The sequence below is a fragment of the Scleropages formosus genome, chromosome 10 (genome assembly GCF_900964775.1).
Source record: "Scleropages formosus chromosome 10, fSclFor1.1, whole genome shotgun sequence".
NCBI classification, from domain to species: domain Eukaryota; kingdom Metazoa; phylum Chordata; class Actinopteri; order Osteoglossiformes; family Osteoglossidae; genus Scleropages; species Scleropages formosus.
This window is the reverse complement of record NC_041815.1, coordinates 20,101,622-20,243,763: the sequence shown is the minus strand read 5'-3', so window position 1 is coordinate 20,243,763 and position 142,142 is coordinate 20,101,622. Positions and strand designations below refer to the sequence as shown.

General features: G+C 43.5%; 9 protein-coding genes across 19 annotated transcripts in view; 5 read left to right on the top strand and 4 right to left on the bottom strand.

Annotated features, from left to right (window-relative positions):
• LOC108927233 (myotonin-protein kinase-like) overlaps positions 1-2,398 on the bottom strand; it is a 14,936-nt gene extending 12,538 nt beyond the window's left edge. For 2 of the 3 annotated variants that reach the window (XM_018740390.2, XM_018740392.2), the window contains exon 1: positions 1,875-2,398. In XM_018740390.2, coding sequence (XP_018595906.1) covers positions 1,875-2,040 — 166 coding nt within the window. In that variant the 5' untranslated portion in view covers positions 2,041-2,398. The remainder of the gene's footprint in view (positions 1-1,874) is intronic. The other variant, XM_018740391.2, reaches the window with a different exon arrangement.
• A 23,014-nt stretch (positions 2,399-25,412) lies between these two features.
• On the top strand, positions 25,413-27,728 carry c5ar1 (complement C5a receptor 1). Its single transcript, XM_029255720.1, has 2 exons — positions 25,413-25,496; positions 26,457-27,728. The coding sequence occupies exon 2, from the start codon at positions 26,480-26,482 to the stop codon at positions 27,557-27,559; it is 1,080 nt and encodes a 359-aa protein (XP_029111553.1). The 5' UTR covers positions 25,413-25,496; positions 26,457-26,479; the 3' UTR covers positions 27,560-27,728.
• An 8,832-nt stretch (positions 27,729-36,560) lies between these two features.
• On the bottom strand, positions 36,561-55,114 carry LOC108927250 (centrosomal protein of 164 kDa-like). 4 transcript variants are annotated; one of them, XM_018740422.2, is made up of 29 exons: positions 54,936-55,114; positions 54,566-54,652; positions 53,139-53,250; positions 52,696-52,912; positions 52,090-52,233; positions 51,818-51,928; positions 51,553-51,630; positions 51,215-51,316; positions 48,389-48,445; positions 46,686-46,763; positions 45,961-46,040; positions 44,942-45,301; positions 44,597-44,728; positions 44,256-44,451; positions 43,842-43,916; positions 43,589-43,711; positions 42,712-42,855; positions 42,460-42,543; positions 42,257-42,325; positions 41,960-42,156; positions 40,649-40,849; positions 40,323-40,500; positions 39,994-40,101; positions 39,660-39,759; positions 39,048-39,326; positions 38,883-38,900; positions 38,586-38,667; positions 38,284-38,406; positions 36,561-37,556 (listed from the first exon to the last, which is right to left on the bottom strand). In XM_018740422.2, the coding sequence occupies exons 2-29, from the start codon at positions 54,645-54,647 to the stop codon at positions 37,460-37,462; spliced, it is 3,627 nt and encodes a 1,208-aa protein (XP_018595938.2). In that variant the 5' UTR covers positions 54,648-54,652; positions 54,936-55,114; the 3' UTR covers positions 36,561-37,459. The 4 variants fall into 4 exon arrangements, with proteins under 4 accessions (XP_018595938.2, XP_018595940.2, XP_018595941.2 ...); XM_018740424.2 differs by having other exon boundaries at positions 54,940-55,114; XM_018740425.2 differs by lacking the exon at positions 38,883-38,900.
• Positions 55,115-64,454: 9,340 nt separating this feature from the next.
• On the top strand, positions 64,455-67,412 carry LOC108927234 (apolipoprotein A-I-1). Its single transcript, XM_018740393.1, has 4 exons — positions 64,455-64,499; positions 65,811-65,862; positions 66,152-66,296; positions 66,555-67,412. Exons 2-4 carry the CDS (start codon positions 65,820-65,822, stop codon positions 67,129-67,131), a joined length of 765 nt encoding a protein of 254 aa, XP_018595909.1. The 5' UTR covers positions 64,455-64,499; positions 65,811-65,819; the 3' UTR covers positions 67,132-67,412.
• A 3,739-nt stretch (positions 67,413-71,151) lies between these two features.
• Positions 71,152-73,981, top strand: LOC108927237 (T-box transcription factor TBX1-like). The gene is made up of 6 exons (XM_018740397.1): positions 71,152-71,191; positions 71,816-71,945; positions 72,339-72,440; positions 73,026-73,197; positions 73,363-73,518; positions 73,910-73,981. Exons 1-6 carry the CDS (start codon positions 71,152-71,154, stop codon positions 73,979-73,981), a joined length of 672 nt encoding a protein of 223 aa, XP_018595913.1.
• Positions 73,982-76,515: 2,534 nt separating this feature from the next.
• bace1 (beta-secretase 1) lies at positions 76,516-96,576 on the top strand. Its single transcript, XM_018740398.2, has 10 exons — positions 76,516-76,726; positions 76,909-77,623; positions 85,033-85,121; positions 85,268-85,484; positions 86,010-86,147; positions 86,457-86,591; positions 93,873-93,974; positions 94,369-94,518; positions 94,890-95,061; positions 95,427-96,576. Exons 2-10 carry the CDS (start codon positions 77,321-77,323, stop codon positions 95,657-95,659), a joined length of 1,539 nt encoding a protein of 512 aa, XP_018595914.2. The 5' UTR covers positions 76,516-76,726; positions 76,909-77,320; the 3' UTR covers positions 95,660-96,576.
• A 3,105-nt stretch (positions 96,577-99,681) lies between these two features.
• On the top strand, positions 99,682-121,503 carry pcsk7 (proprotein convertase subtilisin/kexin type 7). Of its 3 annotated transcripts, none has more exons than XM_018740412.2 (17): positions 99,682-99,830; positions 100,665-100,748; positions 102,624-103,081; positions 103,602-103,736; positions 104,025-104,190; positions 105,910-106,000; positions 107,320-107,374; positions 110,341-110,479; positions 110,900-111,000; positions 113,358-113,525; positions 114,096-114,203; positions 114,826-114,928; positions 118,042-118,198; positions 118,521-118,615; positions 118,895-118,988; positions 119,221-119,338; positions 119,833-121,503. In XM_018740412.2, the coding sequence occupies exons 3-17, from the start codon at positions 102,674-102,676 to the stop codon at positions 120,037-120,039; spliced, it is 2,145 nt and encodes a 714-aa protein (XP_018595928.1). In that variant the 5' UTR covers positions 99,682-99,830; positions 100,665-100,748; positions 102,624-102,673; the 3' UTR covers positions 120,040-121,503. The 3 variants fall into 3 exon arrangements, with proteins under 3 accessions (XP_018595928.1, XP_018595927.1, XP_018595930.1); XM_018740411.2 differs by having other exon boundaries at positions 100,649-100,748; XM_018740414.2 differs by lacking the exon at positions 100,665-100,748.
• Positions 121,504-121,805: 302 nt separating this feature from the next.
• On the bottom strand, positions 121,806-128,534 carry tagln (transgelin). 4 transcript variants are annotated; one of them, XM_018740416.2, is made up of 6 exons: positions 128,377-128,534; positions 124,472-124,514; positions 123,204-123,395; positions 122,779-122,950; positions 122,543-122,645; positions 121,806-122,364 (listed from the first exon to the last, which is right to left on the bottom strand). In XM_018740416.2, the coding sequence occupies exons 2-6, from the start codon at positions 124,481-124,483 to the stop codon at positions 122,220-122,222; spliced, it is 624 nt and encodes a 207-aa protein (XP_018595932.1). In that variant the 5' UTR covers positions 124,484-124,514; positions 128,377-128,534; the 3' UTR covers positions 121,806-122,219. The 4 variants fall into 4 exon arrangements, with proteins under 4 accessions (XP_018595932.1, XP_018595931.1, XP_018595934.1 ...); XM_018740415.2 differs by lacking the exon at positions 128,377-128,534 and adding an exon at positions 128,232-128,329; XM_018740418.2 differs by lacking the exon at positions 124,472-124,514.
• A 6,986-nt stretch (positions 128,535-135,520) lies between these two features.
• cbln18 (cerebellin 18) lies at positions 135,521-137,096 on the bottom strand. Its single transcript, XM_029255882.1, has 4 exons — positions 137,090-137,096; positions 136,769-136,948; positions 136,532-136,663; positions 135,521-135,813 (listed from the first exon to the last, which is right to left on the bottom strand). The coding sequence occupies exons 1-4, from the start codon at positions 137,094-137,096 to the stop codon at positions 135,521-135,523; spliced, it is 612 nt and encodes a 203-aa protein (XP_029111715.1).
• Between the last annotated feature and the right edge of the window lie 5,046 nt (positions 137,097-142,142).

Genomic DNA, 142,142 nt, shown 5'->3' with positions numbered 1-142,142 from the left:
ACTACATAGAGTTCATTGGAAGTCGCTTCGGAGAAAAGCGTCTGCTAAATAAATAAACGTAAATGTAAATGTAATTTAAAGTGTGTCTGGTTTCCTGAACTGGAGGAGGACTGTCCCACTGATGCACTCGAACACACACACACCTTCTTGTTTGCCTATCATTTTGGGGAACTTTACCGTGAAATCAGTTTTTTGCTTAATAAAAGATTGATACCAACATGCCCAACAAAATTCAAACATGAAAAATAATCATAAACTCACATACAAGCACTTACGGATACGTATGAATACAAATCGACACACCGTACCTCCACATGCAGGATAATACAATTATACTTCTTATACGCCTCAGTTACATCTCGTTATTTGTACAAAGAAGGTATGAGAACTCTTTAAATCTCAGTGATTGGCAGGATGAGCGCTAGATGATCCGAACTGTTCTGGTTTCAAATTCTGACATAGCTTTCTCACGTGTGAGGACAGGGGTTCCACAGCAATGCACCTCAGACCACGGTTTGTCCAACAGCTGCGTGGTGCCCTTCTGCATCTCCCAGAGTGAGTCACAGCAGAATTGACACCGACAGAAATACCCAGGATGTCTGTGGTGTTTGCTTTCATGACCTTGTCTCCGCTCATGGTGCTGGTCCCTGTTCCCCCCGTCACCGCTTGCGTCTATTAACAGGTTAAAGGTTAAGTGGATGAAGATGATGCAGATGTTGTGTCTATAAGATCACTAGACTGTATCACTACATTTAAAGGTTTACAGACATGTGACAGGAACAGTAAGGAGGTTGTACTAGTTTTACACTAGTAATAGAACAAGGGTGGAAGAGATGGGAAAGGAAAAAGAGTAGGGAAATGCCGTCATGAGAGCCCGCAGCTGATGTGTACAGGCGGAGTCTAGCAGGAGGTTAGGGTTAGAAGAAAAACAGGTTTAGCCAGCTGCAGCAAATCACAAAGATATTGTCAGGAAACTCTTCTCTTGCGCACTCAAAACTGGGAAATTTTCAAATCGTCCTCATGAGCAGCAGAAGGCGTCTCCCTCGTGACCATAAACACAGCAGTGAACCGTGTCTGACATTCTCCACAAAGAAATGTAAGAGCAGATGTACGCAGCACGTGGAGGCCTTTGCGCGATGTGAAATCGCCCCTCCACACATCGCTCCGTCATTAAAGGAAGCCGCGTGGGGATGTAAATCGGTGTTAGACCAAAGACCAAAGCTGGGACTACCTCCCTCAGAGTTTTTCTCCACTCAATGTCTTGTTTGCTGCTTTAAAGAACTAATAGAGACCTTCCATGTCCTCACTATTATTTTACTCACTATGATCTTTCCTCAAAATGCAAACAGAAAATGAATATTTTTTTTCCAGATTATCCTTTGTTTAGCGATTTAGTAGTTTAGATAATGCCTCGATGGATTTTCCTTTTTAATTGTTTTTAGTACATGCACATATTCTGATGAAGAGGTTATGTTGCAAGCACGAAGACTATCGGCACTGTAAGATAATTTTTTAAAAATGTTTTCTGCCGTTCTCTTACTAGAAGTTTAAATCCAATGTAAAAGGTACCAAATAAGACTTCTGTAGAGATATGAAAACATTTCACAGCAGGTAATGCCCTTGGCATAAAGCAGGTGTTGCTCCTGTGAAAACTATACGGAGCAGTGCAGACGCAGGTGATATTCTACCAAACAAAAATCATCAGTGACCATTAACCAACCCCTCGGCTTCCTTCCTCGCTATCATCCACAAACACGGTGCATGCTGAATATTCCATGCTTGTCCACGAGAAGACACGCACCTTTTCATAAGCAACACGGTGACAAACAGTGCTAGAGTGACAAGGACATCATACAGCAGAGGGAGGCACTGACCCCACTGGAGAAAGCCGGAGACATACTTCTCCCTGGAGAAGGGTGAGGACTGGAACTCCTCGTACACGCCCACCAGCAGATCCAGCAAGGTCTGTAGACCCACCGGCCCTGAGGTTTGCGGTCCACCCGGCATGGCCGTCTCTCCAGGCCTGGAGTCTGCAGACATGACTCCACCTTTTGCTCCCGATGGTGCTCAGCAGCCCCTCGGACCCATAGGACCCCCTGAGCAAAACCCAGGGACCCCTTTCAGCTTTCTTTTCGCTTCCAGCTTCTCCGTCTCACTGGTGTCGTTCTCTGCGGTGTCTCCCTGTTGCCTGTCTTCTTCAGGACTGTCCTGTCCCACCCTCCTCCCTGAAACTGTTTGGCTGTTGTTCGACTCTGGTTTTTACCTGCGCCGTCCCCTGCTCTATCTCAGTCTCGTTCTCTCGGTCTGTCTCCACCGTTGTCTGGCCTCTGTGCACAGCTCTCTTTCTTTATACAGTATCTGTGAAGGCTACTGTGATTCCAGATCTGACTTCAGTCCTTTTTTGGTCTCTCTCTCTCTCTCTCTCTCTCTCTCTCTCTCTCTCTCGCTCTCTCCCTCTAGCTCTCTCACATGCTCTTTGCTTCAGACAGTGAGCAGGCAGTGTGTACGGGCAGCATGGCCAACTGCTGTCTTCTGTCTCTGTCATCTCCCTTTCCCCTTCCTGCCATGCCCTTCTCTCTTCCTCTCGCCCCTTGTGTTCCTACCAACATTTTCGCCATCCAACACCCCTCCTGCTTCCTAGTTGGATTGTGCCGAGGTCTTCCACCCAGTCCGACCCTCACTTTGATGACGTGCTTCTCCCTATGTCCCTCCCTTGTTCATGCTTACCTTTCACACTTAGTTTCTGGTTCGTCGTCCTTCCCGTGTTTATTTATGATCTCATATGACTTCTTAACCGGTCCACTCAACTGTGGCTCTTTACCACCCTTATACTGTCCCTAGTCTGCACTCATTCGCTGCTGCTGTTCGTTGGCTCTCCTCCCCAGCCCAGAGCCCATGGGCAATAGCTCATTGTTTATCTCCAGCCTGCTCCCTGTCCTCCTTTTCTTCCCCTCCCATCTAGTCTCTTCCCTGTTTTCCCCCCTTTCCACCTTCTGTTTATAAATACACTGCAGTTTGAGATAAACTCCTTTCTCTTTTGTTCAATCACTTTTTTATTACTCCTCTTTATAAGCAAAGACAAGCGGAAGTGGAGTATTTCAGTTTTATAGTGTTTAAATCCACCTCTGAGAGCCTGTTCTTTGACCACCTATGTAGTGGCTCTTTTCAGTGAGTATAGCAGTATGTGCGAGTGTGAGTGTTAAAAAAACAGCAATGTCAGAACTCTGCAAAGAGAATGGAACAGCAGTCATATTTCCATACAGCATTCCTACAAGATGGGTCCGCTTGCATCCCATCCTCCCGGCAGGGTTCGAAGAGGAGGCGTATTATCCTCTCCATGGAACCACCCAAGTGGCAGGATCCCAGAAGACATTGATGTCAGAATCAGCTGCTTGCCACCCCACCCTCCCTCCACACCCACACCATCCCCCTCTGTAGGTTGGGAACAATGCAGCACAGTGTTGGCAAACACCGCCCTGGGCACCATGACCCACCACTGGGCACCATTGTTGGGATCCAGAGAGCACGCTGTGGTCAAGGCTCCGCTTGACTGTGCACCGCTTACCGCTACAGATCCTCCATGTTTCTACGAAGCAGCACAAGCTGCTCCATAAGGCTGCTCACAGTCAATCTCAACTGCTGTGCTAATCCGTGTGTGAGTGCAGTTATACACACAGCTCCACTGTGTCCAAAGTAAGTTGCAACTCAGCTGCAGATGATGTCAGGGAATAAAAATGAAAGTCTTCAAGTAGCTTGCTTTTTTAACAGAGGTGCCCCTTGGAGTCATGAGAGCCTCATTTAAGGTAATCTCTAGCATATAGAATATATTGGAAAACTGTGTTCCCTCACATAACAGTGTTAATTTGTTCCATAATATCGCTACATAAGGTGAATTCCCATATTGAGAGGACTGAATTACCTTTATATATTATGGAAACAAATTTGTTTCTGAATGAAAAATATGGCACCTAAACTTCTTTAACATACAAAATAAAAGGTATTTATGTATGACAAAGATAATACCTATATATGTTTTAATATTTCCTACCAAAATTATTACTCCTTGTGCAAATAGACATTATATTGTTAGATTCACTGTGTAGCATTACTAATCAATGTTTGACATTAGATGAGCATGAAATTAAGGTTCTGTTTATGCTCATGTAAGACTATTCATGTTATTAAAGCTGTATATATGACTTAAATAACTGAGTTAACAGTTCTGTCCCCCTGCACTCAGTTCAATTCCTGGTCCCAGTGTACAGCCCTCGATCAAGACCCTTACATTCCCCAAAGCAACTTACAAAGGAACAGATCATTTTTACTGCAGCAATTCGGGGTAAGAGGGTACTACAATAGGAAGTGGGTTTCAAATCTATTCAAACCTGGGTAATCTGAGTAGCTGTCACGCCCCCGGGAACGAGCAAAGCGGAGACACCTGCGCCCACTCAAGAAGACCAGGGATAAAAGAGGCTCCACGTCCACACCTGGGCGTGGATTCTTGCAATTGTGCTGTGCCTTTGCGGTTTCAGCATCTTTCCTCAGCATTTGTACCTAGCCTGTCCTCGTGTCTTGACGCTTGCCTGTTCTTTGTTTGACCACCGAGTTTGGATTGCCCATATTGCAATGTTCGTCCCTGGATTGACCCACGCCTGTTCTAGACCCCGATCTTGCCTTGTTCCTTAAACCTGACCTACGAGATTAAAGTCCAACCCGCAACTGGGTCCACAAGCTTACCTGTGTCCAGCTCTCTTGTCTGACAGTAGCTGTAACCAGTTTGCTGTCTGCTCCAGCTCCCTGGATTGCTTTATTAAAAATTACTCAGCTATAATGAGTGGGTATAAAGGGATAAATCATTGTGAGTACCTTCAAGAGAAAAGCATCAGTAAAATAATAATAATAATAATAATAATATACTATTCCAGTAGGGACAGAATAGAATAGAATATACTACTCCAGTAGGGATATATAATGACCTTCACCTATGACTGACTGAGACTGTCAGTGTGACAGAAAGGAAGTAGATAGTACATCACTTGTGTTGTGGTGTTTTGTTATGGAAGCCATGTGACAATGTTAATAACTGTTCACAGGAATCTCTGTCCTCATCCAGCGCTATGTCGCAAGAGAGGAGTCCAGACTCTGCCATTTGAACCCTATTTGTTCACCAACAGTCACTGGTTCTAAGGTAACACAGGGGTTAAAACAGTACATTTAGCCAGGAAATAGCTTGACTGACACCACTAAAGGACTAAAATGTTTGGGTTTATTATTTTCATATATTTTCTTATGCCATTGTTGCAGTTTTTTGTTTCATGGTACTGTTATCTAAAGACTGAAGGTACATCTCACTTCTCTGTGTGATTTCTGCAGACAGAAAACAGCTGCCACCAGTATCAGAATTCTGAATCCTCCGCTAAGCCTTATTTCACACTTTGAGGTGCAACCCTGGTGCGAATGAACTGAGGTTCTGAAGAGCATAGGCCCCTTTTTCCTCCTGTACCTTTCTTAGAGCTTTTTCTTACCTTCATCCATTGCCTCGTGCCTTTTAAATAGTAACATGTAAATTGCTTTGAGTCTGTTTGTGATGTTGCTCTACTTTCAATTTTCTGGTTGCACTTTCATAGAAATGTGAAGAACTTGAGTGACTTTTGAAATAGAAAGTTAAATTTCATTTCAGTGGAAAATTAGTCCGGTTTCATTCATTACACTGTATGGCTCACACATCCATCACAGTTTGTTGTAAAAGGCAAAATCAAATTTAATTGTCAGGATTTAAATTAACTTTTTTTGGTCCCTTGAAGACAGACTTGGGCCCATCTAGTGCCACCTTCTGGCTACACTTGGAAGGACAAAGTTACAGGAATTATTATTATTATTTATGTATTCCTGTATTTATGTTTATAGGGGGGCGCGGTGGCGCAGTGGGTTGGACCACAGTCCTGCTCTCCAGTGGGTCTGGGGTTCGAGTCCCGCTTGGGGTGCCTTGCGGCGGACTGGCGTCCCGTCCTGGGTGTGTCCCCTCCCCCTCTGGCCTTACGCCCTGTGTTGCCGGGTAGGCTCCGGTTCCCCGTGACCCCGTAAGGGACAAGCGGTTCTGAAAATGTGTGTGTGTATTTATGTTTACATTTATAGCTATTCATTTAGCAGATGCTTTTATACAAAGCGACTTACAATCTTAAGCAACCTATAATGATTTACCCATGTATACAAATAATAATACAGAGTAATTCAGGGTAAGTACCTTACTCAAGGCTATTATGGCAGGAGGTTGAATTCAAACATTTAACCTCTGAGTTTAAAGGTGGTGGTTCTAACACCTCAGCTGCAAAATGATTAACAATGGGGGATGGTATACTTTTGTAAATTTATAAATGTGTTACTATAACTAAAATGTAGAACAGATAAATATTAATTAAAATGTATTGAATTAAAATGTTTTCAAATATTTACACCATAAGTAAAAATAATTTAATAAATTCTCAAAAGAATTTTTCCAGCACACAATGATTGCAGGTAATTTGCAAAATAATGTTTTTTTGGAACACAAGCAGAGACAGAAAACAAGCAGAATACCTGCACACTCCTGCCGAATATTTTAAATTTACACTTTCACCATATGTAAGTAAAGGATATTTAAAATGTGAGTCAGTGTTTGTGGACTGTTTCATGCAAGTCTAGTTTCAAATTCTATTAACCCCTTCATCTGCTCTTCAGATCAATCTCTGCATCATTCCATATACTGTAGCCAGCTATGCTGGAGAGGTAGCCACATGGGCAGGGCAGACTCTGGAGCCATAAAGTGTACAGTCAATAAAGGTAGAACAATTTGCATAAGTAATGTTTGGAATTCAGGAGAGGGTTAAGTACATATACAGCCGTGAAATGGGGAATTTATTTCGATATGCACTGATGTGCACATTGGGTGGTGGGGGTGGACGCTCAGTTCAGGCCCATAATCTGGCAGTGCAGCTGTATATGTGTTACAATCCATCATTGTTGGGATTACAACCTGCCTTGCTGCTGCACTGGTGTTGACATGCCTGCCCTTCTGCTGCTATGAATATCCCCTATGAGCCCTTGATCCCTGAGATAATTCCCAGAATTGCCCAAATCCACCGCAAGGACCGCAGCAGAGGTCAGGGGAAATGGGGGTGGTTCTGGAACAGGTTGCCTGGATGGCTGTTTTTTGGGGTAACCTCTCCTATGTGCCAGATGTGAGACCACTTCGTTTCTGCAGCCCCCCCCTGCTTGTGGCCACATGCCAGTGAAGATAAAGAGATGCAGCCTCTTGTTTGATAGGCTTACGTCACCCAAGGCCTTCCAGCGTAATTAAAAGCGACGCTAATCCCGTTGCCCTGCAAAGCTGGACTGTGGGCTCTCTATACCATGGGGCTGAGAGGGGGAGAGAGAGAGATAGAGGGAAAGGAGGAAGAGTGAAAAGGGGAGGCTGGGATACAGAGACAGAGACGTCGGTGGCTTGGAATTGTTTGGCCTGCGCCCCTCGCCCTAAAAGTGGAAGTTCAGAGCCGACACCAGGAAATCGCCCTCTTCTTCTACAGCTGTTAGACGCTTTGTTGCACATCCTCAGCCGCCACTTCCATCCAGTGCAGCCCTGGAAACAAGCTGTCCCCCAGCGGGGGTGGGGGTAGGAGAGTGCTGTGCCCACAGCGCTCCACCGCCTGCACCACCCCTGCCCCCAACCATAGGGCCAACGGTGACAAACTACTCCTGCCTGGAATGTGATGGGTAAGAGTGCTGATTTTCTGTGCCACACAGCCGCACATGTGGAATTGCACAAAGGCTGCTGTCCTGCCAAGGCAGTGGCGACGACTCTATGCTGTACTTGAGAAAATTTGACTCTGCCTGTCCCGATATGGGTTTAGTCTCTATTCAGCAGTTCTTAGCATAGTTGCGTGCATATTAGTGCAAGCTGTGTATCATACTAGTGTCCAGGAAATGTAACCGATGGGCTGAAGGCAGATGCAGAATAATATGGGCATTGCTATCTTTAAAGTAATATCTAGCATTAAACTCAAATTTGTATTCATCTTAAGATGAGACTAGTTTGGGTTGCAAAGTTTCAGATTCACGTTGATAATGTAACTGTTACGGTAATGCCCTTTTACAGCGGCGCGGTGGCACAGCAAGTTGCGCTGCTGTTTCGCAGTGCGTGGGTGGTGCGAGAGGATGTAGGTTTGACCCCTGCTCAGCCTGTGTGAGTTGCCTCTCATAGCCCAGAGACATGCGGTTCAGCTTCACCCATAGTGTGTGAGTGACAGAGAGAGTGTGTTCCACTGATGTATGGATGAGTGACCCATTGTAAGTAGTTTATCTAGCAGTGTAAGTCACCTTGGTAAATAAGGTGTGTGAGGTAGTAACACCACATAGTGTCCATTGTAAGTCAGTTTGGAGAAAAGCATCTGCTAAGCGAATAAATGTATATCTCGGAATAGGTAGCACGATACTGAGACAAATTGATGATGCTGAAGGGGTGAATCTGTCCCCCTTTAAAAACATACATGAAAGGTAGATCAGCATGTCTCATTTTTTGAATATATGTATCTACCGTGGGACTCAGATATCTAACCCGTCTTTCTTCTGTTCAATGAGCTGCTTGGTTTCTGAGTGACTGACCTTGTTAGCTCTTTAAGGACTTAGTGAGGAAAGGAAGAGGAGGAGATTATTGGGTGGCCTGGCCTCCCTTGCTCACATGTGTCATGTAGTGCATGATTTTTTGTTGTAGCAGTGGCACTCTCCTCATATGACAGCTTTAACTGTAAATTTGCATGCACTTGTCGCATGGTAAGCCATGTCACAGAAACACATCAGATGAACAAAGAATAGTATGCTTTTTTATTAGGTTAATTTATAAGTAACTAAATGAAAATTAAGTGAATAGGTAGTAGAGATGTCAAGTGTGAGCACACTGATTAATGAAGATAAACACTAAGCTGTGCTACTTTCAAGTATAACTGAAGCCTTGATAAACTGATTTAAAGTTTTTTTTTGCATCACCCTTATGACTTTTCACAAACTGAGAAAATGGTATAACCTGGTATAATCTTGTGTTTATAAGAAACTTAAAACAGGCCATTACAGGACAGATCTCAGGTCAAAATAATCCCTGACTTCTGGGCAGTACAGATAGACAGCGGGAAAAGAGATACAGAAAAAGTTGGCATTTAAACTTAATTTCTTTCCCTAATCCCAGGAATGAGCATCACAAAAATTTTCCAGTTCTTCAGTCCAAGAAGATAGTGTGTATGTGGGGGCGGGGGTGGGGGCTCTGGACTCTCCAGTGTGAGTGAGTCTGAAAACAGGGGTAAAGTGACTGTTTAACATGTGTGTACCTGAAGGACTGAACAGGGATTTGAAACGCAGCCCTCCTTTGTGTTGGGATTAACCATGCTTAGTTCACACGTGCTTAGCGCCACGCTAGCTCACATGACCACAGCACACGTAACCTAAAAAAACTGTCTCAAAAACAACTGTAACAGTAATCCGTTTTGATACCACTCTTATGCACCCTTCCAAAGAAGCGTTCTTTTCCAGGCCGACACATCAGCATCACATGAGTGTGACATTCTGGATCTGATGGCGCAAACAGCCATGCTGAGTGCCACAACCCCACCCACCTGGGGACCCTCTTCGCCCTCCTTCCCCCGTCTGCCACTATACATTCAGTTCAAGGGGAAAACTGTGGAATGGCACAACCCAGAAACCATGAGCAGTGTACCATGTTTTATACATGTTAACTTGGTAAAAAAGTTGTGGGTGACCATTGTCTGCGTGGTGCTGTTTGGGGCTGTTGCTCAGAAGGGTGTGTCACTCATTTCTCTTAAAGGCCAGCTTGCAAAGTAGGGGAAATTGATTTTTGTGTATTTGCAGAATGCTGAGCAGAGAACATAAAGAAGAGTCAGTGGATATATAACACATTTCGAATACTACGCAGACCACTATTTGCTGAGCTACACACACTAACAGCTAAAAGCACTTTCAGATTTATTCATTTAGCTGACATTTTTCTCCAAGGTAACTTACAATGCTACTCCATGTACAGCTTGCCCTTTTACACAGCTGAGTAACAGAACTGGAACAATTTCAGTGTAAGTACCTTGTTTAAGGATACAAAACTCAGAGGTGGGATTTGACCCTGTAAACTTTGGGTCCAAAAGCAGCAGCTTTAACCACTAGATTATCAGATACGCCTTTTCCACTTCTGCTTCTACCTCTGCCTGTACTTGAAGGTTTTTCCATTTCAGATGTATATCTTCAGAACATGACCTCTTGAGGGCAACATGGCTCTTGAGGGGAAGAGGATTTTTAAAATGATATTGTGAAACTGTTTGACCTGGGAGCTTATAGCATTGGTTTATCTTATCAGTATGTTCTTCCTGTGTATCAGCTATGTTTTTCTGAGCAGAAATATCTGACACTAAGGGAGATACGGTGAATTTCTGTAGTGGAAGAGGTTAGAAAGTAAGTAGCTGGCTTGGTATTATGTGGAATTATGGCTATGCTAGAAGATGCTGTGAAAATAATGTGTCTGAGAAGCAAACATGTTGCAATACTGCTTGACAAGTAAATATTAAGGAGAGATGTTAAAAGTTCTAGTTTCACTCTTGCTGTTCTTTCAAATATGTACATTTGCAGTAGTGCAAAAGTTTCATCTTGAATATTTTTTTTTTAAATTAAATTTTGGAGATAAGAGTGTCTCACTTAACGCCCATGGTATCGTTTCCTGTGATATGTTTGTGCATGCTTATTCTGCAGATTTGGTACATGCACTCTGTGAGTGCCATTTTATGTTATGTCCGTGTTAACATTATATGTTCATTACGTGTATCTGCACTCACACTGCTGGTGTGTGTATCTGTGTGTCCATATGTATTCTAATAATCCATCCATCCATCCATCCATCCATTTTCTTGCCCGCTTGTCCTACAAGGGTCGCGGTGGCAATAGGGAGAGCAGAGATGCCCAGACGTCACTGTCCCTCGCAACTTCCTCCAGCTCAGCCCGGGGGATCCCCAGCCTCTCCCAGGCCAACCGGGAGATATAATCTCTCCAGCAGATCCCGGGCCGACCTCAGGTTTTGTCCCAGTTGGCCGTGCCTGGTATACCTCCAAAGAGAGGCGACCAGTGGTATCCTTACCAGATGCCCGAACCACCTCAACTGGCTCCTCTCAATGTGGAGGAGTAGTGGCTCTACTCTGAGTTCCTCCCAGATGGCTAAACTCCTCACCCTGTCATGAAGAGTGAGTCCCACCACCCTGCGAAGAAAACTCATTTCAGCCGCTTGTATCCATGATCTTATTCTTTCGGTCATTACCCAGAGTTCATGACCATAGGTGAGGTTAGGGATGTAGACAGACCAGTAAATAGAGAGCTTTGACTTATGGCTCAACTCCCTCTTCACCACTACAGTCTGGTACAGTGACCGCATTACTGCTGCCGCTGCTCCCAGCCTGCAGCCAATCTCACGTTCCCTTCTTCCCTCAATCGTGAATAAGACCCCAAGATACTTAAACTTCTCGACCTGGGGCAAATTTTCTCCCCTTACCTGGAGGGGGCATGCCATCCTTTTCCATGAGGGAACCATGGACTCAGACTTGGAGGTGCTGATCCTCATACCAACCGTTTTACGCTTGAGTGCAAACCATTCCAGTAGTGGAGGCATCCATATGATGGTGCCAAAAGGACAACATCATCCGCGAAAAGCAGAGACATCACCTTCTGGCCCCCACATAGAATGCTCTCCTGACCTTGGCTGTGCCTTGAAATCCTGTCCATAAAAACCACAAACAGGAATGGAGACAACGGGCTTAACTTAATGTTGAGTATGTGGACACAGCTCTAGCTCCACATGTACAGAGACCGAATGGCCAGCAGTAGCGGCCCCGGCACCCCATACTACTGAAGCACCTCCCTCAGAATTTCTCAGGGAGCACAATCATTGGCCTTCTCCAAGTCCACAAAACACATGTAGACTGGATTAGTGAACTCCCTATTATCTGTGAGAGGGTGAAAAGCTGGTCCACTGTTCCATGGCCAGAACGGAATCCACATTGTTCCACTTTAGTCTGAGATTCAACTATCTGCTGGAGCCTCCTTTCCAGCACCCTGGCATAGACTTTCCCAGGGAGGCTGAGAAGTCTGATACCCTAATAGCTGGCACATACTCTCTGATTCCCTTTCTTAAAGATAGGGACCACCACCCCAGTTTTCCAATCCAAAGGCACTGTCCCCGAAGTCCATGCAATATTGCAGAGGCGTGTCAGCCATGACAATCCTACAACATCCAGGGTTTTAAGCAGTTCTGGATGAATCTCATCCACCCCCGGTGCTTTGCCACTGTGGCACTTTCCAACTACCTCAGTGACTTCCACCAGGGAGATGGACTCTGATACCCCAGAAGCCTCTGGCCCTGACTCCTGTAAGGGAGGCATATCGCTTGGGTTTAGGAATTCCTCAAAGTGCTCCTTCCACCTCCCGACAATGTCCTCATTTGAGGTCAGAATTTCTCTACCTTTGCTGCCGGATGGTTCTCCAGAACCTCTTTGAGGCCAACTGAAAGTCATTATCCATAGCCTCTCCAAACTCTTCCCATGCTCTGGATTTTGCTTCTGTAACCAAGACGCTTTTTTTTTGCTTGCCACTACCTATTTGCTGAGTCCTCAGAGGCAGCCAGGCCCTAAAGGCCTCCTTCTTCAACTTGATGGCTTCCCTCACCACCGGTGTCCACCAGCGGGTTCTTGGGTTGCTGCCGTGACTGGCACCAGTAAGCTTTTAGCCATAGGTGCGACCAGCTGTTTCCACAATGGAGGTTTTGAACAGGGTCCTTTCAGACTCCATGTCCCCATGGGAGAAGTTCTCAGAGAGGTGGGAGTTAAAATCATTCCGGAAAGGGTCCCCCAACAGTCGTTCCCAGCACACCATCATTGTACGCTTGGGTCTACTGGGTCTGTCCGTCAGTTTTCCCCACCATCTGATCCGATGGTGATCATCAGCTGGCAGCTCAGCCCCTCTCTTCACCCAAGTGTCCAAAACATGTGGCTTCAAGTTAGATGAAATGACTACAAAGTCAATTATTGACCTTTGGCCCAAGGAGCTCTGGTACCAAGTACACTTATGAGCATCCTTCTGTTCGAACATGATGTTTGTTATGGACAAACCATGACTAGCACAGAAGTCCAATAACATTTCACCATTCGGGTTTAGATCAGGCAAGCCATTCTTCCCAATCACCCCACTCCAGATTTCCCAGTCATTGCCAACGTGAGCGTTGAAGTCCCACAGCAGGATTATGGAGTCTGTAGGTGAGGCCCTGTCCAGAACCCCACCCACTCTCTCCCAAGCACACACAAGTCAAATTTTTCTTCTCTGCGACCTTAAGTCACGTTGAGGCAACCCTCTCATCCACCGGGACAAACTCCAACTGCATGGCAGCCAGCCGGGGGCTTGTGAGTATCCCCACACCCGCCCAGTGCCTCTCACCCTGTGCAACTCCTGAGTAGGAGAGAGACCACCCTCTATCGAGGAGTTATATTGCAGAGCCAACACTGTGAGCCAGTTCTGGCTCCTTCCCCCCAGTGAGGTTACATTCAATGTGTCAAGAGCCAGTTTCTGCCGCGAGGAGCTGCAACACCACGCACCACCTTGCCCCCTCATGCTGCCTGAAAGGCATTGTACCCAACCCCTATGTTGGACCTTGCAGGTGGTGGGCCCATATAGCCCTCCCACGTTGCCTTTTTGGGCTGAGCCCGGCGGGGTTACGTGGGTTGCCCAGCCACCAGGCACTCACCTAGGAACACTACCCCCAGGCCTGGCTCCAGGGGTAGGTTCTGGTGAGCCTATTCCAGGCAGGGTAAACGTTCTCTTGTTCCCATTTGCCATAGGGATTTTTGGACTGTGTTAGTCTGGGTCTTCACTCCATACCTATTTGCCTTGGGAGACCCTACCAGGAGCATACTGCTTCAGATGATATAGCTCTGGAGATCCCTAGATCATGCAAGCCCTTCTGCCACGACAAGGCCCCGATCCAGGAAGGGTGTTCTAATAATGCCATGGTTTTACTCTACCTCTGTCCTTATTTTGTTGTGTTAGTGTCTCTGACTGACCTTTGTCTTTACAGGGTGGCAGAATCACAGGGCTCCCAAGATTCTGAGATGGAGGAGTCTCCATCACGGAGGAAAGGGGACAGGATGCCATTTCAGGTACTCTTGTCAAAATCCACTGGCTTGACCTGCAGCCTAAGGTGGCAATTTCATCCTAATAATGTTCACTGCATACCAGTAAGAAAAAAAATGACTGCACTCCAGTAAAAACCAGCTCCTGAGGGCCATGATTTGGTAGAAAAGTTCTGCAAAACTGTTACAACAGAATGTAAACTTCATGCATGGCTCACCACATGAAAAAATGAGGACCTTAGCTTTATTCCTGAATTCAAGAGTCATCTGCACGTCATTGATTGCCTCACTGAAAATTTCACCACTTCCTCCAGCTACTCTTCTCTGCATTCCTTCTTCTCATTATCCCACCTTCTTGCTTTACGCTGGGTCCTGCAATATATGTATCCTCTGCTCTCTTTCCTGCTCCCACCTGCTTCCTGGGGCTCAGATCTTCCCTGACCCTGTTGATCAAGAGACAGATGAGGAGGGTTCCCTCCGCTGGCCGCCTGAGAGAGAGAGGCTGCCCTCTATAGTCGTGGAACCCACGGATGTGAGTGAGGTGGAGAGCGGTGAGCTCCGCTGGCCACCAGAGGATGTGGACCAGGAAGATGATGAGGACCTTTTTTTGGAGCAATGCATCCCTCCTGCCAACATTGCAGACTGGGTCAAAGATGATGAGGAGGAAGAAGATGAGGACACAGAGGCTGAGGAGGTCTCCATAATCATCAATGACCAGGGCCACGTCTGTTTTACTGGTGGGCAGGCTGAGCACACATCTGGACTGCACTAAGAGCCCCCATTTTCATCCAGTCAATTCCCAATTCATAGCTACACCTTTCCCTAAAAAACTCAAGTGTCTGTGCAAAATGGCTTCAGATTTTCTTTACAATTAAATATTAACTCACACAAAGGGGTTCATTGAAAAGCTGCCACTGTGAAATCCATGGATCTTGTCCATTGTATGAATTTGTCCATAGATGTAGAAGAGCAGTCCACAACGTGTTGTCTCTGTACATGCATCAGCCTTCCTGTGTACTTGTTGCTCATTGTTGACTTCTAGAGGAGGAGGCTGACAAACACCACTTTCAGTTGAATGAAATAAGTGAAAGTAACTGAAGGACAGAAATGGATATAGGTACAATAGAGGGGTGTGAGTTTGGATTTATATTTTTTATGTACTGACACTGAGAATCGTGCTGGGTCCTAATGTCTTTCTCTCTCCTGTAGACCAGAAAGAAGAGGAATTCCGAGATGATGCCCCAACTGTACTGTCTGACAGTCCACCTGCTCTCAACTGACATCCGCCACTTTCCCATGACATGACAGCTGCCACGATCAGCCTACCACTATCTTACGTTTTGGTGAAAGACACCAAGGCCATGAGGACAGAGCACTAAAATATCTAAGGCAATAAAGACATTATGAGTGGTAGTCCAAGATTAAGAGCATGTATTGCTTGTACCATAAATCTCATGCAAAATATGAATTTGTGTGAAAAAAACATCTGACAAGACTGGACAAGCCACCTGCAAAAAATCTATATATTTTTCAAGCATTATTATGTCTTATCCATGTATACATCTCCCCGTCCCCTTGTTTGGTATTCTCTTAAAAAATAAATCATAATGCAGGAAAATGCAGGCACCACATGGCATTTCTTTGTAGCCACCTGCATATTGACGGAGATGCATTAAAGCTTCTGCCTTCACTGACTGAATTTTGGGTGGAATAATCACTTTGGAGGTGACATCCTTGGTGAAAAACAGGAAATGTTTTTATAAAACAGTGAGACAGTTTTATCACACATCATGAAAAAATGCTTTTTTGGTGACATTTCTGTCTCCTTCTGCTTCTGTCATCCAGTACACTTAAATCCAAAGTATACTGAGCCATTGTAATTTGCACTAAATTAATCAGGTGTTAGTGATTGTTTCTGCAAATCTGAACTTGTAATACCTCTTTAAAAGTCATTGGTCTGTAAAAATAAAAACATTTACACTTTGAAAAATTGTCCAAAGCAATGTTGTCATACACATTCTTCAGAATAACATGAGATGGAAAAAAATCACTATACATGAAAAACTATAACATATTTGAGTACCACTTACAAAACAGCTTTGAAATACACTTTAACTTTTCGCTAGGAGATTATACAGCTAATAAAGGAAAGGCACTCGCAATAGTGTTTTTATGTTCTGATACCAATAAGATCACACCAGATAATGCACCACCAATTGAGTTACCCAGTTACAAATTGTGCCTAAAAATGTCACTTGAATACTCTGCTTTGGACAAAAGTACCTGCTAAGTAACTATGCAAACAAAACTAATAATAGTTCAGATGAGTAAGAATCAACTGAAGGAAGGATTTCAAGAAATGATGAAACGCCAAACTCCGTGTGAGAAAAGGAAAGCTGCAATGTGCTAAACTGGTATATTGAATATTATACTGAATCTTCCACATCTGAATTGACATTCTGTATGTAGATTCATAATATTATAAGATTATTTATATATTTTTTAAGTAGATGTAAGCAGGGATTAGGCAGTATGTAACATGTTATTCTTCTGTTCTCTGAAACTTTAATCACAGTTTTTCCATCAATTCTAACTAAACATATTCTTCCAAGTGCTGTGCATTAAAAACAGTGTTTCACTAATGTGTCTAAGATGAGACAATATTAAAGTCAGCTTGTCAGACATTTCAAATAAATATGCATTTTTGGAGGCAAGGTAGGAGGGTCATTGACAAATAGGTCACAGAAATTTCCTCTTCATCTGCTGGAAACATATGCCCACATGCACAAAGACGCACGTACACGTAGTGCTTACAGCTGCCACAGATGGTCTGCACATTGAGTGTTCATTCATTCCTTCTGCGAAGGTATGTAAAATTTCTTTACATCATTATAAGCAATAATTTAAACTTTGCTGTGAATTTCTCTGTACACCTCCTTGGTAGAGAAACTTTAAATGTTTCTCAATAGAAAATAAATAGTTTGGAAATTAAAAATTATTTGTGAAAATAATTTGAAATCTTTTTCCATCAAGCACATGTATCGTGTTTGTTCATTCAGTTTCTATTTTTTGTCCAATATTTAACAAGATTATTATCTACAGTCATGAGAAGAATATTTACTGAACTATAGATATAGCAGAATATTTTTTGCATATCAAAGTACAGTTTCCCTGCAGTCACAGAAGCCAACAGCAGAATACATTTACAAAAATTACAGACAGCCTCTTCAGGTTTTTATTACAGTGTAATGCTGAAATAAATTCAGCTCCTGTAATTGCTTGGAATAGTCATAATTCAAGCCTGTGTTCAAACACGATAAAAGCTGAATAATACTTAAGTCCCTCAACTAATCAACAGGTTACATTCTGTTTAAACTCCAGATAAGCTATAATGAGAAAAAAATAAAACTTTAACACTTCTATCCATCCATCCATTATCAATAATGCCTGGTCGCATGCAGAATTGTGGTGTCCAGAGCCAGTCCTGTAAGCACTGGGCCAAAGTCAGGGTTGAGCCTAGAATTGATAGCAAAATCGCAATGTAACACTTCTTTAAAAAAATTACTAACTTCATAGTACATGAAAACTCATTTCAAGGAATCACTCACATAAGTTAACCACTTATCCAGGTAAAGGCTACAGTGATCGGGAGGCTACCCCACAAGCACAGAGCGCAAAAATAGTGAACTTACACCTTGGACAGGGTGCCACACCGTCACAAGGTAGCCACACACACACTGTGAGTGCCACGCAGTCACAAATGAACCCAAAACCTGTGGTATCTATAGAATCGGTGTGTTAATCTGTATATATATATATATATATATATATATATATATGTATAACAGAAATGATCAGCAAGAAGTCAAAAAAGACAAGGTAGTTATATCACATTCACCTGAAATTTTAATATCAGAACAGTTAAGTATAGCTAGTTTTCTAAAGCTTTGAAAAAATAAACTTATAATTCAAATATTAATGCTTCTTTCCTCTACATCTGACAGTTGAATTTTTCTGCTCCACACTGATAATGGACAGCCCAGGGATTTCATTCCCAACCGAAGAGCCATGGAATGACTCTTATTATGACCCACTGAACGACACCGAAATCATTGTGGATGTTCCATCTCCACTGGGACCAAATCAGCAGGCCGCCTTGGCATGTTACAGTCTCATCCTCCTGCTCGGCGTCCCCGGAAACGCCATAGTGCTCTGGGTGACCGGGTTCCGCATGCCGCCCACCGTCAACACGCAATGGTTCCTGCAACTGGCGCTGGCCGACCTGCTGTGCTGCCTGTCGCTGCCCCTGCTGATGGTGCCCCTGGCCCAAGACCAGCACTGGCCCTTCGGCCCACTGGCCTGCAAGCTGCTGCTGAGCTCCCTCTACGTCACCATGTACTGCAGCGTGCTGCTGCTGGTGCTCATCAGCCTGGACCGCTGGCTGCTGGTCAGTCGGCCCGTGTGGTGCCAGAACTGGCGGCGGCCGCGATCGGTGCGGGTCCTGTGTATTGGGGTGTGGCTCCTAGCGCTGCTCTGCAGCACACCCCACTTTGTATACATAAAAGAGCACAAGTACGGTGAGGATAAGGCTGTCTGCAGGGCGTTCTACACAGCGCAGGCGGCCCAGATCGTCACGGTGCTGCGCTTCCTACTGAGCTTCCTGCTGCCGTTCTTTGTCATCGTGTTGTGCCACTGGGTGGTGTACAGAAGGGCAACGCGAGGGCTGAGCACGGGGCAAAATCAATCCAGGGGACTTTCCACCCGGTCGAACCGCACACGGAGGGTCATCATCGCCGTAGTGCTCGGCTTCGCCTTGTGCTGGCTGCCCTTCCACTTGGTGGACCTCCTGATGCTGGGGGTGGAACAACACTCTCCTGAGATGCCCCACTGGCAGCTTGCAGGGGTTCTGACCCACTGCCTCGCTTACTTCAACAGCTGCCTGAACCCACTGTTGTACGTCTGCTTGGGCCGTGGCTTCAAGGACAGCGTGAGGCGCTCCTTGCGCGGTGTCCTCAGCTTCCTGTCCGAGGAACCCAGCCGCCAGCAGACCCAGAGAAAATCCCTCAGCTACACCAAGAGCACCTCTGACAATACTTGCGAGAGAAGTTTCGGAGCAGGTAGCACGGGGAATTTATAAAATTTTGAAAAAAATAATATGAAACACAACACCAGTTTGTCTTCATGAAAGTTAAATCAATAGGAATACACACCCCACAAATGTCTACATTCCCTAAACAGCATTAAAATAGCCTAAATGAAACCTTTACTCATTTCAGTTTACTACTAGAAGAGTGTCGCAAATGTCCCGTGGCCCCTGTCGCCGAGCCATTTATTCAGAGCCGTGCCAGCGTTGTTCCGTTTAGAGCACTGCAGCTGTATGTCTCACTACATGTGTGACGTCTCCCCAAGAGGGTTCCAGCAACAATTCCTGCTACTGCAGTCAGTGTTTCTCCGCAGGCTTTTCAGGTTTAGGTTTAGCTGACAGTTATAAAAATTAAGTAATAGTACAAGTTGTGTCACTGCTGCCTGGACCTTCGGTTTTCTCAATAAAAGAAAGTTTTAAAAAATGAACCTAGCTTTGAAACTCAAATTGGTGTTTGCACCCACAGACTTGAAGATATTCAGAGGCAAAAAAGTCACTTGCACACTTCACACGTCCCGTCACTTAGATGATTCGTGAAATGTCACTGTTTATTAACAAGATGCAAGCATGATTTTCACTAACTGAAATGGCAGCAAAAGGGTCGTTAAATGATTGACCGGACATTAAAGGATTAACATCTATTTTTGTTAACTGCATTCTTGAGTCTCAGTGAATATCAATGCAACTTTACTTCAGAAACATGGTCAGCCCAGCACTGGAGCATTACGAAACTTCCTCATTTGCGTGCTGCTTAGACACTGAAACTATTCGACAAATATTTCCCAACAATGTGACACGAGAGTCCAATATAAAGGAATGAAAAAATCTTGAAAACACCACTTGATAAGGATTTCAAACTATAGCAGTTACAGAGATAAATCCTGCTAGGCTGAATATCGGTTACTGCCGTGTCATTTCCAAACAATCACAGCACAGCTAACTAAATCTGAGGGAAATAATAAAAGGAATTTGAACTGAGACAATTTGAGGTCACATAAACTGTCAGTATTTAATGTGGCAAACACATCAAATAATGAAAAAAACTGCACTGAAAACTGATTGCAGGTGACAGCTCAAAGACAAGAGTAGAACATTTAACATGGGAGCTACTTAAAAACTCAAAGCAGTGAAAATCGCTAGCAGATATACCTTCCCGCTCTGCCACCTAGACAAGAAAAACTGCTCTTTTGAACCGTAGGTCACGTGTAATTTCAGGTTGGTATCCATTGCTTATGTTACGGCTTTGGTCCAAAGGCCCAGTAATATCGCTCTTGTTCTCATCCACATGTGCACTGGAATTGTGATGGCTTTGTAAATAGTGTGTAAAAAACCTCAGCCGTGTATTTCGTGTAAAATATATGTAAATAGTTCATTGTAAATGAGTATAAAGAAGCAAATGCCAGAAAGAAGTGAGCGCCGTTTTCTTTTGTACCATTTCCTCCTATTTGTCTTTAGTTAGGAGTCAGGTTAGGTTGGTGTAACTTTGTTTTATTTGATAGGGTAGATAATGTCACTAAGGGTAGGGTTCACTTTTGTTTGTTGTGTTGGTCTGTCTCAACCCTGGAGAGATGGCTTGTGGGTTGCAAAGGGTCAATAAAGCAGAGCCTTTTGCGGTTCGAAAGAATCGGTGCGCTTCCTGGTGGTAGTCAGTCTCAATAACCATGGCTGCAACAACTTACAATTACTTTATAAAGCTGGGTAATTTGTTCAGGGTAAATAACTTGATGAAGGATACTACAACAGGAGCAGGAACTCAGAGTTATGTCCTTTGATTGCGAAGCAGTAACTCCAACTACTGTCATCTGGTGTCCAAAGCAGGTATAACATTTATTTGCCATTTAGCTGCCAGAAAATAAACATACATTCTCTCAACAAACCCCTATTCAACGATGATTGTTGACTGATTTATCCCGTAAACACTGGAAATCAGGAGTTTTTCAGGGAGCTGAAAATACATTAAAAATTGGAGAAGCACATGAAATAAAGGCAGCCCTGTTTTTATTATATCTATTATTTTCCTATGCCTTTTCAGTGTGTTTTGCCTCCTACTAATGGCAGCAAGAGGAAACACAGGTCATGCAAACTCCCCAAATAACAGACATTCCAGAAAATGGAATGGCAAAGGAAAACATTAAAAATATATATATATATACCCGATGGGGGGTGCGGTGGTGCAGCGGGCTTAGCCCAGGCCTGCTCTCCAGTGGGTCTGGGGTTCAAGTCCTGCTTGGGGTGCCTTGCGATGGACTGGCATCCCATCCAGGGTGTGTCCCCTCCTCCTCCAGCCTTGCACCCTGTGTTGCCGGATTAGGGTTAGGCTCCGGTTCACCGCGACCCTGCTCGGGACAAGCAGTTTCAGACAATGTCTGTGTTTTTGAAAATTTGTAACTTGAATGTTGATAACACAAGGTGTACAAATAATGACATAAATATAACTTGTTACTAGCCAATCATAATGTAGAGAATGCAGGAATAGAATCTATGCCTGTATAGATGGTGACACTGTGTTTCAAGGGTTCCAGTTGGGTACCACTGTCTTCTAATGTCCTCTAATCGCTGGTCTTAGTAAAGGAAAATGACTATTAGGTGCAGCAAGTTTTAGTAGTTAAGAGACAACTTGGTAGTAGGTTTCAGATTTAGAAACAAAGTTGTTGGAGAGGAATTGATAGTGTTTGCAATGTGTAATTTCAGTCTGATAGGTGCTGGATATCGTGCTTCAGTTTCTGGCACTTGTGTTTGTTTTGTGGGTAAATTCTAAAAAGCCCTGTCTAGTTTTGTTATTTTGACTTATTTTGATTTGCAAGAGCTGCACTGTGACCATTTCAGGACCACACTGGGGAATCAAATCAATTGTTTCCAGGCCACGTAACTGCAGTATGTCACTGATTGCATCTCCCTGCCTTAAGTCCAGTTCAGTTCCCTCAAATTTTCTTGTGCAAAGAAATTTCTTGCAAAAGGGATCTCATGCTCAAATGTTTACCATTAACTATGAGCTGTGTTCAGATGGTGGAGTTAATAGAACAGTGATTGCTTGATTGAACGACTGATTAAGTTATTGACACCTACGTAGTGTGAAAGAGAGGGGGTGCGGTGGCGCAGTGGGTTTGACCGGGTCCTGCTCTCCGCTGGGTCTGGGGTTCAAGTCCCGCTTGGGGTGCCTTGCAATGGACTGGTGTCCCGTCCTGGGTGTTTCCCCTCCCCCTCCAGCCTTGTGCCCTGTGTTGCCAGGTTAGGCTCCGGCTCCCCGCAACCCCGCATGGGACAAGTAGTTTCAGATGATGTGAGTTGTGAAAGAAATTTTTCCTCTTTCCCATTCAGCCGTAGGAGACACTGAAAAAAATACACTCAGACACACAGACTTTTCGCGACAACATCAGCCGATGGGAGAGCTCCAGAAATCAGGTGTCTCCTCAATCAGTCCTGCCTGCCTGCTTTTATCTTCCAAGCTCATACATAATTCATATCAGGGCGTAAAAACAGGCGTCTTAGTAAATTTCCACTTCTTGGTTCTCTTAACTTTCTTCTTTATCAGTTTCTGCTCTTTCTGTGGAAGCAGAAGCAGCTAACACCCCACCTCTTGCTGACTTTATTTCATATCATATCTGACACATACGGGCACCAACTCGGCCCGAAGGTGTTTGGTCACTTCTGGGTGTCACAACAAGCTTGCTTGTTAGTACTTGTCCTACTAAGTTATTGCAACGCATTCTAAGTGTACGTTTTAATTTTTAAACGTATAATAAAAACATACATTTAGGTGATGTTTAGATCAAATTTAACACCACAGTGTATATCACACACACACACATTGTCTGAAACCGCTGGTCCCCGGCGGGGTCGCGGCGAACCGCAGCCTAACTAGGCAACACAGGGCATAAGGCTGAAGGGGGAGGGGACACACCCAGGACGGGACGCCAGTCCGTCACAAGGCGCCCCAAGTGGGACTTGAACCCCAGACCCACCGGAGACTAGGACCCGGTCAAATCCGCTGCACCCCCGCGCCCCCACCACAGTGTATATGACTTTCACTAGGTGGGGTGAATATACTTTTGCCAAGTTGCTGCACTATGGTATGACAACTGCTTACGCTGTGCATGTGTTTGTGCTCGCCTGGACATTGCTTCCACTTTTACCATCACTGGATGAGAAGGCAAGCAGTAAATGATACTGGTTGTCTGGCAATAATAAATGACACTTGAGCAGAAAGGGACCTGAAACACCCTACAGTTGAAGAGTGTTGCCCTGTTTCGATTTTTTTTCCTACATAGTGTGAGAAGGAATTGTCAAGAAAAAGCTAATGATTACGATGCTCCACGGTGTATATTTACATATATTCACATACCGCAGAGATTGCCAAAGCCTTTTTCTCCTGTGGATCATCCTGGACCGGAGCTGATGTCCCAGCTTTACCGCATATCCTGCTCTCAAGTGACCCTCACCTCTTCCCTGGGACATCACAGCCACCATGAGCAGCCCCCTCTGTCATAAATGACTGGAGAAAGACATAAAGGTTATGACGATGGAACACTAAAATGTCTAATATAAGAGTCTTCTGAGTGTTAGGCTTCAGCCAAAGACATTTAATGATTGTCGCACAAATTTTTACACAGACTTGTGTGTTTGCCTGTAACTGTCAACAAGCCATTCACAAAACACATAAAAATTAATCTCCTGACAGGGTGTTTTTTTTCCCCAATACACTCCTGTGTCTCTACATTGTAAACATTTCCACAGCGTCTTGTTTGATCACTTTGAGTCCATTTCAGAGACCAGGAAAAGGCAAGAGTCATATATGAACCCTTTGTATCCAGCTACATGCTGACCAGTGCTCAATTCTAGGTTCTGCTTTTATTCTTGGCAGAATAATCGCTTTGGAAGTGAAATCACTGGGGAAAAAAAAAAAAGGAGGAAATGATTTTGTAAAACATTCTGACATTTCTGCCCTACATTTTGAAATGAAGTTTCTTGCAGAAATAGCAGGCGTTTTGTTTCTGCCAAACAATATTGTAATGACGCGCGTTACTGGGGAGCGTCATGTTTGAGTGGGAAGTGGGGTTTACTGTAAATAGTTGAGAACTGCGGGTCAAACGTGAATTAGCTGCTCAACTGCTGTTGGGACTCACAGGTCAGCATCCGTTGGCCAGTATGAAGAAAAGCCTGAGAGGCGCTAAGCAGACTGGCTTGACGTGCAGGTCCTTGAGGAGAGGAGGTCCTTGGACCGAGAGCATTATTTCCTTGAGTTCGCGCTGAAACCTCTTGCTGTGTGCCGGCGTTCCAACGAACGTTCGTAATGAACGCCGTCCGTGCGTCCTTCTTCACCCCATCCGAAGCCAGAGCGCAATACAATATTTTTAAGATTCAAACCATGAAGTTTTTTCACGGAGGTGTGTTGTCTTTCGGGGGGCACGGTGGCTCAGTGGGTTGGGCCGAGTCCTGCTCTCTGGTGGGTCTGGGGTTCAAGTCCCGCTTGGGGTGCCTTGCGATAGACTAGCATCCCGTCCGGGGCGTGTCACCTCCATCTCCAGCCTTACACCCTGTGTGGCTGGGTTAGGCTCCGGCTCCCCCGACCCCATATGGGACAAGCGATTCAGACGGTGTGTGTGTGTTGTCTTTCACATTCTGTTCTATGTCATTTCATCAAATTGGAATAAAGAGCAACATTCCCAAAACACAGCCAGCTGTCCTGTCATTCAAAAAGGCACATAAATCGTTTCTTTAAATATCCAGCTGCACAAACAGGTCAAGCCTAAAAAAGTCATCTGTAAACAATTCTGTGCACAAAAGCACATGCTAAAAAACTATAAGAATAAAAATAACACTTGAGCTGAGTGACAACCAACTGATGTAAGGGTTTCACAGTTCAGCAGGGTAATAAATCCTCGGTTATACGGCCAGTTATTAAACCCAGTGTTGACTTCCTAATGTATAAAAACAACGCATTTTCGTTCTCTGCCGCATCTGATGTCTGCAAGTCAGCATTTTAAAGTGATTACAAATATGCACGCGTGCAGAAGGGATGGGAGAGCCATGTATAAATAGAGGAAATTTCACTTCCTGTTAGAAAGAAAACTCAAAACACACTGAAACAGATTCACACGCATCAATTGCAAAAGGTAACAGATGGTCCACGTCTTCTGCTTTCAGCCAGCCCTTCACCAAAGGTATGTTTAAATTCACTTGCGTCACGATGGTCAACAATTTGACATTTGCTGGGAAGCACTGTAAGCACAGGCTTTTAAAAAAAACTGAGTTTTATAAAAATGAAAATTGATTCCTGAAAATTGGTAACATATGTTTTCTTTTTTCTGTTTTCAAGAGAATATTCTGAAAACATTCTGATTTCTTTTTTCTTTTTTACTTTTAAAGGGAATATTAACCAGATTCCTGGGTATGACATAAAGTGAATCATAGTGAATTTGATATTGTAATAAAATCATAATTTGAGAACAACTGAAGAACATCATCTCTCAGTTGCTCACTATCACTACTACCTATACAAAGGTTTTGAAGAGTTCTGACCAGATATAAATTTGCAATTATCAATGAGAAAAATACAGATTGGTAGAAATTCATTTGAATTACAGTAACATCTGAAAAACGGCAGCATGGTGGTGCCACAAGTAGCGCTGCCATCTCACAGCGCTTGAGAACTTGGGTTTGATTCTTGCTTGGTATGCGTGGCGTTTGCATGTTCTCCATCTGTCCGCATGTGTTTTCACTGGGTGCTCTGGTTTCCTCCCACAGTCCAAAGACATGCAGTTCAGCTGGACTGATGACACTAAATTGCCTTTAGTGTGAGATTCTGTGTGTGTATGTGTGGCTACCTTGCAGTAGACCGGTGCCTTATCCAGAATGCACCCCCCAGTGTTTCGCCCAATGCTTCTGGGATAGGCTCTATTCCACCATGACCCTGCTCAGGACAATGTGCTGATTGGTGACTCTAAATTATCCTTAGTGTGTGCTTTTGTGAATTACCTTGTGTAAATGGCCCAGGATATCTTTTTCCGAGTGCTGGTATTTCTAGGATAGGCTGAGCACCACTGCACTGGACAAGCAGTTATTAAAAATGAACTGATACATGGATGTCTGAATGCTCCTTTTCTTCTCTCTACATTTGACAGCTGAATTTTTCTGCTCCACATTGATGATGGACAGCACAAATATTACATTCCCAACCGAAGAGCCATGGAATGACTCTTATTATGACCCGCTGAATGACACCGAAATCATTGTGGATGTTCCATCTCCACTGGGACCAAATCAGCAGGCCACCTTGGCATGTTACAGTCTCATCCTCCTGCTCGGCGTCCCCGGAAACGCCATAGTGCTGTGGGTGACCGGGTTCCGCATGCCGCCCACCGTCAACACGCAATGGTTCCTGCAACTGGCGCTGGCCGACCTGCTGTGTTGCCTGTCGCTGCCCCTGCTGATGGTGCCCCTGGCCCAAGACCAGCACTGGCCCTTCGGCCCACTGGCCTGCAAGCTGCTGCTGAGCTCCCTCTACGTCACCATGTACTGCAGCGTGCTGCTGCTGGTGCTCATCAGCCTGGACCGCTGGCTGCTGGTCAGTCGGCCCGTGTGGTGCCAGAACTGGCGGCGGCCGCGATCGGTGCGGGTCCTGTGTATTGGGGTGTGGCTCCTAGCGCTGCTCTGCAGCACACCCCACTTTGTATACATAAAAGAGCACAAGTACGGTGAGGATAAGGCTGTCTGCAGCGCGTTCTACACAGCGCAGGCGGCCCGGATCGTCACGGTGCTGCGCTTCCTACTGAGTTTCCTGCTGCCGTTCTTTGTCATCGTGTTGTGCCACTGGGTGGTGTACAGAAGGGCGGCGCGGGGGCCGAACAAATCCAAAGGTAGTTCCGCCCGGTCGAACCGCACACGGAAGGTCATCATCGCTGTGGTGCTCGGCTTCGCCTTGTGCTGGCTGCCCTTCCACCTGGTGGACCTCCTGATGCTGGGGGTGGAACAACACTCTCCTGAGATGCCCCACTGGCAGCTCGCAGGGGTTCTGACCCACTGCCTCGCTTACTTCAACAGCTGCCTGAACCCACTGTTGTACGTCTGCTTGGGCCGTGGCTTCAAGGACAGCGTGAGGCGCTCCTTGCGCGGTGTCCTCAGCTTCCTGTCCGAGGAACCCAGCCGCCAGCAGACCCAGAGACAATCCCTCAGCTACATTCAGACCAAGAGCACCTCTGACAGTACTCAGGAGAAAGCCCTGTGAGTGGGAAGGTTGCAAGGGAGCAGGGCACAGCCTTCCACTGTATTACTTCAATAGCCTGGGCATAGCTGTTATACTAATTTAACAACTGTCTTTGTATTTAAAGTGTGTGTATTCTCTGCTTCTAAACAATGCTGACTAATTACAATTAAGAGTATTTTAAAAAATAACTGGAAAAATATGAAGCACAATACTGACTTGGGTTGGTTTTTTTTTTTTTTTTTTTGTCTGAAAAGTACTTTTTTAGCCTTATTTCCTGATGTGAATTTACAATAAAGTTGCAGATGAAAGTCACTGAATCTTGTTTCGTTTGCATTGCATTTTGTAGTCATATATGCGGTATGAAAGCTCGGAAGGCCTGTGGGAGTTTCTAGCTTGGGAACACGAGAGTTCCGACGATAATATTTGCAAACGAAGTGGTCTGCTAGCTACACGTGAAATTACCTCGAGAGTAACCCTGCAACCAGGTAATTGTGATTTGGAGAAGGGAGATGTGTACTTCAGAGATGTACCAACATAAAATGTCTAGATTTTCTTTTTCCTTTTTTTTTTTTTAAAAAAAACTTTGACAGGAAAGAGTGCTTTGTGCTGACGAGTGGCAAAAATCCATCCCCGTGATTGTGGTGTGCATTTTACCATAGTAAGACCATAGCAGGTGGATAGGTTACGAGACCTGAGTGATGGGGCCTCAGGACTGAGCTGTCAACCCCACTGAAGCATCTCTAGGATCCAGAAGTGGAATTCTAGAGATGGGATCGAAAGCCCAGTGAAAGGTTCCTGACACGTCCGTTTTTGTTGACCATTGCTGCAGCGATCCAGAACTTTCTCGTTTTTTCAGATGCTAGCAGAGTGGTCAGAACTGCTGCCTTTAGACCCAAAAGTTGCATGTTTGAATCCCACCTTAGGCTGTAGTACCCCTGAACAAGGTACTTACCCTAAAATTGCTCCAGTAAAATTACCCACCTGTATTAATGGGTAAATAAGTGTAGGTGGATTAACATTGAAAGCTGCTTGGAGTGAAGAAATGTAATCATTACTTTATATATAGAGAAATTGTGAAAATGTACCATTTTTCTCTATCTGGAAAAATATGGAATAATTAGTCTGAACAAATTAGAACAGGACTGAGCAGCTGCAACTTTTATTTTCACATCTGCAGAAAAATGGTGCATCAAAAGTTTGAAGTTTGAATCGCTGCCTTTAGTGTACATTTTTTTTAATTTGTATAGATTTCTTTACTGGCACCTGGTGGTGTCATGATGCTACAATATTTCACTTCTGTTTTGCTGCATAACAGTGGTGTGCCAGGACGGAGTGTCGTTTCATATTGTACTCATAATTTTCCAGAAAGACTGAGAGCACCAGCTTGTCTGCTCCTCCTCGCTTGATCTCACATTAGATTTTTACATTATAAGCAGTATTTAATTATTTTTCTATCTCTATCACTTTTCAAACATGTCTACAATGGGGTTGTAGAGGTTACCCAACTTCCTCATCTGGGCAGTGGCAGGATGTTGAGACAGGTTGCTGCTGGAATTAAGAAATCACGTAATTGCTTATGACTGGCTGATTTGAAGCTCTTCTGCACTGCATGACTGCACTCCTGTGTACAGAAGTAAATAAAAGCAACACTTCTGTTTCCACTGTTGTGAAAGGCTTAAAAAGTCAATGAAACAAGGAAATGCAGCGTGTAGGTGTATGTTAAACATCCTGCCTTCCCCCTCCCAAGCTGAGCCACTTGTGGCACAGTAGGTTTAAAATATAAACCGTTTCAAACGCAGGAGAAACTGAAGTTTGCCTCACCATACTGTCTTCCTTTTCCTCTGCTCAGACATCCAGGCTTTTTGTGGATTTTGTGCTTTAACTCTGAGTACAAAGACTTGGTCCTCTTTAAATTGCTGATTTGTGCTTTCCTGTAATTGTCCATCTACATTTATTTGTTCAGCTGACGCTTTTCTCCAAAGCCATTTGCAATGTTGAGCTACCAACAATTTTTTACTCATTTAATCAGCTGTGTAATTTTACTGCAGCTCATTAGAATAAGTACCTTGCTCAAGGGCACTACAGCTGCAGGTAAGATTCAAACCAGAAACTTTTCGATGCAAGGGTAGCAGCCTTACCCTCTATACTACCAGCTGCCCCATCAGAGAATGCGCTAGACCTTCATTATTGCTAAGTTTGCCTTCACGTCGACCCTCAGATACACACCTCACACACTAATCTGCTGGGGAGCAGTAAATGAGCTATTGATATGACAATGCACTGTGGGCAGCTTCACTGACTGGCATGTCTATTGCACACATTACTCACTCACACACACACACACACACACACACACACACGGAAACCGTTTGTCCCAAGTGGGGTCGCAGCGAACCGGAGGCTAACCCGGCAACACGGGGCGCAAGGCTGGAGGGGGAAGGGACACACCCAGGACGGGACGGCAGTCCGTCGCAAGGCACCCCAAGCAGGACTCGAACCCCAGACCCACCAGATAGCAGGCACAGGCTGAACCCGCTGCGCCACCACGCCCCCCATGCACACATTATTAAAGGAACAAATTGGCAGAAAACTCTTATTGGATGGAAAGCTAAAGCATTATTACTAATATACAGCACTGCTTATTTCTAAAAATCTGTCATTAAAATATTACAAAAAACATTACACAGACATCATTGTTCACAGTAAACCCCCTACAATCAGGAGATAATGGCACTTAATTGATGGATGCAGTATAATTACTGATATTCAAGGGGGGGGGGGGGGGGGGGTGTATTTTTCCATCACACCACTCTTGTTCTGGTTATCTGGTTGTATTTAACTGAATCAACACCACGTATCTACTTATAAATGAGGCGCTCTGTGTGCACGTGATCTCGGGACAGCGAGTGCTGCCAGGACCTATTCACCACACATGGCAATTGTGGCACAGCGAACTCCAGGATTTACTAGAACAAGCTTGGCTCCAGGGGCTGCCTAGCGCCTCCTCTAAATGCCAAGCCGGGGCACTCTGGGGAAGGGGGGGGCCCACGCATAGGAAAAGCTTTGGAGAAAGTACGAGGGAGAATGAGAAAGGAGATGTACAGGGTGCTCAGTGGGAGGAAGGAACCGGTGCACCTTTACATGGTTGTTCTCATCCAGGCAAAACAGTACCAGCCCACTCATGGATGCGGGGTTCTCCACCCATAAGAAAAAAAGGCCTGTACAAATAATGTACTAAATATGGCTAGAAAGTGGAGGAATAACATATCTTAATATTGCGATGTAAGAGTGCTGATAAGCATTGTTTTCCAGATCGACGACTCTTAGCCTGGGGATCCTATGGACTAAAAATTATACCTTGTGCTGGATTTATCTCCTTGGGATCGTGACCATAGGTGTGATAAGGGGAGGTGGGGGTGTCACAGGTTCAGGGATGTTGTTAGTGTAGGAGGCCTGGCCCCGCAACTCCGGCTCTTCCTTCCCTTCCAAGACATCCTGCTCGCTGGCCTTTCTTTCTTTGCTGGCTTTACGGTCCTGCACAGAAGTAAGAGATGGAGGTCTAACGTGCGCAATCATCTGCTTGTGTCTGAGGATTTGGCTGTGCCGCGTCTGTCGTGTCTTTCAATAAATGTAGCGCCATGTATTTCTGTGTTGCTCTCCTCTGTATCTTCTACTCTCACTACTGTCCGTGCAGATTTCGGCCGCTTCCTGACCCATCGCTCTTCTGCCTGAAGACTGAGGCAGATTTAAACCTATGCCACAACAGCCCAGGCACTGTCAGGTGTCATTGCTACCCACTGCACCATTGTGCTGGCAAAAAGATTTGTCTCAAGAAACCTACTGAACACTTTCCTGAGTAAAAGGACCCTACCTCTTCCCCAGAGAATTCATCCTCATCACCTTCCCAATCAGACGAGGAAGAAGGCACGTGCTCCTCGTGGCCAAGAACAAAGATGGAAACCTTGGGGGTTGCAACAAAGAAAGGAAGAGAGTGAAAGAATGACATGATTTTTTAAGACATCTTACTAAGGTTTTTTTTTTTTTTTTTAAAAAAAAAAAAGGGAAAATAAATGAAAAGGTATCCTGTTTTGATCATATAGCACACATTAATTTTACACCACATTAAATAATGATTCCGAATAATAAAAACACATTTTCAAATGGATCACTCACTTCCAGTGGCTTCATCGCATCCTCCATTGGTACCTTTGTCTGGTCTTTAAGACGGCAAAGGGACTTCAGATAGGGAATGGACCGCAGAGGAAGAAGGGGCTCCCGCACAGTCTGATGGGGCCCAAGTTCTGAGTTCGCATGCTGAGACAGAGACAGAAACGAATGAATTCTGTCCAATCCCAACTTCATCTCTACAATCATGCGTGTTGCTCTCTCCAAGTATTCAATGGAGGGACGAACCACAAGGCTCCCGCAGTGCAGAGTGCATGGAAATCGTATTGTACCAGTGGTATTATAAAGTCTGTATTTTACTGTCATTTATGGTGAAGTTAAAAGCTGCTGAAAGACAGGATCAAACAAAACTAACCAGAGTACGACTTCAGTCTCCATCCGAACAGAGAAGGAGAAAAGATGTGGATTTAAAGAGGTAAGGAGAGAGGCCTGGGTACCTGGGATGGGGGGTCTAGAATCTGCTTGGCTGACGGAGCCGAGCCCTGCAGCCCCAATTCCTTCTTCTTCTCCAGGGCATCTGCCTCGCTGGCCTCACTGATCTCACTTGCCTCACCATCCTACAAAGGAGTAAGACATGAGTGTTTCTTGAGAGCAGTCGTCTCCTTGTGTCTATGAACCTGGCTGTGCTGCATGTCAGCGGTGCCTTTTAATAACTGTAGCTCCATGTGTTTCTGCGTCGCTCTCCTCTGTATCATGATAGCTGGCAGCTGCACAGACTATTTCCTCACCAGCTACTCTTCTGCCACAACTGTATCTCTGCTGTGAGATGGGAATGTGAGTGCTCTGGTCATCATACTATGTGAAGGTGAAAAAAGTGCTTGGGTCACTGTGCTAAGATCAGGTTTTACCTTGCTCTGTAAACCTCCTGCCAGGGATTCCACATCCAGGTAAAGGTTTTTCCACAGCCTTGAAGTACGCCTTGGGTTCTACCGACAGAGATCACATAGTTTAACAGCCCCTTCACACATCAGCTCGCACATGAGTCTAGAGCTATGCTATGGATCGTGCTACAGTGTGAACACAAGAACATGAAAACTTAGTACCTTCCTGAGTGATGGGGCCCTACCTCTGCCTCTATGAATTCATCCTCATCTTCTTCCCAATCAGACGAGGAAGAAGGCACGTGCTCCTCCTGGCCAAGAACGAAGACGGAAACCTTGGAGGTTCCAATAAAGAAAGGAAGAGAGCGAAAGAATGAGATGATTTTTAGGACACCTTACTAAGGTAAAAAAAAAAGGATAAAGTGTACAGAAGTGAAAAAGTATCTTGTTTTGACCATATAGCACACATTAATTTTTACATAACATTAATTGATGATGCTGAATGAGAACACACATTTTTGAATGAATCACTCACTTTCAGTGGCTTCATTACATCCTCCAATGGTGCCTTTGTCTGGTTTCTGAGATGGCGAAGGGACTTCAGATAGGGAATGGACCGCAGGGGAGAAAGGGGCTGCAGTGGGGTCTGACGGGGCCCAAGGGCAGAGCTCACATCCTGATTTAGAGAAACAGAAGTAAGTGGTTCCTGGCTGATCCACATTCATCTCTATAAAGTGAACTAGGAGGATTTAAAAATATAACCTTGTACATGGCTAGTGGACTTAGCCTCAAACCTCTGTTGGGGGTGATAAAGTTCTGACAGAACTAACAAAAAGAGGTATTCTCACTTTAATATGGATATTCCTTTTATTCCTGTTTATGAATAACATGACATACTGGTTTCTAGATGTCTTTTAGGTCAACATATCGTAACTAAAAGTTTATGCTCTGAATGACAATTCCTTGCAGTTATCGCCTTGCATGACATTATTATTTAATCCGTGTTGTAAAGGGTTCAGGTGCCTTGCTGGCAATTTCCACTGCGTTCTAGACGTTTTCTCCTAAAACATAATTTTATTCAGAAATTCCACAAGATTTAGTCTTTACCACAAAATTTTGCTGTACAGAATAGCCTTCCAGCTTGGAGACATATCAGGAGATACCTGGAGATTTGAACCAGCCTATCAATATGGTCTCCTATTGCTCTTAACCCAAATATCCTCTCAATACTTAAGATGCACAGGACTACATGAAGAGTTGTGCTATCCTATATAGACATCCTTTTAAGTTGGAGATCAAATGGTGATAGGATTTGACCATCTCGGAAAACATTTTGTCCAATCTAAATCTAATTTGTAAGCATTTAAAAATGACACGGCAAAAGAAGAGAACAAACTACAATTAGAGATTCTTACACATTTGGCAATGACGTGTTTTATTACTACGGCCCACAGGTGAAGCTCACTGTAGTAGTTGATTCAAGTGTCTCCACAGTTGTACTGTATTCTGTTAATTCAATTAAAAAAAAAAAAAAAAAAAAAAAAAAAAAAAAAAAAAAAACAAGAGTCTCAGATGGAGCACCTGAACACTGAGCTCTAAAGCTGCAGCCCCTTTTATGACATGAGCTGTTCTTGTGGTTGAATTTAGAGTGGAGGAGGAAGCCTGCAGACCGGTCGACGGTTCATGTGGTCAAGACAAGAGGCTATACTGCTCAGGCTCCACATGGACCAAACTAGGGTTCACACAGGTGAGCGCTCACTTACTGCAGCGGCCCTCCTGGGCCCCGCATCCTTTTCTTCCTTCCTCTCCGTTCCCTTCCTTTTCTTTACGAGAAACTCTGTTGGGAAAACAGTTAAACACTGAGCAATTCTGGTCCCTATCCACCTGGTTATGCTTAATCTCTCAGTGCGCTGTCTCCAGTACAAAACTCCGCATTGACCGCAGCCGGACGCGAACGAAGCACAGCCAACACTGGACTCTGGCGACACCTAGCGGCGCGTCCTGCTCACTTACAGATTTTGTTTTTCCCCCACAAACTTTATTTAATAGCTATCAATAATACACACAACCAAAACAATACATTAAAATCCACAAACAAACCCAACACCATTTTCTTATAGTTGGTCAACAAAATTACTAAGCAACCATTACATAAAAATACATTGTCAAGACAAAGTCTTTCCCATAACAATGAAACAATCCCCCTTTCTGACTACGAAAAATATAACTGACCCCATGTCCTCCCCACACCAACATTCCCAAAAGTACTGTCCCCCGATTGATTCATTTACTTAGTCGACCCTTTCCGCCAGCGACTTAATTTTATTTACCCTTTTTTTTACACACAGAGGACGTGGGTAATTCTATTGGAGCAACTTGCCCAGTTGGCCCAAGCCAAGGGCAGAGCAGGTGGAGGTGGGATTCAAACCTGCAGCGGTTCGGTGCAAAGCAAAGGGCGGCGGCAGCAGCCCCATGGCATGTAGGACGCGGAACAACAGCGGTTATTAATTAACTAGTAGTGTATATACTAGATGACACGACTCGTATTAAAATCAACTTCCAGTGCTAGAACTCACCCATCTCTAGTTTCACCCGTGTATAGTCCAGGAAAGCAATGTACTGACACATACATTTGGACAATTTAGAGTTACCAGCGCAGCTAATGGGCTGTGTGGAGTGGGAGGAAACCGGAGCGTTCCGAGGAAACCCACGCGAAAACGATTTGAAGAAGATGCAAACTCCAAACGGACTGCGCTGACTGGGCTCGAACCCGCCCCCAATGGAGGCGCTTTGAAATGCCACAAACTGGTCCAAAGCTACACCCATCATTGTTCAGATCTCCAGTCCGCAGAGAGAGAGAGATTAATCTCACCTTTGCTGAGAAACTTTGGACTCTCCGAAAAAGACATTTTTGAGGGAGAAACTTGATGGTGTCTGTAAAACGGACAGGAATTCGCTCAAGGAAATATTTTTCCAAAAGGTTTACGTGGCTTTAGATGAAAGCGTCTACTGGCCGTAACGGGTAAATGAAAGCGGCGCATATGGCGCTTGTGACGTCATACTTACGTTTATTGGCAATTCACGGCCATTGTGACCTCACTGCAGTGAGATCATAATAGCAGACGTTGTCAGCTACTTGGAAGCACATTGCTGACATTCATAAAGATGTGACTTGTATGGATGGATCTCTTCCAACCCTTAAGCTCCTTGTACATCATACTCTGAATATACAAGTCACAATATATATTTATTAATTTGTGTGAGTGGCAGAAAGAGTGTGTTCCACTGATGTATATGGATGAGTGACCCAGTGTAAGTCACCTTGGTGAATGAGGTGTGTGGGCTGATAACACTACGTAGAGTTCATTGGAAGTCACTGGAGAAAAGCATCTACTAAATAATTACATGTAAGGAATTTAAAAAAATACCATGACACAGCAGAATGATCTGTAGACCAATAGGCACAAGTGCATCTTACACACTATGCGGAAAAGACTGAGTATAACTTACATAAAACACACCATTACTGTTCTTGCCAAGATCCCCAACCAGTAAGACTGTGAATGCATTTTGTTAGAAGGGCTGGTTAGGGAGCTTGCCATCAGTGGAAATTTTTGTACTTATTTTTTCCACTTTTTCAGCTCTATCCATAGAGTAGAGTGAGAGCTGTGGGGCTTTATTCAGATCAAAAAAATTCTCTCTCTCTGACTCTCTCACAGACACAGGTCGTTGCTTACAGTGAACCCGTGATGATGCCACATTACTCCTACCCAGACAGGGTTACTGTGATGCAGTTCGATTATACTCAGCTCATTGCTGCTTGACTGCCTCCATTAAAACCTGAGACAAACTTTACATCTTGTAATTTGTTGTTAGAGATGGTCAAATCTGTGGAATACAACTTACATACTGGCATGTATACAGCATGCATTATTTAAGGGACATACTGACAGAAAACAATGAAATCAAGGCATTTAATGAAAATACATCACTGTACATTTATTACAATCTGTCTTATAAAAATATTTCAACATTCCACAGTTATCTACATAAGACACATGGAAGTAAGACAGTACAGTGGTTTTAACATAAAAACCCTGATGTTGATAGCAAACATTGACAACTGGCTCATAGATAACTATTGACATTTTCCAATCCTGTCATACTTGTTTTCTTAAACTACTGGTACTGGAATTTCTAACATGAACAAAATGAAATGTTTAAAAGGTCTTTCTCTGAACACCTTATACATATTTTAACCAGACAGTCCTACACAAAATGACAAGATCCAATTCAAAGTGTGCGAATATAACAGAATGTAACCGCCGACGCAAGATTTTTCTAGGACTTGTAATAGACTACTGCTTCTTCTAATAGCGATGCAGATGAGTGGGTTAAATGGCACAGTGTAAAAATTGAACCAAGCAAAAAGCAGCCCAGCTGTATTTACAGGTCCCTGCATTGCCCTGAAGTTCTTTGTGGTGGAAAGGAACACAAACTGCACCTCAACTGAAACCCTTGGACTAGCAACCACAACTGGGGAGAACAAACGCACCAGTTGCTTTTCTAATGAATCCTCCAAGCTATTTAAATGGACTGTGGGAGATGCTTCAATGGACATGGTTAAACCATGCTGTGCTGAGTTTTATGTTGCAGCTGGAAGGATTTTTCATATTAACATCATGCCTATGCAACTGCTGATTTTTGGAATCATTTTGGAAAATGGAAAGTTATGCTGTTAATTAAGAACTCCACAAGTTCAGACTGCTGCCTCACACCTGGTCATACCTTGGACTGCACATGTGTTGAATGTCATACCATTTATTCACCTTCAATTCAGAAATAGTTAACACATTTGCAGGATGTGAAATTGTGCTGCTCTTGAGGTCACTGTTCTCTCTTCCCTCCATTAAAATTAGTAACGGTACACCTTTATCTGGTTGTTTTCATCAAGACTCAGCTGTACCAGCCCATTCATGGAGGCAGGTTTCTGTACACGGGTGAATACAGGCCTGATCAAAGGATCCGTTAAGGAAGAATGGGATATATAATGCAGAAATAAAGGTGAAGAAATATAAACACAATAAAACTTGTGCTAACGAGACAAACAATATTCTGACTTAGCAATACTGGGTCTATCAGATATATTCTAATATTCTAATAGAGCGTTCTATCCTGAAGGAAGACAGAGCGCATTCAGATTACAGAAAAAACAAATACAAAAAATGTGACTCACCCAACACATATGGAACAAATTTGTGAGATTTAAAAGAATACGTTTGTTAATAAATATGACATGTACTTTTAAGGAGAGAGTGATTTTTAAGCATTCATAATTGTTAAGTGATACATAACTCACAAATATATCAACCATAGCATCAATACATAAAACACTTTCCATATTCAGATATGATTTTAAATAAAGTGGAGAACTTTATGTGCACTATATGTTTTGTCATACGAATGACCTGAAAAATGTGCAAATTAAAGAAAGGAGAAGTTACGACTCAGAACTTATTTTATGCCACTTCCACCCCTGCTTCAGTGCACTACATTCCCAATTGTAGTGCTGTGCCCTTAGCGGTTTTGGGGAAAAAGTGTGTAATTGACCTGTACGCCAGATTGTCTTCTGGCCACATCCTGGAATTGCATGACACTATTATAGTGCAATGGTGTGGTCTTGCAATGGACGTGGTGAGGAACATAGGGCATTGGGTACTGCACCCTCACTAAGGATACACATTGGAGTCCTTCCTGCGGCTCTCCAGCCACCTCTTGTTGCCATCAATCAGTTCCTGGAGTCGCTGTCCATCCACCTCTGTTGAACCGGACACTGTGGACCGCAGGCGGCGGGCATACTCACTGGAAAACAGAGACCCACCAGAAAAGACAAACATGCACCACAATCAATGCACATAATTACTACCACTATAACTGTCAATAGCTCCTAAACTCAGCAGTCAACTTTTTCCCCACAGCATCACCATGTTTTCAGAAGAATGTTGAGCTGTGAGGTGGGTGGTGACAAATTTTGACATTACCTGGCTGGTGTGTACCCAGAGAATGCTGAATGCACTGCTGCGTGAGACCCTGAGAGAAGCAATGTTTTTTCTGCATTCCCAGCTGGCAAATGGAAAGCATATTCAGATTAGGTGGGACAGACATCTACTGGTCATGACTGTACCTGCACCAAGGAATGCAAAGGAGTACATCTCTACAAACTAGTTTCTTGAGCTGGCTTCAACCAGCAAGTTCTCTAGCACTTTATACCTTGTCACTGCTTCATCAGAACACATAAGACACTTTGATGAAGGTGCTATTCATTTGATTCCACTCACAAGCTTGTAGAGGCCCAGCTGTCCACAGGAGTCATTCAAACATACGAGGGAGCGACAACCGCAGCCATTTCACCCACCCAAGGGAACACAGGGCAATTTGTGAGGTCAGCTGAGAGTCTCCTCCCCACAAACAGCTAGTCTAGCATGGTGATTCTTGAGACGTACCAGGAAGGAGCTTGCTCCAGCGAGTGCCAAGCGTCTCCTCCAAACTTTGGGCAGGGGTACTATGGACAGGGGGGGCCCAGGCAGAGGAGAGGCCATGAGAGAAGGAATGGTGCAGAGGTGTGGGGATAGGATTGTAGGAAGCCTTAGCAAGGGGCAAGAGGGGAGCTTGTCTCTGAGCCAAGGAGTCCAGGGCCCCCAACACAGTATTGAGCTGGCCTGAGATCTGCTGCAGAGACTCAGCCAACTGCTGCACTTTGGCTGGGACTGAGGGTAGGGCACCTGGTTGGAGACAGGGAAGATACAGACAAAAAGAGGGACAAGGACATATAGACAGGAAAGAAGAGTATATATTTTAATTGTAAAATATTCATTATAGTCATATTCCCTAAAACTTTAACTCCCAGAAAAGGACTTCAGAAGGGTCTGACTTTTCAGCTCAACAAAACCTTTCAGCCCTTAAATTCACAATCCTGCATCAAAAAAAACCATACAGCTATGTCTGTACTGACCAGTTTCTTGAGCTGATTAATTGTCCTACCACACCCATGTCAAAACACCAGTGTTTTTGTGGGTCTTCATTTAAATGAAACTTATACCAGCTTAGTCTCTTACCTGTGCTGTCATGGGCCTCAGTGCTGCTCAAATCGGAGTCACTGACATCAAAGGTCACTTTTCTGTCTACTGCGGCTCTTTCCACATCGTCATCTGACAGCTGCAGACACACCATTACAGCATTAGTCCTCATGCAAGCTACACGTACTGTGACTAAGCATAGCTGGATTTCAGGCAGTAAATGTAGTACATTCTACAGTGTGCTGTAGCCCGGTGATGCCATGACAGTGAAGTGTGCAGTGAGCAGCGGGTGAGATGGGGGGGGGGGGGGTACTGTCTACAGTTAGTGGATTGTTGTGGAGTACAATGAAACAGAGGATGAGTGGGGGAAGACCTCCTCTGCCAGTGAACTCTCCAGCTGACTAAGTTTCTCCTCTTTCCGACGCAGAAGTGTCTGACCTCGCTGGACTGTGGCTCTCAGCTGCTCCAGGTGGCTGGCCTCCTGACAAAGGCACAATTAGGAGAAAGAAGCAGAGGAGGCAAAACACAAAGTAGAAAAAAAGCAGTGAGGATTAAAAGGCAGAATGTTTTCATTACACATGATGATTAAAATACAAAAAAAATAGGTACAAGTTTTAGACCACTCCACCAGCTAAGAACTGTTACATGTGATAATAAGTACAGTTTGACTAAAGAAGACAAATCAGACAATTTCCAGGTTACCTTCTGGAGATTTCTGAAGAGGTCCTGAGTAGTGGATGCCCTGGCAGGGTCTTGAACCCAGCTACTTCGGGCTGCCCGCAGCATTGCCTGTCTCTCACTCAGACTGCCATTTTGTTGTTCCAGGAAGCGTCTGGCTTTCTGTATGGACACTCCCTCTGCGGAGATGTATCGGCGTACACTAAGAAACATGGTGGGGTAAGGAAGATGGTGGAAAAACAAACAAATCAACAATTTTATGGGACTTCCTTCGCCAGTCATTAAGAACCCTAACTGGTTTTTAATTGTGGGAATATAGAGGAAGGTCACAGACAGACAGAGGTACATACTCGTCCATGCTGCTCTCACTGCCCTGGGATGGGGGAAGCGGGGAGGTAGAAGTTGGGTGCTCCAGGTCCTCCAGCTGCAAAGTTCTGTCCTTATCAGCAGGTGTCGCTTTCTCTGTGTTCTTCTCCTTTTCCTTCCCTCTCTTTTGGACTTGCTTCAACCTGGTACCAGCCTGCCTTGTGCTCTCACGCTGTTCCAAGTCGCTGCAATTACAGTTCACAATTAGGGAAAACTTCCCATTTTTATGCTGACTTCATTGAAAACAGCCACGAATCACTCATTATTATGGTTATGAAAAGTAACAAAGATTGTAAAATCTGGAAAAGGTTATTTTTTGTAATAAGCCCCAAAAAAAGAAATCTTTAAAGAAACAGATGACATATAAGCACAAGTCTGAAGCCCCACAGAAACGGCCAAAAACCCCTAATTCCACTTAGAGTTGTGCTCTCCTGTTATTTTAATACTATTTCCGGTAAAGTGAAACATTATCAGAATGTAACATACAATCAGTACAAATATTACGTACCTCTACAGCGATAGTTACAAACGTGAAAATAAATATGCATAACTTCAGTACCCAAGGTCATCCCATCCTATTGGACCAGTGTTCGGCAACATATTTAATGTGGTGAAAGTGTGGTGAGTTGGACATATGGATGAGGCCACAACATCAAATAAAAATGTTCGTTTTATACTGCTATGATGTATTCAACTGTGTAGAACTGTTCGCAACAAAGAGACAGTAAATTAAGAAAAAGCACTGCAAACATTTAACCAGCCTGCCATGAAAGCATGAAAGGTCATATGCACTCCCATATAATTCAACTGATCTATGGAACCCGGGCATTTCCACCTTATTTTAAGTCATGTGACATTTTCTTCAGCAGCTTTGACAAAGTTGTAATATACAGACATTATCCCATTCTAAACATAAACTTAGATATGGGGCTGAGAAGAAGACCAAGTTCAAAACTCATATTCTGTCAAATTTTGATCTCTTTTTCGAGTGGTAATGCGTTTTATACTTAATTAGGTGGAAAAACTGCTTGTTTGGTTAAAAATGATGGGTGTTTTTGTATTCATTTGAATGTTTAAAAAAATTAAGATCCCATTGTGTTAGTTAAAATGGAAACTGGATGCAACTAGACTGGATGCAAAGCTCAATGACAATATACTGTGCATGCAGAGCTTCACAAGAACTTGAACTTAATGTGAATGCAGTTTCAAAAACAAATCAAAGTGGTGATCATTGTACTGGACATTAGTAGACAGTCAGAGACCAACGCAGCCCAGTCTGCTGTACTATGTATTACCTGACTCTGCAGCTCAGTTGGTCACAGCGTTCCTGCAGAAGTTCCACTTTGCTCTCCAGTCGGAGTTTTTCCTCTCTCAGTCTCCTGCCCTCCTCCCTCGCTCGGTCCCTCTCTTCCCGAACTCTACCCACCTCCACCTGCAGACGATCCCTCTCTTCCCGAGCACCATCTCTCTCTTGCAGAAGGCAAGGCAAAATCTACACACACACACACACACACACACACACACACACACTTATGATAAAGATGATAGTGATGTATTGCAAGATATAGTGTAAAAATAGAACAGTATTTCACCTCCTTTTCTCTCAGCTTTTCTTTTTCTTCCTCTCCCAATTCCTGCTTTCTCTTTTTCAACTCTTTCACCTGTAGCAGAATCAGAGCTTTAATACTTTATCCACATATGAGAAAACACACATTCACACACTGCAGGAGACACCGGGAATCTACCTTGCAGTATCCCTCCTACCAAACTCGATACTTTTACCACGGTGTAGTACCTCAGCTTGCAGTACTGCAGTCTGGTCCTTCAGCTCTTTGATTCTAAGCTCGAGTAGCTGACCCTGCTCCTGCAGCTGAGCCTCCTGGTGGACAGAAAGGACAGGTCTTCAAGGTATCATAATATAAAACCAGAAATATTAAATAAGACCGTGTAATACATCTGTTAATCAAAGATCTGAACCTCTTGAATGAATGTGCATATGTCAGATGTGTGTTGTCCGAATGATATTATGACACTCTCCTCTCCTTACCTTGAGTGCCTGTTCCTGGCGGGTTTGCTGCAACTGAGAGTTGAGCTGCATGCGTAGATCTTCCAGTTGAGAGCTGTGGGAGGCCAGCAGCCGCCTCCTCTCCTCCTGCAGTACTGAGAGCAGCTGCTCTCTCTGTCGGCTCTCCTGGAGAACAGATGTCCATTGGTTATTGCCCTCATCCATCCACTCATTTCTAGTGAACACTGATATAATCAAGATTAGGATTATCTGAAGTCTACCCAAAAAAAGCAGATGAGGTATGTGACAGCATCACCAGCTGCCTGTTCCAACTAATCTAACTCAGCACCTCCCTTCACTTGAGTGTCCAGACCATATGACCTCATGATGGACAATACAGCTGGAAAGCCAATCACTGATCTTGAGATTAAGGTGCTCTGGTACCAAGTATATTTTCTTATGTTTTATCTTTGCATTTATTAATCAGTATCTAGGAACAGAAATCAGATAATATGGTACTTGGATTCATATCTACCAGGTCATTCCTCCAATCCCTGCTCCTCCAGGTATCAATGCTCACTTGAATTATGACACAAACACATGCATTCTCCAACTCTGTGCATTTACGAGTCAAAAAAATGATTCCAAAAGAGGCCTTGGAACTGTGGAAGTGAACTAGAGTCCTCTGAGACAACCCATAGAAGAACAGGGAACAAAACAAAAAACTCTGCACATATGGTCCACAAGGTCAGGCAATTGCTGCCCTGTCACTGTAGGATAGCGGTATTGCCACGTCTGCTGATGTGTCTTCAATACATACAGCATGTGTCCAACCCTGAACAGGGCTACACATACATCACTGAAATGTTCCGAACAGTGATTATGATCAGTGGTTTCAGTATTAACAGTACTCCCTCACCTCAACTAGGTGATTCTCCCTGATTGACTCCAGTTCACATTGGTGTTCCTCTCTCAGGAGCTCGAGCTTCCGACTGTGGTCTTTCTGCACCTCCTGCCTCATCTCTTGCAACACGTCACCCAGCTACCCAAGCACAGAGACACAGCAAGATGCCCTGAATAAGCAGCGAGAGGCATGCCCTGATAGAAAAAAAAAAAAAAAAAAAAAAAAAGGTCTCTTCTCCACAAAGGAAGAGTGCCACTGAAGTTCACACCTCCTTCTGGTAAGAGCTGAGGTACTGCACAGGACGAGGTGTCCTTAGATCCTCCTGGAGGTCACTGATCTTCTCCTGGACACACATAGAGAAAAGCAAATGAGTGATGGAGTTGTATAAATCAAAGCAGAAACACACACATTTTAATAAAAGAACTTGAATCAAGTTTTAACGGCCTGATTTTAATTCCTCCCAACTCCAATTACCATCCTTAACTCATTCACTCTGTGTCTATGCATGCATGCATAGACACAAACAGACAGAACAAATATCCTTCACATTCACATACACACAGGAAATCACTATACTTACAAAGTGTCAATCAACCTGTCTCCAGGGCAAATGTGACAATGAGTTAACCTGTAAAACCCTGAATAAAGACCAGGAGGAGTAATGTACATGATTTCCATTTACCTCTGATCTGAGAGCCTCAAGCTGCTGCTCTCTCTCCTTCTGCAGCCTGTGCCTTTCAGCCTCCAGCAGGTCCTTGTTCTCCTGCCTCAGGGACTCCAAGTCTGCCTTCCTCCTCCTATCCAGCTTCTCCTTTTCCACCATCATCTCTGCTTCAGCTGCTGTCCTTAACTGTTGCAGTTTGGACTCTATCTCCTCCCTTGAAAAAATGAACAGAGTCAGAGAGATAAATACACAACAAAAAAACACACAACAAATGTAAACAGATCCACAAAACTACAGTAGCTAATATATCTCCCAAAAGAAAGGGGAAATAATAATGTTACACAGAGATGATGTCTGACCTAAGTTTCTGCTGCTGGGTCTCCCCCTCTTGCAGCACAGATTCCCGTAATTCCTTCAGGCGGAGCTGTGACTCCTTCCTCAGCGTCGCTTCCTCTTGCATCTCCTCCTCCTGTAGATGCTGCTTCAGGATTCTGACACAAAGGGTCAACAGAAGAGCTCCAAGTCCTACCCTTGCTGTTCCTCCAATGAAAATAACAGCTCTACATGAATCTTTACACCATTGTATTCTATCCAGATGGGAACACAGATCATTTGTATTCTTGTTTTCCTTCATTCTAGGTCATTAAAGAAAGCCACACTTTCAAAGTTTTGGTGCATTCAGTATTTTGTATTTCTCTGCTTACCGAATTCTCTCCTCCTTTTCCTTTTGCAGCCTATGCTCCTCCTGCTCCTCCTGCTTTCTGATGTCCTTCCTCATGGACCGCAGTCTCTCCTGTAGCGCTCTCTCAAACTCTGCATTGGCTTCCCTCTCTTTCTCCTCCTCCAGCCGAAGTTGAAGTTCCTCTTTGTATCCTTGTACCTGCTGGTCCAGGACTTGCTCTGTGGAGTCAGCATGGGGGCTCCGCAGCAGTTTTCCCCGGCAGGATTCCAGCCTCTTCCCCAGGCTCATGCTACCCCCTTCTACCTCTGGCCTAGGTCCAGAACATGAAGTGTCCTGGCTCTCACCGCCCAGGCTCTTGTCTTGGACTGCCACCTGGAGAAAGCTGTCAATGTGCATGCAAAATCCCACAGTGATTGTTTTTCTGAAACAGTGAACACTTCTTTAGTACCGTTCCGTAGCTGTATATGAATTACATGCTCAGATGTTATCTGAAGCCAGTTCAAGAAAACAAGTGGAATAGAAATGGCACACGATGTATGGGATATATGCACTGACACATGCGTACATATTCAGTTACATCAAGGACAATTTAGAGGCATGAAGGAAGCCGAATACTAAAAAAGAACCCACGAAAACACAATGAAGATACACAGACACCCCACACAGAGCTGGTGCCAGATGAAAAACCCTTGAGCCAGCATGCAACCTAGCTATGTATAAGTAAGTATTATAACAGGTAGAAAGTGACTATTTTTATGGAAAAATCCAACAGAAAATTTCATTGTCACATGAATTACTCAGCAACACAACAATAAAATCAAGAGAGGAACAAATTATCTGCCACTACACCATTTCAGTTTTACAGTTAGCATTCTTTCTTGGTCTCATGTGAAGAGTTAATAAGATCACAGCCACCACACACACACACACACACACACACAAATACAGATATAAAATAGTGGTTAAGGAAAAAAGCCACAATTCCACCCTTGCCACTATCAAAACATTTCCTGACCCAGGGAGAGAAATGCTGAGACGCACCTGCCTGTTGCCTCTGCAGTTTTAGCTCTCTCTTCTATCTTTGCATTCACATTCCTGTTGTTCTCTGATTTGACAGAAACCTGGGGGGTGAGGGTGAAGTAAGTGTCAAGTGAAGCATTTCTACTTTATATACGTGCACAAGTTTTCTTACATTTGCCAATACAGAGGACTATTAAAAGATCCCTTTCAAATAAATTATCCACTTACAAATGAATAAAAGAATTGGATCACCGTGGAAAATGTAAAACAGTAATCTCTCAAAAAACCAAATACTTGCTCCTCAGGTTACAAATCCAGTTGGGACTGAAGTCTGTTAGTAAATTTGTCTGTTTATAAATCTAAAGTCTGTTTTACCACTAAATCACAGTTAATAAAAACGCAATAATAGAAATATCCCTCAATTTAATTTCAAGTTAGGTTCTGTAAAAGTCTTGGATGTAACAAATATATAACTTTGTATTAACACCTTCTAATGTTTTTACTAACTTGAAGCCATGTTAAAACTAAAAATAGAAAAATACTTTTTCTCCACAAGTTCTTATACAATGGCAATTGGGTGCAATGTTGGTGATCAATAACAAACAGATATAGACAACAAAAAAGCTATAATTGTTGGAAACTGGAAAATGAGTGCAATATCCAAAGTTCTTAACTTTCCAACACAAGGAGTCTGCGTACCCTTCACAATTGGTAAAAGCATTACTTCTGTCTGTCTGGGGGCTTACCAATGGTGGTGTAATTTCTGCAGGCGAAAGATCATCCAGATCCAGAATGTTCTCCAACAGCCCTGACCTGAATGCAACCTGACTCCAAATAAACAAGATTCTGTCAGTCCTGGTGCACCATGTTTACATTTACTGATCGATATACACTTGGACCTTGTGTTATGAACATCCAAGTTAGGAATTTTCAAAGAAGGGGAAAAAAAAAAAAAAAAAAATTTCCCAGTTTGTTTATTTTTCATTGCATTTTCTTCTCCATTCTAGCTTTTAAAATTTCTGTTGAGAAAAAAAATGGCAAAACTCAGAGGGGGAGGAGGAGAGGAAGGGGGAATGGATCTTATTCTAGATGAAATCCATCTGAAAGAGCAGCACATTTATGCATCATAACTATAGAGATAAATAGCAGTATAACTATATCCAAAACTTTTATGGAAAGTATTCAGTGAATAGAGATGTGTCTCTTATTACTGCACTTTTTCAACAGTAAACTAAAAGTGACCAGATACTGATAAACATGTTTATGGGCTGAATCAATTGCTTCCTTGTAGCCAGGATTAGTCCAATAGCCAGGATTTTAAGGTGAATCACTTTTTAAAAACTTCCTCCAACTTGCTGTACTATATCTCTCAATTTTTTTATTCTACTTTAGCATTTGAAGCACAGAAGTGACACCATGCTGTGTTGCACATGTAAAGCAGAACACAGCATACTGAATAGGATATTATGAATATTATGTATTCCTTTTCAGTCATTATAAAGCAGACAACTATAACTTTGCTTTGTGTCAATAAAAGATTAAATAAACTGGCATCCAGCTTGTGTTGTATCCTGTCTCTCACCAAATGTATCCAGGACAGAAAACAAAATGAATACTGTAAGTCTAACAGGATTTTTTCTTTTTTTTTTAATACTCATGATGTCTGTAACAGAACCTAAACTGAGGGATTTAGCCACATTATTACATTTTTAATTGACTGATGTAGTGGACAGACTTACAAACAATTTTGAGTTAAAAGACTTTTGGTCACAGTTGTGTTTGTAAGTTGAGGGACAAGTGTATAGAGTAGTACCATCACATACAACAACTGTCAATTTGCTTACACATGTTCTTGAACACAAATCAAGTGTTTCATTAATTTCTGTTGAATGTAGTTAACTAGGGGGGCGCGGTGGCGCAGTGGGTTGGACCGGGTCCTGCTCTCCGGTGGGTCTGGGGTTCGAGTCCCGCTTGGGGTGCCTTGCGACGGACTGGCGTCCCGTCCTGGGTGCGTCCCCTCCCCCTCCGGCCTTACGCCCTGTGTTACCGGGTAGGCTCCGGTTCCCTGCGACCCCGTATGGGACAAGCGGTTCTGAAAATGTGTATGTGTGTGTGTGTGTGTGTGTGTGTGTGTAGTTAACTGAAAAATACAAAGTTCCAATGTTATCTTTTAAATGTGGTCAACCGAACCTATTGATTTTGAAACCTATTGATTTTCATATTGAAAGCATTGAAATGCGGATCAGAGATGCGCACCTTAACATTTTTAAAATGGCAAAACTTTCCAGTAGAAATACATTCAAAATATACAAAAGATTTTTGTTCAGATGATTACCACTCTTACAAAATAGTCCCTGTGTAATTGAGTGGGCACAAAAGACAATAAAAACTTACAAATTTCTATAATGAATAAATAGCAGCAAGAAAGAAAGAAGTAGCAATACAACACCTTGAGGTTATCGAAAGATGCCAAAGCCACATCTATGTGTTCACTCGCCTCAGAGCCCTGCAACAGAAATCCAGAAAGTTAGAGAACACGAGGTACAGATACAGCCCATTTAATACTGCAGACACAGCAAGTAAAATCTAATATCCCACTCCTCTCACACACATACTGGAGAAAGGTCCGACAACAAATGCACATGCTTCCCCAATGATGCTACTCCCATCACACCACAGATGCCTGTGCTGGTGAGGACAATGGAGCAGCATGCAGTGACAGCAAACACTATGTAGAAAGCTGAACAATTTAAACCACTCCAAAGCATGCAGCACACAGCAATTCAGGAGGGGGCAAAGGGGTAGAAAGGGACAGGTAGCGGATGGATAACAGATGGATCAAGAGAAGGCTCGTGAAGTGGGATGGGTGCAGCATGTCCCAATCCAGTCCTTACGGGCTTCAGCATCAGCTGCTGTTTTAATGGCTGAAAGGAAGAACATGAAATGGTGATGGAGCCCAGCACCAACTGGAGCCAGCAGTGAAGTTTTTGGGGCCCCCAGGGAATGGATAGGTCTCCTCATTAAGTCTAGAAAAATAGGGTCGGGCAAAGACTATGTGTGCAGGAGGAGGAGGCAGGGTTGCACACAGGCCACATTGCCAGGCAAGAGACACCCTACCTCGGGAGAAGAGGGATCCTGTTCAGGAGCCTGTTGCTTCACTTCACGACCCTTCCTTTTCTGAAAACCGGCCTTTTCCTCCTTACTTGTCCCGTCCACCTCACTGACAGATTTTTCATGGCCCCCTTTCTTTTCCAGGCTCTGTGTTATCTCCTCCTCATTTTCCCCTGCTCTTCCTTCACCTCCAGTCTCCATGACCTTCTCACATTCATCATCTCTTTTCACGCACTGTTCTTCTGGTTCTCTACACTGCCTCCCTCCTTCCTCCTCACGGTGCATGTATTCATCTACCACTTCAGTCCCATTATGCTCTTCCACTGCCACACTGTCCTCTTCTTCACTTTGTATGCATCTTTCCAACACCTCACCCTCATCCTGTTTCTTCATTCCCTCCATTTTCTTAGTTTTTACAAATCTCTCAATTACTTCATCAGTATCCTCTCCTTCCTCCTCTTCACTCTGTATACATCTCTCCAACACCTCGCCCTCATCCTGTTCCTTCATTCCCTCTATTTCCTTAGTTTTTACAAATCTCTCAATTACTTCGTCATTATCCTCTCCTTCCTCCTCTTCACTCTGTATACATCTCTCCAACACCTCGCCCTCATCCTGTTCCTTCATTCCCTCTATTTCCTTAGTTTTTACAAATCTCTCAATTACTTCGTCATTATCCTCTCCTTCTTCCTCTTCACTCTGTATACATCTCTCCAACACCTCGCCCTCATCCTCATTCTGTTCCTTCATTCCCTCTATTTCCTTAGTTTTTACAAATCTCTCAATTACTTCGTCACTATCCTCTCCTTCCTCCTCTTCACTTTTTATACATTTCTCAACCACCTCTTCACTGTCTTCCTCATTTTCACTGTTCACACATCTCTCCACAACCTCATCACACTCCTCTCCATCATTTTCTCCAGCATCCTCAGTTTTCACACACTGCTCAAGCTGGCCTTCCTCCCGATTTCTCACTTCTTCACTCTTAACCCATCTTAACACGTCCTCATCTTCTTCCTTCCCATCTTCTCCCTGACTTGTTACACATCTCTCCACTACCTCATCACTCTCATCATTCTCACATTTCTCCATCACCTCCTTGCTCTCCTCTTCTGCCCCATTCTGCTCCTCTCTGTTTACACAAGCATCAGAATCCTCTTCAGCTTGTTGCTCTGACTTTATTCCTTCCTCATCTTCACTCTTTATACTCCTCTCCACCATTTCCATCCCCTCACTCTGTCCACACCCCTCCACCTCTTTGCTCTTCTCCTCTCTGTCCCCTCCACCAGCCACGTTCTTCTGTTGCTTATCCTCTGCCTCATCCTCTTCCTCCTCTTCCCACACCTCATCTCCCTCTCCTTCCCACTCCTCCTCCCCTTGTCTTGGGGATTGAGAATCAGGAGTAGGGGGGCAGGCGGCGGCACTGCTGCAGGCTCTGCTGCCGCCTGCTGGAGAGGAGTGGAGGTGGCGCCCACGTAGAGAGTCCTTTGGTAAAAGGGGTGGAGCCCCGAAAGAGACAGTGCGTGCAAAGACAAAACGCATACCCAAGGGGAGAGAAAAAGGAGGACAAGAGACTGACATGAGGACACAGGGTCAGTATTACATGCCAACCACTTACAGAATTCAAAAGGGAGAATGGCAAAAAAAGTCGCTTAGACAATAAAAATCAAAAGAGGAGGTGCAGATTTAAAAAAGTGTTTAAAGCCGAAAAGAAGAACAGAGGGGTGTAACAAGAGTGATTGAATCAAGGAACATAAAGAGTGAAATACACAAAACTCATATTGCAAAGCAGCAACAATGGCAGTATGATGACAAGAATACAAAAGGAAGAGGTGACAATCAGGACTGTAAGACAAGTTCCACCAACAAAACAATTTTACAACAGGGACAAGATTAAACAAAGACATCACCCAGACATTTGGTTACAGACTTGTAGAACTTAACATGCACATATGTATTTAGGCAATGGCGTCATACCAATGAGCTAAACATTTTAACCATGATGTGTATTAGTTACCCAGTGAATTAAAAACAGGGAAAAACAAAGTGATTAAAACTATCACAAACAGCATAACAGAACTAAACCGAACAGTGGAAAGCTAGAAACGGGGAGAAATGGACATAGAGCGGTACAGAGAGAGAGAATGAGCCCAAGTCCTTTTACCTGGGATGGTGGCTCAGGGCTGTGGTCTGCTGAGAGGGCGAGGCCCTGCAATTCTGGCTCTGTCTTCTCCTCCACGGCAGCCTCCACACTGGCTTCACTGTCCTGAAGTATCAGAGTGACCTACAAGGGTCTTGCGAATTTTCCAAGAGTTCTAGTCTGTGTATTTCTGGGTAATCCCCTCTTTATCGCACAGTTTGTGCAGCTGTCAGTCTCTTTTTAACCTTGTAACAATACTGCGTGTGGGGAAGACAAGTGTTCTGGTCACTACGCTGAGCCGGGGGGACAGTGGTGTCCTGATCACCATGGTGAGGTCAGGACGTGCATCGGGACAAACATACCTCATACTGCAAACCTCCACCCAGGGAGTCCAGGTCCAGGTGAAGGTTTTTCAGCAGCCTTGGGGTCCCTCTCAAGCTCTACCAATATAGGTCACACAGTTCAATAACAACCGTCACACATCAGCTCTTCTGTACACACAGCTCTACAGTACTGCTATTGACTGTGCTACAGTGGGAACACAAACATAGAAGAATTACTGTACTGAGCCTTGCAGTAACAATGTGTCACAGAAAACCTAAACATTTTCCAGTTAAAGCAGCCTACCTCTTCCTCAGAGAATTTATCCTCCTCAACTTCAAATTCAGGCAATGAAGGTGACACACTTTCCTCTTGTTTCTGGCCTTCTGGAGTGGAGCCCAAACCAGAGACTGGAACCTTAGGGATTAAAACAAAGAAAGGGAATGTTTCAGTACTTTTAAGCCTATTTAATCTTAGAACAGATGAAAGAAAGTGAAAAAATGTACTAGTACCAATAATGTACCAGCGGCCTCTTATTTTTATGCCACGTCATGAAAACTTCTTCTGGCTTCACTCACCCTCAGTGGCATTTTGAGAGGCTCCAGAGTCCCTGAGCCACTGAGAGAACCATGGAGAGAGGACATGGGTCCATCTGACAGGCCCCGCAAAGGGGCAAGGGTCCCCAGTGGGGCTTGAAGGGGTCCAAGTGTTGCGCTCACAGGCTGAAGACAAACACAAAATAGTTGACAATCCAGTGCTTCCACATGGCCAAATCCAGCTTCATCTGTCCATTTTAGCTCCTGACAAATCTCCTAGCTCTTCCACATCTTCACAGCCCCACTACACGCAGCGTGTCTTCAATAGACGTTATATCATGACAATACCTACTATAATTATATGGCAGTCCAGAATAATAGAATTACATTCCCTTTTTACAAAGATCCATATACTCAGAAGTGAATTATTAGAAGCCAATCGGGATGAATTGAGGGAACTTAAAAATATAACATTTCACATAACATGTGACTTGGGTAAAGGCTTATGTCAACTAAGAGTAAACACAGGCAGAGATTCAAATAGTGTACCTAAATACTGCACTCACTATAGTGAGTGGCTTCGACACATGCATTATAGATCTCCATTGTGACTGAGTCAAATGCACCATATTGACATATCACACTTACATCAGGGATCTTCATGGGCTCCTTGTCTTTTTTTTCTTTCTTCCCCTTCTTACTTTTCTTTTCTTTCTTCTCTTTCTTTTTTCCAGGGTTGCTATGGGATTTGGCCCGCTCCCGTTCCTGAACCACCAGTTGGCGGTAGTACTCTTCACAGGGGTGGTCCCAGGTAGACTGGCCTGTACAGAAGTTGAAGTAATATACATCCCCTGTCACATCCTGGCTGCAAAAAAAAAGAAGCAGAAGAGAGTCACTTCTGGAAACCAGAACCCAAAGGAGGGAAAAATGCAGTAAACATAAACATGCAACATGCAGAGCCCAATCTGTACAGCAGATGACTAAGCTTAACAGCAGCATTAAAAATCAAAATAAAAATAATACACATAAAAGCATGTCCAAAAACCCAGCACTGATCAACTGTGAAGGGGCAGTGGAGCAGGATTGCTCACCAGGGCTTCCACTCAGGAGGCAGCGGGGCCACAATGCCCTCCCGTGCTAGCCACAGGAGCTCTGGCTCCCGATCAGGATCAATGCCAATCTCCCGGGCATATTCTTGGATATCTGACAGAAAAAGAAAACACAGTAGAATACAGTTACAAATAATTTTGACGTGTGGGGTAATTGACAAAATGACACCTGAACCTCTTCCTTGCTACATCAAGAATGAAAAATTACTACCGGTGAGCTTCTTCATATCTGGCCAACAGACATGAATTAGACTCTAATACTTCATAGATATACATTCTTCCATTCATAAATTATCAGCAACTGCCAACTGCTTGTCTAATGCAGAGACTATTGCCTATCCCAAGATTATATAGTATGAGGCAGGGTACACTGTGGATGGTATGCCAACCATTAACAGGGCAATGTTACACACTCACTCACTAGCATGTACACACAGGACAGGCATGTATGTCTCATAGCCATTGGTGTTGGGTTCAGCATTCAAGTACTTCATCTGAAATTCTGCATTTGTCAATAATTCACTTCAAACTCATGTCTTTGGACTGTGGGAGGAAACCAGAGCAGCCTGACCAAACCCACGTGAACACAGGAGAACATGCAAACTCCACACAGGCCAAGCTGGAGTCAAACCAATACTCCATCAGACCAGAGGCTATGATGCAGAAGAGCTACCTGATGCACCGCTGTGCTGCCCAATAAACATTCTTCTTATTTTCAAAAAATTTCTCTCTATATTATTACATTAACAGCCAAATAATGTTTGAGTGATATCTTACAGATACTTTATTTTGTGCCACACTATATATTATTGATACACTTAGAGAAACACTTGTTTTCTCTTAAAATACTGTTACGATGGTTTAAAATTGTACAAATAAACAATTTATAGTTGTGTCCTTTTACAAGTGTGAAAGGGCACAGTTAAGATTTACATTTATTCACTTAGCTGATGCTCTTCTCCAAAGAGCATTAGTGTTAAGGTTACAATTATTCACCCATTCATACACTTGGGTAATTTTACTGGAGCAATTCAGGGGAAGTACCTTGCTCAAGAAGGATACTACAGTCAGATGTGAGAGTCGAACCTGCAACCTTTGGATCCAAAGACAGTAACTCCAACCACTAAGCTACCAGCTCCCCCATGTCTCTGACACAGTAGTGCTGGATTCATTTCATCAGTGTTGTAACAATTTGTCAGGTACTGAAGCAAAAAAAAAAAAAAAAAAAAAAAAAAAAAAAGTATATCAACAGACCTCAAAGGAAAGGCAAAAATCGAGGAGCCACGGCTTCCTTCGCTTCGGCTTGCTTCCATACCGGGGACACGCCTCCTCCCCCAGTGTTACACCCATTTATTCTACCCACATCAGTTTGTGTTTACATAAAACAAGACTTTTCACTGGTATAATACCCTGTTCGGAGGGAATGTAGGTCTCATCATATTCCTCTTCCAGGATGAGCTGGTCTCCAATCTGCAGAGCCGCAGAGTTCATCGCGTCTGCGAATGACATGATTCGGTTTGACACACACGATGATTTGAGGCACCACGGCACGTATACGAATTACCAACTACAAGTTACAAGTCACATCTCACTTGAATATCGTGCTGTTATACATATATGATGAGAGACTGAGGAGAACGAATCGACTCTGCAGTTCTTATTTGCAGGAGGAACCGTACGTACTTACTTAGTTTGTAGTACGGTCGTTCGTGTTTAAACTTGTTGTCTTGTGTGTATCAGCACTTCTCTTGTGTTGACAAAAACAAAAACTTTACTCACCTACCGGTGGACAACACTGTTCCTCTGCAATTGAGGTATGCTAAGATAATTAGTGATTCATCGTTCTTTTATCGTGTAATACGCCCACAGGCAGTTAGCTATGAACCGATGTCAACTACTACAGGGAGCTCGACAGCTGCATCCAGGGACGCTATGCACATACTTCCGGTGTTCACTTCCTTCGTAGCGACCATAAAATAAATCCCATTTCCTGCCATCTGATGCACAGAATGCAAAGACTGATCGGTTTCGTTGGCGGAACTGACGTATTGATAGTCGAATAAGGCTTATGGGAAATGTAGTACAATAGTCTACTGCCAAGCGAATTTCTTTAATACCGCTGCAAAACGAAATTAATCTTCCTTGAAAAGCTGTCTTTCTATGTAAAGAGCTATTTAGACTTTGTAAGATCTGTTATTCAAAGCCAGAATTAATTATGGTATTAAAACAGTTATTGCATCTAGCAAATAAGCAACAATTTGTGGCGAAATAAACCTTTTGAAGTACAAAAGGATCTCTAAAGAAAATTGTAAAGCAGTACTCTGGAAACGGACAGTTGTAACTTTTTACCTGAATGGTGTTTTAGTTAATGTGTTAATTTGTTCAGGGGTGCAGTGGGTTGGACTGGGTCCTGCTCTCTAGTGGGTCTGGGGTTCGAGTCCCACTTGGGGTGCCTTGCGATGGACTGGTGTCCCGTTCTGGGTGTGTCCCCTTCCCCCTTTGGCCTTACGCCCTGTGTTGCTGGGTAGGCTCCGCGACCCCGTATGGGACAAGCATTTTGGAAAGTGTGTGTGTTAATTTTTTTTAATCTGTTGTCATTTTGATTAATTTAACCACACCACTTTTAATAATGAAATAGTTATCTGGCTGCATGTTCTGAGAAATACAGCAGCTGAAAAATAAAAAACATATATACTCTTAATGAACTTGCTGCCTTTCTACCTGCAGTGAAAGGACTGGTGTTTTCCTCCAGTGTCTTCCACCAGAGGGTGACAAATTGTTTCTACAGGAAAGATCTCATACGCTTACTTTTTCCTCCAGCCGTATTCAGATTTGTAACAAGTCATACTCCTGGTTATATTTGGGCCCATTGCTCCAAGTGTAGATACGTTATGTCCAGAGAATCACAGATGGACTAAGGGACCGTCACCTCACACATAGTCCATTCAGCAGTCAGTCCATGAGCAGCAGAGCTACTTGTCCCTCTGTTTTGCTGTCGGTGGAGCTAAAAGGGAATGATCTTGCTAGCTGCATCAGTTCTTGTCACACTTATCCAAACATGTCACAACTCAGGTTCCCAGAGGTTAACGAAACCTCTCCGTTGTCGTCAGGTTCTGCTTTTCATTCTTCTCAGTATACCTAGGTTTGCCGCTGTCCACTGATATCATTGATGTCTCTCTGCTTGCACCATGAAATTTAGATTGTGTGAATGAAGACTTTCAGGAGCAGCAGTTAGAGTGTCCAACGACTCTGAATTGTAATGGGTTCAGGCCTTTGCTGTGGTGGTCTCGACCATAGTACTTAGCCCGAGTTGCTAAAATGTCCAGCCCAATGGATGTGTGAAATACCTTTGCACAAAAATATCAGTTGTTTTTTCCACATCAGTCTAAGCAAAAATAAATATGCTATTAATAGTCCTACCCCCTGCACAGATTTATGGCTCCATTTGCTTAGATTTCTTTTTACGTCAGTTTGCGGCACCACAGCAGGTAGTACTGGTGCCTTACGGCTCCTGGGCTGTGTATTCAGACATGGGTTTAAATCTGGCTCAGTGTGTGTGGAGTTTACATGTTCACCCCATGTTCATGTGGGTTTCTTCCAACAGTCCAAAGACCTGTTTTTTAGGTGAACCGATGTTTCCAGATTCCCCGTAGTGTGTGTTCATGTGAGTTTGTTACACTCCTGTGCTGTATAAAGTGTGTGAATATGTAGTGTAGCGTGTCTAGCATTATAAGTCAGTCGCCTCGGACAAAAAGTGTCAGATATATATCAGCAATCATTGTATGCCACTTTAGGCAAAAACAACTGCTAAATCAATAAATGTAAAAGTAATCCCAATTGTTGCAACAAAATAATTTTTTAAACATTTAAATATGGTTGGTATAAATCAATAATTTTTTATTGTCGCATCACCAAAAAGCACCTACTACGCAAACATATTAATGAGAAAATTATTTCCTAGGTGGACAGAATCAGTGTAATTTTTAGTTGTTTTGTTTAGATAAATGTAAAATGCAAATTATGGCATAACATTCGCATGCTGTCAAAACTCAGGTAGTATCAATCAGTATCAGCTGTAGGCCACGGGGCCACGGGGCATCATAGTGGCACAGTAGTTTAGAATGTGAAGACATCTGCTATTTAAAGTTGCAGCTGTTGTTCCCCAAAGAAAGGTAGTAATTCAATTTGCTCCAAAAACAGAAAAAGCTTTAGACAAACAGTGGCTAAGCAACAAAATTATGACAAAAACCATCCACACTAATAAAATCAATGACATGCAGCCCAGACAGTCATTATGGATGTATTTTATCTGAGGAACTCTGCAGCTTATGTTGTGTTGCTTATAGTTGTTATGGGCTGAAGCGTATCCAATTTTCCAGAGTCATATTAATGCAATTTTAATGGAAAAACAGATTGCATCCAGACATTTGAGGCGCAAAATGGGGGAGCAGTTCAAGGCTTTTGTTAGATGTTTACAGTTAGGAAACATCCTTTCATGGTACAAAGGTAGAAATTGTACCATTTTGCCTACCTGCTCACCCACTGCTCAAAACCCCCACCCCTCGGCACTAATACACTCACGCACATCAAAGCTGCAGTCTGCTTCCCCTGCGCTCATATTCTGCGGAGCCACTTTATCTGCATTTAAATGGTCCTCAGTTGCCTGTTAGCTCATTAGATGAACCTCACTAAGGTGCAACTACCTCTTCACAGCATGGACTTTCCTTCACTGACCACTTGCCGCAATTACCCACAGGTGGTCCACCATTGTATAAGCCCAGTGTGTCGAACTTTTGCTGTTTCAGAAACAGCCTTTCCATCTTCTCTTCCTCGGTTAATTGTGCTCTTTCGGAGAATTACCTTCTGCTACCTCGCTACCTGCTATCGCTCCTTGGCCTTTTGGCTAAGATCAAAGTGTAGCACCTTCTGCTACCTTCTCCCATCTTGCAGTCTACCGCTGCAGTCTCCAGAAAACTGGAAGTTATTTTGCGGGGGATGATTCCAGTGAACTCGTGTTTTTAGGGAGGGAGGTTTAATTTGTCACGGTGCCAAATGTGTTTCCTGGAACGACGCTGTGTGGTGTTTAACTATTGGCATGTAGAGGAAAGGACTTCGGGTTCAAAGACAGCGAGAATCGGATAGCCCATTGTCACAGAGAAGTTCTTGACCAAAACTGAAAAGTTAACAAAAACTAAAACAGTTCTCAAAACTTCAAGAAGTTAGGACTGTCGGTGTCATTATTTTTCTCAGGTTTCTGTACAAATGCCGGTGCTAACATTAAGAATCATATGATTTTTTTTTTTTTTTTTTGAAAAATTATCCGTGTTGCGTGCGGGGTGATTTAGATAAGTTGTGTGCTGCTGTCTGTTTGATTCCATACGTGTGGGTGTTTGTTTGTTCATGTTTGTCTCTTGTCTAATACCCTTATGAACTTGTGTAGGTGTTCATGACCAGCCAAATCAAATTATATTTCCTAATCCTTGGAACTCACTGATGGCCCTGACTAGATGTTATTATTTTCTTAGTGTGGCAAGTGTCTTTGTGCATGTACGTGTGCGCGCAAACACACACACACACACACACAAATATGTAATGTTTATTACACTGATTTATCAAAGTTTGGCTAAATATTCACTAAGATTAAAGAATATTCTAGATTACACATAGACTGTATATAATTATGCAAATTGTTAAGAATTCAGAGATGTGAAACTTTATAAACATATGTGAAGTTCCCCTTTCTTGTTCCTGGGTCTCTGTCTTTTGGTTGCTATCTTGACATTGCACAGAGCAAAGGTTAATGAAGTGCAGTGTATGAACGCGATGACTCAAATCAAACATATGGAGATGTGAATCACGAGACATTAAAGGATAATTAAGTGTGATTATATATTCTGACACCACCTGACAAATATTGCGAGATAATTTAATAATAATAATAGCTTTGTGCACCTACTCGTGCGCTGAACATCGGTGCATAAAGTGGAAAGAAACAACCTACTTAAGAATAACACATCTGCAACTATGTCTCTCTTTCTCCTAAGGTAATTTACAAATCATATTTTCTCTGAGATGTATGTCGCTTTTGGAGGAACGCGTCTGCTAAATAAATAAATGTAAACGTAAATGGAATGTAATTTTAATAAAGACGTGAAGTACATACAATTGTAGATCTATTTCAGTGTTTTACTTCTTTTCATCATATGGATTGCTTGTCTTAAATCCCTGTCTGTTGGAATTATGGACACCTGATTATGAAACTACCCAGTCAGTGTGCAGTGTGGAGTGATACTTTACCCACATCCAAAATTGCTCCTCTCTTTGCCAGAGGCTGAGCTGGTTTTCAAGTTCAGTTTGGCAGTTAAGCATTTTCCAGATGCAGTCTCAAGAATACATGCAAGTGTCAGATGTTCAGTATTCATAGTGCCTTTTCATTACATCACAACCACCCGCACATTTCATGAAACATCCCAGGATTTATATGATTAATAAATTTAGGAGAACACACGAATGCTTCATTAATCATCTCATTCAAATTCTGAATGCATATTACCCTCTATTCAACTCAATTTACATTCCACACTGAAACTGTCAAAGTTAATATAATAGTCCACCAATATTTAAAAGGTGTCTGCTGAAACACATTTATTTCTTATCTTTGCTGAGGACACCGTGCCACCTTTCCTCCTCCAGTCACGACTGTGAGATAATATTTCAGGTAAATGTGTTCAGAGAAAAGCAGATGAGTAAGAAACTTGCCTGACTATAAGAGCCAGAGTGGCAGGTCATCTTGGCTGCAGAGATCTTGTTCATCTAGCTTTTATATGGAGTACATAGTAGCAAGCTATCATTGTTGGAGAACAGTTCATAACGAAATAGCATGAGTTTGTATATCCCACACACAGTCTGAAACCACTTGTCCCAAGCAGGCTCGCAGGGAGGCAGAACCTAACCCAGCAACACAGTGTGTAAGGCTGGAAAGGGAGGGGACACACCCAGGACAGGATGCCTTCCATTGCAAGACACCCCAAACAGGACTCAAACCCCAGACCCACCAGAGAACAGGACTCAGCCAAACCTGCTGTGCCACTGCACATTTGTGCATCGAGACACACAAATTAGGTTCCTGCTTGAACTTTTTTTATGTTTGTATGTTTTGAAATCTGTTGTATTGGAAGTCATTTTATGTGACAAGAATCAAGCTGATTCAAAAATATTTCATGTTATTAAATATAGAATTTATTTGTAGGGTTATAGGGTTAAACCTACTGTTAATGCAGGGCATCTAGCTAGCTGGTTGTTGCTACAGTGAAATGTCTTTTGCCAACTAGAGACAAACTCATTGTAGTATACTACTAAATTATTAATTAAATTGGAACAAACTACAAAACACACTAAGGTTAAAAAAGCTTTAATCTCATGCCTTAATTTTTTTATATCAAATTTCTTTTTTTCAGATTTTTCATTTTTATTTGTTATTATTTTTAACAAGTGGTGGCGCAGTGGGTTGGACCAGATCCTGCTCTCCGGTGGATCTGGGGTTCGAGTCCCGCTTGGGGTGCCTTGCGATGGACTGGCGTCCCGTCCTGGGTGTGACCCCTCCCCCTCCGGCCTTACGCCCTGTGTTGCTGGGTAGGCTCCGGTTCCCCGCAACCCTGTATGGTACAAGCGGTTCAGAAATTATTTTTAACATTTAATTGCTGTGCAGTCATGCATTTTTATTGTTCTTCCCAGTATCTTGCTGACTCTTGTAACACAAATCAGCTGATAAAGAGTGTCAACTACACAAAGGCACACCGGTTGTGATAAAAAACAGCCAATTATAAACATATCAATAACAATAAGATATCTTAGCAGAGACCTACATTAGGTTCAGATGTGATGTATGATGGTGGAGGTGCAAAGGTCAGCTCTATATGTAAATTTCACCACTAAGTAACAGAAAATAGATGCACTGGGGATGTTACAGGGTGTACTTTAGGGTTAGGGTCCTTCAGCTGTCCTATTCTGCTACCCATGTGCCTAAGATTTGCAATTTATTTATTTTGCACTTTATATTACAATTTTCAGTTTTATGTAACTTTATCTCTGTATTAATTGAGATGTACCTCACTTTGGAGAAAAGCGTCTGCTAAATGAATAAATGTAAATGTAAAATGTAAATTAAAAAAGTTGTGCTCTTGCAATATTTATTACATATGTTATTTTAACATAAGCAAATTATTGCAATGTTAACATAACATTTTTCAGTTTTTTAATATCTGATCAATTTTTATATAACATGAGTTTTATCAGCAGCAAAAAACTGTTTTACAGCAGAATGTAAGTCCTTAGTTTCTTTTAGACCTTGACTTGTTCAGTTTAAGCATGCTGGGTGAAAACCTTGGCATATCCCCCATAAACCTTTGGTCCTTCATTCATGGGATTTCAAATAGTAAAACTCATTATCCAGCTTTTTGTGTCTCCTGCAGCTCCATTTAGCAACTGCATGTTGAAAAAGCACTGTCAACATAAAAAAGGAAGGATTTTTCAGAACCCATCAGAGGAGATATGGAGAGGAAGAAGAACAATTGCAGGAAAGAGAAACTGTGAGGAAACAGATTTTGAAAGAAATTAATCACATGGATTCACAGGAAGATCTTTTTAAAATGATATCCCAGAGTCTAGGCTAGAGTGCAGTACACCATTATTTTGTCATTTGAAAAATAGGAAGAAGTAGCTAATGAGCCCAGATTAATTATCCAAAAAGTAGCTCCCATTATTTTTAAAATTGCAAGTTATGGCAGAAGCATGAAGGAAGAACACAAACAATTCCACCTTGTCTCATACTAATGGTCCTTCTTCTTCTTCTTCTTATTATTATTATTATTATTATGCTGTTTAACTGGAGTTTTATTAAAAGTGACAATTAGCTATTATACCTTTAGTTTTTTTCTTTTTTACAACGGAGCACCTTTTCTCAAGAATCCAACAAAAGGGCCCCTTTTGGTACTTGAACTGGCAGCCTTCATGTTACACTATAGTGTCCTTAACCACTATTTTACTTTGTGCCAGAAATGTGCAGCTGTTATGGAAGGGCCATCTTTCTTAGCCGGAAAACTGACACAGCAATCTGTTGATGCTATCAGCAAGGCCGCTGTGCATTTGATGAAGAGACAATAGAAAAGAGGTAGGAGGAATAAAACTGTTTCCTTGACCACCTGAGCAAAAACCTTTACCAATCAATATTCCAATAAAATAATACTGATGCAATGCACAATTTTTGCTGTCTTTTTTTGCGCTGTTTAGAGTTTAGATAAAGCAGTATGTTCCATCGAATGGTCTGTCACATATGTTTTGGAGCCCATCTGATGTTTTTATTGAGTAAACACAAGTATTGAAAGGTTAGGGATTCCACTGTCCATATGGAGTGACACAAAGTAACTCAGATCAATCTGTAACTACCTTTCTCGGATGAACGAAGATCAACAATGACATTTCTAAAGGTACCCTTGCTGGATCAGGACAAACCTGAGGTTTATGACAATGAATTCCATTATTCCATTACTTGAAACATCAGGGAATTAATTGCATAAGAGAAAAGCTTCTGGAATTATACAAAGACAGCAGAAAATAAAGTCCAAAGGCAACAGCAAGTCAACAGTGCCCTTTGACCTGTTAGATTTTGGAACATGCCTAGAATGGCTGCCAGCCGTGATAGCAACATACTGTTCTGTCAGTGTTTCAACATTCCATGATTATCACAGAATGATCCATTGCTCTGTTGTGCTTTCTCACACAAGATCCTACTCAAGCAGTGCCTGTGATACCTCCCTTTCTGTTAATGGAAGCCAAATAAAGTCACCAAAATCTCCTTGTATTTCTGATTGTTGCACATATTTTTAATTATTTTTGTGCAATCTGACCCTGTTGATAGTTCTGCATGCTAAGTAGGGATAAATGGCCAGACGTACTGTCAATACAGGGCACAAAGTACAGAACTGCAGTTTTTAAAATGACATTCTTCTATGAAAATTCTTCTTCAGAATGTACGTGATCATTTGTTCAATTTATAAAGTTCATTTTTAATATTGGTAACTGAACATATCAGAATGGCACAGAGATACCTGAAGCGAAAAACATACATACAAAAACATCAAAGCTCAATACAAGATAAACAATAAAACTTCCACACCATTCTCTCGAGATGGGTGGGATGCATTCAGGTTCTTCTAGTCCAAAACCCTTCCCTTTGTCCCTTAACTTCCTCTGGGAGTGTTAAGCCTTTGTAGTATTCTTTTGTGTAATTCTTTCATGTCCCATTGTAATACTTCCAGTAGCTGTAGTGAGAATGACCACAGTTGTTTAACAACCCCTCCCCAAAACATTGTTCACTGTGTGATGAGCTGTTAAAGACATTCCAAAGATACTGAAAAAATTCAAAAGAATGTAAATTACCTGCGGGAAAGCGAGACAACTTGATACTAACATTTACATTTACATCCATTCATTTAGCAGACACTTTTCTCCAAAGCGACATACGTGTCATAAAAAATACAACGTGTGCATTATGTTAACAGAAAAAAACATAGTTGCAGACGTGTGATTCCTAAGTACGGTTAGTTTGCTTCTTTCCACTTTATGCACCGATGTTCATAGTTCAAGTAGCTGTATAAAACCTTACCAGAATATCAATGATTCCTAATCACCTTCCTAGTAGTTTTTTTTTTTTGGAGATAAATATAAACATTTAAACTACATTGCAGAAGTAGCTGTGTGAAGGATTCGTCCAGACATGATCTTGAAGTTAAAGTGCATACCTTACCTTATTTAGCTTGAGTTTATATTTAGTTTACATTTAAATATATCCTGCCAATTACCAAATCACAAAAAAAAAGATGCCTTTCTTAGCAGAAAATAAAGAGAGAAAAAAGTGAATGATCATTTGATAATCCTCTGTTGTTTAACAAGGGGTTTCTCTGAGTCAGCACTTATACTGAAAGTGGTTCAAATGGGTTAGATTTGTATGCTTTGTCATAAGGACCTACTAAAGACCACAACGGGTTTTTGTTGGAATCTGCTGTGGAATCAATGGTGCTTGCAGAGGTTTCACTGAATATAATTTTGTGTCTGTGTGCGTGTGCATGTGAGTGGGCTTGCAGAGCTATGCCTGTGCATGTTTGTTCGTGGTAGTTTGCTGGTCTTCTGACCCTTGAACTCCACAGTTCCACAGTGGGATGGCAAGGGGCTGAGGTCCACATCCACGCCGGCATTGTGTACCGCCCTTCCTGCAACTAGCCAGCCTATATAAGGTGGATCATCACCTTCTTGGCTCACACACCTTCAGAACACAGGCAATCACAGGTAAGAGAGCCACTCTGTGGAAAGAGGGTTCTTGAGCTGTAGGGAGATCAAGGAACAGTAGAGATGCTTTCAAAAGTTGGGGGACCATGAGACAATCATACAGACCAGGTATTGTTTGTTAAAGCAGAAAAGAGAGTGGAAATGTGTTAGCAGGACAACTCAGACAATGAATAACAATGCGGATGATTGCTTTTTCTGTTTCAGCCAAATACTGTACAAATTTTTTGGGTGTTTTTTTTTTTTTTTTGTTCTCTGGTCCTTGACAGAGCTAGTGATGCAATAATGTGACAGCGGCAAGTTTTTCTGGGCTTTGCAATAGACATACATGGGAATGCATCAATAAATGTATTGCTCAATAGATGCATGCTTTAGAACAGCGCTCATTTCTCCTGCGTGACGGTAATGTGTCACTTCAATGTGTTAACGTGTCACTTTAGCGCAGGAATCAGGTGAGTTCTACAGCCTTGAAATGCAGTACGTGAAAGAAGGGAAGTACTTGTTTCATATTTAATCACTGCATATCACAAGGGTTTCCAGCTCAAGTAGCAGTTTGTGGTTTTGTGTCTCAGAAGTGCTTTAACACCATCTGTTCTTTTTGCTCTTGTAAAACTTGTTTTTCTCCACCACGATCGTGGTACGGGAGAAAATAAATGCTAAAGGAGGTGGAGGGGAAGAAGCAATGAAGGTTTACGCAATTGCTATCAGGCAGATTGGTGGTCTCCTGAAGTAACATGGGTCATTAACCTGACCTCTGTCTTGTCTGGCTGATACCCTATCTGCTTTTATCTGTGCAAATGTAGCAAGGGCTAGCAAGTAAACAGCTGCAGCAATTGTATCAGACTGAGCCGAGCATTAGGTCAGAGTCCCTGTGTGATGTTCTGCAGTGGTAGATAACTTTTGCAGTGATATTAGTGGTCAACAGGGGGTGGGGGGCAGGGGAGTCTAATCTTATCACTGAGCCCATAAATATATGCTTAAAAAACTGCTGCACCTTTCATAATCCCAAAGGGAATCACAAGATCATTTGATGGGATGTCGCAACAAAATAACAGCCCGATGTAGTGTGCTTGCGCTGTTTTTACATACAATGTAAAGGAACCATTTGTCTACACTACACGGAAGCCAGTACAAATACCGATATGCTCTTTCATAGCTTTCATTTATGGACGAAAACATGAAAGATTTCTAGAAACTCTGAATTATCTGTTATATACATTTTGAACGCCTCAATACAAATGTGAACTGAGAGGATGAAACCGTCCCTTTGTTTGTCCTCCATCTTCTCTTCCTCTGTTGCTTTCTCTTTTTCAGAGCTCCACCATGAAATTTGTGGCTCTTGCATTAACGGTCCTGCTGGCCGCAGGTTTGTATTTTTCTTGCCATTATTTGCTGTCATTGGTTGTTTGCCCTTAAATGTGTGCCAAAGACGAACAAATTAACTAAATTAGTCGAAAATATTCGTTGTATCTATTGCAGACTATACCAAACTTCAACATCAAAGAAATTAGGCTTAAACAAAAAGTATTTTTCTTATACAGCTGACGATAAATGAATTTCTTACTGCTTCAGCATCCTCGGCTGATCCAGTGTTCAAGTCTCTTGTTTCTACAATGTCAGTACTTTATCTAAAGCATTCGGCTTTGACTCGTCAGGTACCCAGGCGCGGTTCCTGCAGAGTGACGCCCCCTCTCAAGTGGAACATGCCAAGGCTGCCTTAATGGTGTACGTGATCCAGGTGAAGGAGGCACTACAGAAGTCTCTCGAGCATCTGGAAAATACTGAGTACAAGGAATACAAGTAAGTATGTTCCTTTTATGGTCAAGTCTTCAAAGTCTTACCTTCAAAGCAGTGACCCTTGGTCCTATTTCTGAATCATCCTTTAACTTTCTAGGCACTTAATCAATTTTAGAGCTGAGCTCTACATGTTTGATTGAATTTCTTACATACAATCTGCCTCATGCCCCCTTCATCATATTGTTCATCTTCCTGTACCACATCCTTAACTTAAATCGTGTATCTTAGTTTATTTCTTCTTCTCCCTTTGCGCACCAATAGAGAACAACTGTCTCAGACCCTTGACCAAATAGAGAACGGCATCAAGATTACCTCAGACAAGCTGGCCCCATTTGCCTCCCAGCTGCTGGATGGTACTGCCGATGTACGCAAGCAGATCGCAGATGATGTGGAGGAGCTGCGCAAGCAGCTGGAGCCCAAACGTGAGGAGCTGCGCCAGGTGATTGAGAAGCACTTGCAGGAGTACCGGGAGAAGCTGGAACCTGTTGTGAAAGAGTATGCTGAGAAACACAAGATGGAAATGGAGGCCATGAAGAAGAAGTTGGAGCCTGTGATGGAGGAGCTGAGAGAGAAAATCAGGGTCAATGTGGAGGAGACCAAGTCCAAGTTAATTCCCATCGTGGAGGCTATCCGTGAAAAGGTAACCACACGGGTAGAAGCGTTAAAGGAACAGGTTGCTCCCTATGTCCAGGAGTACAAGGAGCAGCTGGTGAAGGCTGTGAACAACCTAAAGAGTGGCCGTGAGGACATGGAGAAAAAGCTGAAACCCCTAATGGATGAAGTACTTGAAAAGCTACGAGCAATGGGGGATATCATCAAGGAGCAACTCCTTAGCTAAACAGCCTTCTCACTACTCCCACGACCTACCCACCGCACCCACTCACCATCACGCATGTACCTGTGCCTGTCAACACACTTTAACAAACCGCATTCTTGGCTTTAAATGAGACTTAATGGCATGTGAGAGATGTGTGCTTCCCCCACCAGGGTTCCATATAGATATGTTTGCTCTGATTGCACTCTGTAGCTCTACTGCTTGAGGAGAAATCTGTATTTTTTAACATCTCAGTCCAACCCTGCCCCTTGCCTGACCAATAAAATCCAGACTATTTCCTACCAGCTCTGTCTGCTCTTTGCTCTTTTTTTTCACACATGCTATAGGCTTCATGTTTATTTATACTGAGTGTGATACATATGTTTATTTGTTCAGCAGAAATAATTATGAAAGTGCTTACATGTTCATCACATTCAGGTAAATTATGGGCACACAATCAAACCTACAAAAGTATTTACTGTACATACTGATAAAACTACAGAAAGTAATCCTTCAACAAGTTCAAAGAGTGCTTGAAACAAGCTAGTTTGCAAAGCAGTCACTTTCATTCAGTTAACATGGTTATGCACATAGAACGCCAGTTGGGCTCTACAATTTCAGACCGACCTGCTTTGTTAAGATATAACCCCTCAACGAACATAACAGCTAGACTCATGGATTACTGTGTGACTAATTTCGAAGGACTTCAGGCAAGGTAGTGAAAACACTATCACTACAATTCAATCATATCTCATTAACATAACAAAAGAAAGGTGGGTAGGAAATTGGCAAAGAACATCTAAGTATTAATACATGCTGAGAACAAGACAGTAGGAAACCAGACACTTGTGTCACAGTGTTGTTTTATGCGGGGTGATTAATGAGCAAGTCTAACAGGACTGCCATTGAATCGACAAGCTGCAAAATGGCTGAAAGTTTCATTATAGAGGGGGGAAGATGGATGGACTACTGCACATACCCCTAGGCTGTGCCCGTCAACACTGTCCAATCGCAAGTTTGGCCAAGCCGCGGTGGAGCGGGATGTGCGTGCGTTCAGATGTCCATGCTGTCCCGCAGCACGACCATTGTGAGCTCATCGCCGTAGACGTTGCACAAAGTCTTTTGGCGCCATTTGAAGGAAAAAGCATAAAGTTCACACACACAGCAAGGTCTTTGTACTCAGTTCAAACAAAAATAGGGTGTTCCTTCTACAGTTTTCACACGGATGTTCTTGCTGTGATCAGGAGTACGAGTGTGCCTGCAGGCAGAGAGCGTACACCGAAACATAATCAAGCATTTGACTTTTATTGTCAAAACAAAGAAAAAATGCTCCAGTTTATGTAACACAAATATATGCATATTTTCCTGGAGTAAGTTTTCAAAGCATGTAAGACAAGGGCCTGTGTCACGTCCCAGACCACGACCCAGTCTACCGCACGTGGCAGGAATCAGCGGGGGTGGAATATAAAAGAAGCCACGCCACCGCTCCCAGGTTGCGGAATCTCTATGAGAAAACTGTCCACTCTGCATTCACAACCTGCTTTTTTCGTCCTTCGTCCCATGCTCCTGCCTCCTCACCCCAAGTCCTGACGTCCCGACCTCGACCGCTGCTCTGTCCTTCGACCACGACTGCGGATCGTCCCTTAGTACAACGTTCTCGCCTCGATTAATTGACTCACGCCTGTTCCCGAACATGATTCTTGCTTTGCCCTTTGGAGAAATAATAAACAATCCCGCACTTGAGTCCTATCTCCTGTCTTTGTGTTCCTAACAGCCTGTCTTTTGACTTAAACCCACCAATACCAAACTCCACTTTTAAGGTCTTAACCACCACACTACCTGCTGCTTCTTTGGGGGAGACAACCAAAGGAGCACAGGCAGAACTGAATTCATACCTTTTCTTCTTCACCACATTACTTTCACACACACACACACACATACACACATACACACACTGAAACCGCTTGTCCCAAGTGGAGCCTATCCCAGCAACACAGGGCGCAAGGCTGCAGGGGAAGGGGACACACCCAGGACGGGGCGCCAGTCCAACACAAGGCACCCCAAGCAGGACTCAAACCCCAGACCCACCAGAGAGCAGGCACAGGTCAAGCCTGCCACGTTACCGTGCTCCCCACATTACTTTCAGATTGTCTTTAATGTCCCTTCTACTTTCTTCCACTCCAGTCTTGGAAGAAAAGTTTTTAGTGGATCCATCCAGGTGGACTTGGAAGGGCTAGGGGGCTGATCTTCTGCTTTGCTTCGGTTGGGGAGAGGGGACTGTTGGACAGTTCCTGGGCCATTCTGTCCCCATAACTGACCATTGTGTGGCCACGGCTTGACTCTGTATCATCATTGTTTTACTTCTGGGGTCAGAAGGCTGGGAAGAAATAACATGCTGTCACTCCCTGAAAGGTTTGAGAAGTAAATCCAATTAGAGCAGCATTGAACAGTGTCAGAAAACCATACATCCCTGTGATTAATGAGCTGCTGTGGGAATTGATTAGGATAAGGAAATTCCTTGCAACAGACATTTCTTTACTAACACATAGATTAACTTACATACATGTCCACTGGCAGAAATAAATTTAGTTGTCTGAATGTATTAAATATGGCTTCAGTCACAAAAATATTAAATACTGTATGCAAAGCATAAAAATATTATTTACTGGGTAGAATATAAAATATACAATATTTTTCTTTCCCCTTCTTAAAACCATGGTAACCATACCAATGAATAACTTTAAATTTTAAAAAAAATATGTTTTAGGGAATTTTTATGTTATAAATAATTTTAATTTTAAAGACCAGAATGTAACAAACACTTCTCCAGCACAATGAGCTTTGTGAACAAGATGCAAACTGAGGGAATGAGACACCTTTAGCATTTAGACTTGATGCAAAATAACAACTCAGATTAATGTATAATATGTATGATTACCTCTGTGTATGATTGTGTACATTATGGGCTCCACACTACCAAGTGCTTCTTCATGATTGCTGAGGAGTACTACTCACCAATGGCAGGTGAGGGGGGTCTGAAAGTCTCCTGGGTACCGCAGCCTCTATAAAGAGCAGGATCTCCCTCTCTGTCTGGACCAGAACCTGACCACATTGCTGCAGGGGCAACACAGACCACACTGGAAGACAACACAAAGGCCCGTTCGAGGCACCATTCACATTTGCACTTAGACACTGATAGACTTTCAGCATCTATTAGGATACTGAACACTGGGAACTAACCCTTAAACACACAGATAGACACCTTAGACACACTGAGACAGAGACAGGGATAAATCATTGGAAGTGTGACTCTACTTCCAGTTTAGGATCAGCTGGACAGGAATTGAATTAACTGATAGCAGTTTGGTTATTTTACCAAAATCATTGAAAGAGAAGACTTGAATTCACAAAAGGACGCAGAGACGGACTAGATTAATACACCTGAAGTGAACTTACCAGACTGAATTCCAGCTCCAGGTAGTCTGAGATGGATATCCGAAGAGGTGGGGAAAGCGGACAGCATAACGCTACGAATCTCCTACCGCTTTACAATGCTCCTCTGGCAATGCCTACCTGGACAACAACCGCCTGGCTTCAGCAGCGCGACGCAGAGCCGGACAGACAGGGAGACACGCCGCATGGTTCTGGAACAGATGGCCGGCATGCTCCTAAGTGCATTGTTCCCTCGGAGGGCCTGTCTACCACTGACACAAATGGTAGTCAGGCTCCATCTTTATGAGCATCAACAGACTCATTAATCATGATAGAGTCAAAATTTTGGCATTTGCTTAACTTATTACAGCTTTTCCACCATCCGCTTTGACTGACTAATATGTTTTCTTGTGTGCATGCTGGGCTTCCATCTTATGTGCTACATCTGTTCTTTGTACTATACACTGTGACAGAGCATTCATTCATTAATTTGTTCATTCATTCATTCATTCATTCATTGTCCTGTAACTGCTTGTCCAAAGCTGGGTTGTGGTGGTCCGGTTTCTGTCTTGGAAACATAAGGGTGTGTAGGCTAGGCATGATACACCATGGATGGGACACTTGTCCATTGCAGATGACACAGCACATGAGGGTAAGTCAAAAGTATTCGCAATGTTATTTATATAAAAAGTTAAGATATTATTGTAGATATTTTTGGACTTACTGTAATAAGTACACACCTCAGTTAAACGGCATGTGAAAACCTTATGTATAAATTGAAAATGTGTTTCACCATGTAATGCCATTAGTTTTAAGCATACAAGACACACACAGTGTGAACCGCTTGTCCCATACGGGGTCGCGGGGAGCCGGAGCCTAACCCGGCAACTCAGGGTGCAAGGCTGGAGGGGGAGGGGACACACCCAGGACAGGATGCCAGCACATCGTAAGGCACCCCAAGCGGGACTTAAACCCCAGACCCACTAGAGAGCAGGACCCAGTCCAACCCACTGTGCCACTGCACCCCCGCATACAACACATTAAAGAAATATTTCCAAACAAGATAATTCAAGTTAATTGTTTGATCAGGTTTTTTGAGGACTAATTATGCAAACTTGGGTTCCTTCTTAGTGTTACTCTCCTTGCTTTTTTCCCAATGTTTTCCTGCATTTTCCCAAACTTGTTTTTCACCCTTCTACATTCATCTCTCTTCTCTTGTGCAGTACATCACAAGTGTCTCTCTTGCATTTAATAACCCTGCTCACATTGCTCGCAGGTGCAGTTGCCAGTGACAAGTGTGCAAAAGCTCCACAGGTTGCTGGCATCAAAGTTCAGCTAGAGATGAGTGCCCTATGGCAGCAGTTTGACCAGCTGGGCATGGAGATGATTGTCACCAAGGCAGGAAGGTGAGAATGCAGAAAACTGCAATCATGCACACACACGTAGAAACACACAGACATACACACGCACACACAGACACCCAGATACTTGTCTTAGACAAAAACAAAGACATACTTTTGCATGTGGCTATAATATAAAGACTCTTTACAGTGGGGTACAAAAGACAGAGATACAGACACAGAGACGCAGGTACACAGACGAGATCAGACTGTCCGCATAAGTCAGAGTTCAGTTTTGTCCACACTAAATGCATGTATGACCGCCAGCTGTGTAATATTGCAAGCAATTGCTAATTGAAAAATATCACATACCTATCATCATTTTTATTGCCTTTCCCCATATTTTAATTCCCTGAACATGCACATTTATTGATAATTGTATTTGTTTGTAACTGGCAGAAGGATGTTTCCCACATTTCAAGTGCAGATTTCCGGAATGGACCCAACAGCTGAGTATGTCCTGCTGATGGACTTCATCCCAGTGGACAATAAGAGATACAGGTGGGAGACTGCCGTAGAGCCTAAGAGTGCCTCGACCCCCAGTCTCATTACCCCACTCGTGGAAAGGCACACAGACACCAAGCCTGATCATCCCACTTCTATTCTATGAAGAGACACAGCCCATGGAATTCTAACAAAAAATTACATTCACAGTTTCAGTAATAATATCCTAAATTCATGTACAGCATTTACTATGTATACGATTTACATTCATACCATAAAGTCTTTAACTGATGATGCTACAAAGATGCTGTATGATACACTGACTGAAAAATACATTAGAAGTCATTGCCAAAGAGATTTCCACAGAGTATAGAGAACCATGTGACAGAATGGTATTGGATTGTATTTCACTATCTATAGTATTAAAACCATAAAAATGAGTCACTGAGTTGGTTACTCACAGGATTTTCAGCCTAGCGTACAGACAGGAAATTACAATGAAATGCTGTTGTACTGTTTGATTTCCATTTGAACTTTGTCAGCCTGTTCCTAGATGACCCCAACTCAAATCAACAAACGATATTTAGATAAACTTGACTGCAGATATGCTTCGCCGCTCAGCAACCCATTTTTTCCACCTAGGTATGCATTCCACAGCTCGTCCTGGCTAGTGGCGGGGCGGGCAGATGCTGTGGTGCCTGGACGTGTCCATTTCCATCCTGACTCCCCGGCCAGGGGAGCCCAGTGGATGAAGCAGACTGTTTCCTTTGACCAGCTGAAGCTCACCAACAACCTGCTGGATGACAACGGACATGTGAGAGATGACTGCACATGCGCATGCATCCGTGCACATACAGTCACTAACATGGGAGATGCATACATGTGCACAGACAGATTTGAAGATTTTCACGGTTTGACGATTTGAAACAATGATCATTCTGCTGAGTTTGTTTATTTATACTTGTGTGTGTTCGTGTAGATTATGCTGAACTCTATGCATCGATACCAACCTCGCTTCCATGTGGTGTATGTGGACCCTCGCCATGACAGCCACCACTATGTCCACCGCAACTTTGTGACATTCACCTTCAGAGAGACCCGCTTCACTGCTGTCACTGCCTATCAGAACCACAGGGTACTGGACCGTTTTGCTTTCAATGTTATCTTGTCATCTTTGTGTTTCTGTCACAATAACAGGACACCTGTAAGAGTGTCACTATTTGGGTTTTTATAGGAAAACCACGGGTTCTGCTGAATTAATTTGTTTATGTATGCTACCATGTGTTTCATTTTCCAACCAAATTAATCAGTTTATTTCCGTAATTTAAATCTGTTAGAAAGATGTTATCTGTAGCTTCCTTTTATGTCTTTTGTTCTTTCCATTTTTGCTTCTAACACTGCTTTCTTAGTGCAGTTTTTGTGTTTACCTGAATTTCATTCTTCAGTTCCATGTTAACTCCTGTCAGTATCACTTTGGTCTTTTCACTCTTCTTCTTCACTGTCTTTGTCTTTACCCTTCTTTCTAGATTACTCAGTTAAAGATAGCCAGTAATCCATTTGCCAAAGGCTTTCGGACCAGCGATCCAGATGAGTGGTAAAATAAAATGTTGCGTGTTTTACCATTGTCTTATGTGCTAAACTATGAGTATGTATGTTTATAAAACATGATATTTAAGTATTTCCTCCTGTGGATTCTATTTTTACAACACTGGGACAATATAGAAACTGGTTATCACACTGTGCTTAGTAAAATCTGAGGGCTAATCTGGATCTTCCTGAAGGTCATAATTACCTGAAGGGAACACCTATATTACGATTTCATTATGATCATTTAAGAGAGGGTTGATACTGGGTTGTTTTTGCTTTTATACCTGCACTTTGAAATGTCATGATGCAGGACAGTAGAGACCTGTATTATAATGCAATAAATAATAAAACAGTAGGCAATTTTTTTTTAATCCTAATGTTTTTCAGATTTATGGCTGTATCCTCAGATTAGTCCAGATTTTTCAGTTGTCTAGAACATACTTTTCTCAGTCTTGGCACTTTTATATAGCTACAATTTTGATTTCGCAATTTTCCCAAGAATAGGCTATGTACTTCACATATAAGTGGGCTTCTTGTTATAAATCCAGATATTTAACCATTACACCACCATAATGTCTTGTTAAGATGTAGAAACCTAGACTTGTGGTAAACACCAAGTGATTTAGCCAGAATCACACTGGTGCCAAATATCCAACCCGTGACTGACGTTGGAGCTAATTTTATTGTGCTGTCCTGTGCTGCTTACTTGTGCCATCATATTCTGTTGAGTTGTCACACTAATGTAACACAATGGACTGACAGGACATGCGCCACCAGATCTCCTCTCCCTCTCTCGCTCCCAAATTGCCGACCGGAGGGTGGTAAGCACAATAACGATTGTGCAGATGAGCAACGACATTCAAAACGGAAGAAATTGTCAGGTGGGTAATACAGTTCCGACACTGGCAGTGTTATACAAAACAAGGTGTCATTCACACAAGGAGAGCGTTGGGCTATCCACTCTCTCTTACACATTCACTACGAAAGTACAGTTCGGTGTAAAAGCAGTTTTAGTGAAGGAAGGCTACACTGACACTGCAGTGCCAAAAAACAAAATCATCAAAGGAAATGTTAACATCTCATCTTTTTCCGCAGATGCATCCCTTCAGCCCCTGCTGGAAGCTTCTCCATCCTCCTTTCCCATCACACTCCCACAGTTGTTCAGTGAAAAGGGATCGTCTTTTTTCAACTACACCACAGCAAGCTGCATGCAATAAGGTGGTCTGCTCTTGCAGTGAAATCCCAGGTGGTTCCGCTAAGAACAAACACTTAAAATACCACCGAGTGTCTTTCAAGCTTCTACTTTCCTTTGCTTTGTCCTCCCAAGGGGAGACTCTGTGCAGATCAGAATCGGAAGAGAATGCTGTTGTCCTCTCTGCTTCAATAGTGCTTTCTTTCACTCAGCCCCTCACTCACCTGTCTCTCTATCATCGTGCCTGTCAAGCATAGTACACTATTCTCATGTCTCTGTAAGGTGCCAAGAAACACAGATGGAATAAAGTCAAACAAAACCTCACGCCCTACTGCTTTGCCTCTATCTTGCTCTTATTGCAAAAAGAAAAACCCTAACCATTTTCGAATGTGAATGTAATACTGAAGTTTGTGACGTCTAAGCTTTTTCTTACTTTCTTGGAACTTTGTTCTTCACAAGTTAGTTTTCAATTAAGCTTTATATTTACACCATACTGCAATTCCCTTCTGACAGGCCTTTCATAACATGTCATGTTACTCAAAAATACTGCAACCACACACACACACAGTTTCTGAACCGCTTGTCCCATACGGGGTCGCAGGGAACCGGAGCCTACCTGGCAACTCGGGGCGTAAGGACACACCCAGGATGGGATGCCAGTCCGCCATAAGGCACCCCCAGCAGGATTCGAACCCCAGACCCACCAGAGAGCAGGACCCGGTCCAACCCACTGCGCCATCGCACCCCCTCATACTGCAACTAATTGAGTTTATTAAGTTCCTTTCTAAATATACACCTTTCACCTGCTCCACTCTCTCAGCTGGTTTCTCTTTGAAGCCAGGAGTAACTTTGAGATGCTGATTCTAACAAACAAGAACCTAAACGGTTTGGCTCCTCTTATTTTCTTAGGGTGAGGCCCTCGGCGTATGCACGTCCCTGTTGATGTTCTACTAATGTGTTGTAGCCGGTGCAGTCTTCTGTGGAGCAGTATGCTGGGCCAACAGCATTTCTACAGGTGGTGCCATTGGACTGAATAAATAAATCAGGAAATATGGCACGGTACAGGGATTTAGGCCAGGCTTTCTGGAGGAAGGAGTACGGAGAACAACTTTTTTCTCATTTGCTTATTTTCAGGCATCATCTCTTTTTGCACTATTTATTGTCTGTTTCTAGACTACTTATTCTTGTGTCATTCCAGTGCCTATCTATCTATATATCGGCGGTGCGTCCGTCCGTAGACTATACAATACTTCTCTGCGACGGCAGTGTGGACGAGGAAAATAAAACTTCAAATCCCAGAACCGCACTGGGTGCGCAGGCGCACTGCCGGCTGCGATTTGACTTGGATGCTGACGGCACTTCAGTGGATGTGAGGGAGGTGAGGAGGAGGGAGGAGGGGATGTAGTGGAGGGTGTACCAGGCAGGGTTGCGGATTATGGTGGACGATGGGAGAGCGGCTTGACCGTGTGACTCGACGATGTCAGGACAGACAGCAGGACTGAGGACCCCCAGGTGTCCGGACCTCAGCTCTTTGACCGATGGAGGCATCTAAAAGACAAGTTCTGTAGGTTGTTTATCTCTTTTTTAGCGCTGCAGTCATTTATCCTTTGATCCTTGCGACACTCGGAATCCTTTCGTATTTTAAATATAATATATGACAGCTACAGTACAGATCCGTTGTTGCATGTGTTTTTTTTTTTGCACTTGTTCTACTTAATTTTCTCGCTTATCTGTTTTTATCGTCAGGAACTAGCGATAGGGCTGAATGATAATCATGGCAGCAGGACGCGCAAGGTGGTAGCAGGTTTCTAAATTTAAACTTAAGAAGAAGAGGAAAATAAGCGGGGAAAGAAAGAAGACGAACGTGTCAGGAGCGATAGGAGCTCGGCTGCTTTTTTTTTTCGCTCTTTTCCATTGAGCGAAATAACGCCGGAACGGAGGTACAGCTCGGGTTCTGAAAGGACGTGGGATCCCGTGGCTCTGACCGGGCAGCGATGGTGCAGTGACTGTTAGAGGAGACCGGAGGAACGGGACCAGAACGGACTGGAGCGGGGCGGACCGGCTCGGTGTCGCCGGGGGGCGCGCACCGCACGCACGGGAAAATCGCAACCCCAAGCAAGAGTGACACTTTTTTTTCGTACGAAAAAGACGATCTGAAATGGAGGTGCCGCATCTCGCCTGGATGATGCTCCTGTGGACGCTGTCGTCGGGCCTTTCCGGGGACGCGCGCTCCACCGCTCGCGGCGGCGAGCCGACCCCGCTGGCCATCCGCGTTCCTCTGCGACACGGGCTCCAGGCGTCGGAGGCGCAGCGCGCGGGCGCGCAGCACGCCCGGGGCGCGCGACGACGGCAGCGCAGGGGGGCCGGCAGCATCAACTTCGTGGACATGATCGACAACCTCCGCGGGAAGTCCGGGCAGGGCTACTACGTGGAGATGGCGGTGGGAACCCCGCCGCAGAAGGTGAGGTGGTCGGGGGCGCGCGCGTCAACCGGTTCCGTGCGCTGCCGCGTGATGGGCGGACTATGCACCTGCGCGATCCCGTGTCTTTTCAACACCTGTCAACAGATGTGGTGCGGGCGGCCACCCTGTGTGCCTGCACGCGCGGTGTGGTGGGTGGGGACTTGTGTGTCACAGTAAAATGCCCAACTGAATGTAGGTTCATTTGTTCTGAATACCCTCACTGGACCACTTACAATTTAGTGAAAAAGTTGGAGCTATTTATTTTGCAGTTTGTGTGCCTGCATGGGGTTATTTGGTACAAGCATGTTTTGCAATGTGTCAGTGTGTGTGTGTGTGAGTGTGTGTGTGTGTGTGTGTGTGCTCAGGAACCGAGTGCCTGTGCTGTCTGTGTGTGAAGGGGCTTATTGTATAAGGAGTTCTTCTCTCGCCCAGCAGTGGGACAGGGACCAGGCCAGCACAGGGACTGCTGTGATGTGCCCCCCATCCCCCAAGGGAGTCCCACAATGCACTGCAGCTGAAATTACTGTACCCTATTCTCCCCATTCATTGACACACAGCACTGCTTATCTGACTGCAGCTGAAATAGCTAAGCTGAAAAATATAAAGACAGCGACAAGAATCTGACTGATGAGCTGCGAAAGTAAAACAGTCAGTGGAAGGGTCAAATGACTGAAACCCTGAGCCACATACATTTTATTGTGTAAAATCTTGGCTAAGGGGGAATATGTGTAAAACACACACACACACACACGAAAGGACTCTTCGGCTGACAAGAGTCCTGTTTCGTAAGAAGATTGACCTGTTATTTGAAGTCCACACATACAGCTGTTACACTTGTGTGATTGAGCAAACCTGCATCTAAGCACAATGAAAGGATGTCAGCAGGCAAAGGGGCCGACAGCCAGCGCAGCTCAGATGAGAGCATGGTGCGGTTTCCCAGAGAACGCTGTTATCAGCAGGGTGCGGGAGTTATCGGTGTCTTCCTGTAATGGGGGGCAGGCGTGGGCACGGAGAAGGGCTGGGGGGGCACGGAGGATTCTACGCTTTCCCGTGAAGGTCTCCTGCGTGGCAGGATACAGCCTGGCCGTCTCAGGCCCAGCGGGAGGGAAATGAGTAAGGTGGATCAATGGCCAGTGTGCTTACACATCAGAAATGTACGAGAGTGTGGGGCAGGAATGGGTAAGGTGTGGCGTTGGGAGGGGGAGGACAAGGAGTGCTGACTGCAGCTCCACGCTCCAAACCATTCCTGTGTGTTACCCTGTGCCAGCTGACTGCCCTGGGTTGCAGAACTGTGTTCGGATTGTTCGGCGCTTATTTGGAAATGGTACCAGCACGCCGCACCAATCAAACATAATGGAAACGTGCTCAGACAATCCCTTCTTTGCTTCCTCAAAGAAATCATGAATAGATGAGGAGCTGGAAAATATGACACAGTGTATTTTTGTCCAGTGGGAATAACTATTTCTAAACCTGTGTTTAATGTTAATGTTTAAGTTACACAGGAAGAGAAGGGATGTGTTGGGCTTGCACAGAGTTCTATGTATGCACCATCAAGAAGGACTGGTGCTTCCCCATACAGAGACTAACAGAGCAGCAGGTAGTGTCCTATATATATACTTGTAGGTTATTCATTTCATTCTCCAGAGTTGGCTTGTTGTAGTACTCTCAAGTCTGTTGCTAATTTGCTCAAGTGTACAGTAATATCAGGCTTTAAGCTCTTTTGGATAGGCCAGTTGTGGAAACATGTTCAGATCGCCAATTTAATATGTCCTCATAGATCTCCGTTCCTCTCATCTCGCTGTGCATTTTTCTCAATTGGCTGCTCTTTTCATTCTCCCATCCTCTCCGTCCCCTTGGTTGCTCTCAGGTTGCCCTTTCTCTCTCTCCTCTCTCTCCTCGCTCCTCATCTCTTCCTCCCTCGTCGCCTTCCTCCATATCGGATTGTGCCCAGTCAGTCGAGTCAATCAGGCCAGCAGCCGGTCTCTGGTGTCCCGTACAAAGTAGATCAATAAAACATTCGACCTTTACATTCTCCAGCACTTTTCCCCCTCTGCAACACACACACTATCACACAAATACAATTAGGCCCCCAAATACAATTGCTTTCTTTCCTCTCCCCCTTGAATTTTACCTTTATTTAACTTTCTCTAGCTATCTTTCGAGTTTTCCGCAATCTCTCTTTTTTTTCCCTGAGTTCAGAAACCAACACAAAACCAAAGTTCTGTTGTTGGATTGAAGTGCCTTCCGTTACAATATATGCATTCATGCAAGGTGCCGAATCAAACCTGACCCATAGCGATTACTTACGTGGCTTTCAGGGCAAGTCAAGGGAGGAACAGAGGTGGGTTGTTACAATATATACTGGCTGAAAAATCAAAAGCTTAAAAAAAACAAAGCCTAAATCTAAATATTAACATAAAATATATGACTCATCAGGAAATACAAATTTACATTTACATTACATTTATTCATTTAGCAGACGCTTTTGTCCAAAACGACGTACATCTCAGCAAAAGTAAAGTTTATGCATTACATTAAGAGAAAGAGACATAGCTGCAGACATGAAAGTCTCAAGCAAACCTAGTTCGTTACCTACCACTTGCTGCACCGAGGTTCATCGATCGAGTAGGTGCATAAAACACAGGATACACAAATCCTGATACTCTCCCACCAATTTTTTTTTTTTTTTTTGAAATATTATAAGATACACAAATTTGAAACAGAATTAAAATATCAGCATGGCTAATACTGTATCTAATTTCAGGTACACACAATAAGACCGATGCACTATAAAGGAAATTCATGAATCTATGGGCCAAGGTCCAAATTTCTGAAATATTTCCTATAGCGTATGCATAGCTTTGGTTAGTATGATGGAGGTACTTGTGCGATGAACATCGGTGCATAAAGTGGAAAGAAACAAACTAGGTTTACTTAAGACTCACGCGTCTGCAACGATGTCTCGCTTTCTCCTAATGTGATGCACAAATTGTATTTCTCCGAGATGTACGTCACTTTGGAGAAAAAGCATCTGTTCAAAGAATAAATGTAAATGTATGTAAATGTAGGTAATGAAGAAAATGCTCCGTACTACATTTATCTCCATGGTCATTTTACTGTAATATGGTGGCAATCTTACGTTTTCCCCAGGCAAGCATGCCGCCCACACAACAGTTAAGGTGCTCCGGCTAAGATGGCAGAGACACCTCTATGAGCACGTAGTGCATATGCTACAGTGAAACTGGCATTGCAAACATCTTAAGAATGTGGTGGCATGCTGGAGAACCAGGTTACAATACATCACCAGGTGTGCTCTTACAAACAAATGTGTATTTTTCATAACCAGACTCCTGTAGCTTGCTTTGTTCAGTCAATTACACTTGTTTTCTTTCTTCTTTTGATGTATGTTCATGGAACTCCATATAATTAGCGTGATAATTTCACTATTTATTTAGCTGACACCAACTTTACATTGATTTACACCTTCCGCAAGCATGCTAGACTAGGTTAAGGTTTCAAGTTGGAGACCTTGACATTGCAAAGTAATTTCCCTAACTGTTACGCTACCCATTAATTTTAGTACATTTTTGTAGAGCCTTAGCAATACGGTAGCACTTAATGTTTGAATCATGTGGGAATTTGTGTTGTAATTGAGTTATTAAACCTTCAGCTGTATTAAAAATTGTGATGTGTAACTATGATTGAGATGAGATACTTTATTGTCATTGTATGCATTGCGATACAACGAAATGTTGTGTGGCAGCCCTCGGGACAACAATAATTACCATCACATCAAGGATTTTGTTGTCTGCAATCAGCCTTTTTGGCTCCAGTTATTGAACTCAGCACAGGTCACATGAGCATAAGCCAATTTCTTTCATCAGCAGGATGCTTGTGCCGGGCAGGACAGCATCCTTGGTGTAACACTAGTGTATTAATGGGCGTGAACCAACACTAGATAATGGCATTGGCTGTGTAGTGTGTCTTCTTATTGCTACATTTATTCCTGTGCTTTTTATTAATTATTTTCATTGTCCTCACAACGCTTTGTACAAATCCTCTGGAAATATAAATTCTTCTTGCTATCTGTAGACTAACGTAGTGTTAGAGTTTCAAAGGAAAAAAAATGTAATATTGTGATTTCTGTAAGAGTTTGTCTTATTAGCTCTTGAATGTGTTCTGCTGCAAACATTTACCTTGAAACACCGGAAAATGTTTGTCTAATGGTCTGTGTAAGCACCGAGGTTAACTTTGGATTTAAAATTCTTTTCTTACAAATTCTCCCCTTAAGACGTTAAGTTAGGGTTTATCTGATCTTTCTTCCAGACTGTGCATTCTGACTTCTACATTTTACCACTACCCCCCTCTTTTTTTCATTTAAAATACAGTTTTGACCTCTTGTACTCCCTTTCAGTCACACCAAAATATATTTCCTCAAATATTGATTTGTTTCAATAGCATCCATTTAATTTTGATTAAACACTGGCATCCACTCAGAGTCAAATGAAACACAGCAAGCCGGTGCAGGTCCACTGGGCTGTGTTTCATCAGTTTTTTACTTTACTGTTATTATTTATTTTTGATTATTGATGGAACCCAGGCTTACCATTATGCATGGATGTCAGATAGCTAAACTGCATAGGATGCTGTGGAAAAAAACTGATATGACTGATCTCACATAGGATATGTGCTGTCTTTTAGAACTGCATCAGAAACAAATTTGCAACACGTATGCAGTCAAGTCTGTTGGGCCCCATGTGGTTTTTTTTCTCTTTAATCTTTGGAGTAAAAAGATCCGATTTGTATCAGATATTCTAAAAAAAAACTGGAATTTGGCTGACTTGAAATGGGCAATGTAAAGCTAGCCTTAAACTGATCTTATAATGAACCACAAAGGCCCAGGAGCTTTCTCAGGCTGCCAAGTCTGGAAATAAATACTGTGGAGGCCCAGAGTAACGTGAATCTGCCATTAAAAAGCAAAGTGTGTACTGCACCAAAGAGACACTACCAAAAGTAGGTTCCTAGAAACAAGGAATTGGTAAGTGTGGCCAATGTGTTTCTGTCACGCGGAACACAGGGAGCCGAGACGGCTGAACCCAAGTGCAGCGTTGTTCGTTAGATGTTGAGGGAAGAGGCAAGGTCTCAAAACCAGGGACAGGCGAAGGGTCGGCCGATCAGCGAACAGGACAGGAACGAGGATCCATGGACGTGGTCGGAGAACGAAGCAAGGAGTCAAAAAAACCAGAGATCGTGGACAGAGCAAGAGTGTAGTAACACAAGGAAGGGCGGTTGTCCCAAACGAGATTCCGCAAAGGTATGGGAGCTGAAGAGGGTCTTTATAGGGTGAGTGATTACTCATGAGCTAGTGCGGAGTCAGGTGTTGTTGCTTGTGTTGTGGGCGTGGACATGACAGTTTCTTCTCTGAAGACACACACACACACACATTTTCAGAACCGCTTGTCCCATACAGGGTCGCGGGGAACCGGAGCCTACCCGGCAACACAGGGCGTAAGGCCGGAGGGGGAGGGGACACACCCAGGACGGGTCTATGAAGACATTTTTTTAAATCTCATAACAAAACGTGTGTGTGTGTGTGTGTGTGTGTGCGTGCGTGTGTGCGTGTGTGGTGACTTCATAGCAACCCATTGCCATATCATGTAGACCAGGTGCGAGTAAATTACCTTTACTGACACAAATGAGTTCCCCCAAAATGTCTTAATTACTGTAATGTATCCATTTGGAAACTTGAACTGGCCGAAACAGATGGAGTTAAACAATTAAAGGAGGAGGTTGGAGCAGAAAACTTGCATTTGTGAAGCTTGTGAGAAACTGATTATGACATCTGTGGCCTCACCGGAGGATGTTAACATCTGCTCCAAGTACCATTGCAGCACGAGGCCCCGTCAACATCATCTCATGAGCAGGGTTTAGGGTGATGCTCTGCATGAGGGGAAAGCAGATGAAACACACTAGGCCACAATATAAACACATGTTATAGAAAAGCTTGCTTTGCATGTCAAGACATTAAACTGGGGTGGCAATTCACATTTCAGAAAAAAAAACAACACAAAAATAAAACTTAAAACCACAGTATGAGGGAGGTGAATACTTAAGTATTTTGAAATGTTTCTTTTATTGTATCACAAAAGGCTCAAATAGAGGTCCAGCATATACTGTATATTGTCTCTTTTCTTTCTATAAGTGACCAGAATAGTTTTTGAAAGTAAAAATATGTGTGCGTGATTGCACATGGTTACTTAATTTATGAAACTGGAACACCTTCTGCAGGCTGAATTGTTCCACAAACCACAGCATATATGGTCATACCCCAACATACACCCATTCACCCATTCACACATTGTCTGAAACCTCTTGCCCTAAGCAGGGTCGCAGTGAACCGGAGCCTAACCCGGCAACACAGCGTGTAAGGAGGCACACCCAGAACAGGATGCCAGTCCGACACAAGGTGATGTAGGCCTGCAGAAAGATTAGTATTTAGCTAACACACTTATCACACATGACTTGCACTGCAACAGTCATTCATCCCTCTCTTCAGCAGAGCAATGTTTGCAATTTACCTAAAACATGTCTTTGGATGGAAAATGGGACACCAGGAGGAAACCCAAGTGAACAGGCGGGGAACATGCAAACTATGCAGACTGAGCGGGATCAAACCCATGTCAAATCGTACAGCCCACGAGCTTTGAGACACCAGAATGGCCGTGCTACCCAGACAAAAGACAGTTCCACCAGATGGTCTATGCAGTTATAGTTTGGCTCATGTTGCATCAAGTTCTCAAAATCCATTTCCCCTTGATTTGTGGTTTTACCTGTTACAACCTTGGTAATTATGGCTCCCGTTTGGACTGTCCAAACGATGCCAAGCTGTTTGGTGAATGTGATTTGATTTGCTTTGTTTTCATTGACTTCTTTGTCTTTCTGCTTCTGCCCTGATTTTTGCTTTTATTGTAGAATAAATAGACAAGCGTTGAAAATTATATGTATGTATGTTTTGTTTGTGAGTTTTAAGCATATGTATGTAATAGCTACAAAAAGAGCTGAAGGAACACAGGCAGACACAATATTATAGACTAATTATGGAGTGGAAATTGCCTTTCTATGTTATTGTGGTAACCAGTGTTTACTACTTTAGTAATTATGTCCATTTGAATGGAATTTGGTGAGGTTTTGACATAAATAGGTGTCAGTCTTGGAAAATTTTTAACCACTTTAAAAAAAGATATTAATGACGTCTTCAATTTTTGACAGTTCACCGTACAAAGGGGTTTACAGCATTACCTTCGTAAGGTAGGGGGAGGACTATAGTGTGCACAAGAATGTCAGTTATATAAAACACTACTAACCTGCTTGCAGCTATTTATTTGTGGTTTGTTATGTACGTTGCACAGCTGAATATCCTGGTGGACACAGGAAGCAGTAACTTTGCAGTAGGTGCAGCAGCTCACCCCTTCCTTCGGAGATATTACCACCGCTCACTGTGAGTAAACACAAATTCGATGTTCACGCTGTATTACAGTGCAGTCTCCCTCCTTTTCGTACTGCAGTGGACACAAAAACCTCAAGCGCCCAGTGGATCATTTACATTTATTCATTTAGCAGACATATTTTGTCCTTTCCTTCCAGATCAAGCTCCTACCATGACCTGGGCCGTAGCGTGTATGTGCCCTACACTCAGGGCCGCTGGGAGGGCGAGCTGGGCACCGATCTCGTTTCTGTGCCCCACGGTCCCAACGCATCACTATGGGCCAACATTGCCGCCATCACCCAATCTGACCGTTTCTTCATCAATGGCTCCAACTGGGAGGGCATCCTTGGGCTTGCCTACGCCGAGATCGCCAGGGTGAGGGCAATAGACAGCCATGTCAGGAGAAGGGCCTCAAACAGGATAAGTAGAGGCTGGATGGGGTCAGTGTGGATGTGCAGTAGGGCAACATGCAGAGGTGAAAGAGAACATGGGAGAAGTGAATCAGACATGAAGGGATGAAAGCTGTCCATCCAATGTGTAGGTGAATAGTGAAGGCAGGCTTCAGGTTTGGCATATGGACCTGTAGTGTGTCGGAAATTAGAGGAAATGGACGGGTTTTTGATAGTATCTCCTATCTGGGCTTTGCAAAGCTACACTGAGAAAACAGAGCAGGATTTCATTATGTTTTCAGCAACTCTTGCTCATTGTTTGTTAATAATAGCTCCAGTTTGTTTGCCCTCTGTCCAAGTCTCAGAATTCCATGCCAGGAGGTGGATCCATTTACTGGCTTCACATACAATCTGAATGTGAATGAGAGGTAGTGACATGGTGCTCATTGCCCTCCATCTAACCCCAGGCTCTCCTCTCTTTCTTTCTCTCTCCTCCCTCCCCCACCTGTAGCCAGATGAGTCCCTGGAGCCTTTCTTTGACTCCCTGGTGCGCCAGACCCCGGTTCCTAACCTCTTCTCCTTGCAGCTGTGTGGCACTGGCTACAGCCAGAACTACAGCCTCGGCAGCGCCACCGTCGGGGGCAGCATGGTGAGGATGAAAATAAGATGAGGGTGGGGAGTGAGGGAGAGAGCAGGTTGAGGATGGGGATTTGCAACATGAAGGCAGGCAAGAGGGGAAGAAAGTTGATGGTAAGGTGAGTGAATGGTCATGTAAATGAATTAATGGGAGGTGTACAAAGGACAGTATGAATTAATGAATGAAAAACTGATGAACTGACATTTGGTAAACAGAATTAAGGGAAAAGAAGTTGTTAAGGACAAGAAGGAAGGACGTAGGAGGTGTATCCAACTTGCTAAGCTTTTTTTTCACTTTTATCCTTCACTTTGTTATCCTCAGATCATTGGGGGGATTGACCCCTCTTTGTATGTGGGGGAACTTTGGTATACACCTATTCGCCGGGAATGGTATTATGAGGTCATCATTGTGCGCATCGAGGTCAACGGGCAGGACCTGAACATGGACTGCAAAGAGGTAAGAGACTATTGGATGATCAGTGACGGATGTGTACACCCTTTTCCCAGATGTTTCTACTTCATTCATGCACAAACAACTGCAAAAGATTTATTAAAACCTCGACTCTTCATGTTATGGACATTTAAGTTATGAGTTTTTATGATGATATGTTTTCCATTTAAACATTTTTAATTGTGGTGACATGGTGGCGCAGCAGGCTTGGCTGGGTGCTGCTCTCTGGTGGGTCTGGGGTTCAAGTCCTGTTTGGGGTGCTTTGTGATGGGCTGGCGTCTTGTCCTGGGTGTATCTCCAGCCTTGTGCCCTGTGTTGTCGGGTTAGACTCTGGTTTGCTGCAACCCTGCTCAGGACAAGTGATTTCAGACTGTGTGTATTTTTATTTGTTTTTTTTCTTCACCACTGTATTTTATAGAATTTTGTTTGTTCCGCAGCAAATAAAACCTGCATTTCTGTGCCCACTAAATAAGTAAATGGATAAAAATTAATAGTTACAAATGTCAGTCATTGCTCTTCTGTGTTTGCACTGCCATACAATGCAGATGGCTGGATTACATATTTTAATTAATTTTGCTGTGTTTTAAATCACAGCTATATTTTTGCTGTACAATTCTCTGTGCTGTTTTTCGTTGTATTCAGTTTAGGTCCCTTCTTCACGTTAGTTTTCTACCCTAAACAGGTGCAGTGTGTTTGTGCAGAGCCGCACTGTTTCTTTGCCTAGGGTGAATTTCATTTTGCCTTTCCGACATTTGACTTCTGTTGGAAAAGCGAGTATGTTTGTTTTCCTTGCCTTTACTAAAATGGGCCAGTTGTGAAAATGCTGCACTAGCAATCAGGTCCTGCTGCAACCTTGTAACCTTCTGGGTCTCTGCAACATGGGTGTTCTTTGTACTGAAGGATTTTCATCAAGACAGGATTTTTTTGACATGATGACATGCACATCTGTGTAGATGTTGAAGAGCTTGTGCTGTTCTGTCATACCGAACACCCCAATATGAAAACGGTTCTTTTGTTAATTTCATTGGGGTGGAATGTGGTGCTGTGGTCAGAGTCATTGCCTTACAAGCAAAAGTCTTGCATCCAAATGTCATCAGTTAAATGAACACATAATATTCCATTCATCTGTTATGATTAACTGGTTGTACTTATACATGCACATGGTGGTCCAGAGCCTATGCTGGGAGCAGAGGGCATTTGGCAGGCAAATTGCCTTGAACAGGACACCAGTCCATCACTGGGAAATCACACACACTAAGGGCAATTCATAATCACGGTTTCACTTGAGACATAGATGTATTCTGTTTCTGCCTCTGTTGTACATTGTCTCCAGAAAACTTACAAATTTTACTCTGCAGGATGTACTTAAAGCAACTAGGAAAACCCAGTAAACAGGCAAAATAAGATCAGTGAAATTTCTGCTTCATACGTTGGCTATGATGTTAATGATGACTTGTCATGAGATCTGGAAAAAATAATTAAATTCCTATTTAATGTTTCCTACATTTTGCTTACCCAGGTTACTGTCCAAATAAACACCTCAGTTGACTTTGGGGTGTAATTCATCGCACATTTTTCATTACAAGTGCCAGCGGAAAAAAGAAAAAAAAATCCCACCCACTCACACTGAAGAGTTTTATAGCACATCCTATAAAATTATTATAGAATCTGGCCTGTAAACTTCTTGGGCTGGAAGGCTCTTGCCTTTGGTAGACAGTTCCTGTGAAAGAGCTTTTGGTAATCTTTTATTGATGGCTCTTGTTTGTTTAATTTATCACAGATGTAGCTGCAGTCAAACTGTCTCACTAGTATGATTCACTGCAGAAGTGAATGGTCCATACAGATATTCGTGTTCAGGATTGCTTATCATTTGTCCCATTTCTTTCAAATCCTTGTCAGAATTCATGGCAGCGACTTCATGCTTTGTTAGACTTGGTTCATATCCTCAAACAAATTACTGATGTACATTGTTGGATTATTGTGTTTCTGTAGTTGTGTTTTTTTTTTTTCCCTAATTTTGAATCTTGCTGATGTTGTCTCATAGTTACAAATTTTTTAAAAATCCTGCTCTATTTTTAGGTTTTTTCTTTTTCTTTAAAGTTTTCATTTTGCCTTGTTTGTTTGCCCTTGACTATTGTGTTTTCAGGTTTAAGGACATCTGGGTTTTTCCTCAATATCAAGGACAGTCAGATTTATAACTCCTTTTTTCTGTAAAGAGATGTATTTACTAGACGAGCGAATACATTTGAAAAATCTGAATTATTTCATCCTCTTTACTGACAATGTTGTATATTCTTCATAGCTCATCTGACAGAGGGTTTTGGAGTGCTCTGTGTTAGCCTGCTGAGTTATGTGTTCGTGACAGGGCCAGTTCTCATCTTTTTTAAAAATAAATGACTTGGGCTATGTGGCAGTGAAGTTAGTGTCTTGACGGCGAGAGCTTTGAAAAAGGGTCTAAAGCTGTGACCTGAGTCTATTATATGGTTACCAAGGAGAGAGCTGGAAGTAAACTTTCCCAAAGACATGCGTTTTTGTGTTACTGTATTCGAGTTTACATTTAGCTGACATTTTTCTCCAAAGCGACTTACAATATTAGTTTACGAACAATTATTTTACTCATTTATACAACTGGGTAATTTTACTAGAGCAATTTAAGGGAAGTACCTCGCTCAAGGGTACTACAACGTTAGGTGAGATTTGAATATGGAACAGCTAGTAGCATAGTGGTCAGCGTGATTGCCTGTGGACCTAAAGGTTGCAGATTCAAGCCTTACCTCCCACTTGAGCAAGCTGCTTACCCTGAATTGCTCCAGTAAAACTACCCAGCCATATAAATGGTTAAATAATTGTAACCTTAACATAGCAAGTTGCTTTGGAGAAAAGTGTCAGCTAAATAAGTAAATATAACTAGCAACCTTCAGATCCTCAGGTAGCAACTTAAAAAGTGTATCATGTTCTCCTTTTGGGGGAACTGAATCCTACATGACAGGTGGGGTTACTCAGCTATACTATCAAGGAGCTGAACGATGTTCCATAAACTGTCTTTGTGTATCTTGGTTTCCTTAAGTGTTCCCGTGTCGAGCTGTTAATATTCCTGCACATTTTGAAGATGCTGCTTCCCTAATCTGTCCATCAGTTGTAACCCCCCTGCAAACTGACAATCCCAATGTGATGTCTTTGGCTTATTTTGTCAGAGGTAATTATAAGACTGTATTTCTTATTACTTCCTGTCACGCTTCTAGCTAGCTGTCTCTTTTTGCTATAAATATTCTTCACGTAACTCAAAGGTGTTTAAAACTGAATTGCATCCGGAACGTTTTTCTTCACAGAAGTGATGTATTTGTCCGCCCAATGATTTCGTTTATCCCAGTGTTATCCGATATCGCTTGGCATACCTTGGGAAATTCTTTCTGAACCTGGCATTCTTTGCATTAGCGGATGTTTGACAGAATAAAGTATGGTCTCTCACCAAATCGCTGAAGTTGCAGCACAGATACGTTCTAGAGTAGGAGAACGTGTGTCTGAAAATAGACACGGTACAGAGGACCGGGAGCCTGCTGCAGGGTTTTTGTGGAGGGTTGCGGTCATGCTGACAAAACTGCTGAGAGCTTTGCCATTCATGGAGCCCGAGTGAAGTGATTGTCATCAGGCAGGATGAGATTGTGGCGCTTGCAAGCGTAGAAGTGGAGCTCGTGACTGAGTGTAATTTGCTGAAATTTCCACACCGTACTCAAGATGATGAGTCACCTATTGATTGCAGAGGCAAAACAAACTGCAGGAAGAGATGGTTTAGCCTATATACTTTAGTTCTGCTGCCTTGAAGGCTCGTTAGGGCTTATACATTTATGACACCTTCAATCAATGAAATACGCATTTGTATTGACCACGTTTGAAAACAACGCATATGTAAATCATCTTTTTCCTTTCAAACAAATTCAACCAATTTTATGACCATTTAAGATTGTGAATTTTTTTGTTCATCAGTGATTTGTTTGTGAGCTCTAAAGCCAAATCAATGGGATAATTACATCTTTGTGACCAAAGGGACAATGAGGCATTATATCTGTTCTAGCCCATGTGTGTCGCGGGACAATAAGATCAGTGGCCTTTGTGCTGCATCCGAACTCTGGCCCAAGCTAAACACTAAACTAAGGCCCTGAATGTTTCACATACTATGAGGCACTGACTTCATCTTACTTTCTGGATCAGTTCTGCGCAATCATGTGTTATTATATTCAGGTATTACTATGATTTTTTTGCATAATCAGGATTCTAAATGAAAGGGCAGCACAGTTACATACCAGGTAGCACTGGGGCCTCAGGGTGCCTGGGCTTTGTGTTCGGATGCAGATTCGTATCTGGATCAGTCTGTGTGGTTTTTGCAGGTTTTCCGCGTGTTAGTGTGGGTTTCCTTACAAGGACTTGCATTTATGGTGATTTGCCGGTAAAGTGTCTGTGTGAGTGTCTGTGTGCCTTGTGAAGGACTGGCATCCAGTCCAAGGTGTTCCCTGCCTTGGGCCCTGTTTCCAGGATATGCTCTGGACCACAGCCACTCTGCACAAGACAAGCAGTTGGTGAGAAAGGACAGGATTCTAAATGGAATTGTCTTGCTAAACTAAATTTAATTATTGTACATACCTGTTGCAAACCCGGCTTCAGTGCCTCAAAGTGGCGCAACAGTGGCAATGGCTGTCTGGTAGCTATGGCGGTTGGATATACTCTGTATATCCTGGCAGGTTCAACCATGCCGCATTGGTACCGGACTATCGGTCATGCAGGTGGATCGCCTTAGCAGAAGCGGGCGTATGGTCCATCCTGTAGAGGCTGGAAGCTAGCTAAACTGAAGAGGTGCAATGGCCTGCCCGCCTAGCCAGTGGGGTGGCGTCATTTTCTGGCTAAAACAGCACGAAGAAATGGGCCTCAGTACCCTGCACGTCAATCGGACCGTGCCACGGCGGCGGTACGCCATCCGAGCGACGAGAGGCCGCTAAGAATCTCAGGTTCCAAGAAGCCGCCACGGAACAGGACTAACCTTGCCATTTGCACCTACAACTGCAGGTCTTTGGCAAGGGGGAACGGATTGAACCACCTGATGGAGGAGAAGATGAAGATCAGATGCGACGTGTTGGGTCTGTGCGAGACTCGGCAGAAGAAGGAGATGAGTGCAAGGTGGGAAGATGGATGCGCTGTAAGACTAGGAAAAGCGGATGGTAGCAGATCAGTTGGGGGTGTCGGGTTCATCATAAGCAAAGAATGGACTACGAAGATCGCCTCATGCCATTTTGTGTCATCGCGTATCGGAGTGCTCAACGTGAACCTCTCGGGAAAGGCCACCCTTAAGATCATCCAGACCTACGCTCCCACCAGTGCCAGCGACGACGATGAAGTGGAAGAGTTCTATCGCCAGCTAGACATGGTGCTAGCTCGGAAATCCACTTACACCGTCGTGATGGGAGACTTCAATGCAAAGGTCGGAAAAGGGAGGCAAGGTGAAAGGTATGTTGGAAAGTTTGGAACTGGAGAAAGAAATGAAAGAGGGGAACGTTTGGTCACTATGGTAGAGGCGAGAAAAATCTACATCGGGAACAGCCTGTTCAAGAAGAACAGCGAGAAAAGATGGACCTGGATAGCCCCTAACGCTGCACATCGCAATGAGATCGACTACATCCTGGTCGACAAGCGGCGCATTCTGCAAGACGTCTCTGTCGTAACGCCATTCAACACCGGCAGCGATCACCGCCTGCTCAGGGCCAAGATCGTCATCGACAGGACAAAGGAGAAGAAGACACTGCAGCTGACGTCGAGGGAAGAACGTGTGAAGGTCTACGATGGAAAGCGACTGCAGGAAGCGATGGAGAGGAAATCCTGGTGCCGAATTGACGGAATTGACGATGATTATGACTCACTGATCGAGAAACTGAAGGAATGCTTGAGGGAGGCAAAGGAGGCGGGCCCAAGGGAGCAGAAGGGAAGAATCTCGGAAGAAACCAAAAAACTTCTCGAGAAGAGAAAGAACATGAAGAGGACTGCGGAAGATCACCTTGAATATTCCATTCTCAGCAGGGTGATACGACTGCAGCTGAAGAGAGACTTCGAAAAATACTGGATGGAAAAGCTCCTGAAGGTCGTCCTCGTCGCCGAAACCACAGATCTACTTCAGACCATGCTAACCGAGCTAGACATCAGAAGCTCAAGAGTAGGCCTCAAAATGAACCGCATGAAGACCAAGTTCATGCGGTCAGATTACGCAACAAGGGGCCGAATAGTGGTTCAAGGCGATGAAATAGAGGAGGTGGAGGAATACGTCTACCTTGGACAAGAAGTAAATATGCGTCGAGACATGGAGAAGGAAATCTCGCGGAGAATAAGGGCCGGATGGAAAGCGTTCAACTCCATCAAGGATGTGCTCAAAGGAAAGTTGGATAAGACCACCCGCGCGAACCTCTTCAATGGCACAGTTTTACCTGCAATGTTATACGGCAGTGAAACTTGGGCCACCACGAAGAGAGAAGAGCAAAGGTTGGTAACTGCTCAAAGGGCGATGGAGAGATCTATGCTGGGAATATCACTAAGAGAACATATCCGGAGTGAGACGATCAGAGAGAAATCCGGCGTGAAGGACGTCATCAACGAGTACGAGAAGCAAAAGTTGAGATGGGCCGGACACGTTGCTCGGTTCACCGACAATCGGTGGACTCGCGCAATTGTCGAGTGGTATCCGCGTGAGCGGAAAAGGCCACGCGGAAGGCCTCCAAAACGATGGATTGACGACATAAGAAAAACGTTTGGAGTTACGTGGATGAGGAAGGCGCGATCCAGAGAGGAATGGAAAGCGTGCTGTGACCAGCGGAGTCGATTCGACGCCCGATAGTCTGGTCGGTCAAGTGATCAAGTGACATACCAGTTGTGCAGCTTGTGTTAAGTATAGAGAGGTATACTTCTGCCTGAGGTGTGGGCAGGTAGAGGACTTTTCCACTTCTCTTCTGCTAAAAAACGTGTCTCAACACATCCAGTTCACTCAATCACCATTCCCAGTTTAGATATTAGATTTAAGGAGCTCACAGCTAAAGACCCACTTATTGCTAACTTTGTATCTCGGAATTCCGAATTGGACTGGGTCTTGGCTGATGTTGTGGATGTTCATACTGTGTCATTAGTTGTTCATCTCTCATTTGTACTACAGCAAATTGTAGTAGGGTTGACAATGCTTCTCTACTACAATGAATTCTTCTTACGTTGACTTTGGGAAAGTGACTGTATTCATTTCCACGTCGCTCCTTCTTATAGTATAACTATGACAAGAGCATTGTGGACAGTGGCACTACCAACCTCCGGCTCCCCAGAAAGGTGTTCCAGGCTGCTGTCAAGGCCATCCAGGCTGCCTCCTCTGTGAGTCATTCCTTCATCATCTTCCTCTCCTATGGGGTTGCTATTCTCATCTAATCTCTCCTCCCTCAGGTCTGGAGCCTCACCGCAGGCAGCCAGCAAATCAAAGCACTGTGGGTTAGCCTGTCAGTTACAGGACAGCTTCCTCTCTTTAATACTTGGCAGGATAGGATAGGTAGTTAGCTCATGCGAATGAAAACTAAGGAAATTTACTATACAAATGAGTTTTTCTTTTTTGTCTAAACCTGGTGAAGATGGAAAAAGAAATGTATACAGTAAATGTTTGAACCCGCAGTTTCACAACCAATTTCATGTGTCATGCATTTAAATTGAATGTGTCACCTGTGTTTTTTTCTCCCCGCACTCTTATTTCCTGTGCTTTCATTTCCTCTTGCAGACAGAGCCATTCCCATCGGGCTTCTGGCTGGGTGAGCAGCTGGTGTGCTGGCAGGCCGGCACCACGCCCTGGCACATCTTCCCTGTCATATCCCTATACCTGATGAGCGAGAATCGCAACCAGTCCTTCCGCATCTCCATCCTGCCTCAGGTACAGTTGGGGAGGTCAGGTGGACCTCAGTCTCTACAACGAGCAGAAAATAATAATTTTTACTGACATTATTTATTGTGCCAAGGTTACACAGCTGGTCCTGGAGAACTGACTCTCTTTTAATTACCGAGACCTCTAGAAAGTGTGTTAGGGTTAGAGATGAGTTATCTACCTTAAGCAACAAGTTATGCTGTTTTAACTATGTCTCATTAATCAGCAGCTTTGTGTTTGTTTGATCAGAAATAATAAAACTTTCTAAAAGGTGCTGAGCACAGTAGAGAAGACATCAATACTAACAAAACGTGACTGCTCTTTGCCTGCCTACTGTTACATAACTGTCCTCTCTCTGACTCTCTTCCAACGCCTGGCAGCAATACCTGCGACCAGTGGAGGATGTGGCATCCGCGGAGGAGGACTGCTACAAGTTCGCCGTGTCCCAGTCCAGCACCGGCACCGTCATGGGAGCCGTCATCATGGAGGGATTCTACGTGGTCTTCGACCGGCAGAGGAGGCGAATCGGGTTCGCTGTCAGCACCTGCCACGGTGAGTGGGCGAGCTGGGGTTAGAGGGAGACGGCTGGTGATGTCGCTGCAGTAGCTGTCACCCATTCTGCCATTCATATGACGAAAACTACCTGACTCACAAAGCAGAACAATCATTTCTCATTATGGTTATACTTTGACAATAGGATACTTTCTGCATTCATTCCAGTAACACAAGACAGATGAATAGACCAACAGGTTGATGGACAGACTAAGGACATACAGATGTTTGGGGGGAAAAAAAACTGTGAAAAAGCACATGAAAATAATGCAAGATGAGAAAGCAGTGAGAGGAGGGATTAGTTTCCGCCGTGCTTCCATCATCCAGTGTGTTGCTTGTCCCTCTTCAAATCTTGGCCCTCCCAGTGCATGATGAGTTCCGGACAGCGTCGGTGGAGGGGCCCTACCACGGTGTGGACCTGGAGGACTGCGGCTACAACATCCCACAGACAGATGAGTCCACCCTCATGACCATCGCCTACATCATGGCGGGCATCTGTGCCCTCTTCATGCTGCCCCTATGCCTCATGGTCTGTCAGTGGCGCTTCACCCGCTGCCTCTGGCCTGGAAGCAGTGACGACATCTCCCTCCTCAAATGAGAAGGTGGTGGAGATGGGGCAGAGTGTGAGCACGGCAGAAAACAAAGAAGACCTGCTGCACCAAGAACCGGATGTTATTTTGTACTCTTCTGCCGAGCGTCATGTTTTGCGCTTAAAAGATGGCAACTTGTGTGTAGGATAAATTTTTATCATATCCATATCTATTTTATCAACGGACTCCAGAAATGGGGAATTAGTCTCACCCCCATCTTGTGCAATATGGAGGAGGACTGCTTTATGACGGCGGTTGGTTGGGGAGTGGGGCAGTGTATGTACAGCGTGTGACTGCTTACCACTGTTTGAGTGTGTTTGTTTTTGCCTGTGCGTGAAGACTGTCCTGTGTATAGTGCAAAGCGATGGATAAGGGGAAATATATGAAACGCTAATATGACTGTTGCACGAAAGATGCCGGTGCTGTGCAAAGGATCCTGACTTTGAAATGCAGCTGAAATGCTAATTTATAAACCATTTCTTAAGCGCATATGGAAACGCACATATGCAGAGGATGTGTATAACCCATGAGAATATAAAATGCAGTATATGAAATGCTTATGTCGGTGTGTGTCTGGACATTTTGAAGGGCTGCAAATGGAAACTTGTACAGTAATGTACAGTGTTTGACTGAAACCTCACATATGCTAACATGCAAGCACACACACACACACACACACACACACACTCGGAGACACTGACAAACACACGCACCCCAAATCCTCAGCAGCCTGTTCAGTACTAGATATTAATAGTGTTGTGACTGTAGTAAATAACCTGTATAAATGTACACTAAAAGAGACTAAAGTAAATCCACAAAATTCTGCAGGTTCGTCTTGCCCGTTTCAGTTGCTGTAAATAATTTGCCCTGGATCTCAATGGGGTGAAGCTCACTGTACTGACATCCAATAAAGTACTTAGTATGACTGTGTTGGAGTGATGACCTCACTAGATGATTCAGTTCCCTTGCTGTGGTGCTGTTCACAAAGTCTGAAGATTATGTAAACGGTAAAAAGCGCCTTTCCTCATAGGAGATCATGCTGTGTACGGCTTTATTGCTTTAGGTTGCACTTTGCCAAAGCTATTATCTCAACAGCACTTCTAACCTTCTAAAATTCTACCTCAATAAAATCGCATAAAAGGGATCTTGCAACATCAATAAAATATTTACTGGAAGTGTACTGACGTAATTTAGGTACAAAGAGGTTCTGAAGATCTCGTCATCATTTACATTTATTCATTTATCGAAGGCTTTTCTCCAAAGCAACATGCCCTGATTACTATGTAGTGTTTCGCTGACACCTTTCTCCAAAATGACTTAGGAATGCTAGTTTTACCACAGTAAACTCCCTACAGTTGTTCACCCATCCACACGCTCAGAGCAATGTATCACACGTACAGTACGGGTCACCAATTAACCTGAAACACATATCTGGACTGTGGGAAGAAAATCGCAAGAACTCCACAGAGGCTGAGCAGGGATCGAACCCATGTCCAGTTGCACCTTACAGGTCCTGTAAGACACCAACACGAAGTATTGCACCACTGTGTCATCTGTCAATCCTCATTTAAGCAGAACTTGGTGAATGCTATTTTTGTATTCCCATTTTAGCCCCTAAAATATTTAAATGTTTAGTTCTCAGCGCAAAATTTAACCTTATTTATTGAATCAGCGTACTTCATTATTATTGCCTTACTATGTCTGTTTTCCTCTATAAAAGGTAGTGTATCCACCTATATACATCACAGGAGGTGCAAATGATAACACTTATGGGAGGTTCTGGCAAAAATATTTTTATTTTCAGTAATATTAAATGAGGGATGCGTAATAAAAGTGTTACACTGCAATGTGTTGACATCACATCATCTTGTCTTATGGCCAGTTTCCAGGCTGGACTGAGGACACTGCTGCACCGCATGGGACAAGCATTTTTTGATCATGGCTGGATGGAAGTGTTACAGAGCATTTTTTTTATTCATTATGCCTTTTTCTGCAGTTTTTGCAAAATGTAGCTCTTACAAAAAAATGTGGACATATGTATTATTCAGTTTTTATTGACTGTGACATGGTAAAGGTGACTTTTGAGTTCACAGACAAATTGCGCTATCAACAGAATTCAGTGTATTGAGTCCTCTTGTACTATTTTGGATGAATGTGGCTTGTGATATGGTGCAAGCATAATAATTTTATACCAATGATTATGTTAGGCGATAATTCCCTCCTCCAAGCGCATGACATTCTGGTTTTTCTGATCCTACTTTTTAAAATACAGAAGTTGCTATTCTACAGGTTCTCACAGGAAATTGATGCTATGAAAGTCACACTGTAATATGGTATAACTGGAGTTTAGGAGTTTGTGTTCCAGGATTTCTCCCCTTTAATGGCACTGCTTTGCTTTCAGTGCTAATTTTTCTTCTGTCCTCTTTTGACTTCAGCATCTGGAGTGATACACGACTCACTTTGGCACTCTGAACTTCTATTAATACTTGCACTTATCAAGGTCTCAGTAAAGGCTCTACTGAAACTCCCACAATACATGCAGAATGGTTGATTAACTGGAATTCAAAAAAAATGCTTAGCAACTCATGGCCAGAATCCTTAAATAGTCACTTTAGTTATATTTCGATTGTAATGATTTAGCTCAGGTGCTTTTCCATAGCAACTGTGATTGTAGAAAATATAATATACTGAGAGATAATAATGAAAGACTGTGACCAAGAGATCCTATCAACCACATTTACATTTATTCATTTAGCTGATGCTTTTCTCCACAGCAACTTACAATGTTAAGCTACTTATCCATTTATACAGCTGGGCAATTTTACAGGAGCAATTGAGGGTACGTACCTTGCTCAAAAGTACTACGGCTGAAGGAGGGATTCGAACCTGTGGGTTCAAACACAGCAGCTCTAACTGCTATGCTACCACCTACTCATTGCAAATGAATATGCATCACCTGGACACAATTCTGCTCTTCACAGGTCTCACAGTTTCATAATGATGAGGAAAGTGTAGTGTGAATAGTCCTATCTGTTGAATTCCATAGGACCTCTATGTGGAAATCACAGGCCTCACGAGAAGAGTCGTCTGTCGTGTCCTAGAAAACTACTGCGTGGAGAAGACAGGACTCACGAGAAGAGTCAACTCTGATTTCTTGCAAAGGGCCATGATGAGGAAATAGCAGATCTCGTGAGAGAAATCAACTCCATTGTGGTCCAGAGGACCACTGTAACCAACCGACAAGCCTCATGGCATCTCTGTTGTTAAGCCACTTATACTTTGAAAAATTTGTCAAAAACTCAGAAAAATTCCTCCATGGTTTAATCAGCCTTGAAGCATCTTTATCATTGTTGACATTTACACTAGAACACTCCATCCTTGATTTGCCATGCTTTTAACTGTGAACCTCTTCTGTATTTGGGAAGAAAGTTGCCCAAGAACTTCCGGAATTAACTAAAACATTTGCAACATGCTAATAGTAAGTTGAAGGTTTGAAACGGGCTGTACAAATTTACACACATAAAAACAATCACTCTCTCACACACACCATGTGACAGAACATTACACTACATTACATTGTATTACAACTGGCTCGGCTCTGAGCAGCAAGCCAGTGGAAATACTGTAGCTGCTCATTAGTTCTACCCGACAGAACCGGGCGCTGTAAAGGAATCGCGGTACTGTGGTTTTCTTCGACTACAACACGGTACTGCGCTCAGTTCTGCGCGCGCGTTCTTCTCTCTTATCATCCGTTCGCCCTCGTGCGGCCACTCTCGTGCACCGCGACTTTCACGTAGTTGTGCGTTTCTTATTCTTACTAATCACGGTGTGTTGACCAATTCCACAACCCAGTCAAACAAATCTCAAAGATGCTCTTTGAAACTTGGTTGTCGCTTTTCTTGTTATTATTATTTTTTGAAATTGCCGCAACACGAACGTGCGCGCTTAGGCGTGCATGCGCATGTGGCTCAGTGAACGGAGAGGGCCGGCTGGCTTCCAGGAAGTGACGTCACCTGCAGGTAACCTGAGAGACGCGGAAGTGCGCGGTAATGTCGCGGAGAGAAGAGTAAGGAGCGAGTAACATGAGGGAGTCGAAGGAGGAAGTGGCAGGAGTGTGTTAGGAGTGCGAGTGTCCGCTCTGCTGGTCCACATCGCCGCACTTTCACACCCGGGAGCACGGTAGGACGGCACGGCACGGCACGGCACGGAACGGAACGGAGCAGAGCTCCTCCTCACACACCGCTAAGCCCAGTCGAGTCGGACGGGGAGCGCGCGCGCGCACACACACACACACGACGAGTCTTTCTTGTTTTTTTTTTTTTTTTTTTTTTTTTCCCCCCCACACGTGTATTGAATCAATGTGACGCAGTGGCTGAATACATTACTGGCAGGTATTCCCAGCAGCAGGTGTCTTGTTTATAATATGAATCACAACAGCGGGGCTCCAGAGTTTGACAGCCTCGTGTTTGTTACGTTACGTACGTGTTTTTTAGCAGCTGCACCACCTGCTGTCCGCCGTGGGCTTCATCATCATCACCTCCTGGCCCTCCGTGGTGCTGTTGTGCTTTTACACTTTGCATCTCTGTCTCCTGTTAGTCTTTCTCCCCTTTCTCACTGCCACGACTGGCACCCGAGTCCTGGCCAAGTCAGTCTCATGATTCATTTCAGCCTTAAAACATTTCCAGACAGAGAAACTGCACAGAATAAATTTCCCAGGCTGATCTTACTCACAGTTTCAGTGACATATGGCTTCTCACTGTATTAAATAATGTCCTACCGGCGTGTTGAACATGTGGACGCATCTAAATAGGGGTCGTTTTGTTTTAAATCAACAAATGTGAATAAGTGTTAAGACATGGTTTTGTGACCAATAATTCTTGAATACATTCAAAATTAAAAAAAAAAAAAAGGTATGTTTTTTTTTTTAGTGGTAGGGTTGAGGATTTCTTGTCAGCCTGACAACCTCTCATACATTTACATTGCATTTAATTTAACAGACACTTTTTTCCAAAGTGACAACGTACATCTCGGAGATCAATGCAGAAAGTGCAACGGAAGGAGACGGAAGACGGTTTTGAACAAACACGCGAGAGAGAGGTGTGTAGGGACGGAAAAATTATGACGACTAACAAGTTTCTCAGCCCTGATGTGTGTAACAGGGTGGAGGATGTGTGTAAACGGTACACGTGTACTTTTACTTTTGTGTCATGGCTTAGAATTTCTTTTCCGCTGAACCACCTTGTCTCCAATTTTGTGCTAACTTGTCTAAAGTTGTGATTTGAAACCTCAGACTGATAAGCTTTATTATTGTTGAATGATGTGTATTTTAATGAGACAAAAGAGTATATTAGCTGGACTACGTAACTTCATATTAAATGATTTCTCTCGCAGCATTCATTGTACGTGCCTGACATTGTAGGTCACTTTGGTCAAAGGCATCGGCTAAATAAAGCTGAATAATAGTGGTAATAATATGATGCGTGACACACTTGGAGTGCAGGGTTAGGCTCAGTGAAAAAGAACGGAGATCTAATTATCTAGGAGATGCCTCAACATATGTGTTGTTTAAAAGTTTAATTTTTCCCTGGTATTTTATTCAAAGATTTGAAAGCGGTGGGAGTAATTGCACATAGAGAAGTAGAATGCCAGCCTGTGGTGGGTTGCGGTTTCCTTTCAAAACCGTGGCTCTGGTAGACTTTCATATGAGAGCTTCTCTTTTTTGACAGCCCTGGTGTTTCGGTATACAAACTTTTTTTTGTTTTGAGTGTTTTTTAATTAAATAAACCATCTTATGTGTTACATAAGGCAGCTGCATTCCACTAGCATGTTAACTGTGGATGTTCTGTTACGAACAAGTTTGCTTGTCTTCAAAGTACAGTTTTAAAATTGGCCGCACAGCGAGTAGAGCTGCTGTCGCGAGAGGACGTGGGTTCGATCCCCGCTCAGTCTGTGTAGAGTTTGCATGTTCTCCCCCTTGTCTGCGTGGGTGTTCTCAGGGTGCTCTGGTTTCCTCCCACAGTCCAAAGACACATGCTGTTCAGGTTCCCCCATAGTGTGTGAGTGACAGAGAGTGTGTTCCACTGATGTATGGATGAGTGACCCATTGTAAGTAGTGTATCTAGCAGTGTAAATCACCTTGGTGAATGAGGTGTGTGGGCTGATAACACTACATAGAGTTAATTGGAAGTTGCTTTGGAGAAAAGCATCTGGTAAATAAATGTAAATGTAAAATTAGAACATAGCCCACAACACACAAACATGAATATTCAATTCAGTTTATTTTTATAGAGCGCTCTTCTCACACAGTGACACAGAGCGCTGAACAAAGGGATGAGACACTTGACTATATACTAGAGCAATACGTTATCCATGCAGTTATTAAAGCTGTAAGTATGCCTACTGGCCACAGAGGAAAGGAACAAAAAACTCCCAACTAAAAGTCAAAGGAAAATAAAAACCTCTGGGGGTCCAAGTGCCAGCGGCTGCCCACCCCTCCCGAACATTCTAGATTAAAAAAGACTTTTAAGTCAGTTAACAGCTAATAACATTGTAGCTGAGTGTTAATTTGATGTCCCAGTTCACATAGATACGTCTTGTCCATCATGGCAGGTGGTCATCAGCTTACCATATATATTACATAAAAAAAAAAAGCAACAGTTATAGTGTAATGTCACACAGCCTTGTTGTTCATTGTGATGGCTTGGGTGACAGCATGACAACAGGCTGTAAAAGTGAGTCCTGTGATCGTTGCTGATATTTGTGTTACCTGGACCACTGTTGCGAAATTTTACACTCAAGGTGCATACATTGCGCTGCCCTTCTTTTTGTCATATTGTCTCACTTTTTTTAAAAAATGGGGTTCTGTCCTTTCCTATATAATAACTTTCTCCCTGTTTTGAGCTCCTTATGTATTGTACTGCCGTTCACAGTGCCCATCACATTGTGTCTTCATCACCATGTTTGTCTTTGCAGACTGTAGGTCTCATGACGAGGGGCAGCGGTGAGGAGGCACGTTTGTTGCTATGGCCTTTCCCCCATCCCTCTTCGTGTCCCAACCGCCCTCGCTGCTCCTTCTGATGGCTGTTCTGACCACGTGCTGCTGGGCGGATCCTGAAGGCAGCCCCTGCTTACCAGGCCGGTCCTGGGCGGTGCGGTTGCACAGCGGGACTGAAGACAGGCGCACGCTGGACATGCTGGCCCACTCTGTGGCCCAGGAAGCTGGGCTACATAGCCAGGGGCAGATCGGACAGCTGGAGGGCTACTACCTGTTCTGCGATGTGCCGGAGGGGAAAGCTGAGGGCGTTGCCTCGGCAGCCAGGGTGCTGGCCACCCACCCCAGCGTGGCTTGGCACTCGCAGGAGCAACTCTTGCGCAGGGCTAAACGGAGCATGGCTTTTAATGACCCCCATTACCCCAAGCAGTGGCACTTGGTGAGAACATCCTCTTCATTGCTGTGTAGCTGGAGTGCACTTGTTCAGTGTACTTTTATTAGGTATTTAAATTAGTATTCAGGCTTGATGAATCCAGTGGATACAGAGTGGGAATTTAAAGCATGAAGGTTTAAATCCCTAGGGAGACACTGCTGTATTACCCTTTAGCAATGTGTTTAATATGAATTAACTGTAAGACGTGTTTAACATGGATTATTCTTTTAAAATCCAGTGCTAAATTTGTGTATTAAGTGACTTAGAATTATTTATCCATTTATACAGTTGAGCAATACTTCCCCCCCCCCCCACCAACTCAGAGTAAATACCCTGTGAGCATAGTGGAGCAGGAGTGGGCGATTCAAACTAAGGTTCTTAAATTTTCTTGGCAAGGGCTCTAACTATTTTGTTGTTTAGCCATTATGCTGCTTGTTTGCCTCTTTTTCCCGTGTTGTTCTCATGTGTTCTTCACCTTTCATTCCCTTTCCTGATCACTCCATTTCACTCTCCAATCTCCCTCCAGCACAATGAGGTGACGGCAGGGATGGATATAAATGTGACCGGGGTGTGGGAGCACAATATCACAGGTTTGGGGGTCACGGTGGTTGTCGTTGATGACGGGGTCCAACACACGCTGCAGGATATCCAGCCCAATTATGTGAGTAGCTGTGCGTGCCTCTGTGGGTTTGTATTGTATGCTTGCTTGTTTGCATGTGCATGTCCCTCCAGATAATATTTAGATAATAGAAAAGCAGCTTCACACTCATCTTTGTTACACATTCTTCTTTTGATGCAGTTCATGTCTCTGATGGTTCCTGTGCCTTGTGCGGTGCTCACTTATTTCTTGGTATATATAGTTGTGTGTGTGGTTTTTTTTTTTTTTCTTTCTAAATTTTTATTTATTCAGTCTTTCTGCCCCCGTTGACCTTGTGTTTTCTATCCTCAGAGTCCAGAAGGCAGCTATGACCTGAACTCAAACGACCCGGACCCTATGCCTCATCCGGACGCACGGAGCGACAACCACCACGGCACCCGCTGCGCAGGAGAGATTGCGGCAGTGCCCAACAACAGCTTCTGCGCTGTGGGCGTGGCTTATGGCAGTCGAGTGGCAGGTCTGTTTTGATGACAGCGCATAGCTGCAGGCTGTATGCGCACAGATCGCATTTTTCATATTTGAAAACAAATTGTACATGACTTATAAAGCAAGGGATTACAGCAGTATTAATTAGCTATTGGCGTGGTTATTTCAGATTGAAAGGCAGGGTAGACTAGTACTACTCTGTCATACATCTGACTTAATATGAGGCAATGGATAGAGGTATGCATCCGCTGAGCTTTATGAAGATGTGCATCTCTATACATTTCTTTATGTAAAATCATCTACTGGATATGATTGGAAATGATTTTTGTACGTTAAATACATGTTTTGTGGAATTAAGTACACTTTAGCTACTTTTTCATCTTCATAATAAATACAGGTGGTCCCGGATTTACGATGGGGTTACGTTCCGTGAAACCCATCGGAAGTTGAAATTACTGTGTCGAAAATGCATTTAATACACCTAATACACACCTCTGCGTGACAGAATGGGAGATGCTTATCGCTCCTGCTGCCCAGCGTCACGGGAGAGTATTGCGCCGCGTATCACTTGCCCAGGAAAAAAATCAAAATTCAAAGTACAGTTTCTACTGAATGTCTATCACCAGCTCACCATTGTAAAGTCAAAAAAATCATAAGTTGAACCGTCGTAAATTGGGGACCGCTTGTGTTTTGTGCACTGCGAGAATCTTCATACCCAGGTTACAAGTTGTGCTACAAGTGAAGACACTTTCTGTTGCTGATACGTCCATTTACAGCTGAATCATCACAAGTGTTTTTTAATAAATTTCATATATTTTGTGCATTACCATTAAAATGCCACTGAACTATATACCAAACTGTACACTAAAGCACTAAATTTGAGTTCAGTACATACAGAGAGCTGAAACAAAACCTCTGTTCTCAGATTACACCATAGGCTGCCCAACTATTTTCATTAAATATTTAACTCAGATGTTGCCCAAGAGCCAATTGTTTGGAGGAAAAACTAGGGTTTTTCTTCAGTTTAAGCAGTTAAGCACTCAAATGTGGAAGTGATACTATGCAGCAGCACTACCAAATTTCAGGCCATAATACTGCTTTTCTTTCGGTTAGATTGTTGGATTTCTTGTGGGTTTGTCTGTGATTAGTGTGTTTTTATAACAGATCCTAGTGTTAAATGATACATTAAGCATAACTCAGACTGCTGGTCAGTGTGTCGAAGCATATTAAGTGTCACAAGCTGCAGGTCTTTCATATAGTTTATATCTTTTTTGACCCTAAAAGCAAAGTAATTAATTTAAAATCTAATAAATGCTTATAATTATTAACCAGATTCTAACAGTTTGACTTTATGGGGGCTGGCATTTACAGGGTTATTTTTAATGAATTCAGTAATTAGATAATTGAACACAAGTTTTAATACTAATGTATCTTATTGCGAAAACATAAAAAATTAAAACCTATTTCCAGGCTTATCTGAGCCTTTGGTATGTGTAACAAAAAACTAACTTATTAGTATTCCTTCTGGCACTGCTTTTAGGGACCAGTGATGCAGTGCAAGCTTTTTCAGTTATGCTTCTCGCCTGTCACAGTGTGTGGATGTTTACTATTAGAAATTTACTGTGGTAATAATTTTGGCACTGCCACCGTTAGTTTGATTGAGTGCTTAATAGCTTAGGTAGAAAAAAACCATAGTTTTACTCCAGCCCAGCATGCATTTTTCTAACGTGTGTGTTTGTGTGTTCTGCAGGTATTCGAGTTTTGGACGGGCCTCTCACAGACAGTATGGAAGCAGTGGCATTCAACAAGCACTACCAGGTCAATGACGTCTACAGCTGCAGGTATAGATCCCAGTGACTGTGTTGTTCAAGGCAGGGAGGAGGAGAAGGACCAGCTTTCATTGTCGTACAACGTTCTGTTCGGTGACATTACACTGCATGACAGCGCGCACTTGTTTATCACAACAGTGACATTGTGGAAGCCACAGCTTGCCAGTGCTCAGAAATGAGGCTTCTGCCCTAGCAGGGTATCAAGCTGTCAACTTAAAGCAGGTGTGGTTTCCTGTTGCACAGCCACAAAAATGTACCCCTAAAACACTCCCCATGCTAACAGCAGTACTTTTACACCTATGTTATTGTCTTGCAGAAAGTAGGATTTGTGCTTGAAAGAGTTCCTGTTTCATCCAAGTTTTGAGTGAACCTGTTCATTTGAAAATGAACCATATACCAGGTCATACAATTTTCGTTGGTCTTTTATGCCTGATTTCAGTTGCCAGCTCCCGCCCCCAGATCTGCCTTAGGATATGTCAGCTTCAAGCAGGGCTAGGAAGAGCGCGATCTACATGAGTTAACCGGTGCTGTGTTGGAAGGTTGACAAGTTATACATGTACAGTGGTCCTTTTAGAAATGCCCTGTTGAGATCTAGTCTTCCCATAGCAGGCAGCTTAGTTCAGAGCACAGATTTGTGACTAGTAAATTGTGGGTTGAAGTTGCTAAGCCTGGCCTACTTCATTCAGTAAATGATCTAATTGCGTGATCTGGATGAATTTGTAAATCCTTTTGTTTTGGATGAGCAAATAAATAATAGAAAATGACTGCTATTAGTACAGCATCCCATCTGTTTATTTTTGAGTTCATGAATCCAAATCCAAGCCATCAGAAAATTTGTATTTACATTACATCATTTAGCTGACACTTTTCTCCAAAGTGACTTAGTGTTAAGCTACTTAAAATTATTTACCCATTTATAGAGCTGGGTAATTTTACTGGAGCAATTTTAAGGTAAGTACCTTGCTCAAGGATATTGTAGCTGGAGGTGAGACTCAAACCTGCAACCTTTAGGTCCAAAGGCACCAGGTCTAACTGCTACACTACAAGCTACTCCATGTACTCATATAAAAACCGTGGGGAAAGTTCAGGAGAAAAGCTTAGTGGTGTTGTTAAAAAAAAAAAAAAGTACATAGTTGGAACAAAGATTGCTGTGTTCTTTGTTCGTGCTGAATCTGTTAAAAATGTAGGTGAACAAAACCAGAAGGCTGAATTCTGTTGAGACAGTGTCAAATTTTCTGCTGTTCATCTGTTATTTCCGTCCGTCTCTTTTACTTCCTTTATTCGCATTGTAATCATGTGACAGTGATTGTAATGCTTTCTCTTTTTCTCAGCTGGGGCCCTGATGACGATGGACGGACTGTGGATGGGCCTCACCCCCTGGGAAAGGTCTGATTTAGGTTGCTTAAAAATAAAAATTGCCAGAAGCTTGGAGAATGAATCAGACAGCAATGCAATCTGCGTTATTTTAACTTGCTCTATGTAATTTAAAGAAAAATTTGCTTGAGGGTGCACAGTGTTTTTTTTTCCCCCCCCCCAATTTCATACATTAAACTCATGTGAAACATGAATCTGCTGTGGTTGTTAAGACCTGAAATGATTCTGAACTTCAAGATCCAACAATTTAGCAGCAAAGATCAATATCACTTAAAACTATCATCCGGTATTTTATTTACCACTAAATATTTTTAAAGCTAAAATAATCACCTTGTGGCTCCCTGTTTCTCCACCAGAGGGCAAAGTCACATGGTTCCATCTGTGCATTATTGTTTTTTCCCCCTCAAGAAAGGAAATGCAGTTGGTTATCTCAGTTATTACTACTTATCCTTGGGTCACCTTAAAACAGAAGGGAAATTCTGATGTTAAGTAAAAGAGCTTATGGGACTTGTCATCTCTGTTAATGTCCAAAGAGAGATATCCAAAGAGGAAACCTCCAGGGATGTTAGTGACATAAATCTGCTCCAATCTTATAGGGCTGTCTTCTTAATGCAGTGAAGAATAATGCCTAATCCTGTGCTCCTAACAAGGCATCAATTTGTGGTAGACAGCAGGCAATGTGTCACAGTCTAGGGAACTTGAGCTAAAATCCTGTTTTAGGTTGAAATTCGTGCTTGTCCCCTCGTCAGGCAGTCCTTGAGCCTCATCAGCCGATCATGGCAAATTCAGAGCAGCTTTTACTCCTTTTTAGTGGCGACTAGGGAGTAATGTTGAATGAACAGAATGTTTGTCATACTTTGACAGTGAGCAAAGCACAAAACCACAGCCTGGCGAAGCAGGATTTGAGCCGTTCTGCCTTGCGACACTCAATTGAAACCACACACTCCGACTGGCTGCAGCTGTCGCGTGAAACTGATTGAGCAGCGGCTGAGAGAGGAAGGAAGGGTAGTGATGGCAGCAGACCACACATATCTTCCCACGTAACGGCCCCATAATAAGTATCAGGCCTTGTTTTGAGGATCTATCCACACCCCTCTGGCATACATTCGTTTGTGCAGTTTAAGATAACCAGTGTTTTGTGAAATCTCATTTGCTGTTTGGTAACAAGAAAGGAACTTTTTTCAGTGCAAAACAAAATTTGAACACTAAACAGCCCAGTTCTGTGGGTTTCCATATTAATTTGTTTGTATTGGCACCCGTCTTGCTTTCATTTATTTGCACGTGGGTTCCTAGGGTCTCAAGGAGTCTCGCTCATCATACGTAGTAACACACTCAATTTACACAGGTGAACTGGGAAGATTGAACATATTAGGAGCCACTCACATCATTGTGCAAGTTTCTCACCCAGTATTAACTGTGGTTGTGCCCAGCAGTGTGATTTGAGTGGGGCTAAACTGAGGTATTCCTTCTGATTTCTGTTGTTTTCAGGCACTGTGATGATTTCCCCTGATGGGTTCATAAATTCAAGATGAAGTGTCAGTCGGTATGATAACTCCAGCAGTGAGCAGTATATGTAGTGAAGCCTAGTTAATGTCACAGTTCCAGTTGTGGGGATTTCATGGTTATTTCTGCAAATTTGACAGATAAAATAATTTGTTGAGGATAAATTCAGTACTGATCTCTAGTGTCAGTTAGTATGAATCATCCAGCAATCTGCGCATTACACAGTTGCAGGAAAGCTGCAGGGTCAGTGTGGGCAGATTGATTGATTGGGCTTGTTGATGACAGACCCCAGCATACAGGCTGGAGATCAGAGCTCCTGTCTCACTCAGCATGGAGACTCACAACAGCTGGAATGCTCTCCAGATGGACCTCAGCACCTGAGTCTTAGCGCTTATTGTTCTGTCTGTCTGCATTTGCCTGCCTGTTTGGTACAACATAACTTGTTGTGAATGACTCAGAGATCAGGACCTGTGTGGCCTACATCTCATATGGAGCTGGCTGTGTGTGCATGACAAGGGGTCCATGTGAGATTGAACCCATGGGTTTCAGTTTGCGCACATCTACATGAGCATGAGATTGAGTATGTGCACGTTAGCCGTTTTTGGCAGGAGGCCAAGTTGGCCAGTGAAACAAAGGCCGTTCTTTGTAGTCTCAACATCCTTGACACACCTGATTGATCGCCGTTGATCTGCATCCAGCTGTTGGACCTGCACCGGGGCTCTGATCAGGCGCTCCCAGCATTCTCTGTTCTGCCGCACCCCGGGTTCGGAAGCCGAGTCTGACGTCCGCTCCGCTCTAGTCCTGCAGGAAAATGACTTTATGATGTCCAGAGAACACAAGGAACGCTACTGGCTGCATAGAACAGGCCAAGACAAGCTGGGCTGGCCTGGTTCCCAGTTCTAATCGGTCCTTAATGTGGGTTTCTTCCCTCCCCAAACTCTCCTCTCTCCGAACATGTCTGGCAGGCGCGGTGGAAATTCCTCAAAGCTGCAAAATGGTCGAAGTCGTGCGTTCCTTCTCCGACCTAATCAGTCGCCGTGTGCTGTACTCGACTTGCGCAACACTGTTACAGCAGTCCTGTCATGTGACGTTAAGTGTGACAGGACACAATAAGTTAATCATTAACAGAAGACGACAAATATCCAGTATTGCCGCACCGCGATCCAATACAATGTGGGAACGGACTTGAGCCATCTGTGAGAGGACCCACCAAGACACGGAACAGTTTTTCTTTTAAAAAAAGAAACAAAATTAGTTAACTGTTGCTGCTTTTTCAAAAAGTTTCCCACCCACACTGCAGTTATCAAGCTTCATTAGCTCAAATAGCATCAAATCTCACTAACGTGAAGGAAAAATTTTCCTCGCTGCTTGCAACAGTTGTGGAGGTGTTCTTTCTCAGTTGTTGAAGGTGAATTATAGCAGTGGCAGTTTGGTTAATGTTGATGTAAGTGGTTATATGCTCTTTTGCCCCCTAGGCGGCACTACAGCATGGGGTTATTGCTGGCAGAAGAGGCTTTGGCAGCATTTTCGTTGTTGCCAGCGGCAATGGCGGCCAGTATGAGGATGACTGCAACTACGATGGCTATGCTAACTCCATCTACACAGTTACCATAGGTGAGCCATGTCCAAAAATGCATGACGTCATGGGGCTGGACTTTGGGTGCCATCTAGTATAGCTTGATGAAGTTGATGAACCGTCGTGGGCTGGTTGAGCTTCGTTATTCAACCTGACATCCCCTTTGACATGAGCACATCAGTACGATACACAGCACGGTGATACTGATTTATATTTGCTCTGTTCTTATTTTTATGTTAAAGTACTGTTCCACGTCACTTCTCGAGTTAAACATCGTTTTGTTGAAACGAAGAATGTTGATTCAAAGATTGAGCTACTAGTAATGTTGTTTTCATGTCCAATGAGAAAATGTAATTTTTCCTTCTTAACTATGTTAAATTTTGGAAGTTTGAGACTTTTTCGCTGTGTGTTAGCATATCTTGTGTGCTAAACTGATTCTGTGTCTGTCATGTGTATAGGGGCTGTGGATGAGACAGGGAAGATGCCTTTTTACGCAGAGAAGTGCGCCTCCATGCTGGCTGTGACTTTCAGCAGTGGGGATAGGCAGTTGCGCAGCATTGTGAGTCAAGTACCCTCCGTCTCCTACCCCCCCAAGTCATTGATCATAGGGGCACAATGTTGAATGAATGTGTGTGTTGTCACAGCCAGACACACCCAGTCTGGTCACTTTTTGCTCCAGAACAGCAGCCCAGCAGTTCATTTGACTTACTTGCCTTCTACTCTCTCTGACATTTGGTTTCATTCATGACATTTATTCATCTAGCTGACACTTTTCTCCAAAGTTACTTACAGCATTAAGCTACTTACAGTTCTTTACCCAATTATACAGCTGGGTAATTTCACTGGAGCAGTTTGGAGTAAGTACCTTGCTCAGCCGGAGGTGAGATTCAAACCTGTGACCAAAGGCACCAGCTGTAACCACTATGCTACCAGTTGTCCCATCATACCCGTGCAGACAAACTGCGCATGACTGGAGAGAGGGATTCTGTAAACTAATTGTCAAACTAACTGATAAGTCTGATAGCACCAATGGAGGAGGAAGGAAATAAACAATTCGGGGCGGAGAGGAGAGGTACAGAAAAAGGCAGATGCTGGGATACTTTGTTTGTGGCTGTTTGCCACCATCTCCATGGCAACACGGCCTTGCCTTGCTGATGTCATGGTGGCGTGAGAGAAAACAGGCTTCTGGATCATAGTGATCAGCTGATTGTCAGTGGACAAGCCCAGGAGCATCCAAGGTCATCTGTTACTACTTGCCCCACCCACAGAAAACCTTTCCCAGTCATAATTCCTTAATTGACTTAGTCGTCATCGACAATGTCGTTACTTTTGAACCCGTTTACGCTTAAACTTAACTTATGCGGCTGAAATTGCTGTTTTAATTCACAAAAGCTTCTGCAGGCAAAAATGAAACGGTGATGTAATTCTGTAACAGTGATAGTCATTTACTGTGTCAGAACTCACATTGCCTTCAGGTCTTTGTCCAAACAGTGTACCTTACCACCTGGTCTGTCTAATGAGCTCATCTCTTGGATCGCACCAGGTAAAGTGTGAGTGAGTTTAGGTATTGCATACAGTACCCACAAGACTTGTGTGCGCAAAGCCTCCAAATGAGAACAGCTGTTAACGTTTTATGGTTGCTTGTTACTGCATGTAGTAATTGGCTTCCTTTTGACAAGTATGGTACAAACTGTTGCTGTGTTAACGATTTCAGCGGTACGATGGAAACAGTGACGCGTTGCTCTGCGAGCTTCCCGTGGCCTTGTCAGAAAGGCGGGCTATCATTGCCTCTAATCAGGGAGCCTGTTTCTGTATGCACCACTGTTCCATAGGGCCCAGTGCGGGGGTCCAAACCACAGGCATTAACTGGTGCTGCACGGGGAATTGCTCCTTCCTGCTGCGACTGCTGCTGTATACCCCGTTGTGCTCAAAGGCAGAAACAGGGCTGCACAGGCTCTCCGCAGTGTATATGCCAAATAAACAACTCGTTTGGAAGTGCGTTCAAATAAGGCTTAGTCTCTCGAGTTTGCTTGTTCTTTTCATGTTCGTGTGGGTTTCCTTCCACACTCCAAAAATGTGTTTCATGCGAGTTGGTGACTATATAAATTGCCAGTAGTATGTCAATGTGTGTGTGTGTTACATTGCTCTGCTGTAGAAATGGGTAAATGTAGTTTAGTATAGTATGTCAGGCATTGTAAGTAACCTTAAATAAAGGCATCAGCTGAACACTGGTATTAATAAATGTATGCCACACTGGTTGACAGCGTCAGAGAATAAATATAATGCAATTTATTATTCGTTGTCTAGCTGAAGTATTTGACCAATGTGACTCGCAAAGCCAGTAATACAGGACTGCTTTGCCAGTCTTTATTTATGAGTCTCAGAAGAAGGAGCCATATTTGCCCTGGTTTATGGTTGTTTAAGGAAAACTCCAGGCTTGGGAGCACTTGATGTAATTCAATAAGATGTAAACTGTTTAGTGTTTTAAGGAGTGGAAGGACTTCTGTGGCTGAATTCACAATTCTCTACTTCTGTCCTGGCCCGCTTGTTTAGAGAAGAATCGTCAACAGCTCCCCTCTCACCCCTTGTCTCACCCTTTCCCCCTTTTTGTCCTGCTCGTATTTCTTCTCACAGTTGTCATGTCCTTGGGTCTTACTGAACTCCTTATTTATGGCCAGCATGTTCTTTTTTCCTGTGTCTCTTCTCTCTCCACTTAGAACACACCATAAATGTCTTGACAGCTTACATTTGTGACGTCTTTTGCTTGGATATTGGCGCCAAGAAAAAAATTGTACAAATGTGTGTGTGTGTGTGTGTGTGTGTGTGTGTGTGTGTGTTTAGCCCTGCTTCGAGTTGCTGTGTGAAGTGGCACAGGCACTCACTTCTGTCCGCGTATATATATTTCTGTGGGCACAGGTGACTTCCGACTGGTCACTGCAGCATGGCACAGGCTGCACGGAAGGGCACACGGGCACCTCTGCTGCCGCACCACTGGCAGCAGGCATGGTGGCGCTGATGCTGCAGGTGCGGCCCTGCCTCACCTGGAGGGATGTGCAGAACATAATCGTCTACACTGCCAAAAAGGTGAGAGAAAGGGAGGAAGAGCCCGCAACGGACAGGGTGTCATATGCTGAGCAGAGAGAGCGGGGAACGACTGGGCAAGGGAAGGGACTCGGTAATTTTTGAGGGTGGAACTTGAACACTTGAGAGCAGTCTAGAGTGGTGGATGAAAGTTGTAGTGGGGAGCGTGTATAGAGAGATCCACAGCACATGTTCAACTGCTCCGAGTTACCAAAAGCTCAAGGTATTTGAAAGGCAAATGCGCTTTTGTTAGAAGCACTTGACATGACAGAGGTGGCTAATTCTAACGGACTGACATGTGAGACTGCTAAGACATATCAAAGTGGTGACAGGGCCAAGAGAGCAAACTGCTCTCCATAGGTCACTGGTGATAATGTTATTCTGATTTGACATCCATGTACACTGGAGGGGCCTTTGGAGAAGAGGCTAAGTGTAGAATCAAAGGTGAGCAGTGAAATAAGCTCTAGTTGCACTATGTGTTTAAACAGTGCTCTTGTAGAAGGGAAGAGTCTTTTCTTGGAACTCTGTCAGTAAACACATCACGTGTGTGTGTGTGCGCGCGTCTGCATGCAGTACGAAGACAAGGATGCGGAGTGGAAGACCAATGGAGCTGGTTTCTCCCACAGCCACCAGCATGGCTTCGGCCTGCTCAATGCCTGGAGGCTGGTCAACGCTGCCAAGGTAAAGCCCATTGCATTGCACTATTACACCTGCTCAGCGGGGGGCTCCACTCAGCAAACCTGTAGATTAGTAGTACACGTCACACATTCAGTAGCTGGTATAAGCTTGCCTAGGTGAAAAAGCAGGTCACTTAAGTGTGTCGATGTGACTAAGCATGAATGGTGAAGAATATGAGCACTACTGCAGAATAGGCAGTTGAATGGATGAAGGGCCAATAAAAGGCTTGAGAGAGGAATGTGACTTTGGAATGAAAAGGTGTTTTTTTTTTTTATTTTTTTTTTGGTCAGCAAGACTATCTAGTGTTTTGTCTTGAAATGGTAAGAAAATGTGGCCTTCTGTACCCTTTGCATCCCCTTGTACATTTACTATTTGCACATGTACTTTTTGCACCTTACATATGGGAATACTTTTGTACTATGAACAAAATCATTTGTGATACATCAAAGGCCTTTGTATGGAGGCTTGTTGTAATAGGCCGTGAAAGGTGAAAAAGTTTGAAATTTTAGGAAGTGGCTGGGTAACTGCTTTGATATTTTTGGATTGAGTCTTTGGCTCAGTGCCTTGTATGTGTCAACGTTCCACTGAAAATGACTTTAATGCTGTCCCGCCCTTGTTGTTTTAGGTGTGGGAATCGGTCCCATTCCTGGTGTCTTATCAGAGCCCTGTCCTGAAGGAGGGCAAACCAATCCTCATCGCGCCATCTGATCTCTCCCTCACCTGGAATGGTGAGTGATGTGAGAGGGCGGAGCATGTCTGCCTGTTTAAGCACAGTTCCACCTGGACTCTCACACGTCGTGTTTATCCCTCCTTTTTTACATTTAATGGGTGCGGTGTACTTCTTTTGCAGCCGCTGTGTATTCTGTTTTGCGTGTGGCTACACGTGGTCGCACATGGTTGTGCGTGACTGATAATATGCGTGCTCGTTTGTTGCTCCACTGTTGCCGAGGGAGACAGGGAGTGGGAGGGGTTCCTCGTAGGCAACCTCGCTCCACGATCTGTCCTTTTTAGGCAATGTTTCTGATTCTGAAGGCACCACACTGCTGTGTGGAAAACTGAGATACTGCTCTCTCTCTTCTCTTCATCTCCCTCTCTTTCCCTCCCTCTGTCCTCTTGCTCACATACACACGCACACTTTGGCACTGCACTCTGGTTTTCTGTTTCAACTTCGGCATTTATGGAGAAATAGAAAAGTCCAGCACAGCATTTGCAATACCAGGGATTGACATTGCATATTAAAGTAAATATGAACATTCACCCCTCCTGATGCTCCCTGTTGTTTTTGCTTCTTTTCCTGATCTCTCGCCTTCTACCCGCAAAGTCACCTTTATATCTGTGAATGGAAGATCAAGTCGAGGCCCCCTTTTCTGTTGTGGCACCAGCTGTTTGTAAGAGACATAAAGCACAGTGTGACAGAATCCAGCCAGGCTGCTCCCGAAATCCACTCCGGCCGCCTTCGTTCTGTTGCTCCCTCCCGGCTCTCTAATCTCCTAGCATGATGCTCATGTTCTACAGAACCACGCATAAAACTCACTTCAGACTGTGAGCTAAGGCCCTTTCACATGGCCAAGATAAAGTGGCAGAAAGCCCTTACCCTATTTAAAAAAGTTTCTGTCGCAGTTTTTCTTGATTCCGAGGAGGCTGTTCAGTGTCAGGGTGCCAGGCTGAACTCTGCTGAAAAGCCGGTTTGCTCCAAATGATGGGCAGCTGCTTTGACACGCCCTGTGCGGTGTGTGTGAAAAGAGCTTTGTTTTCATTTAACCCTGATTACGCTATAGTCCTTTCAAAGCTGTACAAGAAAACGGGAGCCAAACTACTATCTTTATGCCTTGTATTTTTAAACGTCAAATTTTCATTAAATTGGACGTTAAATTGTGTTTATGCCACAGCTGTCTTATACAACCATTGTGACAGCTAGAATGCAGATACATAATCCATATAAATTATACTTCATCCTTCCATCTATTATTCATTTCATCCATTTTTTTTTTTTTTTTTTTTTTTTTTAAAAACATAACTGCTTACACAGTTCAGGGTTCTGGTAATCTGGAGCCCGTCCCTCAAGTATAGCATCTGAGGCAGACCGTCTCAGGACATTATCATATTTCTGTATGATAGTATTTGTAATTAGCCATATTAATTGAAGAGCTGAAAATATAACCAGTTTATGATGTTGAATTACTGTAACATGTTGTGCCACCTTATCTAGAATGCAAACAGTTCCAAGTATTTGACTCGGTACGCAGAGGGACATGACCTGGGTTTTATCTGCTGGGATTAGATTACTTCATCTTTCGAAGCCTTTGGTCACCAGCAAGAAGACTCTGACATTCTCTGTGTAATGTGAAAAGTCAGAACCATACATTTTATCGAGGAAGGTAGAATGCTTTCAGCGTGCAAGATAAGGAACATGCTGTGTGAAACCTTGTAAATTGCTGAAATATCTGAGACGTGACTGAATGTCAGAGTAGAACACAGCAAAAGAACAAGATGTGTTCAGACTGGTATCTCTCTGTATGTGTGTTTGTCTCGAGCTGATGTCTGGATTGACAGCTAGTAAGAGCTGTGTGCATGTCTGAAGTAGAAGTCCATTTGTGGAGAGCATGTTGGTGTTTGTATGGCGTAGAATTCACGTGGACTGAAAACGGGAAGATGCGTATCTTGGCAGCGTTTGCTGTATGATGCAGGCTGACTGTAGGGAGCGCCTCTCGTTCCACTCGACCCAGCTGCCTGCTGGAGAGGTGTCTTTGTGCAGATGCTGTCTGGTGTTCGTCAACCGCAATCATGCTTCGGCAGCGTTATATGTCAGCTGATGTCAAAGCTCTGAGCTCAGAGTTGTCACAGTGAATTCACACATAGCATATTACAGTATGTCACAGCTGTACTGAAAATCTGACGACCCATGTCAGTTTTTCATCCAAATAGTTTTAGCATATGATGTTTATCGTTTGATTGCCATTGGGTCAGCGGCTAAGTGATTTGCTGGAGACAGACAAATTGACAATAGCTCATGATTCTTATCGACTTCAGCTGACCTTCTGTGAACCGAACATAAATTTTGCCAAAAATTCCTTCCTGTTGTTCTTATCACACCTAGTCTGTCAGAGCCAGTGGCCACATGGGAAGGGGCACCAGCCTTTTCTTCATACAGCTGTTGCGCTGGTGGTGCTGAATAGGTTTCGAGGGGAGAAACACCCCATGTTCGCATCAGCCCCCACCCCTCACGCCTGCTCTGTTGGGGACGTCTTCTTCCCTATAAGGGAATCCAGAGTGGAGCTGCAGCACCAAGCAGTGGGCAAGGAAATGCCACGGGATCACGGTGTGCTGGTGCAAAATCTCACAGGAGGGGAGAAAGGGGGTCATCAAGCAGCTGAGTCAGCAGGGGTAGCCAGCAGGCGTGTGTGTGTGTGTGTGTGTGTGTGAGTTTGAGTGAGAGAGAGAGAATCATTACACGGGTATGGATTGGATGGTGAGAAAGCATTGGCCCGAATAGGTCGCTAAATGTCTTTAGGCATTTCATTTCTAAATACCCTTAATTACCTAAATTACCCGTATTGTTTAAATACCCTTGTTTTCATGCAAAATTTAAAGTATTAATTGTTCACAGTAGTTATCAAAGATTGATGGTGCAGAGATCTAGTATGCAGAGAACTTGTTCTTTGTACAGTAATACTCCCTCTAAAGCATTGAGAAGTTGCATCACCACCACACGTATATAATCATGTATATACACACTTATATACCCATATAATCATAATGTGTGTGCAATTTACATTATTGACTAGCATATTTAAAAAAAATATATTTGTGATTGCACTGCTCTATTCTCCACACCCCTCAGTGACAGCAAGTGAGCTGCAGCACTCGGGAATGCAGACGCTGGAGCATGTGGCTGTCACTGTAACAATGACCCACCCTCGCCGCGGAAGCGTGGAGATTGTCCTGGTTTGTCCCAGTGGCATGAGCTCTGTCATTGGGGCCCGTCGCAGCATGGATGTGTAAGTTAGCCATCACTCCCCTCAAGATCACCTCCAGAACTCAGATGTTACGTCAGCAGTTACTGTGTGTGTATGTTGACAGAAAGCCTGCTCACTGTAAACAGTCCAGTGTCTGTTAATCAAATGATGCGGAGAGATTAGCTTTTTCTGTTTTTGTTAAGTAAATTCAACTGTTCATCAAGGCATGTAACCCACAGAATAGTGCCACATTTTTAGTCTGGCGTTTGCTCTGCTTCACCTCGCATTTTTGTTAATTGGGAGTGGGGTGCTATGCTTAGACGTAGTGAGGTGTGATAGCATCTGTGTGGCTGTGTGTTTGTAGGGACCGCTCGGGCTACACGGACTGGACCTTCTCCACAGTGCGCTGCTGGGGCGAGAGGGCAGAGGGCCAGTACAGTTTGCGGCTCACTGATTACAGTAGGAAAACCCTTGTCTCTCTGTCTCTCTCCCTGTCTTTCTCTCTCTGTCCGTCTCTCTCGCTCTCTTGCTTTAGCACTCCTGCTTTTGTCTACGAAGAAAGATGAGCAGCTCTCATGGTAAACCATAGTATGATTGACATCTTTTATCCTTGGATTTCTAGCTGCAGTTTTCTTTATCTTAATTTCACCATGTTCTGTCCTGCTGTATCCTGTGCTTTTTATGAAGACATCTGAAGGGTGCCACACTAGTCGCTGTATTCCTTCCTCTTTCCTTCAGGACAGGGTGCATTGTCTCTGGGCATTTTGAAGCAATGGAAGCTTACCCTCTATGGGTCTTCTCTGACCTTCGAGGAAGTGAAAGAAAGACAGAGGTAAAGTGGAACATCTCAGATATGTTTTACACTATTACTCTTGGGAAGCAGATTTTGTGGTGTTATTCTTAGGAGGGTCCAGCTCCTGATGCACTGGATAATAAGCAGTGATTAAATACCTGATTGGTCAACAACTATGTCACCTTACAGTGAGGTTTTCCAATGGTCTAGCTGTGACTGTGTTTATGTAGCTGAATGTCAGTAGCAGTTCTGTATTGTAATTGCTTGACAGAATTGTGGAAGATTCCATGGGTGGGCAATACCTGAACAGCAGCTACTCTCTGCCCTGCCCCCCTGGCTTGGATATTCCCCCTGAGGTTTTCAGCCCCTTAACCTCCAATATTCTAAAGGTTAGTGTCTGAGACACTCTTGCTGACACATATATATTGGATAAAATTCACTCTTGGTCGTTATTGTGAATTCCGAATTTTGGGGACAGCTGGTAGCGTAGTGGTTAGAGTTACTGCCTTTGGATCCTAAAGTCGTAGGTTTGATCGCCGCCTTCAGCTGTAGTACCCTTGAGCAAGGTACCTATCCTAAAATTGCTCCAGTAAGATTACCCAGCTGTATAAATGGGTAAGCAATTATAAGTTTGTAATAATTGACTTTAATATTGTAAGTTGCTTTGGAGAAAAGCATCAGCTAAATGAATAAATGTAAATGTACACAAAGTTACATTAAATGGTATTTTGTATGCATATGACCTTGATACCAGAATTGTTTTTTTTTGTTTTTCTGTCCTATCTTCCATGATTCCCTCTCCATCTTTCCCTGTTTTCATCTTGCCATCTGTTCTCTTTCTTCCTGAATTCCTTCCTGGTCTATTCCAACCTTGTGTATGTAGTACCTGCTCTTTCTGGGCTGTGTGGCTTTCTTTGGGTCATTGTACTACATCCTGGAGGTCGTTATGGCTCAGCTGGAACTTTCAAGGCTTTGCCGGTACAGGCAGATGGGTCGGGGCAGCCTTGAGGATGGGGCTGAGCTTCAGATGCACCCTGTGGCTGACCTGGAGGATCAGGTGCCCCTCATCACCACAGACAGGCCTACGTAGCCTTTTGCCCTGGCCCTTCCTCCCACTTCCCTCTCCAGCCACAGGGGCTACCCTGGTAGGATTGGCCTTTGTCCAACCACGTGGGAACTGGGAGACCTTCCGCTCATGTAGGAACATGAGGAGAAAGTCTGGAGACGGAACCGGAGGACGTAGCCTTGAGCAAGCGGTACGGCAGAAGGATGAAGTGGGAGCAGTCGACTGGTGGAGTGAGGAGCCTCAGCAGGGAGTTGCCCCGATGAGGTTGTGGTATATGGTGGCATCCAGAGAATGCTTCCCTCCCAGCTTCCCAAGTCACGTGAATGCATGGCAAGGTCATCTGGGGCCAATTGGAGTATGGATCGTCTAGCAAGGAAGCGGTCGATTTACAAACAGCTATAAGGACATATTCCCCCAGTGGGTTAGGGGAAGCACTGTTTACTGTTTGGAGATCATGCCTGATACCGTTCCTCTTTGCGTGTGTTACTTGAACATGTGTTTGAGTGTGTCGAGTGAGTGGAGCAAGAGCATGATGAAATTGTGACTGAGATTAGAGTTGAGAGAGATTTATTTTATTATTGTTTTCATATTGTTTGAAGAGTATTTTTATGAAATCTAATGATTTGGCTAGTTTGGACAAGAATTCAGTGCAAATCTGAGAGCTTGCTCTCTGCTCACATCAATCCTTTCAGTACTTGAAGTTTGATCTATTAATGAGTATGATAAAGCAGTTGTATAATTGCTCTATCCTGACTGTAGTACTATAAAGACATGCTGCAATGTGTCCCGTTTGTACAATTACAGCTGTGTATTATAAACAATTTCTTAATGAGAAAAAGGACGGTACAAAACAGAAATAATTACGTTTTATAATGGAAATGGTATACAATGCTGGGTGTTACTTTAGTTCTTTAAAAAAAAAAAACTGTATTTGTTATTAACAGCTGGTCTGAATGAACCAAATAAATATTCTTGACCATAATGAAATTTGTGATTAATTGCTGTTCTCTGCAGCCTCTGTAATGAAGAACTTGTGCTTAGTGTGGAGAGCTATGGTTCCACTGCGAGCAGAAAGGTCACTTAAGATTGGTATGAAACACTGGAGAGCTCTTCAGTGTCAAAGGTTTGTCATCAAAGCATTTATTAATGCAAGCCTAAGACACTTTTCGAATGTAAGTCAGTTTTATTAAAATGCAGCTCAGCAAAATTTCATTTACACCCCCCCAACCAAACCAGAAAATTTGCAGCATTAAGAACACGTATAACTTGGGTCTGTATACATCTTACCTTCACATACAAGTACTTTGCAACATCTCTCATTTTGTTGCAGTCACCTTCCTGGCTTTCCATTCTTCTCTTTTCAGTGAACCTTACAATGAGCATTGTGTGTCTGCCAGCTTTTTCAACCTCATCACTTACGAGGGTCTATGGTGTAATATTTAACAAGCCCTCTTCACACTAGATTTGTTGCAGCACAGAAGGTTGAGGCGCTGGCCCCATCTAGATACTCTCGAAATAGATTCTGATTTCAGCTTCCGATTGTTTTAAAATTTGCCTACCTTTCTTTTAAAAAAAAAAAATAATAATAATAATCTTCAGCAAGCTAATGTAATAAAACTGGGCTCCTGAAGGGAGAGGGATCATGGTAGTTGGGGGTTTGACTGCATTTTCCTGTGTTGCTACAATTAAATCACCCTGCTCCATGTGTTAAGCTCAAAGAAGCCCATGCTATGCATTTAAATCGGAATGAAGGATGCCTTCATAATTATCTTCATAGCAGTTATCATTCATATTGTCAGAATTGCGTTTTTATTAAACTTCAACATACTTGTTACAAGTTAGTTTTACAAAACAGGCTGCATGTGGTTTTGTTCCTTAATGTTCAGGGTTTTAATTTACAATATACATGAATGAAATACTTTATAAGCATACATGCATATCAGTGTGTGGAGAAGATCAATTGTTTTGGTTAAGACTTGGATGGTATGTCAAGTCAGTTTGCACATCTGTCAGTATCTTGGTGTCTCTTAGTCACTCTTTTGTCTGGAATCTGTGAAGTCCTTGACTAGTCGGACCCATTTTTTAAGACTGAATGTTGTGAAGCTGGTCCAAGCTTGGATTGGCTAAAGGGCAGGAGCAAGGGGTAGGGTCAGAGGGAAGGAGGGGCCTTGAAATGAAGGGGATGAAAGGCGGCGGAGGGGGCCTCAGTTGATGATCTGCCGGGGTCGGCCGTACCCTGTCATTCCAGCCTGGGATGCTCCTTTGTTGGACCCCATCTGCAGCCCAATGACATTCTTGCCCTCTTTCAGCTGGTCGTCAGAGAAGTCCCTTCGGTTCTCCTGGGCTTTTCTGCAATATAATGGACATCAGTTGAGTTTATAGGGTGTTGCTGATTACAAAGAGTAACCCACAGTGCTGACGTTGCAGCTCTGCTTTAACATGACAGAGGGGAGATCAGGTTGGAGTTTAAGGTATCTGGCCCCTCTCGGCAGAGCAAGGCTTCCAAGCACAGGTGTTAGACGCTCACTTGTGGAACCAGTTGGGGTCACCGCGGTAAGCGCCATCATCCTTGGTAACTGCTATGCTGCCCAGTGCCACCAGGGTCCGCTGCACTGCTGCCATGTCCTTTCCTGCATCCAGACAGGAAAGCACAGATTGCAATTATGAACACCTGCACAACCATTGACCAGTGGGAACTAACACGAAACACCCACTGGCAAAGACGCACAAAGGATTTGAATTGCTCGCCTGATTTCTGCTTACCCTCCCAAAGGTCCACTGTCTGGAACATGTCCGTCTTGGTGACCCCGTAGCGCTCGGCTGCATTCAGGAATTGAGCGATCTGTTCCATCTGCTTGAAGGCCATAGGAGAGGTTTGAATCTTCTTGATAGGCTTGTCTCCAGGATAAAGGGTGTTAATCAGCTCACTCAGCACCTACAGAAATAGAGGCAAAACAGGATGACCTGATCATTCACAGCGATGCAAAGAGAAGCCTTGATACTGAGATCCATGCAGATCAGATAAAGATAATGGTGGAAGCATGAGTTGTGACACTTTGTGAGGTGGCAGTCAGCACCTGAACCGAAGATCATCTACATTTTCAGTATTATCCAGGAGACATGGATAGCTCTTTCACTGTAGGTGGTTTGGAAAGTTATTGCATAGGGTGAGATAGTTATTCACTCACACAGCCATCTTTTAGCCAGACTTGAAAGCCAGTCTTTCCGGGCTCAGGTCGACCCACTCCAGAACCACACTGGGCCACAATCCACTGGATCAGCTTTTCCTCAAGCTCAGGGTCGTACTTCTTGTCAATCTTGCCCTGCACCTCACGGCTTAGGCCATAGGCGGGACCTTTGTTAGCCATACCTGGAGCTCCCTGTCAATCAGGAGATATGAAACATGATTAACAGAAAAGAAGCAGAATGATCTGAAAGTTTTTGGGAAAAAAAATTATTGAAACTACGCCAGCCTCTGTTCCAAAGCATTGCTTGTATGCAAACGCAGGTCCTGGGGGGCCTGACGGTTTTTGCATCATCTTCTCCACAACACAATTGACCAAAGTGAGTCTCAGAGATGTTTAAATGTTCGCCTTTGGTCATAAGTTAATTTGAAGTTGGAGAGAGAACTGAGAAATCTTTTCAATAGCGTGGTCCTCCAGGACTAGAGTTTGCAGTGCAAACAAGACCCCATGCCTGATCAGAGCCATAGCAACAATCTGTGTTCTCCTGCTTTTATAGTTACTATAAAACTTCAATTTTAAGGTATTTACGTTTGCAGATGTAGACACAAAACACGACAGCACATGCAGTTTGTTGCTAAATGTAATGGTTGCATCTGATATCATAGAGCATTTTTTTAAGGGAGAGGCGTCCATAAACCTTTGCTAAACACAACAACCTGTCTGCAATGTATTCCATGCAGCTGGCTGTATAACTTTGAAGCTTATCTGAAGGCATATTACTCTGACTTACCTGAAATGGACGCGTTGACATGGATTTGCATTTATACCCTTCTATCTTTTTCATTTGAATACCAAATCATTCTATATGCAGCAGTGCCATATTTTGCTTGTACATTTCTGCTGTTCAGCCACTGTAAAGGACTCTTTAAAAAAAATGTGCTTAGACATGCAGGCGATTGCACCGATGAGGACAACATGCATAGTAAACCATGTGAAATTGCACATGAGACTGTACCAGCCCCCATCCTATAGTAAAACCCCAGAAGTCAGACGAGATCATATAAATGTTGGCAGGAGTGGTGGAATGGTACAGTTTTCTGCACAATGGGAGCTCTGAACTGGCAAGAGTCAAGCTCATACACACATACATACACACACATGCAGGCATCACTACCTCCGCTGACCAACGCACAGCTGAAGCAAACCTCACGCATTCGGCCGCTGGCGTAAAGCTCACACACAAGCACACTCATCCCTGGTACCACTGTCACCTGGGATGCCATCTTGATGTCAAGACACCACGACTTGCTGGGCCTGGGGGGAGGGGTTAAAGGTTATAGTCTTGGCGCCACCCTGACACAATGACCAAGTGAGTCTGAAAAGTTGGGTGATGTGTTTCAAGGCTGGTTGTGGCTCTCACTGCTGCCAGCATCACATCCGACCTGTGTCAAACCCATGTCCTAAACAGTTGCGTTTCTCCTCTTCCTTTCCATCGTGCTGAGATCTTTAGGGAGAGTCATCAACAGTCGAACACTGCGAGACGCATTCCTACTTACAGGTTTGACCATCTACTCATATGTTCATATGTAGTATGATTCTGCAGTGACAAATCTCACCATGAATGAAACTGCATTTTGGCAACATGCTCCTTGCTCTTCTTCTGAATATAACAAAATGAAGCGGGAAACTGGACTTTCTGAAGTCACTCTTGCTGTATCACATTGGCCCCACCTCCCTTCCCACAGTGTCCTGCACCGAAGCCGTTTTCTTAACAACCTGACAACTTCTTTTTTCACTTGTGATGAACGGCACATATTTGCAAAGGCAACGGACAGTTTGAGTAGCTTTATGCAGAGTACTGGCCAACAGAGCAAGCTTGTAACAGAACAAGTGTTGTCTGTTAGACACATGCCTGTTTTTATTTATTCCTCTTTTTTCTGATGTACAAGGTACACAAAGGGGGGAGCCGCAATTATTTCAGCACCTGGGCTTTTCACGTCAAACCAGAGCCATTTGAAAGGGCTCAAATGAACATCTGTTAATTCATGGAGTTGAGTTTCACTGGTCTCGCTCAACATGGCTCCAGGCTGTGGCTTGGCCAGGGCCGCAACTCTAACTCAATCCAGAACAGGACAGACCAGTAAAGGGAAATAAATGTTGACCCACTAGATTATATGAACGTTAGTCATGGATTGTTCCCTCTGGTGAAGAACCATAACTGGAATGGTTAAAGATGTTTCCCATTGGCCCAACTGGCCACAAGGGCTGAGCCTTAACCCGAAGGCCTAACAAAAAACCTGCGCTGGAACGAACAACCCTACCATGTTTTCTCACCGAGTTGATCACGAAACACCCGCATATACAAAAGCCCGCATACCACTCGACTCTGTCCAAAGCACGGTGGTGATACATCCCAGCATGGTTTTGGCTAGGCTTTCATATCTTTGCAGCTCTGATTCCTGTTGTTAAATGAGACCGACCATAGCATTGCTGCTATAAACAACATCCACCCTAATACATCCCTCCCCATCTCATCCTGTCAAACACAAACTGCGCCATACAATGTGTTTACGTACAGGGCATAAACTCTTAAAAATGTTTTCGCAGAGGAAACTCTCGCCTGTGTAAATACAGCGGTCGTGTGCAGGTATGTAAATGTTCAGCGCTGTACTGTTATCTATCACTATGTGTGTATGTACGTATGTATGTGTGCGAGGAGTGTGTGTTTGTAAATTTCTCTTCCTCCACAGCTGGGGTAGGTTGATAACTCACACAGCTGTCCTCATGTCACGTTAGTATGGTGGGGTGGGGCGATGCAGAAAGATCCTGTTATTCTTCCATTCTGGACGTGCTGCTGCTTGTCGTCCCCTGTCCCCCCTGCTTCTCGACTTTCTCGGCGTCCAGCGTTCTGCGAAACTGCCTTCGTGTTGAAGGAAGCCGAAAGTGCCGCGGTTACGCCGGAAGGGGTTCGGCCGCCGTACGGTGGCAAAGGTTTGTGGAAGCGTGTAAAATACCAGGAAATCACTGACGCCGCAGCGAGTACAAGAAGGAGCAGCTTCCGTGAGCATCGGGGAAAGCTGTGCAGCTCAGATAGTGGGTCTGCAGAGCTGCGACGATCTCTGGAATAAACACCCCAAGAATGACCTAAGCGCTGTTGCCTCACACTCTGGGATGGGAGGAGAACCACAGAGGCAAAGTTGCCAGTTGGCAGAAGCAAGATCCAGGCAATCATATATACAGAATATTTTAAGTTAGTGAAGGGCCTAAGGTTGATTTTGGCTTAATTCACGCCTCTTTACTGACACCGGTGCGAAATCGAAAGGCCCCTGTCGGAACTGCGGCAGCAAAGCGAGCGACGTAGCAATTTGTACTCTCTCTGCGTGTCCTTACGGAAAACTCGCTCGACGGTTATGCGTGCTAACCCTCTCCAGCGGTTTGCTTTCTTCCGAAAAGTGCCAAGGGGCTCTATCTCGCGTGTTTGCGTCGCTCCTCAATGCCTGCGTGCGCTAAAATATTATATTTCCCCGCAGCTGCGATTCACCTCGAGGGCAAAAACTGCACTATTTTCTCATAAATGCCAAAAATTTATAACGTGCTCGTTTTAGGGTGCTGGGAAACAACCATCCTGTTCTCACTGTCATTCACATATTCTGACATGCTCTTCTCAGACAAGTCTGGACATGGAAGACCTTCAGGTATGGCACACTGGAAAGAAACTGAAAACAGTCATAACAATGATGTTTTTCCTGAATTCTCCTCGCGTGGCCGTAAAAACAAGTCACGATGAAATTCAGAACGCTACCGCTCTCGCAAACACCCGCGGATAATCCCCCTCCGACCGTACAGGCCGAATTAATTCATCGCACATGGTGCGAATTAAACTCTGGAGTGCGATGCAGCCACGTCTCCCTTCGTGTGTCGATGAATGAAAATGTCCTCGTTGCTGCGTCTTTTCTCTCGCGTTCTGTTCTGCTGCCGTCCACCTCTGTGTCTTTCGTCAGGACCTGCTGACTTCACAGGGAACAATGCCTGTATGCACAGTATTACAAAAAATCGCCGGCTTATGACATGTGTTTGATTTTCTTTCCGTGTTTGTACTTCTGACTGTTCATTTGTGCTGTGTTGAGTAGATCTGAGTCTCTTTCTTTCACACTCTCTCTCTCTCTCTCTCTCTCTCTCTCCCCTATATGTGTGTGTGTGTGTGTGTGTGTGTGTGTGCCAGAGCATGCCACGGCCTGTGTGGCTGCGTCTGTGTTTCTTTCTAGTTGACAAGGAGTGTCTCCCTTCAAGAATGCCTCTGTCCCAGCCAGTGGACTCCAATTAAAAGCCCATTTATGGCACTAGGTTGCAAGTCCAAATACGCGAGCTGCAACCTGGGATTCCACTGACACGTCAGGGTTAAGCGCAGTCAGCATTGTGATCAATGTCTCATAACTCCACGGTTTTTTTTTTTTTTTTTTTTTTTCCTGGGACCTTTAGCTGCGCAAACAACGGAACGTCAGCAGGATGCTACAAGTCTCCGTACATCTTCTGGGTCCCTGCCACAGCCTATAGTTTCCATACACGAAAAAACATGCAAAAATACGAGGCTGGCAAAGAGGCGAACCGGTAAAAAGAAAACGTTAGGTAAAAGCAGAATGTGCATCGTGTAAGAATACACGCAGTAATAAAGGCAAAAGTACCGAAATGAATGCATGAAGGATTCTTTTGCGACCGTCTCCTCATACAGCAGAAACACTTTTGCACACAGAGGCAACAAGGAGCGCAGAGACACATCAAGTCTTGGACAGGCCTTCTAATTCAGCTGGAATGCAGGACTGAACCGTTTCTGCTCTCTAATGACCTAAATTAATTCAACCGCTCGGTTCCGTACAGAGCGCTATTGTTCAAGTGAGGAGAGAAAATGAGCACCGAGCTCCAGCGATAAGTCTGGTTACGCTCCCAACGTCTACGTCCCAACCTCTCTAAAAGCGCTGACATCCGCTCACAGCAAAACCAGCTCAGTGTAAATTACAAGTCAGACCTACTTACTCTGCGGGAAGAAAAAAAGTTGAGGTCGAAGAGCCTTTGCGCAGACAGCAGTGATTCCGGAGTGTGTTCGCTCGCGCCTGTGCCTGTGTGGGTGTGTGCGTGTGTGTGCGTGTGTGTGTATGTGTGTGTGTGTGTGTGTGTGTACCTCTTGCTCTTGGTACAAGCTGCGTGCAGCGTCCTCTCGCTAGGAGTGCCGACTTAAAAAGAGCAGATGAGTTGAAGTGACTTCACCGCATTGAGTTAGTTTGAGATGAGCGAATGGCAGATAGGAAACCAGTGCCTTAAAAGGACACGGCCACCCCCTTCTCTCGTACTCGCGCTCTCCTCCCCATCCCTCCCTCCGTCTGTCTTTCTGGTGTCGGGCTCCCGCTCTCTTTTTTCCTCCCTGTTAAAAAGTGCCTCCTTATTTGGGAAGAGGACGGGAAGGGAGCGAGGAGATGCAGCCAAACGGCTTGGTTTGGTCAACTCAGAGCATTTTCCAAATACCTCCTTGTACCACTTGCTCTGCAGGAGAGGGAGGGGATGGCAGAGACGAGAAAGAGCTGGAAAGACTAGTGGTGGATGGCTGACATGGTGGGGGGGGGGGGTATAAAGATGGAGAGAAAAAGACTGCTTATGCTTTAGTATGCTTCAGCAATGCATGTTCTTCGCTTGCAAAGCAGGATATACATATTTTTTCTTGTCATTGTTGACTTTTTCACTCGGTCTATTTAAACTTCAGGACCATCCCATCCAACATTTGAACTATCCACATTTGGTCGCTTCTACTTCTTAACCGGCAGACCACCCATTCGGCCTGCGTCTTACACGAAGTACACGGATGAGTTTAGTGCCGTGTATTAACACGCAAGACGACAACGAAAGCAGTGCGACCACAGCCAGCGGAAAAAGGAGCAGCAGGAGGACCAGAAGGTGGCTGCGAGTGATGGACGACTGCAGCCCAAGGCCAGCCCATTTATGTCCAAGACGCTGGTGACAGTGTGCTATCGCGCACATGGGACGCATCCCAGCAAGTTAGAAATTCCCATTCGATGACTCCCGCCTTCTGAAAGCACAGCCATATTTGAGGCGTTCTCATTTCTGCTGTGCGGCCGAACCGGAAAATGAGCATCCCAAACACTTTCCCTCTTTCCCTTGGTTTTTGTACTTTAATTTAAGGATGCATTTGTTCCAAAATAAAACTAACAATACAGGAGGGTCAAACAGGTATTAGTAATGATGACAATGACATAAATACAGTAACATTTGTAAATATCGTGTTACATAGTGTGTAAAGTGTAAACAGTACATAATGTATAAGATGTATTACATCAGAACAAATCCCCAGTTTTTATACAGTATTCAAAAAGTCATTCACTACTGAGTGTAATACCTTATTATGCTTTTTTAGGCTCCTGGTTAGTCTGTGCCCACCACAAGGCTCCCTACCCAATTCCTTTTGTTTTTGCCGCTTTTTGACATTAAATTCAGTCATATATTTTTCAGTTCTAGTAGTATATGAATGTCATCAGACAAAGAAAGACACCTCTATTGCTTTTATGGAGTTTCCTTGGAGCGGAAGATAATGAAATGTGCAGTCAGAGGTGTGAAAAAGTAATAACAGGTTACACCATGGGGGTACGGTGGTGCAGTGGGTTGGACCTGATCCTGCTTTCCGGTGGGTCTGGGGTTCGAGTCCTGCTTGGGGTGCCTTGCGACGGGCTGGCTTCCCATCCCGGGTGTGTCCCCTCCCTCTCCAGCCTTACGCCCTGTGTTGCCGGGTTAGGCCTCGGCTCCCCGTGACCCCATATGGGACAAGCGGTTCAGACGACATGTATGTGAACACCATATGGTGGACCATCTCAAATATGTTTTACTTTTATTCATTTAGCTGATGCTTTTCTCCAAAGCAGCTTACAATGTTAAACTACTTACAATTATTGATATCGCTGGGTAGCTTTACCGGAGCAATTTAGGGTAAGTACCTTGCTTTAGGGTACTGCTACATTAGGTGATTTTTGAACTGTCAGCCTTGAGATCCAAAAGCAGCAGCTCTAACCGCTCTGCCATCGGCTGCTGCACCTTCGGCTTCTTTGACTACAACTAAATGGTTCCTCTAGCTGTCGATCAGGGACTCACGTCACCAAGGAGAAGTTTTGACTCACTCCTTACTGCAGAACTGCTTGAACTCAGCAGTATTTCCTGGTTTTTTCAGCATGAAGAGCCCTTCTCAGGTCTTCCCATAACATCCCAGTAGGACTTTGACTAGGCGGTTCCATAACTTCAACTTAGTTTTTTCTTTATTTGCACGAACACCTGCGATCACTGTCTTACGACATGAGCCAGTTCTGCTTCAGCTTTAACTCATGAACTCCTGGCCTGAAGTTCAAGGGAGGCCAACAATGTTCTGGCTGTTCTGAGGATCTGGGTTTTTGAGCTCATCAATGATCGTCCGCTTTGCTTGTGAAGAGATTTTGGCAGGAAAGCCACTCCTAGGTGGATTTACCACTGTTCCAAACATTCCTCCATCTGATGAGTATGACGTTGACCATGGTTAGAATGAGTGTCATAGTTTTAGATAATGCCTGTGTAACTATAACCTTCAGTTATTTTATAAAAAGTTTTTAAAAAAATTCCCTTTGACCGTAACACCATGTGACGAATCTCTGTTTTACCAACTTGACTTTTGCTGGTAGGAACTTAATTGAAATTATATTGGGCAGAGCTCTCCCAGTGAGTCCTGGCTGTATTCAATGCCCTTCATCTTCTACTGAAACTACACGAAAGGTGAGAAATTCCATGCTGAAAAACTGTTCAGAGAAAATTGGAAATACTTTTTTTCTCACAGCACTGTAGATATTCCACAGTTTTTTTTAGTGGGGCAAATACTGCAAAAAATACTGAAAGTTACACGTAATACATTTTACACTATTAGGTCTTTAAAATCATATTTGCTTAGTTTATAGGGGAAAAATACTCCTTGGGCCTATTCTTATAGTTCTGTTAAGTGTGAAGATATTCCATGTGTCTGTGGATAATAAAAAATGAAAATCCACACAGTATGTGCGGTAAGTGGCTCAAGATTCTTCTTTGTCTATGGTTAGAACACTGACTTGGATGGTCAGGTGGAACTTACATACTTCTGAAAGCTACAGTTTCTTCTAGTTGTAGAGAAACTAAAATATTTCTTTTGTATATCAGTGGTCCAGAACTGAAATGAAGTGGAAGGTCTTTTCTAACAGGAAACACATCAACATACCTCTATTATATTATATAGAATGAATTATCAGTGTGTTTATTTTTGAGAACATGGTATCTTATCATGCTTACAGATGCATCCATGTACAAAATGATCAGTAAGTTGTGCAGTGGTACACATGGTTCATACTGAAGGCTCATTATAAGACAAATATTGCTGTTGTGTTTATGACCCTACACCGTTCCTCCCCCACATTGAGTATTTATAGTGTTGTGCTGTGATTGTCCTGTTTTTCTCCATAGGGGATATGAGCCCTTTACCCCAGTGTTTGGGACACTGATAAGTTTAACCGTTTCAGTCCAGCCGCTCGTCGCCTTTGGATCTTCTCATGAATTCCGGCCTTGATCTGTGTGGAAAGCTTTGTCTCTATGACACTGCCATGAGATTCTGGGTTATTTCCTTAGTTGTTGTATTTTAATAAAAAGTTTAACATGTCGGCACAGTGGTGAAGTGGGTACCACTGGTATCTCACTCCTTCTGGGCTGTGCATTCGGACAAGGGTTTCAATCCAGCCATGCGGGGCTTACATTTTCTTTCTGTTTTTTGCATCGTTTTCATCCAGTTGCTCCTCTTAAAGACTCAAACTGCCTGTATTGTGTGTATGTGCGTGAGACTGAATGAAGGTGGATGTGATGCCCTGCAATGGACTAGTGTCCCATCCAGGGTGTACCCTGCCTTACATCCTATGCTTCTGGCATTGGCTCTGTGATTACCTGCATTAGGGTCACTGATAATAAATAAATGATGATGATCTCTAATAACTTTTTTGTTTTAGTTAAACCTTTTTTTTATTATATTTTATAGGGGGTGCAGTGGCGCAGTGGGTTGGACCACAGTCCTGCTCTCCAGTGGGTCTGGGGTTTGAGTCCCGCTTGGGGTGCCTTGCGATGGACTGGCGTCCCGTCCTGGGTGTGTCCCCTCCCCCTCCGGCCTTATGCCCTGTGTTGCCGGGTAGGCTCCGGTTCCCCGTGACCCCGTATGGGACAAGCGGTTCTGAAAGTGTGTGTGTGTGTGTGTTATATTTTATATACACACGCACATTTTCTGAACCGCTTGTTCCATACGGGGTCACGGGGAACCGGAGCCTACCCGGCAACTCAGGGCATAGGGCCGGAGGGGGAGGGGACACACCCAGGACAGGACGCCAGTCTGCCGCAAGGCACCCCAAGCAGGATTCAAACCCCAGACCCACCGGAGAGCAGGACCCGGTCCAACCCACTGCACCATCGCGCCCCCCATATTTTATATATTGTTGGCTTATATAAAATACTACTTCTACATATTTAAGCAACAGTTTTGTGCTGTTTTCCTTTTCAGTGACGACAAAATCATTTTGTAGTTTTCAGAATGTATTTTATTTTGTTCTGAATTGTTGAGCTTTTTTGTTTATTTTGTCTTCCCAGTACTTTGCTGTTACTTTGTATACCACAGTTTTGGGTTTGGCCATTTTTAAAAATGCCCACTTTTTTCTTACATTGATGCCAGTCATTTCTCTCATGTTTTTTGACTTATTGTGTTCTTTTACGGCTGCTTCGGATATTTCATTCATGCGTTTGACTTCCAGCTTAGCCTTATGTACAAAACCTTACAAGACTGTTTTTTAATAGTGTTTTTCACCAGTCTGTGTACGTTCCAGCTTTTACTGTGAAATGTATTTGGCCAGAATTTCCTCTTGTCTTTCGCCTCATTCTTTTAGGATTATTTCACTCTCCGTCTGTATCCTCTTTCCTGGCTTTGTTTCCCTTTCCTGCTACCATAATTAAAAGTTAGGCTCCCACCCCCTGTTCAGGACACCCCCAGAATCTCACACCTTCCCAATTAAGGAAGCTCAGACATCCTATGGCAGCTCCCACCCTTTTCCAGGCACACTAGTGATGTCACCATTTGACCTCTGCGGCATTCCAGTGACGGCGGAGTGATGGTATGTTGTGTCACATTCTGACATCTAGGTAAAGTCCGGCTTTGTGCTCACGTCTCGGGTTCAAGCTCCCAAACATTTGCCGTGCGCTGCACTTGTCCAGAGGTCAGCGGATGGTCCCACTCTCCCAACTCACCCTGGCGCATCACCTTTTTCACAATCCGGTCACCTCCCGGCCTCTCGCTGTTTACACGGGCACAGAGCACAGTGCCGACTGACTAAAGATCACTGAAACCTTTGTTTCTCCATGATCTGTTTTTTCTTGGGCAAGATGAAGCGCACAGAGTCGCCAGCCTCCCCTGCTGGACATAGTGAATATCTACATGTTGGCTGAGCACTGTCCAGTCATGGGTGAGAGCGGAGTCCTGGCCAAGCGATTATGCCAAAAACCGTGCCGGAAAAGCAAGGATGATGTTTTCTCACTTTTATCAGTCTTGGTGTTTCTCATATCTTCTTGTCCTTCCTGGCCTTTTCAAAAGGCGAAGGTGGTCAGATACACAACTTTAACTTTAGCCAAAGCAGCTCAGAGGAGGAGGAGGGAACCTTCGGGTTACAATCAGGAATGAGAGGAATGCTTGTGTTTATTCCTCTTTCCCTCTCCAAACACAGACTGCAAAATAGTGACCCTCCCCCACCAGCCCCCTCCACCCCAGGCTTCATCAAGTGTGTTTGCATGTCACTGTTTACGTAGACTGCACTCGTCATAATCTTACAACCAGGCTTTTTGGTGAGATGATTCCTTGAGAAGGGCCACCGGACAGAGGATCGCTTGGGTCATTTAGCTTCATGGGCCACCAGCGATATGTCAGTTACGTTAGTTAATGCGAGTGCTTTGTGCTGTTGCGGGTCATACATAGAGCACAGCGTTTTTTGGGCACGATCGCAAGGAGCACAACAGAAGAAGATGCAGACAGACCAGGAGCGGTATCACAGGCTTACACATGCTGATAGAGCTCGAGGCCAGAAGTTGGGTATAATAAATACTGCAGGCAATGGAGTCTTCATGGTTACATCACAGATGCACTGGCAACATCGAGTATCTGTGCATCTTAATTTGTTTCTTATTCCTGCATTAAACATGGAAGGTTCTGCTCCTCCTCTTTCAACACAAAGAATATATACACACAGGTTACATATATACAGAGGTTACTGCAGACAATGTCAACTGTGTGTTTATTGATTTCTACTTATCCACTGGAGTCAGACAATTCACATTCCTTGCAGTGTCCCACAGGGGATTGAAACCTAAAACCATCGGCTCTTTTTCTAATGCTTGGAACACATTGCAACTTTTTGTAATCAGTAGTTGGAAACAGATTTTTGTATCGATGTAAAAAACAGATCACATCCAAAATGTCTTATTTTCATGTCATTAAAGTAACTGTTTTCATGTTACGAAGTAAACAAGCAGACATTTTCTGTTTGCATATAATGTTCTTTCAAAAAACCTGTGAGCATTTTCTCTTTACCAGAATAAGAATACTCATTTACTGAAATGGTGAAATCGGCACGAGGCATGGAGAAATTTTGCTTTGTATTTCCTCCAAGCTTCTTATTTAATTTAGCCACATTAATAAAAGAATCTTTAAAATTAATCAAATTAAAAATGTTGCATGAGAGCTGCTGTTGGTTCTGAGGGCAGATCGCTACTTCCATATACTGTACACAAAGCATAGAAGGTAATTGTTTTTATTATGAATGTGGACCTTATTATTGTAGTGTTTTCATCAAGCGAGTATCCTGGTGTCATCGTGGGCTCCCGGTGTTTCAGGGAGACATGTCATTGCTATATGAATCGTATAACTCCAGGGCACTTCACCTGGGTCACCTAATATCTATGAAAATCCATCGTCTGAATATTTTCAATAAACCTTTGCGTCAGTAATTCTGCATTTATTTCTGTGTTCTAGAGAGTGTAGGTGTGTTTCTCTTTGTATCTGTTTTGTATGTGATTTTAGGAGTTTATTGTGCAATTCTCAGTGTCTGTGTTGGTTTCTATGCCCCAAAATGCATTTTCTTGCTCCTTGGTGTCTGTGATGGTTTTACTGTTTTGAAGTGTCGGTGTACTGTGTCGAGGACCAGCCCAGGGACATGCCCTCGGAGTCTTGGTGTTTATAGTCTTCCATATAATCCTCAGTTTGGGTAGAGCAGGAACCCAGAGAAGACATTGTATTTCAAATCACCGCAGAGGTACCTCCCAGCTACGAGCTCTATGTAGACCTGGTCGCCGCGCTCCAGAGGCAGCAATAACTCCTGGGTGGAAGAGTCCTCCGAGTCCTCCCGGTTGTCCTCCCACACCCCCACAACTGGCTCTCCATTCTTCATGAGCTGTAGCTGGACGTATTGCCGCATGCCAGGTGCGATCAAGTTGGAGTAGGTGGTGAAGGTGAAGGAGTAGATGCCGTCAAAACGGGCCGTGAAGATACCTGGACACAAGCAGAGAAATAACTGAAAAGGGACTGAAAACAATTCAACAATTTCAATATATGAGATATACTCAAAATGGGCGAAGTGACCAGCTCTGAGGGATCACCTTCAAAAATCAGGTGTGTCCTTTCTATAGAGAAGAGTGCTGTTTGGTATGAATGTGTTTCCTTATATGTGACTGCCAGTTTTTGATGAGCACAATGCAGTGGCTATCCATGTGCCCTGTCTTCCCCAGTCACCAGATCTGAACCCAATAAAGCATTTATGGAATATTCCAGAATCACAAGTAGGAATGCATTTTGCTCCACAGTGAGCAAGTTAATAGAGAAGTTCTGCATCCCTCATGTAGAATTCCAGACACCAGAAGACAATGCCAGGGCACATACAGCCTCTACAGGCCATAAGTAGTAGAGAAACATATTACGTAAAACCTGTGTTGTACTGTTTGCATTTATTGTGAACCAAGAGAAAGAAAAATGTCAAGCATTGACCAGATACTGCATTTTTATTCATGTTATAATAAGAAAAATCCATGTATTTACACGTAAATGGAAATTAGTATGGCCTTATTATTTCCCTTTTTAAAAACTACATCATGCTATGCTATAAGGATGACTTCTGGAATTCTGCTGGAGAGGACATGGTCTGCTGGTTGGATTGGATGCTGGACAAAATTCCAGTGTGTCTGTGCTGGTTTGGCTACCGTCGCTGTCGTACCTAGAGCAGGGTTATAAGCTCTGCCGTCGTTCAGGGTAACATTGTTGTAAGGGACGGGCACGTTGCGGGTGAAGGGGCCAAAGCAGCGGTAGCTCGGCTGTCCAATTGATGCCTTGAAGGCGTAATGTTCTCCTGGGGGAGCAACAACCAACAAAGAAGACAGAGGATGGTGGCCTTCAGCCTTCAGGCTTTAGCATTTCTGCTGAAATCCTACGCATCAGCCCTACCTCCACATACCTGTGAGTGAGACAATGTCTTCTTGCAGCTGACTGAGGGAGTCGGAGATGTAATCCAGGCTGTGGAAGGTATCCACTGACAGCCGACCCAACTTGTTGTACACACAACAGCAGCTCCTCTGATGCTTGAAGACACAGTCACAGTCCCAGGCGTCACAGGGAAGCGTAGTGGGCAAACTCACTGATGGACATTGACACAGTGGTCACACATTATTCAGTAATATTTACATCCTAAAGCAAAATGCATTTTTGCTGCGGCATTTTTGCTAATGGAGTCCTCATCACGAAACTCAAGAGAGACAAAATAAGAGAATGCTCTTACAAAGCATTGTATTGGGCGAAACATGTAGTTAAACATAATTTTACATAATTTACAGAACCTCTGCATACATCTTGGGTTCTTGAGTTCCTTTCTCAATATCTGAGATTTTACATTCTGCCAGAAGTGACGTGAATGACAAGTACAGTGAGAAACAGAAAAGATGGGTGTGGTACCACGTAACACACAAATACCGAGTAAGAAGACTGGAGATACGGCCAGAGTTTAATTTTAAATGTGTGCAGAGCTAAAAATAACATTCACACTATTGATGCATGGGTCTAAGTTTGAAGGACAAAGACAGAAAAATGTTTGGATATAGTGTTAGCTGACAAACAGGCACTGAAGAGACACTGCAGCTCATGTATTACCTGGACTGCTAATGGTCAAAGCTTTGACTTCAATGCAAAGAAATAGCGCCCCCAAGAGACAAAAAGCAGCAGTTGATGCAGTCGTCTTCATCATTCCGTCCCAGGACAGTGATGCGGTGACTCGTATGCTGCAGATATGTGGAGCAGTCTGGGGGCCAGAGAGCAGCTCAACAGTAATCCTCAGAGCAATTCCTAGTTTATACCTGATATTTTCATTCACAGCATTCACATAATTACTGTTCTTTTCATATTCGTTTGGGCAGCACAGTGGCACTGCAAGTAGTGCTACTGTCATACAGCACCTGGGTGGTGCGAAAGGACATCGGTTTGATCCCCGCTCAGTCTGTGTTGAGTTTGCATGTTCTCCCCATGTCTATGTGGGTTTCCTCTGGGTGCTCTGGTTTCCTCCTACAGTCCAAAGCTATACTGTTCGGGTTCCCCCATAGTGTGTGAATGACACAGAGAGAGTGTTCCACTGATGTATGGATGAGTGACCCAGTGTAAGTAGTGTATCTAGTAGTCTAAGTCACCACGGTGAATAAGGTATGTGGGCTGGTAACACTACACAGAGTTCGTTGGAAGTTGCTTTGAAGAAAAGCATCTGCTAAATGAATAAACATAAATATTATCCCGATTCTCAACAGAATGAGTATTTATTGAGCTGACACCTGTGTCCAAGGTTCCTTATAGTAATAGGTTTGTGCAAAGCAGAAATGTTTACACAGTCACAAGGTAGCACTCAGACTGTGTTAATTTCTATGTTTGTCAGCCACTTGTCCCATGCAGGGTTACAGTGCTCTGGAGCCTATATTTGAAACACAGGATACTAGGCAAGGTATGCACTTTGGATGGGGTACTACTCCATATCAGGGCACACGCACCGTCACACACTAAGATTAAGCTACGGTCATGAATTTACCTGAAACAGGTATCTTTGGACTATAGGAGGAAACCAGAGCACCTGGAGTAAACATGCCTAAACATGAGGACAACATGCAAACTCAAGACTGAAACAAGCCCAAATCCACTTCCGGAAACACAGCCCATCACCCAGTAATGGTAATCCTGGGTGAGACACCGTGTTGTAACTAAAAACCTTGGACTGGACTAGACAAAATCAATGAAATAAAATAAAAATGTAAACAAATGAGCTGTTTCTAGAAATAGAAAAGTAAACATATGTACATGCAGAAATTAATTGTTGCAGAAATAGCAAGGTGATTCATTTTTATAGTTTAGACAAGGTAACATGTAAAAGTTTAATATATTGATGTTTAATATTTATATTATTCACCTGCAAGTGTTATGTTGGGAAATCAAGAAAATATGAGTGAAAATAGAATCTGAGAAATACATAACTCTAGGTTAATTTGTACTTTAGTTTTCAAGTACAGCAAATGAAACCTTGTATGACGGATTCAATTGAAATTATTTCCGGAATCAAATGAAGGTCCCGCAAAATCATTAATAAAACTGCTAATAATAAGAATAATAACACAGAAATTTAAGTATCACTGGACTGATGGTGACAGCGTACAATAAGGATACTATCGTTTAATTTTCTGCAGAACTTATATCTGTGTGGAGCTGAACATTAACTGGTATTGCTGTGTGGGGATAAAGAACAAGATAAAGTTAACTAGGCTGTTTTGCCTCTCAAGGGAGAACTTCCCTTATTTATGTTCTGTATTCTTTAATTCCTTGCTGAAGGGGACTTCAAAAGCACCTCTGAAACTTAAACTTATACAGTACCTTCAATAATGTGCCTGTTTGGTGCTACTATAATCTCTACCTTCGTCACATGAATCTGTTATATTCATGAGATCTGTCTTGATTTCATGTCACTTCTACAGATATTCTACTTTAGAAAATAGTGCACTGCATAGATAAGTGTAATGTATCGCATCTTTATGTACTTCATACATTAAAGTAAGGAACAGCATCAGAATACCATGCCTAGGTTGACTCTTTACGTTTTGTGACGCTTTCCTCTTGTTCTCATAATGCAGAATAACATCTATGTACCTTTTCCTGAAAAAAATGTCCATTCAATCTGTACTATACATCATCAGTTATGACAGTTTTCATTATGTACTGCAATTATTAATTTAGATTTTTTCACTTTTTTCCCAACAACCGATCAATAACTCAATAATTTAGATCAACAACTTTAATGTTCAGTTTATTACTTTAAAACAATGTTATTCAGAATGTGTCAATATTTAATGACATATAATGTCCTTCTTTTCATTTAATGTTTTACCGCCATTGCACTTCTTTTTTGTCGATTTCATTGTGCAACAGTAAACACATTTTTGTGATACCCGCATCATTAGGTTAAGTGTGATATACCACTGTTTGTGGTGCAGAAAAACCATGTTTTGCCTTGTTAATAACTATATACAATGTATTGTGTGACCATAATTGGTACAGTAAACTGGAGGACATGTGAAGTAACTCGTTTTCTACTTTGCTATGGCATTATTAAATCAGTGACAAAAATGCACTTTCACTCATGTTACCATTTTTTGCAGCCAGCTAATATAAGATTTATGTAAATATTTCAGCAATATTTATTAGTATTTCCCAGTATTTCCACAGAACTATTGTGTCATTTATGTCACCTTACACATACATGGTTCCGCTTTTCAGAACTGCTATTAAAAGGCACAAAGTTCTGTGTGTGTCTGGATCTCTGGGTACTCACTGTGTCAGAAGCGGAAGCCCAACCGGTCTGGCTCTATTCACTTTTATGGTGACACTAGTGGCTCTCTGTGAGCACTGTATGCAAGACCCTAGGTTTAATTCCCACCCCATTGAGTTTTATGGCTGGGTAGAGGTGGATTTTTCAGTTCCAAAAAAAGTCCCACCCCTTGTCCCAAATCAGCAGGTGGGAATGGGTGCATGTGCTACAGAGCTACAAATCTTCCATATCCCACATCTTAGAAATCAGATCCAAACTCAATGCCTTTGTATTTCCACTTGTTGTGTATAATGGATGTTCTGTTTCTGAAGGGCTTTTTGTTTAACGTCAAAGTGCTTTTAATATTCCACAGGTGTCATATTCTCCATCCCTACTTGTCGGTTGTTGTGTTACAGCCCATCTCAGTGAACCTGAGGTTAGGCTGGGAAATTACAAGCTTTTATGCCACTCAGTGGACTTGTGTTTTACTTTAAACATTCTGTTATGTGATACCACTGTGTCAATAGGAGGCCTACTTTAAAAGACTGTATCCAGCACGACCTCCGCGCTACATTCTTCCACCCTTGGAGAAATATGAGTCTTTGCTTCGATGCTAGATTTCGGAAGATGGATTTGAACCGCATGCGATTTCACGATAAAAAGCGGAAGAAGCGTAACAATGGACTAGCTATGATTTGATTACTTTGAGTGCACTTGCATTGAGACACGTTTCCTTGTCTCATGAGTACCTCTAAGGCAGTGCTCTCATGCGACACAATGTGTTTTGGAAATTGAAGGAGTGCCCCAGCAATTTAATGAGGCTTTCAGATAAAGACATCTGTCTCACCCGTTGTCTCTTCTTTCTCATGTGTCTATTACCTCAAAAATAACTGTGAAAATCAGCCCTTTACCATCCTAAAACAACACGAGGCAACAACACTTTAACGTCAGATTTATTGGCACTCAAGCAATTTTAACCGTAACTGGAAAAGTACTCTTCATCTTCAATAGTTTAACAGAGCAATTTAAAACAGATTAATGGATAAAAACCTTTCAAAGCTCAGCATTTTTGAGTAGAAAAAAGGTTTGGGGAAAAGTATTGGCACCCAAGAATCAGTAGTTAGTTGTGTAGCCTTTAGATATTATAACTGCTTCTAAACACTTCTTACAACTATCAGTTTGCGTTTTCCTTCATTCCTGTGTGATTTGAAATTATGGTCTGGATCATTATTCTGCTGGTGGACCCAGCACCTTTGACTGAGACCCAGTTTCGAAGCACTGGGTTGGACATTGCACTCCATGCCTTGATAACCTCCTGTTTTCATGATTCCATGCATATGTTTATGGCCCCCAGTACCAGAGGCAGCAAAGTAATCCCACAGCTTTGTGGAGCCTCCGCTATGTTTGTTCCACTATGCTGCCCTTTTGCAGGGAAAAACTAGGTAACTGCCTACACGAATGAGAGTTATCTTGTTATAGTGCACATAGGAGCAGCTGGTAGCACAGTGTTGAGACATGCTGCCTGTGAACTGAAAGGCTGCAGGTTTAAATCCCACCCTAAGCAGTGCACTTGCTCTTAACAGTTGCTCTAGTAAAAGGAAACAAAAATTACTCAGCTCTGTAAATGGGTGAACAAGTGTAGGTAGCTCAGCATTGTAAGTCATGGTAGCAAGAAGTGTCAGTTAAATGAAGAAGTCTACAAATAAGTGACTGTGTTGTGAGAGAACTTTATATGGCTGTTATTAGATCAGGAGAGAAATTGGTCCAGAAGCAATGGGTGTGAATGTGGGAGGAATTTGGGTGTTCTGAAAAAGAGAGGAATCTCATTCTACCACCTCCACAAGCAAAACCTGGTAACCTTCCAATTTTGGACCTCTCATGAGTGGGACCATACAATGGCCACAGGTGGAGGAGTACACCACTCTTGCCGTGGTGTAGGATCCATGACATTCTTGATCAGCTGGAGAGGCTTGACAGCAGAAGCTAGAAAGTAGATACAAGG

Bases quoted from the DNA above. Each gene is read 5' to 3' on its own strand.
- tagln (XM_018740416.2), bottom strand. The intron at 122,951-123,203 runs GTGAGTGAATAA...CTATTTCTGTAG, and splicing joins TCTGGCTAAAAGATGGCTGT to GTGCTGAGTGAGCTGATTAA. The intron at 122,365-122,542 runs GTGAGCGTCTAA...ATTATATTGCAG, and splicing joins GACCCCAACTGGTTCCACAA to AAAAGCCCAGGAGAACCGAA.
- LOC108927234 (XM_018740393.1), top strand. From the start codon at position 65,820: ATGAAATTTGTGGCTCTTGCATTAACGGTCCTGCTGGCCGCAG. The intron at 65,863-66,151 runs GTTTGTATTTTT...TTGACTCGTCAG, and splicing joins AACGGTCCTGCTGGCCGCAG to GTACCCAGGCGCGGTTCCTG. The intron at 66,297-66,554 runs GTAAGTATGTTC...GCGCACCAATAG, and splicing joins ACTGAGTACAAGGAATACAA to AGAACAACTGTCTCAGACCC.
- LOC108927250 (XM_018740422.2), bottom strand. From the start codon at position 54,647: ATGAACTCTGCGGCTCTGCAGATTGGAGACCAGCTCATCCTGGAAGAG. The intron at 44,729-44,941 runs GTAAGCAGAGAA...CCTTTGTGTCAG, and splicing joins GAAAAGGAGGAGAGAATTCG to AATCCTGAAGCAGCATCTAC. The intron at 42,326-42,459 runs GTACTACACCGT...ATTCTGCTACAG, and splicing joins CTGCAGTACTGCAAGCTGAG to GTGAAAGAGTTGAAAAAGAG.
- cbln18 (XM_029255882.1), bottom strand. The intron at 136,664-136,768 runs GTATGTGGAGGT...TTGCTCCCCCAG, and splicing joins AGACATTGTCTCACTCACAG to GAGAACATTACGCCTTCAAG. The intron at 135,814-136,531 runs GTACGACAGCGA...GCTTGTGTCCAG, and splicing joins AGCTTATAACCCTGCTCTAG to GTATCTTCACGGCCCGTTTT.
- c5ar1 (XM_029255720.1), top strand. From the start codon at position 26,480: ATGATGGACAGCACAAATATTACATTCCCAACCGAAGAGCCATGGAAT.
- pcsk7 (XM_018740414.2), top strand. From the start codon at position 102,674: ATGGCCTTTCCCCCATCCCTCTTCGTGTCCCAACCGCCCTCGCTGCTC. The intron at 106,001-107,319 runs GTATAGATCCCA...TCTTTTTCTCAG, and splicing joins AATGACGTCTACAGCTGCAG to CTGGGGCCCTGATGACGATG. The intron at 111,001-113,357 runs GTGAGTCAAGTA...CTGTGGGCACAG, and splicing joins ATAGGCAGTTGCGCAGCATT to GTGACTTCCGACTGGTCACT.
- LOC108927237 (XM_018740397.1), top strand. From the start codon at position 71,152: ATGGGACACTTGTCCATTGCAGATGACACAGCACATGAGG. The intron at 71,946-72,338 runs GTGAGAATGCAG...TGTAACTGGCAG, and splicing joins ATTGTCACCAAGGCAGGAAG to AAGGATGTTTCCCACATTTC. The intron at 73,198-73,362 runs GTGAGAGATGAC...GTGTTCGTGTAG, and splicing joins TGCTGGATGACAACGGACAT to ATTATGCTGAACTCTATGCA.
- bace1 (XM_018740398.2), top strand. From the start codon at position 77,321: ATGGAGGTGCCGCATCTCGCCTGGATGATGCTCCTGTGGACGCTGTCG. The intron at 85,122-85,267 runs GTGAGTAAACAC...CTTTCCTTCCAG, and splicing joins AGATATTACCACCGCTCACT to ATCAAGCTCCTACCATGACC. The intron at 86,148-86,456 runs GTGAGGATGAAA...TGTTATCCTCAG, and splicing joins CCACCGTCGGGGGCAGCATG to ATCATTGGGGGGATTGACCC.